At 55.6% G+C, this 132305-nt stretch overlaps 14 protein-coding genes and 1 pseudogene across 35 annotated transcripts in view; 9 read left to right on the plus strand and 6 right to left on the minus strand.

The window, feature by feature from the left end:
- The first annotated feature begins 15402 nt into the window (after positions 1-15402).
- On the plus strand, positions 15403-17036 carry LOC146765359 (uncharacterized; annotated as a pseudogene).
- Positions 17037-18595: 1559 nt separating this feature from the next.
- Positions 18596-23302, minus strand: LOC110471593 (cilia- and flagella-associated protein 45). Of its 3 annotated transcripts, none has more exons than XM_085560486.1 (11): positions 23042-23302; positions 22564-22691; positions 22113-22254; positions 21558-21728; positions 21231-21409; positions 20967-21096; positions 20585-20731; positions 20344-20457; positions 19948-20141; positions 19571-19795; positions 18596-19400 (listed from the first exon to the last, which is right to left on the minus strand). In XM_085560486.1, exons 1-11 carry the CDS (start codon positions 23138-23140, stop codon positions 19322-19324), a joined length of 1608 nt encoding a protein of 535 aa, XP_085416612.1. In that variant the 5' UTR covers positions 23141-23302; the 3' UTR covers positions 18596-19321. The 3 variants fall into 3 exon arrangements, with proteins under 3 accessions (XP_085416612.1, XP_021387988.3, XP_085416613.1); XM_021532313.3 differs by having other exon boundaries at positions 22909-23125; XM_085560487.1 differs by lacking the exon at positions 23042-23302 and having other exon boundaries at positions 22564-22902.
- A 1010-nt stretch (positions 23303-24312) lies between these two features.
- On the plus strand, positions 24313-32453 carry CCT3 (chaperonin containing TCP1 subunit 3). Its single transcript, XM_021532248.3, has 14 exons — positions 24313-24401; positions 25988-26049; positions 26560-26610; positions 26691-26753; positions 27334-27430; positions 27789-27906; positions 28087-28273; positions 28756-28905; positions 29342-29474; positions 29941-30022; positions 30133-30313; positions 30823-31068; positions 31308-31439; positions 32108-32453. The coding sequence occupies exons 1-14, from the start codon at positions 24371-24373 to the stop codon at positions 32210-32212; spliced, it is 1638 nt and encodes a 545-aa protein (XP_021387923.1). The 5' UTR covers positions 24313-24370; the 3' UTR covers positions 32213-32453.
- Positions 32454-35340: 2887 nt separating this feature from the next.
- LOC110471592 (translocon-associated protein subunit beta) lies at positions 35341-40224 on the minus strand. Of its 3 annotated transcripts, none has more exons than XM_021532311.3 (6): positions 40176-40224; positions 38298-38452; positions 37322-37420; positions 36832-36940; positions 36598-36675; positions 35341-35915 (listed from the first exon to the last, which is right to left on the minus strand). In XM_021532311.3, the coding sequence occupies exons 2-6, from the start codon at positions 38450-38452 to the stop codon at positions 35805-35807; spliced, it is 552 nt and encodes a 183-aa protein (XP_021387986.2). In that variant the 5' UTR covers positions 40176-40224; the 3' UTR covers positions 35341-35804. The 3 variants fall into 3 exon arrangements, with proteins under 3 accessions (XP_021387986.2, XP_021387987.2, XP_077645505.1); XM_021532312.4 differs by having other exon boundaries at positions 40166-40224; XM_077789379.2 differs by lacking the exon at positions 40176-40224 and adding an exon at positions 39376-39638.
- Positions 40225-54007: 13783 nt separating this feature from the next.
- Positions 54008-67143, minus strand: ZBTB7B (zinc finger and BTB domain containing 7B). 3 transcript variants are annotated; one of them, XM_085560501.1, is made up of 3 exons: positions 67025-67143; positions 55345-56348; positions 54008-54565 (listed from the first exon to the last, which is right to left on the minus strand). In XM_085560501.1, exons 2-3 carry the CDS (start codon positions 56337-56339, stop codon positions 54145-54147), a joined length of 1416 nt encoding a protein of 471 aa, XP_085416627.1. In that variant the 5' UTR covers positions 56340-56348; positions 67025-67143; the 3' UTR covers positions 54008-54144. The 3 variants fall into 3 exon arrangements, with proteins under 3 accessions (XP_085416627.1, XP_077645506.1, XP_085416628.1); XM_077789380.2 differs by lacking the exon at positions 67025-67143 and adding an exon at positions 65624-65755; XM_085560502.1 differs by lacking the exon at positions 67025-67143 and adding an exon at positions 60372-60501.
- On the plus strand, positions 64849-66896 carry LOC110471534 (uncharacterized). The gene is made up of 2 exons (XM_085560529.1): positions 64849-66195; positions 66757-66896. The coding sequence occupies exon 1, from the start codon at positions 65317-65319 to the stop codon at positions 66187-66189; it is 873 nt and encodes a 290-aa protein (XP_085416655.1). The 5' UTR covers positions 64849-65316; the 3' UTR covers positions 66190-66195; positions 66757-66896.
- A 502-nt stretch (positions 67144-67645) lies between the features above and the next one.
- Positions 67646-70277, minus strand: LOC110471532 (SMAD family member 6). 2 transcript variants are annotated; one of them, XM_085560505.1, is made up of 4 exons: positions 70159-70277; positions 69385-69798; positions 69153-69236; positions 67646-68525 (listed from the first exon to the last, which is right to left on the minus strand). In XM_085560505.1, exons 2-4 carry the CDS (start codon positions 69776-69778, stop codon positions 67990-67992), a joined length of 1014 nt encoding a protein of 337 aa, XP_085416631.1. In that variant the 5' UTR covers positions 69779-69798; positions 70159-70277; the 3' UTR covers positions 67646-67989. The 2 variants fall into 2 exon arrangements, with proteins under 2 accessions (XP_085416631.1, XP_021387920.1); XM_021532245.4 differs by having other exon boundaries at positions 69138-69236.
- A 930-nt stretch (positions 70278-71207) lies between these two features.
- On the minus strand, positions 71208-74981 carry FLAD1 (flavin adenine dinucleotide synthetase 1). Its single transcript, XM_021532241.4, has 8 exons — positions 74827-74981; positions 73966-74725; positions 73368-73515; positions 73086-73184; positions 72808-72997; positions 72348-72421; positions 71568-72267; positions 71208-71340 (listed from the first exon to the last, which is right to left on the minus strand). The coding sequence occupies exons 1-7, from the start codon at positions 74965-74967 to the stop codon at positions 72132-72134; spliced, it is 1548 nt and encodes a 515-aa protein (XP_021387916.3). The 5' UTR covers positions 74968-74981; the 3' UTR covers positions 71208-71340; positions 71568-72131.
- Positions 74982-75312: 331 nt separating this feature from the next.
- Positions 75313-76162, minus strand: CKS1B (CDC28 protein kinase regulatory subunit 1B). Of its 2 annotated transcripts, XM_021532244.2 has the most exons (3): positions 76077-76162; positions 75630-75757; positions 75313-75563 (listed from the first exon to the last, which is right to left on the minus strand). In XM_021532244.2, the coding sequence occupies exons 1-3, from the start codon at positions 76133-76135 to the stop codon at positions 75511-75513; spliced, it is 240 nt and encodes a 79-aa protein (XP_021387919.1). In that variant the 5' UTR covers positions 76136-76162; the 3' UTR covers positions 75313-75510. The 2 variants fall into 2 exon arrangements, with proteins under 2 accessions (XP_021387919.1, XP_021387918.1); XM_021532243.2 differs by having other exon boundaries at positions 75313-75757.
- A 199-nt stretch (positions 76163-76361) lies between these two features.
- SHC1 (SHC adaptor protein 1) lies at positions 76362-86537 on the plus strand. 12 transcript variants are annotated; one of them, XM_085560477.1, is made up of 15 exons: positions 76422-76488; positions 78389-78472; positions 80512-80957; positions 82055-82216; positions 82456-82526; positions 82844-82907; positions 83168-83287; positions 83689-83742; positions 83862-83913; positions 84096-84222; positions 84320-84488; positions 84680-84740; positions 84853-85020; positions 85103-85365; positions 85630-86537. In XM_085560477.1, exons 1-15 carry the CDS (start codon positions 76479-76481, stop codon positions 85756-85758), a joined length of 1980 nt encoding a protein of 659 aa, XP_085416603.1. In that variant the 5' UTR covers positions 76422-76478; the 3' UTR covers positions 85759-86537. The 12 variants fall into 12 exon arrangements, with proteins under 12 accessions (XP_021387913.1, XP_085416610.1, XP_021387915.1 ...); XM_085560478.1 differs by having other exon boundaries at positions 84856-85020; XM_021532238.4 differs by lacking the exons at positions 76422-76488; positions 80512-80957 and adding an exon at positions 76362-76400.
- Positions 86538-86720: 183 nt separating this feature from the next.
- PYGO2 (pygopus family PHD finger 2) lies at positions 86721-88708 on the plus strand. Of its 2 annotated transcripts, XM_021532310.4 has the most exons (3): positions 86726-86952; positions 87031-87080; positions 87156-88708. In XM_021532310.4, exons 1-3 carry the CDS (start codon positions 86829-86831, stop codon positions 88227-88229), a joined length of 1248 nt encoding a protein of 415 aa, XP_021387985.3. In that variant the 5' UTR covers positions 86726-86828; the 3' UTR covers positions 88230-88708. The 2 variants fall into 2 exon arrangements, with proteins under 2 accessions (XP_085416630.1, XP_021387985.3); XM_085560504.1 differs by having other exon boundaries at positions 86721-87080.
- A 156-nt stretch (positions 88709-88864) lies between these two features.
- On the plus strand, positions 88865-92332 carry PBXIP1 (PBX homeobox interacting protein 1). Its single transcript, XM_021532309.3, has 11 exons — positions 88865-88910; positions 89392-89470; positions 89683-89788; positions 89873-89940; positions 90031-90169; positions 90279-90491; positions 90574-90597; positions 90680-90753; positions 90838-90963; positions 91052-92022; positions 92104-92332. Exons 2-11 carry the CDS (start codon positions 89411-89413, stop codon positions 92159-92161), a joined length of 1839 nt encoding a protein of 612 aa, XP_021387984.1. The 5' UTR covers positions 88865-88910; positions 89392-89410; the 3' UTR covers positions 92162-92332.
- Positions 92333-93051: 719 nt separating this feature from the next.
- Positions 93052-94754, plus strand: PMVK (phosphomevalonate kinase). Of its 2 annotated transcripts, none has more exons than XM_021532308.3 (5): positions 93052-93153; positions 93296-93359; positions 93920-94072; positions 94138-94267; positions 94485-94754. In XM_021532308.3, exons 1-5 carry the CDS (start codon positions 93071-93073, stop codon positions 94619-94621), a joined length of 567 nt encoding a protein of 188 aa, XP_021387983.1. In that variant the 5' UTR covers positions 93052-93070; the 3' UTR covers positions 94622-94754. The 2 variants fall into 2 exon arrangements, with proteins under 2 accessions (XP_021387983.1, XP_085416656.1); XM_085560530.1 differs by having other exon boundaries at positions 94166-94267.
- Positions 94755-95490: 736 nt separating this feature from the next.
- Positions 95491-114013, plus strand: KCNN3 (potassium calcium-activated channel subfamily N member 3). Its single transcript, XM_021532235.4, has 8 exons — positions 95491-96347; positions 99195-99290; positions 102439-102857; positions 106386-106527; positions 108160-108270; positions 109479-109606; positions 109776-109845; positions 110262-114013. The coding sequence occupies exons 1-8, from the start codon at positions 95628-95630 to the stop codon at positions 110556-110558; spliced, it is 1983 nt and encodes a 660-aa protein (XP_021387910.1). The 5' UTR covers positions 95491-95627; the 3' UTR covers positions 110559-114013.
- Positions 114014-126548: 12535 nt separating this feature from the next.
- The window catches only part of ADAR (adenosine deaminase RNA specific), a 12182-nt gene continuing 6425 nt past the window's right edge, over positions 126549-132305 (plus strand). The window contains exons 1-6 of the mRNA XM_021532232.4: positions 126549-126797; positions 127985-129536; positions 130800-130986; positions 131064-131221; positions 131636-131777; positions 131965-132170. Coding sequence (XP_021387907.2) covers positions 128068-129536; positions 130800-130986; positions 131064-131221; positions 131636-131777; positions 131965-132170 — 2162 coding nt within the window. The 5' untranslated portion in view covers positions 126549-126797; positions 127985-128067. The remainder of the gene's footprint in view (positions 126798-127984; positions 129537-130799; positions 130987-131063; positions 131222-131635; positions 131778-131964; positions 132171-132305) is intronic.

Genomic DNA, 132305 nt, shown 5'->3' on the forward strand with positions numbered 1-132305 from the left:
GCTCCTAGGTTAATAAGACTTCTTTTCTTTCTTTTTGTATGATTTTCTAGATCATCATATAAAGGGACTCCCAACCCCGGACCTGCCTCTTTGGGGAGTAGGAAGAAAGCTGGTTTTATGACTCCCATTGTGCAGCTGCCCGTCCAATCCCCTGGTAGTTGGGTATAAGCTGCTTTCCCGCAAATCCAGAAGAAGTTCCCTGGAGCTCTCCAGAAACTTTCATCAGTTATGTGTGGAAGCTCCCAATATTTTGATATGGAGCGAATTCCCTTGAATGGATTTGTTCCTTTTTCTGCACATTCGAATAAACGGTAACCTTCGTGGTATATGCACCCTCTCTCCTTTTTATTTAAACTCCAGTATCTGTTGGGTTCTTGGGGGACCCATCGAGTAAGGAAAGGTGTTCCTTTTGTTAGCAAGTATCTTTTACAGGCTAATCTGCCTACTGAGGTGCGAAACTGGTTTCCCGTCCGTAGGATACACTCTTCCCCGATCACCTCGCCTTTCAATTCCCATTTTTCCTTTCTTCTATAGCCTGGCATCATTTGTCCCTCCCCTGATAGTTGGAGTCCTAAAATTTCCCGAGGTTTAAGGCTTATGCCTTCCCAAGGCCATACATCTGACATTTGTGTACTCCCACAAACCCAGCATCTGGTAATATTTAGTTCTTTACTGATCTTTTCCATTAAGTCAATGAATAGATTTTTACCACTTAAATCTTCCCACTCTTTGTTACTAATTGTCATATCCACCTTTCTTTCTTTAATGATGTCTATTTCTCCTTTTATTATTCCTCTCTTTTCAAAGCATAACCAAGTATCTTTCATGGGACACTCCCCTAGGATCCGTTGCCTAAACGAGGCTGTATTCTTGGTGATCCAATAGATCTTCCCTCCCTCTTGGCAGGTCTCTAATTGTGACTGATTATAGCAGGAAGGGCTCAGGTTGCTGTGTACTCTAATCAGAGATTCCAGGTTCTCCCCATCGTACAATGGATGGTAGCACTTGATACAGGAGTCTATTCCTCCCGTGCCATATAAGCACACCATTACTATTATCAGTGCTTTCACGGAGGGTTGACCCCTTTTTCTCAGGAGTCCGGTAGGAGCCATTATTTTCGACCTCCCCCGGTCTTGCCTCCTGGAATTATTTCCTGGGTCTTGTACTGGGGAGCCGAACCTTGTCCTCCCTGCCTCCCTCCCGTTTCTCCCTCTTTTGGAATTTGTTTTCTCCTCAGGGGTACTTGTCCCAGGAAAGGTATGCGATATACTTCTAAGAAAGTGCAGCTGTTTCTTGGGGGTTTCAAACACTAATAACAGTTAATATATATTCGGAAAACTTACGAACTTCCTTATTTATAACTAGTTCTGTCTGTAGAAATTATACTGGTAGCAGAGGTTACTGGCGTGGTTTGCTATTATCAGTTCTTAGGGGTTTTTCTCAGTTTCACCTTTAGAGCTCCAGCGGGAAAAGCAGTCCAGGTTGGGGTGGTTTCTGTGGAGTCGGTGTCCTCACTCGGGGGTTTCACAGGCCCTTTGACTCTCGAGATGTGTGTCCACCCCTTCTCCAGAGTCCTAACCGCGGTATGAGTGGTGAGCAGGACTTGATATGGTCCTTCAAATCGGGGAGTAAGAGGAGCATTATTCCATGATTTAATCAAAACCCAGTCACCAGGATTAATGTTATGGGTGCATACTTCTAAGGGAGGAGTCTGAGGGAGGTACCCCTTTTTCCTAAGTTGTTCTAGCGTTTTTACAATAGTTTCTAAGTACTTCCGAGAGGCTTCTTCCCCTTCTACATATTGAGCAGTACTATAAGGGGAGAGTAAAAATGGGAGGCCAAACAACATTTCATAGGGGGATACTCCTAGGTCTGCCCTAGGGCGGGTTCTTATTTGTAGTAGCGCTAGAGGAAGGCACTGTACCCAATCTAGGCCCGTTTCTAGAGCTAGTTTTGTAAGGGTGGTTTTGATAGTCTTATTCATTCTTTCAACTTTGCCAGAGCTTTGGGGGTGCCACGGGGTATGTAACCTCCATCGAATGCCCAGGGCTTCAGTAATATCATGCAGAATGCGGGCTGTGAAGTGAGGGCCTTGGTCGGAGTCGATGTTATTTATTAGCCCGTATCGGGGGATAAGGTTCTCTAATAATATTTTTACCACTGTCCCTGAGGTTTCGTTGCGAGTGGGGAAAACCTCAGGCCAGTGGGTCAGATGATCTACGATTACCAAAAGGTGTTTATATCCCCTTGCTGGAGGCATCTCTGTAAAGTCAATTTGCACATTCTGGAATGGTCTTTCGGCCAGTTCTCTCCCGCCTGCTATAGGTTTCCTCATTACTTTCTGGTTTACTTTTTGGCACGTTATACAGCCCTGGGTGACAGCTCTTGCGATGTCATATATCCCTTTACACGCATAATTTCTCAAAAAATGATCACAGAGCCCTTGGGTCCCCCAATGGGTAAGTTGGTGCATTTCAGCTAGGAGTCTCCGTGCCAGGGCCTTACATATAAACTTTCTCCCATCTGGAAGTACCCACTCCCCTTGGGGCCCTTGTTGTAATTTTAGATCTTTTATTGCTTTTTGTTCCTGCTCAGTAAATATTAGTTTTTCTTGCATGGTATTCTCTTCCCTGTCTGTCTCAGTTACACGGGTTAGTTTCAGGATTTTGATCGACTCCTCTGGGTCTTGAGCTACTCTTTTTGCCGCTAAATCGGCCGCTCGGTTCCCCCTTACCTCTAAGGAATCACCTTTCCTATGTCCTCTCACATGCACTACCGCAATTTCTTCAGGCCCTTTTAATGCTTCTAGGAGGGATTGGATCATTTCTCTGTGTATTAAATCTCTTCCCTTGGAGTTCAAATAACCCCTTTCCTCCCAAATTTTTCCGAAGGTGTGGACTATACCAAAAGCGTACCGAGAATCGGTAAAGATGGTTCCACACTTCTTATCTAGGAGCTCTAGCCCTCTCTTTAGAGCATATATTTCACATAGCTGTGCCGACCACTGTGCTGGCAATTTCCCTTTTTCCAGAACTTCTAGATCTCCTTTACTAGATACTTGCACTATTGCATATCCTGATTTCCGTGCTCCATCTACTACTCTTGATGACCCATCACTGAAATATATTTCCCCTCGTTCTAGGGGTATATCACTTAAGTCCGCCCTCACTTTCGTCTGCAGGCTAATCACCTCCATGCACTGATGTTCAAAGCCTGATGCCGGTTCACCTGACAAAAACTGGGCCGGGTTTATTAGCTTGGTGGTCGTTAGCTCTAGGTGGTCTGAGCTCATCAGCATGATTTCATACTTCAATATTCTGGCGTCTGAGAGCCACTTATGAGCCCCTTGGCTAAGGGTTCCCTTGATGTCATGGGGAGTGTATGCTTTAATTTTCCCTTGAAATGTTAGTTTGTTGGCTTCTTCTACAATAAGGGCCGTGGCTGCAATGGCTTGGAGGCAAGTGGGCCATCCCCGAGCTACTGGATCTAGGAGTTTTGACAAATAAGCAATGGGCTTCTTAAAACCCGCCCAATCCTGAGTTAATACCCCATGGGCTATCCCTTCCTCTGTATTGATAAATAGATGGAATTCTTTTTTCAGATCTGGCAGTCCCAGGGCTGGCGCTGAAATGAGTGCCTGCTTGAGCCCTTCTAGCTTTTCATTATCTTCTTTTGTCCATCCTACTGGGTCCGGGAGAACTAGCTTTTCATACAAAAATTTGACTTTTTGTGTGTAACCTTCTATCCATAATTTGCAGTACCCAAATAGGCCTAATAATTTTCTGATGTCCCTTTTTGTTTTTGGGGGTGGGAGGGAGGTAATTCCTGATATCCTTTCAGGATTTAGTTTCTTGTACCCTGGTCCAATCATATGTCCTAGATATATTACCTGGGGTTCCATAAACTGTAATTTATTTCTTGATACTTTTAATCCAATTTCCCCCAAATAATTTAATAACTTTATGCTAGTCCTTCGGACTTGTTCTTGATTCTCCCCAGAGACCAGAAGGTCATCTACATATTGTAGGATCTGGACTCCTTCCTCTGGGGCAAATACTTCCAAGATCTTTTCTAAAGTTTGCCCAAAAAGGTTAGGGGACTCGCAGAAGCCCTGCGGCAACCGAGTCCATCTCAGCTGCATTCTCCTACTCCCTTCGGTGTTTTCCCATTGGAAGGCAAACCAATCCCGACACTCTAGGGCTAATGGGCAGGCCCAGAAAGCATCTTTCAGATCTACCACCGTAAACCAGGCGTGGCAACAAGGAATTTTACTTAGGAGGGTGTACGGGTCTGGTACCGTAGGGTGTTTTGTGATGGTCCTCTTGTTGATCTCTCTAAGATCTTGTACCAATCGGTATTTTCCCTCTGCCTTTCGGACTGCCAGAATCGGAGTGTTATGGGGTGACATGCAAGGCTCTAGGATCCCTTCACTCAGCAAGGATTGAATAATGGGCTCCAGCCCCCTTCTACTTTCTAGTGATAGTGGATATTGTTTGACTTGTACGGGGGGTCCTTCTGTCATTTGTACTTTCAAGGGAGGAATGTCTAATTTTCCATATTTCCCTGTCTCAGCCCAGACTCCTTGATCTATTTCCCTCAATTCCACTTCAGTCAGCTTAAACATTTTCACTACCATTCTCCCTCCCTGGGGAATTATCCCTATTCCCAGTTGGATTTGGATGTCCCTCCCCAACAGGTTGGTGTCTAGATCTGGGAGGTAGACCAGGTCTACTCGGCTTATTTGGGAGTTCCCTCTTACCAGTACTTTCTCCAATACCGATGCAAAAAAAGGTCTGCTTTCCGCCCCTACGAGCTCACATGTTTTATCCCCAATTTTTACTCCGCGTGGAACTGCATTTATGCTAGATCGATCTGCTCCAGTGTCAACTAAAAACTCAAACTCTTGAAAGTGGGGACCTACCTCTAAAGTTATCAAGGGCTCTATAGGATGGTACACGGGGTCCCCCAGAACGTAGAGCCCCTGACACCCCTAATCTTCCCCCCTTAGCACTTTTTCCAAGGCGTCCTGTTCTCTTATCATAACCTCATCTCGGGCGGCTTTCTCACACTCCCTCCTAAAATGTCCACTCTCTCCACAGTAATAGCATTTTAGATCTCTGGGCTGCCTAGGTTTCATATGGCCATGTGCTGCTGAAGCTTTATGTCCTCCAGGTGGATTCGAACTTCCCGTTCCTCCTGCTGGTTCCTTCTTCATCCCTACACTTTCCTTTGTCCCCACACTTTCCCTTGCCACCGCCACCATCATACGGGCCTTATTCTTCATTTTCTCCTCCTCTCTACGCAAGTACACTTTCAAAGCCTCCTTCAACAACTCATTAATCCCTTTCTCTTGCCAGTCTTCTAACTTTTCTAGTTTCCTCCTGATATCCGGCCATGCCTTGGACACGAATTGAACTTTTAGCAGTACTTGGCCTTCTCTACTTTCTGGGTCTATGGTGGAATATTGCTGGAAACTCCTTTTCAATCTCCCTAGCCAAGCCGCTGGGGTCTCATCCTTTTCCTGGCAGCAATCGAATGCCAACTTTGAGTTGGTTCCTTTTGGCACAGCTTCCCTGATTCCCCTGATCATTAATGTCCGATATTCCTCCATATTCCGTCTGTCCCGCTCCCTATTGGGGTCCCAGCCCGGATCATTGACTGGTAGCTTACACTCTGCAGCGACCCCGGTCTGATTCTCTCTGTCCCAAATCTTCACGGCTGCTGCCCGAACTAACTTTACTTCTTCTGGACTAAACAGGATTCTTAAAATGGAGGTGAGCTCCCCCCAGGTGTAGATATTGGGACCCAGGAATTGGTCAACCTGCTGTGCTACCCCGACCGGATCTTCTACCAGGTTACTTAACTCCTTTTTAAAACTTCTTACCTCTGAAGAGGTTAGAGGTGCATTTACATACCCTATTCCCCCAAGGACTCCCCCCATGGGTACCTCTCTCAGAGGGAATAGTCTGTCGGTCTGTAGGGTCCGAGATCGAGTATTGCAATACGGGCCCTTGTCTAAACTCTCTCCTGGGATTTCATTACAGGTCTGGGGCGGTGATGGCTCTTTAGGTTCAATCTTGTTATTTGCTACAAGCTGAGATTTTTCCCACAATAAGGGAGGCTTAGGGACCACCTTCGGTGAGGGGGATTGAGACATTTGCGTGGTCGATTTTGTCGATAGGTGTCCAGAGTAAACTGAGGGACTCGGGGTATATGGGGGAAGGACGGGGGTAGAGAGAGGATCGGTAACTAGGGAGGAAGCTGGGACTTGGGACTGGTCCTTCGGAGTTAGGGGAACAGAGGTTATGGGAGTGATAGGTGGTGGGGGTAAAAGATGGGGAACCTGAGAAGGGGAAGAGAACATTGGGACAAGAGTTAGAGCAAGAGGCGTCTGGGGAGCAGAAGGAATCGCCTGAGGTGGCACAGCAGGTATTGACTGGTCGGACTGGGACGGTGAAGAATTGAGTGAAGAAGAAACATGGGTTAGGAGTGGGATCTGGGGTGGAGACAAAGGTACGGGGGTAGAGTCCGGAGGAGGGGGTAGTGGAATGGGGTTTCGGGGTCGCGAGGGAGGTTCGAGGGGAGGAGGCAAATGATCCAGAGGATCCCAGTTTTTACTCCTTTCCTCCCTTTCCCTTTCTTCTCCCTCCTTATGTTCCTTCAATTTGCACATTCTTGCTGACCTCACACCAGGTCTTTCCCTTACCCAGCATTCCGCATACACTAGTTGGTCCCTATCTGGTTCGGGTTGGCTACTCAAGCCTTCCTTCAATTGATTGCACATCCAAACATCTGCTGACCCGAACCACGGCCACTCGATACCTAATTTTGGCCATATTTCCATACAGAAATGAATCATTTTAATCTTGTCTAAATCCCGTGTCAACTCATTCCTCTCCCACTCATCTAACATTCTCCCGAGGGGGCTATCCGGGGGAATGTTCCTGACCTTCTTAGCTCTCTTTCCACGGGAAGACTTCTTACTCCCACACTGTCCCATCTTATCGAAAAAAAATCTAACGTGCCCCTACCCGAACGCAAAACAACTGACGGGCAACACAAAAACCAAACTAGACTTATTCCTCTTATAACTAAAACTCAACGAAAAAAAGTCTACCTCCTGTGGCCTATCACTGACCGGTCCACAGAAACTAAAAACCCGCAGTCTCCCGTCTCCAAGGACACTGCCTGAACTTAAATAAAACCCAGGGGTCCCTTCCCACACCCTTTTCCTCAGGCTGGGTCCTAGCGGCTACCCCTCGGTCGGGAAGTTTTTGGAGTGGGGTCCAAACGGGCTAATCCCTCCCCCAGTCCGCAACCCCCCTTCCCAGAAACCCAGAGCCCGATCCCAGCGGGGTCAGCGCTACCCCCTTTCGGCCGCTCCTGGGTCCTGACCTATGAGGCCGGGTCCTAACGGAGGTCTCGGGGGCCCACCCTGGCCCCTACTCCCTCCCCGTACCTCCCGTGAGGCTCGGTCTTAGCGGGGGCCCGGGGTCCTCCCTCCCTCCACCTCACACCGTACACAGGGAAGCCACCCAGCTATCCCTGGAGGGAGACGTCTCACTCGCTTCTCTGGGCCCCGAACCGGACCTCTTTCGCTTCCCCCCGTTCCCGGCCGGCCCCCTCGCGGGAGTCCGGAACCGCGGTACTAGGGGGTCCCACTCGCTTCGGGGGTCCGAGCTGCCGGCCCCCGTCTCATTCACTCACACACTCGCTCGTCTCCCGTATCCCGCCGCCGGAGGGTCTCACCAGTCCGGCGCTCGTTGGTCGTCGGCTCCTCCTCCGTAGGCTGTCCTCGTCGTCCGGATGGGGCCAGCTGTCCCACGAAGGCTCGAGGAGGGTGGCCAGTCCTCTCCGGTCCTCGTAGGCGTGGCCGATCCCGGACGAGCCCCCAAATTGTTAAAAATAAGGGCCAGGAGACCTTGTGCTCCTCTCTTGACAGGCCTTTATTTAATAGGAAAGCCTATGGGGGTGGGGGTGCGGGGTTCGCGACGCCGCCGCTGCTCCCAGACGAGTCGACGTCCCAGAGGAGGGGTCAGCGAGCCTGTCGATTCCGGCAGGGTCGGAGTCTGCGCCCTCACGGGATACGTCCCGAGACTCGTTCGTAGCTTGCTGGTCTAGGGGTCTCTTTGTACTCTTGCTCTCTTAAGGTTATGGCGATCACCTTCAGAGTTCTTAAGAGTCCTCTCTAGTTCTCTGAAGGTTTCTCTACAGGTGCGTGTAGATTATTTGGTCCTCTTTGTCCTTGGCTCGTTGTCAGAGTCCATTCTGTTGTGCGTAGCAGTCTGATAATTATTAGTCAACGCTCGCTTGGCCCTCTGGGAAATCGGAGGCCTCCTCTGGGAGTGGTTTTCTGGGAGCGGCTTTGGAACTACCCGACGCAGTGGGACAAGGGGTCAGAAAATGCTTTTAAACTTCCAACAACAACACACCCGGTAAGTAGAAGGTCTTCATAAGGGGATTTTTAACAAAATACTTATAACAGGAGGGGTACAGAGACTTAGGGAGTTAACTAGGGGAATACAGTTTGGGCATAGGGGTGGATGTATAAATGGGGTAATTAACAAGGGATTTCCGAACTGTGAGGAGATAAAACAGGCAGAAGATTAGACATTAAATTTTTCATCTATAACACAAATGACACAACAACTTGACCTTCACCAAGACAACTCATCTCGGGGACTTTCCAGGGAGGAGAGGACCCAGAAGCGCGCCTGGGATCTCTCACTTGTGACCTGCTGGACGGTGAATAGTGCCATCTCCGGACTGACCTCGGACTGACTCAGCTTTTGCTGAGAAAGGTCAAACTTAAGAACATGGGTGGGGAATTCTCCCAAGAGGAAACTCAAATTGTATCTGCCTTGCAGAGCATCATCTCTGCCCATCCATTAGGGATTGCTCAAAAGGAGCTGAAAGCTTTGCTATTGTGGGTGCGGTGTAATTTTCCGCACTCAGACCCAAATCTGTTGTTTGAGCCAAATTTTTGGCAGGAAATTAATACGCAATTATATTATCAAGCTATAAAGAAAGATAAGCTTGCCGCAAAACTTTTACCTTCACCAAGAACTGTTTTAGAGCCAGTTTCACAATGCGGCAGTTCAAGCCGGGCAGCTAAGGCTCCTGGGGAAAAACAGGAGAGGCGACAGTCCAGCCGCTTGGGACATCCCCTCTCACCACAGACACAGGGCAGGCAGGATTGCTTCCTGTGGAGAATCAGGGAGATGATACCCCTTCACCTCCTGTGTCCCCGGGCTCCCACTGTTCCTCAGACTTCTGAGAATCCCTAAGCTCCTCTGATGCAGAAACTCCCCAGATGGAGGCAGATAAGCCAGGCACAGCCACAGCCCTCAGTAGGGAAAGGGCATTGCCCAAGTCCAAACCCACGGTGGGGGAGGCGGTGGCTACAGCAGCTGCTCCAGTGGGGGAGGGTGCGAACATGAGTGCAGAGCAGGGGGAAGAGGGAGAGGAAAGCGCCTCCACATCCGCGCAGTCTGAGAGTTCAAAACAGCCCGTGCAGAAAGCAAAGCCGAGGAGAGCGGCGGGGGCGGGACGGACCGGGGCAAAAGCGGGGGGTGCGAGCACGGTGGTGGTACGCTCAGAGCGCCCGGTGATGCGTTCGGTGTCGAGAATCCGTGAGGCCGCAGAGGTGGCCACCCAAAGGGCGTGGGAACTTAGCTCCCTGACCGCGGCAGCCGCGTCTGCCGGGGAAGCAGCAGAGGGACAGCGGGACGCTTCCCTTGCTGCAGCTCTGGCAGAGGGCATGCGCGTGATGGTAGAGCGGAACCCAAAAGTTGCAGGAGGAGGGGATTTTTCGCATCTTGAATGCGTGGCACGGGTGCAGGCAGGGCAGAGCCAGCGCGCACGGGCTGCAGGTGCTGGCAAAGAGCCAGGAGAGGGGCAAAGCAAGGCGCAGATATCAGGGCCGGAATGGGATCAGGAGAGTGATTACATCAGTCTCGGGGGGAGATGACAGTGGCTCTGAATCAGAGGCAGTGCGGGCCGGAGCTAGGCGAAAGCATGGCCGGTGTCGGAGCAGAAGTGTCCACACCCCCAGGATGACGCAGCAGGGACGGGGCGTGGCCAGGATGTGAACATCCCTCAGGCCACGGTTCCGTTGCAGTTCCCATGGCAACAGCTAGCCCAAGCCCACAGCCAATCCCTGTCAGCTTCAGACATTGCCAGAATAGAACAGTTATTACCACAAGAGTCAGTTTCACCAACTGCAGGGATTGCAAATCAGTTATTAGAAGAAATGCTCTAATGTTTATCAGAAGTGCAAATTGGAGGGCACAGTACAGTCTCGACCTCAGTTGGTCAGGCGGCAGCGCCATCTAGTGGCAGAACTACAACATTGCAGCAGGTTTACAGGACTCGGCCAGCCAAGCCACTGCGCCACCCAGTGGTGGGACTGTAACATTGCAGGACCTTTTTCCAGTTTCTTATTAAAAAAATCCAGGGTGAAAAAGGTCACATCTGCACGACAGCAGGAACCTCCACTGACACCAGAACAGTGCGGGACTCAGGACACTTCTGCTGAGGCACAGCAACAGGATGATATGATACACATTACTGCTTCGGAGGGTGTCCCAGCTTGGACAATTCCAAAATCAAGGTCTGCCAAAATTCCAGGACAGGGAGAGTCAATTTTAATATCAAAAGGGGTTGTTGAGTTCTTTTACAGTATTTAAGCACAGCCTTGGAGTCGCAGCCAGAACTGTTGGTTCATCTTCCAAAAATTTTCCAAATAATTCAGGGCAGCCATGTGTTCTCCTCCACAGCAGATGTTCCATTTTTATCCAGAAGCTCCCAGCCTTCATCTGCGCAGATACCGCAGATGCTGTTGGTATTGGTGAGTGCTGCTGCACCAAAGCTGCAGTCACAACAGATGACTCCACTCTACAGGCAAGTACCCACAGAATTTCCAGCTTTGACGAACATGAAAGTGGACTGGCAGGACATTCGAGCAGAATTGGAAAAGAAGAAAGGTTTATTGCAGGGCTCGGGAAACATAATGATGCCAGTGACCTATGATGCTCAGGGCCAAAACCCGAGGTGGGAATGCCTGGATCATGGAGCAATCAAAGATTTAGCTAAGGCAAATCAGGACAACAGGTTGTCATCACCATATTTCAAACAGATGTTGAAAAGCATTTTTGGCATGTACGATTTAACATCGTATGATCTTAAATATTTTGCAACATCAGTTCTTACAGACACCCAAGCTCTTGTGTGGCAGAAGGCGTGGAGGAGATCCCTGGAGGAGCTGAGAGCCAGATACCAGGGCGGGCCAAACGTGAACCTCACCATGGTGCAGCTTGCCAGTGATCGTCCTGAGGACAATCCAACTCAACAGGCATCACGTGCTCAGTGACATCAAAGAGGCAGCATGGAGGGCGATTCTTCAGATTTCTCCAGCGGGGGTCCAGGACAACATCTACACCAAGATCAAGCAGGGTCCTTCAGAGCCATTTTCTTCATTTGTGGATCATCTTTCCCAGGCAGTGGAGCGACAAGTGACCGAGGAGGGGGCAAAACCACATCTGATCAAAAGTCTCGCATTCTCCAATGCCAACCCGGAATGCAGACGAATCATCAGCATGAGGCTGCACCAGGCCACCTTGGCAGACATGATCAAGCCATGCAGCAAGGTGGGGACACCACAACATGTTGCTTCCATCATGGAGGAGCAGTTGGGAGACCGAATTGAGAAGTGAGTCGAGGAAGCTCTTGCAAATTACACAAAGAGCAACACCAGTGCATAGAGATGGTGCTTTGGGTGTGGGGCACAAGGAACTGCTCACAACTTGCAAAGCCCAACTAGCCACCAGACCTTTGTCCTCAATGCAGGAGAGGGAGACATCTCACGAGTGTCATTCACAGACAGATGTGGATGGAAAACCTCTTCTGATTCTGGGAAACAGGAAAAGGAGCGCGAGTCGTTGCCAGCGTGCTCCGACACAAATCCTGACAGTGACACAGAACCAACAGGAACAATCCTCGGGGAACAACAAACAGAACCCCTTGGCAGAGCAATCTCCAAAATCCCCAGCGACCCAGACTTGGTACCATCAGGATTCCAATGCATCCTGGCAACCTCCAAATTGACGTGCTTTTTGGACAACAGCCATGTAGTGATACCTACAGGTGTCACAGGGACTTCTTGGAAAAGGCAAGATTTTTTAATAATGGCCAGGGATAGAAGTAGCATTCTTGGACTTGTTGTTTATCCATCTTTGATTTCAGCGAACCATAATGAAGAGCTGATGGTCACAGCAAAAGCCTTGCGACCACCTCTGACAATTCCACAAAATACACTAATTGCTCAAGCCATGGCTTTGCCATCTCACCCAGAGAAGCAAATCATGCCAGTGTTCAACAAGCAGGACTCTTTTTCTGATGATCAAGCAGAAGTGCATGCATTTGGGTGAAACATTTGAGCCGAGATCGATCCATCGTTACCTGTCAGTTGACTTGTAACAAAAAAACAATTGTCATCACGGGGATGCTCAAGGGTTAGCAGATGTTACAGTTATTTCATATATTTTTTGGCCCAGGGAATGGGACTTGGTTGCAGCTTTGGGCTCTCTCACAGGCATAGGGGGAAGTTCCCTATGCATGCAGAGTGAGAACGCAATCGTTGTCACAAGCCTGGAAAGAAAAACAGCAATCACCCGTCCTTTCATTGTGCAAAAGCCCATCACAGTGTGGGGAAGGGACCTCTGGCACAATGGGGACTGAAGTTAGAATTGGATTTTTAACAGGGGTCACTGTGGCACTCGCCACTCTGAAACTGACCTGGAAAACAAATGATCCTGTTTGGGTGGATCAGTGGCGCCTGGAGCGAAAGAAATTGAGTGCACTGAAAAAACTGGTCCAGGAAGAGCTGCAGAAGGGACACATCAAACCAACAGACAGCCCATGGAACTCCCCAGTGTTCGTCATTCACAAGAAAACTTCAGGATCTGGGAGACTGCTTCACGATCTCAGGAAGATCAACGAGGTTATCTAAGACATGGGACCACTCCAGCTGGGACTTCCATCTCTCTCGATGATCCCGAGAGATTGGTCGCTTGTGATCATTGATCTCAAGGATTGTTTTTTCAGCATTCCACTCCATCCAGATGATGCTCCACGCTTTGCATTTTCTGTCCCAAGCATCAACAGAGAAGAACCCCTGCAAAGGTACCATTGGACAGTTCTTCCACAGGGTCTCAAAAATTCTCCAAGTATTTGCCAATGGTACGTGGCCCAAGCTTTGCATCCAGCACGAGAGAAACATCTAAAACCAAAAATTATTCATTATATGGACGATTTGCTCATTGCAGCACCAACAAAACAGGAGGTGCAAGAGGTTTGTGACTGTGTGATTGCACAGGTGCCAAAAGCAGGATTGGAAATCAGTGCACAAAAAATACAAGAAATTGCACTTTGGAAATACCTGGGGTGGAAGATCACAAAGCAAACAATAAGGCCGCAGAAACTGGAAATCAACACAAAAGTCACCAATCTGCAGGACTTGCAACAGCTTTTGGGGGAGATCAACAGGATGAGACCGATCCTGGGAATCACCAATGGTGACATCTCATCATTGCTCGACCTTTTGAGAGGGAACAACAACATCACATCTCCCGGAACTCTGACACCTGAAGCACAAAATGATCTTGAAAAGATCACAGACATGATTCAGCAGAGACAAGCACATCACTTTGTAGAATCATTGCCTTTTAATTTAGCAGTGTTGGGGGAAACAGCACCATTGTATGGGTTGATTTTTCAGTGGGATTTGTCTCAAGTGGACCCTCTTTTGTTGATAGAGTGGGTTTTTTTAGCTTACAGGCCCTCAAAAACAATTCTCACAGATTTAGAGATGATAGCTCAAATTATTATTAAGGCAAGAACCAGGTTGCTGACAATGTCAGGCAGAGATTTCTCAGTCATTCATTTACCTTTAAAGAAAGTATACTTTGAGTGGGTGATGCAAAAATCGCAAGATTTTGCAATTGCTTTTTTAGGGTATCCAGGAGTTTGTACAGTTCATTTTCCAGCTCACAGGATGTTAAATGCAAAGATAAGTTTCAGAAAAAAACCAAAGATAAGCCAGGAACCATTGGAAGGGGTGACAGTGTTCACTGATGGTTCGGGAAAAACTCACAAATCAATGGTCACATGGCAAAATCCAAAAACAGGGGAATGGGAATCAGATATTAAAATGGTACAGGGCTCACCACAAATTGTAGAATTAGCAGCAGTGGTCAGGGTTTTTCAGTTGTTTCAGGAACCCCCCAATCTGATCACAGATTCAGCATACGTTGCAAATGTGGTCAAACAATTAGAAGGATCGCTTTTGAAACACACTGACAATGAAATTTTATATTCATACCTATCACGCATGAGAACAATCCTAGAAAACAGAAAACACAAATATTTTGTTGCGCATATCAGGGCATATTCCTCACTCCCAGGGTTTTTAGCAGAAGGGAATACTCACGCAGATAGACTTACAATGACCATATCACAGACACTGCCAGACATTTTTGAGCAGGCAAAATTGAGCCATGCATTTTTCCACCAAAATGCACAGGCATTGATGGAATCCTTTCACCTTTCTAAAAGTCAGGCAAAGGAAATTGTCAGTGCTTGTCCAGACTGTCAGCTTGTGCAGCCCCCTTCATCTACAGGGGCTGTCAATCCAAGGGGATTCCAGAGTCTTCAGCTGTGGCAAGCTGATGTCACAAAATATCCATCCTTTGGGAGGCTCAAAAACATTCATGTTTCAGTTGACACATTTTCAGGGGCAATTTTTGCATCATTACATACAGGGGAGACTGCAGAGCATGCCTGCAGACACTTTCTACAAGCATTTGCATCATTAGGGGTGCCACAAGAAATAAAAACAGATAATGGTCCAACTTACACAGGCAAGGTGCTTGACAAATTTCTGAAAAAATGGGGAGTCAAACACATTTTTGGTATTCCTTATTCTCCCTCAGGTCAAGCAATCATTGAAAGAACACATCACACCCTGAAAGCCCTCTCGGATAAACAGAAAAGGGGAGAGGCAGGCACAACACCATATATGTGGTTGAACAAAGCTCTGTATGTGTTGAATTTTTTTAATGGTTCTTTCTCAAAGCCCACTCCACCAATTGTCAGACATTTTATAAATAGCACACAAGCAAAACTAAGGGAAAATCCTTTCGTTTTGATCAGAAACCCAGAGTCAGGACAAATTGAAGGTCCATTTACATTAATAACTTGGGGCAAGGGTTTTGCTTGTGTTTCCACAGAGCGAGGACTGAAGTGGGTGTTGGCAAGGCACGTGAAACCTTATTGGGTGCAGACGCAGGTGGACACGGACCCAAGAAGCAAAGAAGAGAGCACGCAGACGGAGGCAGACATCGACACTGCAGACATCTTGTCAGACAACGATTGATAACCCAAAGACTTGGTTTTTTTTCTGGGGAATCAAGTGTAGTTTGGGTGTTGCTGCATTGTGGGGTTTCTCGCAGAGGTTGGGGACAAGGACATGGGATTCAGACAGATAGTGTTCATGTGGTCCATTCTCTTGCCTGTTGCCTTGGGCAATGGGACAGTCTTTCCCATGAAACAACCAAGGGAAAATGTGTGGGAGACTTTGGCAAAGGCAGCAGGTCTGGACAGTATTTGTCTGACCCATTCAAAACCGGGGAAACCATTCTCAACATGCTTGGTAGGTGTGCCAGTGGAGGAATGGCCAAACCCAAAAAGCATCCTGCCAAAGTTTCTAAAATTTTCAGATCCTGTGGAAGGATGGTATGTTTGGACACAGTACCTTCCTGTGGCTCACTTTGAACCTCCTGAATTGGACATTTTTGGGTCAACAAAAATGAAATTCTGTATCAAATTTAACCCATTGGGAGTGGCAGAGACAGATAATCATGTAATAGATGTCACTCCAAACCAGCTCTTTCAGAGAAATGCGTCATCCTGGTGTAATTACACCAAAATGATGAGCGAACCATCCCTTCAACATCCAGCTATTTTACCAAAGGGAGTGTTTTTAATCTGCAGGGACAGAATTTGGCCTGCTATCCCTGCAAAAGTCAAGGGTAGTCCATGCAGCATTGGGGAACTCTCATTGATAACACCTGATCTGGAAATTTTAAGGGAGCAGACACACAGGGAAAAAAGATCCCTTGAACAATATAGTCCAAATAGTGATGATGATGTTTATACATGGGACAAGGCTCGGAGAATTGCAGTTGCAATTTTCTCACCCCAAACAGCATCAGGGGTGGCCTTGACACAACTGGACCACATGGCATGCTGGTTGAGCAAACACACTCATGCCATTTCATCTGCACTGAGCGACATGTTAACAGATATCAGCAGTGTAAGACAAGCAACACTTCAAAACAGGGCGGCATGAGATTATTTGCTGCTGTCATATGGGCATTGGTTTTAAAGAATTTGAGGGGATGTGCTGCATGAACTTGTCTGATCACTCAAAATCTATTAATGAAAATATAAAGCAAATAAAGAGCAGCATCAGCAAAATGAAAAAAAGTTACAGGATCCTGGTGGGATGATTTCATTAACTTTTTTAATCTCTCACCATTGTGGAAAGAGCTTTTGAAAGTAGCATTTTATATTTTTATAGGGGTTTTTAGTTTTTCTGCTTGTTCTGCCATGCATTTTCCTGTGCATTCGAAGGGCCTTGAGCAAAGTGGCAAAACAGGTGTTTCTGGTTCAAACAGGGAGGGGAGATGTTGAAACTCAAAATGTCCCTCAGACATTCTTGGAGGTTCCAGGCCTTGGTCAGAAGCATTTTAGACCCTGGCAGGCAGCTGGAAACAGCTGTGATTTTGAGTTTGAGCCACGGAATGAGTTACCAACCTTGAAGGTGGAACAAGCAGTCACAAAGGGTTAGATAGTATAGTAGAAGCAGTTACAAAGTAGAGGGGAAAATTTTTTAGCATTTTACAGGGGGGTTTTAGCACCTGTCCAGGGGGTTTTTACTTTGTACATGGGGATCAGAAGTTCTAAGATGGAGGAAAGTGGGCTGATCCTGTTCTTCCTCCTTCTTCCTTACCTCCATGTTCTTGGTGATGCTGGCACTTATGGATTGGTTTAGAGTAGAAAAGCACCTTTTAACATAGGTAGTAGGTATTGGGGGAAAACTATAAAAATGGAACATGTAACATATCATATAAAACATAGCAGCAGACCTGGGCGGGGAGAGAGAAGAAGAGGACACCAGATAGAGAGGATGTCAGGGTGTGTGTGTCTCTGCCTGGGCCGCTGACCAAACAGCCGCAGCCCGTGAAGACAATTTTAGATAATTAGCAATAAACTGCCTTGTGACTGAACAAGAGGCTGCAGAGTTTTTCTTTGGAAGCATGGGTTGGAGGAGAGACTTTACCACCACACAAGACCCCTGAACCAGGCCAGGGGTTCCAGCAGGCCAGGAGATGGGCCATGTCTGGAGAGATACGGGGTGGGGGGGTACCCCAGGCACTGATCATCGTGTGAACGACCTGAGACGGATATCACGGAAATGTGAATGCAGCGTTTCCATAAATTTCATCAAGGGATTCACCAACTCCTGACACTGAATTGTTCTTTTTCATCACCAAAAAAGAAAATCTTATTAATCTATGAACTTTGAATGGAAGAAAAGACTGACTGCTGCAATCTTGGCCTCAGGAGGAATTTTCCCTATAAAAACCGCTTGTGCCAGGATGGAGGTGTGTGGGCATAGGGGAAAACCTCTGCTGAGGCTGACTCTGTTGCACACCCAGGGCCGACCCCGGGCTCGGCTCTGTTCTTTCCTTGTGGCTGGCTAGATTCAATTTGATTGCAAAATAAATATTTTTTTATTCATATTAATTTGGCTGGACAAATTTTCATTTATAACACTCCTAAATATAACCTGCAGGTCCCTTCCAGAGGATGGGAAGTAACATCATCCCTCCTGTTCTGACTGAGGACTTGCCCACAGGACACTGGAGGAGATTTATGTTCCTCTCAACTCCCATCCATGTGCTGCTGTGAGAAACTGCATTGACTTGTTTGTTCATCAAAAGTATGAAATTAGGATAAAAGAGGGGGAAGTCGGGACATGGAATTTGCAGGCTTGACTGGTAACCACAAACAAAGATTGTGAAAGATTTTGCAGGACTGGCTGGAACTGATAACCGCAGTGGAAACCCATTGTTGCTGAAAACTGATAAACCGAAGTGGAAGAAGACACACCACCCCACTTGTGAAATCCATTGTTTTTGGGACTGATAACCACGGTGGAACGAGACTCATCACCCCCCCACTCATGCAAGATAAAAAGGGACTGAAGAGAAGGAAAGGCTGTCAGCTTTTGGCGGAGCCAGGCTCCCAGCTGAACCCAGCGCTGTTTTGCTTGCTATCGCTTGCTGTAATTAATAAAATTATTAATTGATCTTAAAAGGCTGAATCAAATTATTCGCCTCAACTTATAACACTGCCAGGGCACAGGGGGGTTTTCCATCCCATTTCCTTGCTGTGATCTTGCAGGTAAAACCACAGGTTTGGGAGCACTGGGAGGAGGAGGAGAGAAAAGCAAGAGCCCCATGGAAAAAACTGCTCAGAAAATATTATTTATTGGAAAACTCAGTCAGTGGATGTGCTGGTTTGAAAGTAAACCAGTGGGAGAAATTAACACTGCACAAATTCCTTGAGAGAGATTTCAAGTCAGAATTACAATTTAATAGAAAGATTACAATAAATGCAATGATACAGAAAAACTGGGTTAAAACCACAAAGGCAGAGTACAACCTGGCATCCTGTCGGTCAGGGTGGTGGATGAAGTCCTGTTGAAGTGATGGCTGCAGTCCTGTTGAAAGGAGTGGTCCTGTAGAAGGTCTAGTCCTCCCCTGGGTCCCTTGAGCGGTGCTGGTATCCCAAATTCCCAAAGAGCCCAAATTATATATGGTCAGATTCAGGCAGGAACGTTCAGTACCTCCCCAGGGCAGGGAACTTCACAGTGGAATTATGTATTCCGATGAATCATGGGATGTTCTGGGGAATCCTTGATGGCCTAGATCTCCACAGGCTGAGTCAGTTTGGGAAGACGAACGCTGCCTGCAGGGTTTGCCTCCTTCCCCTATGGAACACCCAGCTTGCAGCCTGAGGGCTCAGCTGTGCACTAGGCAGCTACAGGGAGTGACCCACCCATTCACAGTTCATCAGGATGGCGGAGATGGGAGGAGACCACAGTTTGGGTACACCCCACCTTGTAACCCGGGACAATTGGAAATGGAGCCTCAAATCCGTGGGGAATCCCAGCTGGTTCCTCATGGGTCTGGGCCTAGGAGGGGGCTCTGCTGGCTTGGCTCTGGGCCCTCCACTCCACCTGGGCAAAATATTTGTCAGGAATTCCGGTGGCTCTGCAAAGGAAAGAATCCATCAGGGTCCCGATGGATCTGAGACCATGGCCCCACAGCAGGTCCCGTTTGCTGAGGATACCGAGGGAGCTGGGAGGTGGCCCAGGCTGGGACACCAGGAAGGACTCGGAGGGCCCCAGGAGCCCAGGCAAGCAGCACTGGCAGCCCCTGACCTGAACTCCTGCAGCTTCTGCTGCCTGAACTGGGCGAGGCGCTGGCTGCGCTGCCGGACCTCCTGCTGCTGCTGCCGGCCCTCGGCAATGAGGGCCGCCCGCTCCCGCTGCCGCTGCTGCTGCAGCTCCTGGATCTGCTGCCGGAGATATTCAGCATGGGCACGCTGCCGGAGCTCTCTCTGCTCCCACTCCAGCTTCTCCCGCTCCAGCTGCTCCTGATGGGCCCTGCAGGAGAGCGGGCTGGCTCAGGGACCCTGCCACAGCCCCCCACACCTGGCACAGCACCTGGGCTGGCACCGGAGTCTCCAGAGCCAGTAGCTGGGACTGGGAGCCGCCTGGCCACTGCCTCAGCCATCCCTCAGTCCTGTGTGCCTCACCTGAGCACCCTCTGGAATTCCTGGCGGTCCTGCTCCACCTGCATGGCCAGGTACTGCTCCTTCTGGGCCACCTGCTCCAGCCAGTCCTGCTTCAGCTGCTGCGCCAGCTCAGCCTTCTTCCGTGCCTTCTCCAGCTCCCGCCGCCGCCATTCCCGGTCTGCGACCTCTTGGTTCCTCTTGGCCCTCAGAGCATCCTGCCCAAATAGGGGACAGTGCTGGGCTCCCCTCAGGGGCAGCTATGGAAGCCCTTGGCCGTGGCTTTGGCTCTGCCAGCACCGCTCCAGGACATCCCCTGGCTCCAGGGGCTGGTCCTGCAGACCCCCCACATCCAGGGGTGCTGGGGTGATGACAGGGACGGTGGCAGGGGAGCATGTCACCTGTGCCTGGGCCACTCACCTGCTCTGCCTGCCAGTCCTGGGCCCGCTGCTGTGTGGCCCTGAGCTGGGCCAGCTCCTTTTCCTTCTCCAGGCGCAGTTGTTGCTGCTTTGCCTCCAAGGTGGCCTCACGCTCCTATGGGGGACAGAGACCCGGGATGGGACAGAGTCCCAGAGTGTGGGACAGAACCCTGGGATGAGACAGAGCCCCAGGACAGCTCCTGCAGCCCCTGCCCACCCCACCAGGAGCCCGCTGCTCTTACAGCCTTCTGCCGCTGCTGCTTCAGCACTTGCTCATCCTCCAGCCTGTCCTGTTCCCGCTGTTGATCCTTCAGTCTCTGGCTCTCCACGTTGAAACATTTAATATCTGCATGGATTTGCTTTAGTCGCTCCTGTTTCTGCTCCCAGGCCTGGAAATGCCAGGCAGGGTTGGAGACCACCAAGCTGAGTGGTCCTTCCTCCTCCTCACTCAGGACAGGCAGGCTTTGGGCCACCTCCCTGGGATGTCACAATGTCCCCAAGGGACCAGAGCTCTGAGCCTGCTGGCTGATGTCCCTATTCCCTGGGTGTGGCTGATCCAGCTCTGCCAATAATCTTTCCAGCCAGGTGGAAACTTCACTGCACCCCCCTCTTCTCTGCTCCCACCTTCCGATCCTCCCTCTTCATCTGCTCCAGTCGCTCCAGCTGCCTCTGGCCCTCCTGGTACAGCTCCTCAGCCCTCAATGCCTGCTCCTCTGCCCTCTGCTCCATCTGTTTCACAATGTCATGCCGGGCTCTGGGAATATGAGAGCAGAAGGGTTTCCTCTGGCTCCATCCTGCTCCCCATCGTGGGAACGCTGGCATGGACGGGGCTGGTGTGGTTGGAATGGGCCAGATGCCTCCATGGGGAAGAGGGAGCCTTCTGCCCACCTTATCAGCTCCTGCTTCCTCTGGCGCTCCAGCTCCTCCTGGACCTCCATGCCCTTCTCCCGCTCCATTTCCATCATTTTGTCCAGGCGCTTCTCCTCCTCCACCAGTTCCTTGTGGATCATCCGCTTCTCCAGGACTTGCTTGTCCCGGATCATGTTGCACTTGGCATTGAGGAACAGCTGCGGGGACAAGAGGGGTCTGTGGCTCGGAGATGCACTGGGATACAGGGAGCAGGGAGGGCCAGGGAAGGAGAGGAAGAGCCTGGGAGCACGAGGAGCAGGGAAGGCTCAGGCAGTGCCAGGTGACAGCGGGGAGCACTGGCCCTACCGCGTTCAGTTCCCGCACGTCTTCCTCCTGCTCCAACCTCATCCTTGCCGCCCGCTGCAGCAGCTTCTGCTCCTCCTGCTGCAGCTCCTCCTCCACATCTCTCCGATGGTCCCTCTTGTCTTCCAGTTCTGCCTTTCTCTGCTCCTCAATCTGGGCCTTTTTCAGGGCTTCCTGCAGGGACAGACAGCACTGCCCAATCCTGGACACCTCGAGGGCCCGCAGGGGTCACACTTCAGGTGCTGCATTCCCAGCACTGAGTGGGGACATGTCGGGCTCGTGGGGCCCTGCCACAGCCATGGGCACCCCTCCCCACACCTCTGAGCAGATATCCTGTGCCTTTGGAAGGCTGGCAGTGCTGGGCATAATTTCAGGGATGCTGGCAGTGCTGGGCATAATTTCAGGGATGCTGCCCAGCTCTCAGTGGAGCCCTGAGCCCTGCAGCCTCCCCTATGCCCCAAAATGTGGCGGACAGAGGGAGGGTCCCCTGCAGGAGCCACCACCCCTCAAACCCAGCTGTGGAGCAGGAAAAGGGGAAGCAGGAAGGGAAATGCCTACAAAAGCTGTGTCCTGTCTGGCTCTCAGGGTCTTCAGCCTGTCCCAGTGCTCCACCTCAGTCGGGGCTCGAGCTGATTCCTTGATCCTCTCGTATTCCTTTTCTCCAACGATGAGAGATGGTTTGGGCCTCTCCTGGGGAATGCTGGGGAGCCCAGGGAGAGAGCTCAGTGGCATGGAGATGGCAACAGCTCCCTGTGCTCCCTGAGCTGCCCACTCAGCCACCAAGCCAGCCCAGATCGATTTGGGAAGTGCTGGGGAAGCCATGGGGACCTGGCTGTCTTGTTTTGGGGTGAGGCAGGAAGGGAAAGTGTGGTGAAAGTGGCACCAGGCTGGGATGCAGGGGGCAGCATCCCTGGGGGTGGCCAGGGCATACTGCCAATCCCAGAGATTTTGGAATGCTGCACTGAACACCCATTCCCCCAAAACCCTCAGGGCTTGGGCACAGCTTTACATGAGCTCCCGGATCAGGTCCTTGGTGATGACTTGGATGGTCTTGAGCTTGGGCTTGAAGGAGGGCAGCTCTTGAGCATGTTTTAACACAGTCTGAGACATCACGACAGGGTCGCTGGAGCCCGTGACCTGCAGAAAAGAAAAGTTTGAGGGACCCCTCCCCCTACCTGGTGCTCCCCGGACACTGACGGATCCTGGCAGGAGCTCTGGGCCCTCTGCCGGGATTAGCCGCGGGGTGTCGGGGGCACGCCGGAGGGGACAGAGGGGCCGGGGGTCAGCCTGAGGAGCTGGACATCCTGCGGGTGTGGGGGGGGCTGGGGAGCCCGGGGGAGACATCGGGACGGACGGCCTGAAATCCCAGCGGTGGAAGCGGGAGGCGGCGGGCTCGGAGGGACCGAGATCCTGCGCCGGCAGTTGCGGCTCCCATCACACTGCCACCGCCGGGGCTGTCGGTGCTGTCCTGTTGTCCTGGAGCCGACCGTCACAATGTGGTGGAACCGACGGCTGGGATGTGTCTGCTCCGACTGTATTCCTGTCCAAAGCCACTGCCACGATTTGTCAGGACCGACTGTAGCCATGGCAATGCCCCAACAGCTCGCAGTGTCCGGGAACGGGCCGGGGCGGGGAATTAGGCGTGGTGCCTCAGGCAGGAGGAGCGGGGCTTGGTCTGAAAGAGGCGGGGCTTGGCGCAGCTGTGTCACCCAGCGTGCCCACCCCTGTCCCGTGTGGTGCCCTCCTTGCACCGACCTCCTTAGAGCCCCTACAGGGACACAACACACGCGACCCCCGGCCCTGGGGGTCGCCGAAGAGTCACCAGCGACGGCCCCGCCCCGCCCTACGCCCCGCCCCCTGCCTTTGCCCCGCCCCAGCTCAGTTCTGCCCCTCCACCGCAGCCCCGCCCCTCTCACTGCCCCGCCCCGCCCCTTCTGACCCCGCCGCTTTGTCGTGGCCCCGCCCCTCCGCGTGGCCGTGGGGTCGCCGCTTCCCCCAGATCGGGGTCCCCCCCTTGTAACCCAGCAGGAGCCCCCTGCCCTCCCCCAGCCCCAAATCACGACCAGCCAGGCCCGGAAAGAAGAGGATCCGTTTATTGGGGCACAGGGGTTGCTCCCCCAACACGCTGGGGGGGCTGCGGGGCGGTAGGGTGGGGGCGGCGCCAGCCAAATAATAAAAATAAAATAAAATAAAATAAAATAAATAAAATAAAATAAAATAAAATAAAATAAAATAAAATAAAATACTTTGGTCTGGACAAAACTGGCGGGGGGACGGCTACCCGGGGCGGGGTTAAGGCAGTTTGGGGGAGTCCGGAGGGGTCAGAGGACCTGGCAAGACACGGGCACGGCCTGCGCTGCCGGACGGGCGGGGCCGCCTCACCGTCCGTCCTTCTCTGGGCTCCTGCAGTGCGGACTGGGCGAGACCACCCTGATGACCGAGGGTGGGGGGGTCACTGAGCTCTGCCTTTAGGAGTCGAGGTCGCCCGTGGCATCTCGGACCCTGTGCCTCCCGGATGGAACGGAGACGCGGCAGCGAAATGTCCAGTCCAAGTCGGCCCCACGGTGCCCGCCGCCTCTCCTCCGGGGCTGTGCACGGCTCCTCCTTTCCCCTCCCCTCCCGTCCCCTCGGCGCCCGTGCGGAGCCCCTGGAGGCCCCGCCCCTGCGCCTGGCGTCACTTCCCTGCCGAAGGCGCCGGGCGCGGCCCTGATTGGGCGCCGCGCTCAGGCGCCATTGCCCGCGGTGGGGGGGGGGCGGTGCGCGGGGCGGCGGCGCTGCGAGGCTCCAGAAGGTTCCGCCGCGCTCCAGCCGCCGCGATGATGGGCCCGCGCCCCGTCCTGGTTCTCAGTAAGTTCCGCCGGCCCGGCCCGGCCCGGCCCGGACTGCCGGCACGGAGGGCGAGGGAATGGCCGGGGGTTCGGAGCGCCGCCCCGCTTTGCCGCTCGCCTGACTCGCCGCCATGTTGGGTCTCCTCATGGCCGGGCGCCGTCTCACGGCCCGTACCGGCCGGGGCCCCGTCCCGCCGGGGATCCGCTGAGTATCGCTGCCGGCCCCGGCGCGGCCCCAGCTCCCCTTGATAGCTCCCATCTCGGAGCCCCGCTGCGCTCAGACCTTTCCTGGCAGCCTTCCGTGCTCTCGGCTGGTCTCGCGTCTTTCTCAGCACATTGCTTTGTAGTGCCCCATTTCAGCCCCGTGTGAACCCAAATTCTTGGGCCTCCAGAGCTGCTGGAGCGGGTCTGGACGTGTCCACGGAGATGCTCCGAGGGCTGAAGCCCCTCCGCTCTGGAGACAGGCTGGCAGAGCTGAGGGTTTTGAGCTTGGAGAAGGCTCCAGGGGGACCTTAGAGCTCCTTCCAGGGTCTAAAGGGGCTCCAAGAGGGCTGGAAAGGGACTTTAGGTAGGGGCCTGTAGTGATAGATAGGAGGGGATGGTTTCCCACTTCCAGAGGGCAGGGTTAGGTGAGATGGTGGGAAGAAATTCTTTGTGATGGTGGTGAGGCCTTGGCACACAATGCGCAGAGAAGTTGTGGCTTCCCCATCCCTGGAAATGTCCAAGGCCAGATTGGACAGAGCTTGGACCCCATGCCCTGCCCATGAAAGGGTCTTTCAGGTCCCCTCCAACCCAGATCATTCTGTGATTCTCTCACTGTCCACCAACATGAGGTATTCCCAGGTTTTCTTTTTTTCTGTTCGGGTATCTCATTCTCTTCTCCATCCATTCTGTTCTCTAGTAACCCAACAGGCAGACTGTCGTAGCCCACGCCCCTTTTCTATAAGCCTGCTTGCCTGAGTCGTGGTGCTGCTCTTATAAGGTGTTGTTTCCTTTTGTTCTATCTTACACTTCCTTGTGCACATGCATCACTCCTAAATAAATCTGGGCATGCTCAAGCCAGGCTTGTAATAGCAGAAAAGCATCCTTGAGCCTAGATATGCCCTAGAGCTCAGTTTGTTGACAGCTGGTCTTCAGCAGCACTTGTGAGCCTTTTGGTACCCCAACTGCTGCTCACCCTCATGTGCCAAAGTAACACCAGTGGATTAACTTTATGTTCACCCAATTCTGCTTACTGTACATGAGCCTCTGTAACCATTTTTTGACTGAAGACCACTGTACAATAGCAGCTCCTTGGCTTTGTGAGATCTGGCAGATCCTAGTGAGTCACTGCAGTTTGATTTTCTGAGGTAATAGGTCCTGTTTCAGGGTTGCAAAGCTTTGTCTCAGGATGCTAACAAGGAGCTCTGTTATAATAGGGAATGTTGTTTTTCACTGACAGTTTTCCATCAATGTCTATCAATCTATCATGACTGCAGTATTTGTATTGTAAACTTTGAATTTCAAACCAGTCACATGTTGAATGCGTGACTGAGAGGTGACTGCATCCTTGTTGTTTTGTACTTGATTGTACTTGATACATTTTATTTTTTCTGTATCCTTTAGGTCAGAATACAAAACGTGAGTCTGGAAGAAAAGTCCAGACAGGAAACATCACTGCTGCAAAGGTACCAAATTCTCAAGCTGTTCTGATTCTCTGTGTGTGTGTGTGTATTTATGTATTAAAGAGGGACAAACTGAATGTGAAGCACATTTTTTCTATTTGATATGAATATAGGGTAGAAGAAGAAGCAACATAGAAAATAACTTTATATGTTAGCAGAAGATTTTTATACTAGTACATAAAAATTCTGTATAAAACCGAAATGTCTGCATTGTTCATGTAATGGGTACCCTGTCAATAACCATGGAGGGATTTAGCCATCCAAACCCCCTTTCTCCACAAAGTCTGAAAGTGCCTCTATTTTGACATCTGACTGAGATAGTAATTTAGTGTGGTTCCAGTGTCTTGATAATCCGCATATTCTCATTTCCATACAATTCTTAACCATGGCATGTCAACCACAGCAGAGTTGTTGGATGACTTAAATTTTGCAGGGGCTGTTGATTTCACTATGGGAGTTTTTTAGATTTTTTGATGCCCTCCTGTATTACCTCATTTCTTTGTTTCCTCCTAGACTATTGCTGACATTATCCGAACATGTTTAGGACCAAGAGCAATGATGAAGGTAAGAATTTGTGCTGCAGCTGACTAGAAGTGAGACCCATGGGACAGAGCAATCAAGTGTTGGTTCTCTTGTGGTTGCAGATGCTTTTGGACCCCATGGGTGGGATTGTGATGACCAACGATGGCAATGCTATTCTTAGAGAAGTAAGTTTCTCCTAAAGGATTTTCTTGCTTAATAGTGTCAGTATGTGCCTGAATCTTGAGTGACAGTGGAGCTGTGTGATCTCCCCACCTGTCCTGACAGCCAGTAAGTGCTAGCCAGCTGCTCCAAGAAAGGTTCTCACTGCAGAGAAACATATTCGGCAAGTATTCTTGCTCTGCGGAAATGTAGGTTTGATCCTAGAGTGGGATGTTTTCATGGAGTGTTTACAAGACTGATGCAAATTCTTTGGTAATTGGAGCTATTAGCAGCTGCATTGAGACCTTTTGAATAGATGGTGTTCACAATGCCACATGACAAGACCTAGAAATCATTATTGTCTGTCTGGTGCAAGAGCTGGTAAAAAAACATCCTAAAAACTGAAATGCCTGAAAAACAATGAAGAGGCACAATACTGTCAAATACAAGGGTTTGGTTTTGGTCTCAAAAAGGAAGAAAGCCTTGCTGTTGTTGGACAGAATGCTGTTGATTGTATTAAAGGTGTGGTATGTGTTCCATTGAGTGACGTGAACGTTTCTGCTTTAATATTCTGGGACAAATCTATGCCCCCTTGCTCCTACATAGATTCAAGTCCAGCATCCAGCTGCAAAATCAATGATAGAGATCAGCCGTACTCAGGATGAGGAAGTTGGAGATGGGACCACATCTGTCATAATTCTTGGTAAGGAGACAGACTCAAAACACTTTGCATAAAGCCTGAAGTTCTCCCTTTTTTGCAAGTACAGCCCATGATGAGACACATCTTAGTTATTTATTAACCTTGAAATGGAGGGGGGATTTTTACTGTGCCAGAGCATGCTAGGTTGATGACACCCTAACATGATCAGCTCCACGCTTTGAAAAGTTGTTCTTTCCCCATGATAACGACAGTTAAGTGTAAAGAAATGTGTAAGTGATGTTAGAGCTCTCTGCATTGATAGAAGATATATTTTTTCTGGTATGTGCTCTCCTTTCTTGACTGTTGATTATCCTGCTAACTTACTTGGGGGATTTTGATTTATTTTAAATTTTATTTTTAGCTGGAGAGATGCTCTCTGTTGCTGAACACTTTCTTGAGCAGCAGATGCACCCAACTGTGATCATCTGGGCTTATCGTAAGGCTCTTGATGACATGATCAGTATTCTAAAGAAAATTGGGTAAGTATGGGCTGGTGGAAGTTAGAGGAGGGATGGGGACTTTCTCTGCTGCTTCGAGTTGGTCCTTCAGGCAATTGTGCTAGTCAAATACAACTTAGCAAAATTGGAGAGGGAGTCAAAAGGGTTAGATTGTTGCTTACAATTAAGAGCCATTTTGCGTTTTGGTTTTTCCTTTATCAGCACTCCAGTGGATGTGAACAATAAAGAGATGATGCTTAAAATAATTAAGAGTGCGATAAACACCAAGGCAATAAACCGCTGGTCTGACTTGGCCTGTAGCATTGCTCTTGATGCTGTTAAGACTGTGGAGTTTGAAGAAAATGGCAGAAAAGAAATTGATATTAAAAAATATGCAAAAGTAGAAAAGGTGAGATTGTCTTGAACTGTTTTTTATCTTTATGTTCCTTTCTTGTTCTGAGCTAGTTTATTGTAGGGTGTGTTGGGAAGAATTTTGTGTTACTTCTCTGCAGTCCACAGACATAATCCTTGAAGGTATTTCAGTCAGTGTTGTCTGCCATACTCATTTACAATGCTAACAGTGACTGCTGTTTCAACTCTTTTAGAGTACTTGTCAAAAATATAATTTCAGTTGGATTTGGAAGATGGAAAATGAAACATGTTGCCAGACGATAGAACATTAAAAGTTTAAGTTCTTTTATGGCTTCCCACTTAAAATCTAAGTCAGTGTGTGCTTAAAATTAAACTTGTATAGTGATCTGGATGCACTGTGGTTACTTGGGATATGTTTTCCCTTTTCTAGATGTGGGACTGCTTCAGGAGATACTTTCAGATACACAAGTTTTTGTAGACTAAACTGACTCACCTGATTTTCTCCCTTGCGTCTGTCAGATTCCAGGTGGTTTTAGTGAAGACTCATGCGTTTTGCGTGGAATTATGGTGAATAAAGATGTAACCCATCCCAGAATGCGTCGCCTTATTAAGAATCCACGTATTGTCCTTCTGGATTGTTCACTGGAGTACAAGAAAGGAGAGAGCCAGGTAAAGTGAGTCCTCCTGGAGACATCTGCAGGTCTTGATTTATAATGATTAAAACTAACAAAAGCAGGTGGCTTGATAAAATTGCAGGTGGTGTAAGGTTTTCTGCCTTCAGAGGCCTGTTGAATGTGGGGGCTAATTCTGCTGTGGGCTCCAGAAAAAATAGGAGTGAGGCTACAGGGTTTTGACTCATTGAAGCAGCTACAGTGATTTGTGTATCTTAAGTGTTGGTCAAGAGCAAAAGAAATATTTCTGAGCTTGAGCTAAGGTTAATGCTCAACTGGCACAGCATCACAGTTTATTTGATCAGTGGTTTTCATCCCTGACTCTTTCCCTGGTTATACTGGAGGAATTGAGCTGCTTGAAGCTGGGAGAGGTGTGTCTAATATGGTGAAGGTTGAAATGAGCACCCTAAGCTGTTTACACCTCTTTTGTACAGACTGACATTGAAATTACTCGGGAGGAAGACTTTGCCCGAATCCTGCAGATGGAGGAAGAGTACATTCAGCAGATGTGCGAGGATCTGATAAGAGTCAAGCCAGATCTGGTCATCACAGAAAAAGGAGTTTCTGGTAATGGCACATGCAATCCTTTGTGTTGAATTCATCTCAGTGAGGTTCATCGTGTTAATTGCACTGCTCATGAACTTAGAAAAAACCCAACCAAATTAAAAAAAAACCACAACAGCAAACTAATACAACTACTCCCAAACCTGGTGTACACCAGCAAAGAGATGTACACTGCAGGTATTGAAGTTCATCCTTGATGTTGCTTTGTGAAAGTAGACTCCTACTATAATACTTTGCTTTTCCAGCATTTGGGAAAGATACCAAAATACAAGTGAAGATGAATCTTAACCCCTCGAGAGCTGTGCTACTGTTTTGCCTTGCAGCCTGGTTTAAAAAGCTACCTTTAGGTGCTTTTCTCCTGTAATCCCTTTTGCTTCAAAGCAAAATAACTAGATTGATAATTGATAACAGATGAAGTTTGTCATGATACTGCTGATTAATTACTGAAACTACACAAACCTGATTTCAGACCTGGCCCAGCACTACCTGATGAGAGCCAACATCACCACCATCCGCAGAGTGCGGAAGACTGACAACAACCGGATTGCCAGGTAGGTGTTGGCTCCTGTCTGGAGCCCATTCCCTCTGTGTGTGACACAGAATTGTTCTGATCTCACTCTTTCTCAGTTCTGATTTGTGAGTGTCTGTTTTGGTGTGCTAGGGCCTGTGGAGCTCGCATCGTCAGTCGCACCGATGAGCTCCGGGAGGAGGATGTGGGAACGGGTGCCAGGCTCTTTGAAGTGAAAAAAATAGGAGATGAGTATTTTGCTTTCATCACTGATTGCAAAGATCCTAAGGCTTGCACCATCATCCTGCGGGGAGCCAGCAAGGAAATCCTAGCGGTGAGTACATGGGCTGCTTCACCTCCTGTGCCAGCCACCTTCATGGTGAGTCATGGCCAGCAGACTGGGCTGGACTTCCAGCTGCTGTGGTGCTCCAGGTAATAGAAGGGCGGTGGAGCTGAAAAAGGGTCTGGAGCACAAGGAGTAGCTGAGGGAGCTGGGGGGCTCAGTGAGGACCTTATTGCTTCCTATTTAGTACTGCCTGATAGAAGGGTCTAGCCCACTAGAAACAAGTGATGGGGCAAAAGGAAGTGACCTCAAGTTGCACCGGGGAGGTTTAGATTGGATGTTAGGGGAAATTTCTTCATGGAAAGTGTGGTCAGGCACTGGCACAGGGCCCAGGGCAGTAGTGGAGTCACCATCCCTGGAGGGATTTAGTAAATGTATGGATGTGGCACCGTGGGACTTGGTTTAGTGGCAGCCTTGGCAGTGCTGGGGGATTGTTTGGATTTGATTATGTTAGAGGCCTTTCCAGCCTCAACAGTTTTGTGGTTCTGTCCGTGTTGCAGGAGGTGGAGCGCAACCTGCAGGACGCCATGCAGGTGTGCCGCAATGTCCTCATGGACCCGCAGCTGGTGCCAGGCGGGGGAGCCACTGAAATGGCCGTTTCCCATGCACTGACAGAGAGGTCCAAGGGCATGACAGGCGTGGAGCAGTGGCCTTACCGTGCAGTGGCCCAGGCTCTGGAAGTCATTCCCCGGACGCTGATCCAGAACTGTGGTGCCAGTACAATCCGTGTTCTGACTTCACTCAGGGTAAGGCATGTGCCAGGGGCACCAGGAGAGAGTCAGCCCTTGCCTGTTTTACCCAGCTTCTCGGATGAGGCACTGTTCAGAGCAGTGCCTTTGTGTAATCAGTAACATGTTCTTGTATAAACTCCAAACCCAAGAATATTCTACTGACCTGTTACAGTTTCCTCAGCCCATAGTTTGAGACTCCAGAGGGGAAATTGCCATCTCACCCCACTGGTGGTGACCTGTCTTTCTGCTTCCAGGCCAAGCACACTCAGGAAGGCAGCCAGACATGGGGGGTGAATGGGGAGACTGGAGCCCTGGTTGACATGAAGGAGCTGGGGATCTGGGAGCCCTTGGCTGTCAAACTTCAGACCTACAAAACAGCCGTGGAGGTAAGGAGAGGTGGAAACTTCAAAGTCTCTGTGGGTATCATCTGGGAGAGGAGGACATCCTTCCCTGTATGCTGGGGTGTTTGGGTGGGCATCACACCCAGTGCAGGGCATGCTGGTGTCCAAGCTCGTTGTTGCTAGAGATGGGATAATGAGGGTTGTAGGAGCCCAGACTCAGGTTTTCCCAGGGCTTTTGATCCTGCAGCTGAATTTCATCATATTTCATCTCACCTTTTCCTGCAAACAGTGCAGAGTGCTCTCACTGCTTCCAGTGCCAGAGGAAGCTGTGCGTGAGCAATCCTGTGCCAGCAACATGCTGAAATCATCAGTGGTCGTGGGAGCTTTATCCCTTTGGCTGGCTGGGGCTGCCCTTCTCATTACAGATCCTGCCATTACCTTGCTGGTGTTAGATCAAAGACTGTTCCTTGAAGGGATACTGTATCACTTCTATGTCAGTCAACAAGAAAAAATGGGTGTCCTTGTTTCCAGGGTGGTGGAAAAGCAGCCCCTTGCTGCTCCCACAGGCCTGTGAGACACCATTCCTTTCTCCTATGCTGAAAGAACCATTTCAACCCAGGCTGGTTGGTTGTGTGGTGTGAAAGCTGGGCAGGTCGGGTTTTGTCTTTTGTGATGAGCTCCAGATGAGCTCTGGGTGTGGGGTTTCTCTGCAGACTGCAGTTCTCCTCCTCCGTATTGACGACATTGTTTCGGGGCACAAAAAGAAGGGTGACAACCAAAGCAAGCAGCCTGCAGCGGCGGAGGCAGCCCAGGAGTGAGAGCTTGCGTCTTCACAGAGGAGAACCAACTGCCTTGACCTTGACATGGGGAGGAGCTCAACACAGTGGCCTGGTCTCAAGGATGAGCCTGGAAAAGTTTGTTTGAAGTCTGGGAGGGATGGAAAATACCCTGGGTATGGAGAAAAGGCAGTGGCTGTTGGTAACACTGCACTGCTTACGGGGTGAGGGTTACTGACTGAAAATTCTCTTTGCCTCAAAATAAATACATTGTTTCAGGCTGTGTCTGTGTTTAATCCCTGCGCTTGGACGGGTTGGGCAGGCGGGAGTTGGTGCCAAGCCGAGGAGGTTCAGCGAGGCCAAGGGCAGGTGCTTGCACCTGCACTGGGGCAACCCGAAATGAAAACAGATGGGAAGAATGGATGGAGAGCAGCCCTGAGAAGGATCTAGGGGATGGGTTGACAAGAAGCTCAGCATGCCGTGGCAATGTGCACTGGGGGCCCAGCGAGCCAACACTGTCATGGGCTTATCCCCAACAGCATGGGCAGTGTGTGAAGGGGAAATTCTGCCCCTCTGGTCTGTTCTGGAGACACTCCTTGTTACAGCTTCCTCCCGCTCTGGGGTGAGTCCAGAGAATGAGATATTGGGAAGAAATTCCTCTCTGTGAAGATGATGAGGCAGTAGCCCAGAGGAGCTGGGGCTGCCCCATTCCTGGCAGTGCTCAAAGCCAGCTTGGGAGAAGACCTAGAGCAACCTGGTCTAGTGGAAGGGGGTTGGACCTAGATAGTCTTTAAAGTCCCTTCCAAATAAAAGCAGTCTGTTACCTTGTTACTTCATTATCACTTGACTGATCTACTAGAGCCCATGGAAGCAGAAGTCCCCTGTTGTGAGCCTGGCCGAAGAGATTTACATCTCACTGCACTCTGCAGGCAACTGGCTTTGAGAGCATTGGTACAAGCAACGTGTCATGGGGTGATTTTATGATGATGCTTTATTCCCTTACCTCGGCTTTATGCCCAGAAAATGAATGCTGTAGCTTTAATATGGAGCCAGAGGGTGTGGTGGGCAGTTCGGAGCTCCTGGGCGGGCTCTTTTCTAACTCCCTCTGTGGGTGCTCCGGGTGGACCGCGACGCTACATTGCTCCTTTTGCTGGATTGGTTTGGGGTTTTTTGCTACTAGAGTTTTTTTCCCTTTCCTTTCCCCTAGCTTGGAGGCTGTATCGGGAACTTCTCAGCGATTTGTTTTCTTTGTTTCGGCCTGTCTTTTTTCTTTCTCGGCTGCTCGGGGGAGCCGGCGGGATTGCCCCGGACCCGAAGCCTCAGAGGAGCTGAACCGACACGAGAAAGAACATTAAAATCGACCAACTTTAGCTGCTGCAAGAAGACCCACGCCAGAAATCCAACAGGTTCCCAGCTTCTATGAACACTTTTCTGCTCCCGTCCTCATAGACAAAGAAGCGCAGTCACGACCTCTGCCTCTCAGCCAACATAGCAAGGCGGGGTCTGAGATTCAAATTATTTTTTCCCTTTTTTTCTTTTTCTTTTTTTTTCTTTTTTTTTCTTTTTTTTTTTTTTTTGTCGATTCTGTTTTTTCTGTTAATAAATAGGGGGTTCTCTCATCCCCAGGTATCCATTTCTCTCACTGACAGAAGAAAGAGGACTTACTGAAGCCCTATCTCTTTTGACAAAAACAATCAGTTTAGAACATATTTCTCCTAGAATTTTCTCTAAACCAAAACACAGGGTGGGTACTGTCATGGTGTTCTTTTTATATTACAAAATCCTCAATACCTCTACACACCTCAACCATATGCAGAACAACAAAAAAGAATAACAGGAACACAGTCCTCTGCTCAACAAAATACATCATGGCCACCCAGAGAACACCATCAACAGGGACGTCCTTTAGTGCCCCTTTGGGCAAAGCAGCAGTTGTGACATCCTCTCTGTCAAATCAGGTCTGTGATGTCACCAGAGCAATCTCTGTCCCACAGGGCAGGCAGCACCTGGAGGTAACCCTGAGATATGATATTGTTATAGATACATATTATAATATTGGCTTTTGATAAATATTAATTAAAATAGATTCTATTATGTGTAAAACAACTTTGTTATAAAGGTATAGTTTGTATTTCTGCTATTACTTAAGCTTAGACATAGTAGTGCAATAGCTGACACAAGTATGCTTGTGTTAAAATGCTGCTTGGATGGGATAACATCCAATGAACACAGGATGAGGACACCTCTACAGATCTACCAACTACCACCACCCACTGGCTGAAGGCATTGTGGACCAAAGCCCAAACTGGAAGTGATAAAGAGGAGCCAAAACCACAGCCCAGAAACACGCATGCTCTAAAAAGGCAGACCCAAGGAGGGGCCATGTACACTAGTTCATGGAATATGTATATGCATGAGGTGTTGTGGTGTGTTTTGCTTTGAATCCATGTTTGTCCTGTTCTCCTCCCTAATCCCCTCCCTTTCCCAGTTGCCAATTTTCCCAAGCCATTCCCTAACCTCCTCCCTTCCAAGTTGTCAATCCTCCCTATCCCTATCCCTATCCCTATCCCTATCCCTATCCCTATCCCTATCCCTATCCCTATCCCTATCCCTATCCCTATCCCTATCCCTATCCCTATCCCTATCCCTATCCCTATCCCTATCCCTATCCCTATCCCATCCCTTTCTCCAGTTCTGTCTGTTTTGTTGCCCTCGAGGCCCCATTTGTTACTGTGTATTATTCCCCTCCCCATTTTCCCTGATAAGGCTCATAAGCTATTTGCCCCACCTTATATTCCTCCCTTACCATATCCTCACTGGTTCACTTTCCTACACCCTCCTCCTGAGCTGCTGTCTAAAAACTTCTGTTCACCGCCCCAAGTCTGTCTGGGAGCCCAGGAATAAATCCATCTTTTCTACACCAAGACCCGTGTCATCGCTGTCTGTCCCTGCGCCAGACCTGCCGATAGGTGGGAATTGCAGAGCTCGCAGGGAACAGTCCCTGCCGCAGCCGCCCACCACGGCGCACGCTGCAATAAGGGAATATGGATATGCATAAGGGTCTATAAATATGGAACAGGTTGAGGTAAGGGGAAGGTATTTAAGGGGTATCCCTGAAAGTAACAGTGCACTCTTGGCTGAGTACCAAGATACACACAGCTGTAACAACCTTTGCTTGTCCTTGTCTCATATTGTCCTTTATTAAACTTTTTAAATTTTCACAGGAGACTGAACACATTCTTAACAATACCCTGCAGAAAACTGCAGCAGGCAGATGGGAGCTGGAGGCAGCACAGGGGCAGAGCCCCACAGACAGGCCCCTCTGGGCACTAACATGCTGTGCTGCTGGGATTGCTGCAGCTGCAGAGGAGAGAGGGGTTCCACCTCCAAAGGGGCTGGACAAGGCACTTTGGGACTTCTGGTTGTTCTTTTTTCTGTTTGCTTGTTTCTCCATTAGAACACAGAGGACACCTCACAGCTGCTGCTGCAGCCACCGAATCCTTTGCCCAGAGGGCTGAAGCACGGCGCAGGCAGCACCTCGCAGGGGACTGTGCCATCCCAACCCAGCCGCTGTTCTGGGGGTTCGGGGTTGTCCTTTCCCAAGCTCTGGGCTGCTGCTGGCATTGGACTCTGCTCAGCTCCTTTTGCTCTTCGGGGTGTCGTACTTCCTCTTGCTCGAGTACCAGAGCAGCAGGGGGATCCCGATGGAGGGCAGGGTCATCACGCCAAATGCCACCCAGTCCAGCTAGAGGGAGAAATTGTTAAGAGAAAAGTCAAAACAATCCAGGCCAGAGGAGTCTTAGAGCAATGAGGTCAGAGGAGGAGAGTGAGGGGAGACCTCACACTGTCTGCAGCTTCCTCACACAGGGAAGCAGAGGGGCAGGCGCTGACCCCTGCCCTAGGTGACCATGACAGGACCCCAGGGAGCACCCACAGCTGTATCAGGACAGCCTATATTAAGGCTGGATATTAAGAAAAGGCTCTTTCTCCCAGACGATGGTCTCCCAGGCACTGGAAGAGGCTCCCCAGGAAAGAGTCACAGCACCGAGCTTGACAAGAGCTCAAGGAGTTTGGATAGGACTGACAGGCGCATGGTTGGGATTCCTGGCATTGTCTTCTGCAGGGCCAGGAGTTGGACTCCACAATCCTTGTGGGTCCCTTCCAGCCTAGGAGGCTCTAGGATTCTACTCTCAGATTTTCTGGCTCAAATGCCACAGCGCAGCTCCTTCACACAGGGAGCTGGGATGGAAACTCAGCTGCTTCTGTGACAGTCCTCTGGAGAACTGATAGGAATTAACTCCAGCTCCCACTGGAGCTCTCCAGGCGACTGCAGGGCAAGCCACACACACCACGTGCAAGCAGGAAGCCACCACACTGAGCTGCAGCTGCCGTGGTGCACTTCTCCATTGCCAATTGAAAGTACTTACAAAGTGAGGGGAGAACCTCCTGTCGAAGTCACGCTGAGCCAGGATTCCTCCCTGTCCGGGAGCACTGGTGAAGCCAGCCTGGAAAAGGCAGGGAAAAGACAGGCTTTGCCACCTCTCCTCCTCTCTCCACAACTGGGCAGGGGGAGAGCACACGGACATGCATCATCCCCAGCCATGCACCTCCAGGAGCGCCGCCAGGTGTATCTGCAGGGATCCCATAAATCAGCCACTTACCACCACCGGGGCACCCTCCTGAGCCAGGTACGTGATGGAGGCAGAGGTGAAGTTGAAGTACCCAGCCTTGAGAGGCCGTAGAACCACGGTGTGGGACACGTTGCTCGCTCTGGGAGCTGGACGTTAAGGAACACTGCTGTATTTCGTCCCAGGAAGAAAAGTGAGGAGACGGGAAAGAGCAACCAGGTGCCACGTGCAAAAGTCAGTGCTGCTGACAAATTTGAGTGCTCATGCTCACAGACAGCCAGACCTGCCTGAGGCTGAACCAGCTGCTCCTCCACAGGCAGAGGAACTACGCCAGGACCTGGGCCTGTCTGCAAGGAACTTTATTTTTACACTGCACCATCCAGAAGAGCAGGGGTTTGGATGTGGCATCCTGTCCAGGCTCTGGAAGGAATTTCAGGGAAAGCAGATGAAAACAGGACAAAGCTGCAGGATGCTCAGGGGCAAGAAAGAGAGTTGGGAGAAATTTCAAAACATTAAAAGATACGGAGCAATCCTGTCCCACTTGACACTGAGCATGCCAGAGACGATGCCAAAATCTTCTGGGGGGAAGGAATCATCCGACAGTTCCACATCTAGGGCAGCGCTAAACACAACAAAGAGAGGGATGAGACAGGAATCTTAAGCTTTGCCATCTGCTTCACAGGCTCTGCAGCAAAGTACACTGACAGTTCCATCTTGACCAAGAAGAAGAACTAATTTTTGAGAGATGAAATGTCACTGGTAGAAGACGGGGAGGAGAGTTGAGGTATCTTACAGGGAGACTGCAGAGGGAGGAAGGCAAAGCTGAGAGAAACAACAACAATGACAGGAAAAACACCATTTTTTTCCGCAATAGGATTTGGCAGTTTGCTGAACTTCAGATACCATTCCATGGATACACATGTTGGCCTAAAAAATAACCAAATCGCACATATAAAATTACAGGAGCTCATTAATGTTGTATTAATCCAACATTACAGCACCACATATTCTTCTCTTAGCAGTACTGCATTCAGCATGCATTATTCTGCCTTAAAAAAATCTAAAACCAAAATCCCAAAGCACTTTAATAGTGTCCTATATTTTGTTCAATCAGCTTTTCATTCTGGCCTGAAGCTTTTTACCAGCATGGTGGAAGTTCTGTTCTATCTTTGTCGGGTCCTTAGTTAAGTCCTGATAGCAAAAGGAATTTTCACAAAGCCAAGAGCTTTGTGAGCTGCATGCAGGGGGAGCAGTGTCACAGGACACCACAGGAACTATACCATGCTGGACTGACAGCTTGAGCAGCCATGAGGCGAAAGCAGGGACAATGGAAGAGGAAGGAATAGGTAAATTTCCTTCAGGCACTGCTGGAAAGCTCCGAGTTAGAGGGATATCACATATCATAGAGCTCAGAAATCACCTTGTACCCTGCAGCCACACATTGGGAGACTATGAGAACATTTGCTTGTAGTCAGTACTGAAGCCTGGACAGGGCTTACCTGGAGCCAACATTGTAGATGTTGTACTGCAAAGTCAAGTCCTTGCCCTCCACTGCGTATCTGTTTAACAGGGATTTGGAGGCCAGGAGCCTGGCGCCATCCTCACAGCGAGCCACAGACACCAGGGCAAACACGGCAAGAAGTGGGAGCTTCATCTAGAAACGCAAGGAAATGGAATGTCACTGATCATCTGAAATCTCTGAGCACTTGCCTGTGAGGATGTAAGAATTGGCACAGCAGTGTCCCAGACCTACAGCCAAGGAAGAAAAGTTGATGGTCTTCTCCCCTTTCAAAGCCCTGGACAGTATCACTGCCCTTTACAGAATCATGGAACATCCTGAGTTGAAAGGGACCCATAAGGATTATCAAGTCCAACCCCTGGCCCTGCACATCTCAGTAATGGGCAAAGCTTTCAGATCACTGAGCCTCTTCCAGTGCAAAAGCTTTGGTAATTAACAATTTCATCAGTTTTAGCAACTAATGGTTAATTGCCCTTGCAAAGCCTGGCAACACAACAGAATTAGTTATTCTCAAAAGCACAGCTCCTCACTTCCAACATTTTTTCTTCCCTATTTCCACCCATTGAGGAACCACCAACTCCCTCCAGTGGCTTTTATGATCTCCTGCACAAGTCCCTGCTTCAGGCCACGTGGCCCATCTTACCCAAACACAGTGCCTCTGAAGCCACCCTGCTGAGAGGACAAGGAGACAACAGGAACACTACAGATGTGACCAGCCCCATTTGATGGGGATTTTAAATGCAAAAAGTGCTTCAATGTCAGGGCCTCTGGACTCCACAGTCACAGGGTGGCTGGGGTTGGACAGGACGTCCAATTGCACCCCCTGTCATGGGCAAGAACACCTTCCACTAGACCAAGTCACTCCAAGGCCCATCCAACCTGGCCTTTGATGCTTCCAGGGATGGGGCAGCCAGTTTCTCTGGACAACCTGTGCCAGTGACTCACCTCCCTCACAGAGACCAATTTCTTCCCAATATCCCATCTAACTCTGCTCTCTGGCAGCAGCAAGTCTTATTTTGTTACTCCAGGCCCTCATCCAAAGTCCTTCTCCAACTCACTTGGAATCCCTGTAGGCCCTGGAAGGGGCTTTAGGGTCTTGCTGGAATCCTCTCCTCACCAGGCTCAACACCCCCAGCTCTCCCAGCCTGTCTCCAGAGCAGAGGGGCTGCAGCCCCTGGATCATCTCCGTGGCCTCCCCTGGACTCACTCCAGCAGCTCCTCGTCCTCCCAGTGCTGGGGACCCAGAGCTGGAGGCAGCTCTGCAGGGGAGGGTCTCAGCAGAGCAGAGGGGCAGAATTTCCCCTTCACACGCTGCCCACGCTGTTGGGGACGAGCCCAGGACAGTGTTGGCTTTCTGGGCCCCCAGTGCACGTTGCCACGGCATGCTGAGCTTCTTGTCAACCCATCCCCCAAATCCTTCTCAGGGCTGCTCTCCATCCATTCTTCCCGTCTGTTTGCGTTTCGGGTTGCCCCAGTGCAGGTGGAGCACCTGCCCTTGGCCTCGCTGAACCTCCTGGGCTTGGCACCGACCCGCCTGCCCAGCCCGTCCCAGTGGGGGTGCCAGGAGCCCCTTCCTTCCCCAGCCCTGCCCTGCGCAGCCCAGCAGCGCATGCAGCCAGGCTGCTCCTGCCCACTCACCCAGGGGCCCAGAGGGGCTCAGGGACACTTTCCAACGGGGAACCGCCCGGCCTCACCCACCGCTGCCCCCGGAACACCCCGACTCTGACGCTCCAGCGCCAGAAACCGGCCGGTCCTTCCCGCCCCCTCGGAGCCCAGGCCCAACCCGCTCCTACAGCCGCCCCCCAGCGCCCCCGCTCCGTCCCGAGGCCCCCGGGCCCCGGCCCTCACCGCCCCTCACCGCCTCTGCCGCCGCCAACGCCGCAAGGACGAGGCAGCACCACCGCGGCGGAAATGACGCACCGAAGCGCGCCTCACGGGGGCCCTATGCCCCCTGGGAAATGGAGTCCAGGCCCGTGCAGACGCAGGGACTCCGCGCCTGCGCAGGACACGCCTCCTGCGCTGCCCCGCCGCCCGCTGGTGGAGGAGCTGCGCTGTGGCATTTGAGCCAGAAAATCTGAGAGTAGAATCCTAGAGCCTCCTAGGCTGGAAGGGACCCACAAGGATTGTGGAGTCCAACTCCTGGCCCTGCAGAGGACAATGCCAGGAATCCCAACCATGCGCCTGTCAGCCCTATCCAAACTCCTTGAGCTCTTGTCAAGCTCGGTGCTGTGACTCTTTCCTGGGGAGCCTCTTCCAGTGCCTGGGAGACCATCGTCTGGGAGAAAGAGCCTTTTCTTAATATCCAGCCTTAATATAGGCTGTCCTGATACAGCTGTGGGTGCTCCCTGGGGTCCTGTCATGGTCACCTAGGGCAGGGGTCAGCGCCTGCCCCTCTGCTTCCCTGTGTGAGGAAGCTGCAGACAGTGTGAGGTCTCCCCTCACTCTCCTCCTCTGACCTCATTGCTCTAAGACTCCTCTGGCCTGGATTGTTTTGACTTTTCTCTTAACAATTTCTCCCTCTAGCTGGACTGGGTGGCATTTGGCGTGATGACCCTGCCCTCCATCGGGATCCCCCTGCTGCTCTGGTACTCGAGCAAGAGGAAGTACGACACCCCGAAGAGCAAAAGGAGCTGAGCAGAGTCCAATGCCAGCAGCAGCCCAGAGCTTGGGAAAGGACAACCCCGAACCCCCAGAACAGCGGCTGGGTTGGGATGGCACAGTCCCCTGCGAGGTGCTGCCTGCGCCGTGCTTCAGCCCTCTGGGCAAAGGATTCGGTGGCTGCAGCAGCAGCTGTGAGGTGTCCTCTGTGTTCTAATGGAGAAACAAGCAAACAGAAAAAAGAACAACCAGAAGTCCCAAAGTGCCTTGTCCAGCCCCTTTGGAGGTGGAACCCCTCTCTCCTCTGCAGCTGCAGCAATCCCAGCAGCACAGCGTGTTAGTGCCCAGAGGGGCCTGTCTGTGGGGCTCTGCCCCTGTGCTGCCTCCAGCTCCCATCTGCCTGCTGCAGTTTTCTATCCTATCTCAGGGTCCCCTCCAGGTGCTGCCTGCCCTGTGGGACAGATTGCTCTGGAGACACCACAGACCTGATTTGATAGAGGATGTCACAGCTGCTGCTTTGCCCTGTTGATGCTGTTCCCTGGCCCACCAGACCGCCCAGGTCCATGGTGGGCTTGTAAAGCCATGAGGGTGCAGTGCATGGAGGAGCATCAGGGTTAAATTCCTCAGGAATCAGGTGCACAGACAGGAAAATCCCTGTAGTGGGGATGCTTTGCTTAACTACACCCACCCACAACCCCCTCCCCTGGGCATGTTCCAGCTTTCTGCTGACAGTGGGTCTGGTCATTTCCTGACATCCCTGGTGCAAAGTCAGTAATAAAAGAAACCTGCTGGCATTTCCAGCACTGCAGGAAGCTTGGAGAGCTTCCCCATGCCCTCAGGCAGCTGGTGGGAAAAGGGCCCCAGGGTCATCTTCTGTACACATTTTGTCCCTTGCACACACCCAGATGAACAGCCCATGTACACCAGTCCTGGGCCCTGTCACTGGCTGTGTGTGCTGCCTCAAACCCATCCACTGGAGTTCCCCACTCCCAGCCTGTGCCAACACCTCTTCCTACAGCCACTTTCTTCTTTCCCTGCTGCTTCAGGCAGAGGTTCTCTATGCCGCAGACAATGAAAAGCAAGATAGAGGTCTAGTCCCTGTTGGCCATTGAGGCCACTTAATATTCCCTCTGCCACCCCACCTCTCTGCATGGCTTGCTGCAGCCAGGGCAGGCTCTTTGCGGTCTTGAAGCACTGATGCCCTACATGTCCTGGCTCTTAGAACCTCAGACCTTTTTCTGTGAATCAAGAACATTTTTGGGACCTGTTTCATTCCTCCCCAGTAAGCCCCTGTCTAGGTACTGCTGGTCAGTGTGTGATGGCTTTCAGGCCAGAAGAGATCCCACAGCTCCATTGCCACTCATGTGACTGTTTTCTGGAAGACTCTGCCTTGGGTTAAGGAGGGGTGATCCCACACTTTTAGAAGAGGTTCCAAGAATGTTCTGTGGTTGTTGGTTGGGTCAGTGTCTGAGAGCAGAGAAATGTGTGGCATCTGTGTTAAGTATTTCCCTTTGGCTTTGCAGGTGCTGTGTGGGCAGCCTTGGGAATTGGACAAGGATTTGAGCTGAGCTGGGCCATGGTGAGGAGGAGCTCAGGGCTGGTGATTTCCCACAAGTGCAGTGGTAGTTTTCTGTCTTTTGGTAACTTTGGTGCCACGAGTGATGACAGCTGCAGCGTCCTATCAGAACAGGTGAGCAGAAGGCTGTGGAGCTTTTGAGGGCAGGGTTGTGGTGGAAAACCTCTGTAGTGTCCAGTGTGATTCTGACTAGGGAGTTTTCTTGCAGATGATGGAGAGTAACCTGCCAGCTGCAGGAATGGTGCAGTTAGCTGATGCAGCTTCTCTTGAGAATGGCTTCAGACCCCTCTGCCCTCTAAAAGCTCCACTGAGGGATGGGGAATTGCTGCCCTCCTGAGTGTAGTTTTGACTTTGGCTAGAAAGAGACCCCAGCTCAGCACACCTTCCAAACGTGGCTGGCATTGCTTCTGCATGAGTGGTCTCACTTCCAATGTGTGTGTGTCCCAGCAGCATCTCTCTTGGGCAGTGCAGCTGGCCAAGTGCAGATGTACCTCCTTACTCTGTAACACAAAAACCCCTCGTCAGGATAAAACCATGTATTTTGGGGATGAAAAATTAATTGGTATCAGTTTACAGCTGAGCAAGTTCAGTTAATGCAAAAGGAGGATTAAAGACTTCTGTCATAGGAGTATTTTTACTGTGTGTGTATAACTACATTCACCTCTCTCCTCAGGATAAAGTCAGTTCCTGAGATTTGTTCTTTATTTTACTCTTAAAAGCTCTACACTTCAGTTTTATTGACTGGTTTATTTATTAAGTGTGGTGTGTAGCAGCAGTGCAAGGACTCGATCTGTTGTGGGGGGATGCCTTATCTTTTTTTTGCAGGGGAGGAGTTTCTCCATTTTAAATGGCAGTGTTAAAAATAATTATCTGCTGGTCAGAGCTCTTTCCCTTGTTTTGTGCCTCTTTGGGAGGTTGGAGTGAGATCATGTCTATAGGGACATCTGAATGTCAGAGTGGGGGGTGGGCAATGGTGCAGTGGAAGAGCAGGTGTGAGGAGGATGAGGGGCTCACAGGGGACTTCCACCCCCCAAAAGGTGTCTGTTTTGGTTTCAACAACAAATGAGGAGCTAAACTCCAAATAAGCCACTGTCCTCCCCCACCTACTCTCAAGGGAGGGATAGTAAATCAGAGATGCCCTCTGATTTGTTAATAACAATTTGTTAAAAAATCAAATCACAAAGCAATGGAATGAGACATACATGATGGAAAGAAATTTGTGCAAAATAAAGGAAAATGTTTTAACCAGAAAAAAAAAAAAATCTGATTTATGTTGCCAGATCTCACTTCAACAGTAAGATGTTTATTGGCATTTGGGGGACACCAGACCAGTGTTAAACCCATGGTGCCAGAATAACTCCCTGACAGACAGCTTGTCCTGTTTGAGTTATCTGACTGGTTAACAAACAAAAGCCCTTGTGGAAGGGTGAGATGCCCTGCTATGGAAGGAAATTTCCCTGCTATGAAGTTTCAGGTATAGATGAGAAGCAGCCCAGGGGAGGCCAAGGCCAGCCAGACGCATCTGTCCCAGCAGCTTTCACCCGGGAACAGTTCTTGGATGTGTTGCATTTTGGAGGTGGAATCAAAATTTCGGCCATGAGCTCGTGGACAAGAATGACTCCATAGGAAGTAAAGTCCCAGTGTTTCAGGTGCAGATGAGAGGAAGCCCAGAAGAGATTAATGCCAGGCAGACCAGTATGTCCTGGCAGCTTTGGTCTGGGAGCAACCCTTGGATGTACTTCTCACTTGCTTTGCCCAACCCCTGATTTGCCTTGCTCTACCTTGCATACCCATCCTCCCTCCCTTGACCTGTCTACTGCTTTCCTTCCTGGCCATCTCTTGCAAGGCTTATCCCTCCTTTGATTTGCCTTCCCATGCCTACCCCAGCCTTGCATTTCTTTATGCACCCCTCTGTGTTCTTCCCTTGCCCTTCCTCCACTCCCATGCCTCGCATTGCCTTGCTCACCCATCTGCCAAGCTTGACAAGAAAAGGGCTCTTCCAGGTTTTACTTCTGTCCCTGCCAAGCTTGACAAGAAAAGGGCTCTTCCAGGTTTTACTTCTGTCCCTGTTTCACGTTGGTTGCTTTTTTGGGGGTGAAGAGGGAGTTCTGTAAACCTGGAAGGTTCTTTGCTGTGTTTTTCCTTTCTTCCCCCTCTCCACCACACTGTCAGAAGAAGTGGACTTCTCCATCTTGTCTTTGTCCTCTGGGCTACATGGTCTTCTAGAGAGGCTGCCATACTGGGGGAGGGGGCTTCCCTGTCACACTGTCCTTGTTCTTGGACAAAGGACAAAGTCCAGGCCGTACGTGCAGTCCACCTGGGGAGAGGGGCTTCTCTGACATTTTGTTTTCGTTGTGTCTGGGGGACTGTTTGTCTTTGATTTAGAGCCTTTGTATTTTTGGTATTAATTGATACTTTAGTTTTTAGTGAACTGTTATTTTTTTCACTTTTCTCACATTTGTCTCTCCTTCTGTCAAAAGGGGACTGCTTAAAACTAAAGCAGAGGTAGCTTGTTTCCCAGGTTCCACCCCATAAATAGTCTTAAACTAAGATAAATTTGGTGCACAACTAAAAGGGATCGAGAGAGAAAATTTAAAAATAACCATTTTGTCCGAAACATTTGTGTATTGGGTACAGAATTCCCTGGTCGCTACACTTCTGGGTCTAGTCATGTGGGTGTAGCACCTAATGTGTTTGTATATGTAGAGCCATTTGACCACCATGATGAATGTCTTTTTTCAGGTCAGGAAGAGAGAGAAACCAAGTTTTTTTGTGGATACACTCTGTGATATCAGTTTATGGAAAGTCAACATCAGTGGCAATGAAGATCATTTTGGATGTGTGTTAGTTGTTGTTTGCCTGTCCTGGTCTGGAATGCTGCTTCTGGGGGTTTATTAATGATTGCACCCAGCCTACTGGGAGAACAGGAGAGGATGATTTTCCCCAGCCTTTCACCTCCTTCTCTCCCTTCAGGTCTGACACATCACTTTTTGAGAATGTTGAATTCCCTCAGGATGTTAAAATGCACCATAATTAGTTGCTTCTTGTGGAGTAAATGCAAGTTTCCACACATAAGGGCAAGGTCCAAGAAAGCTTATTTTCTTGGCACACATTTAGCTGTGTGAGATGCAGATGAAAACTTTTGGTTCAGAATTGGACTACAAGAGTGACAGAATGTGATGGTACGTAGATCTGAGAAGGCAAGTACATAGCACTGGTATGTTTTGACAGAAGCAGTGAGCTCAGTGGCTTCCATGCTGGTTCATTGTTCTGTGTGAGGAGTAGATGGGCATTTCACCTTCTGGGAGAATGAAAATGTGTGATGTTACATAGAAGGAAGAATGAACCCGCAGAGCACCATGAGTACAGGGTACTTGTTCATGGCTGCCACCTGGCTGCCTGCCAAATCCATTTATCAGCTGTAAGGGGGAAGGTCTGCCACAGCTACCTGTGCTGATAAATATTCCTAACTCAGCCCCGTGTGGAAACAATTCCATTTGACTCTAGACTCTGGGATCCATCCAACATGATGGTTGGTAGCCAAGAAGGAAAGTGCAGAATGCACGAGGATATACACGACAGGTGCTCCCTGCCTGAGTCCAAGAGCAGCAGGGACATGCAGGCCCTGATCTGGAAGTTAAGGGCAGAGGTGTTGAGCAGAAGAAACCAAAGAGCTGATCACACTTTTGTCAGCAGCAAAGCATATTTTGCTGAGTAAGCCTAGCAATGCAGAAACTAAAAATGAATGGGACTGACAGTCTCATGCTATAAAAGGCCAGTCCCACATTTTCACAGTGAGGACTTCTAGCACACCCCCCTAAGGTGTGTGTGTAGATCTTTCCCATGAGTGGGGATGCCCCCCCAAGGTAATACCTCAAGGCTCAGCAAAAGAGATTTGCCTACAGTTGCTGATAGAGGTGAGAAACATCAATCTGTACTTAAAATTTGGGGTTTGTCTAGCTTTAGTGAAATTGCTTCAATATTGTTTCAAAAATAGAGCTTTATGCTAGAAGTTACATCTACCTGTCCTGTGTACTAAATAATTCTGACTAAGGTCTTTTTGTCTAAGCATTATCAGTATTGTAATAGAATTAAATAAATTATTTTATTTATATAAATCTATTTGGTTAGCCATCCTTAATCCCGCAAGACAAAGTTGTATAAAGGGAGGGTTACACCTGTATGATACTTTAGACATAAACCTTCGACCACATCTGGGCCTGGGATTTGATTTAGCCACATGCAGACTCCTCTATGAGGACTTTAGAAATCCAGGGCATAATTTCTGCACCTTGTGACACAAGGTGAGGGCTTCTATAATTTTGTCTGAGGCTCCCATCCTGCCTGTGACAAAGAAGGAGGCAGTTCATCAGTAATCAGTGTTATTAAATTATTCAGTGCAGAGAAGTTACTCTTAAATTTAAGGCAAGCTGCCCTGGATGTCCAGGTTAAACCTTCCATGAAGGTCCACGCTAGCTGCTCCACAGTCACAACTCTGAAAGAATAACAATAGGTTAGTTACAGTAAAAACCTACACACAAGTTTCTACATATTGTACTTGCAGAAATGTATTCAAGGTATGTGTTTGCTGTGTGGCCTACAGAGCACAAGGAAAATAGGAGTGTCATCTCTGTCAGTAATTCATATAGTTTTGCCCCAGTTCCTCCAGCAATTTTTGCTCCAGGCTCAGGGACTTGATAAGGAATAATTGCCCACAGAGATTGAAAGGCTGTGAATGCTGCTTTTGCTGCTTGAACTTCATATTTGGTTTGTGACACCAATAACAGAGTTCCAGTGCTGTCCCCCTAAATAAGGCACAGGAAATCATCAAAGATACCTAAAATACAGGAACTTAAGAACGTGATACTAACAGAGGATGTAGAAGGGAGAACACAGAGTGCAGAACCATACTGCATTGTCAGGTGGTCATTTCTAGATTAATATGTTGCAGTCCCAGCACAGAATCCATTGGTGTAAACAATTCCACTTATCCTAACATTTTGGAAGAGACACCATCTGAAAGAATTTCAGTCCTCACCATGTTTTATACTGGAGGTACAGTCACAGTATTTCGGCCTGTAATTCTTTCTGTTTCTTGTAATACCCAAATTACAGCTTTAATTCATTTTTCCATTGGGTTATTATATATAGCAGAGTCTAGTAATGTCTTGGACCGAAAGCCTAGAGATTTTTTTCTGACTTTTCAGCCCAGTTGTCTGCCACAATCCTCATAAGACTTTATTGCCTAGAATTGTTACTTCCAATTCAAAAGGATTTCCTTGCCTAAGAGTGTGTAATTTAGCTTGCTCAATCAAAACTTTTTTGCAGGCATCAGAGGCTTCTTCTTGTTTCTTTGTCCACTGCCAAACAACTTTCTTCCTGGTCCTTTTCTGCTGTTATAGCATTTACCATAGTGTCTTGGTGACAGAGGGGTTGAAAGAGAATTCTTGTGCATAGGCATTGACTTATGTCAATGATGAAACATTTTTGCTCTTAAGTTCCTATTTATTTTGATCATGGGACACTGACTTGCACAAGATCATTCCACATTTGTTTCCTCGTCACACATGAGGTAAGTCTTCAGTTTTGCCAAATGATTTTCATTCACCACCCCCACAGCTGGTTCTGAAATTAGATCCCAATTTTACCTTAAGGAATTTGCTGGGACACCTATATTACTAGAAGCACTGTGGTGGCTGGTGTAATCAAGGTCTTCAATGAAACAGGCACCCTTCTCAAAAACTGTATTTTGATACTTTTAGTTACTGCTGTCCCATCCAGACTAGATCCTGTAATTAGAGCATGAGCCATCCCCATCTGCTGCAGGAAACTAAAACCTTCTGCCTGGAACATCAACTTCTGAGGGATGGCACTAATTCATCAGTGTCTGCATATGCTGTTAAAACTGCTGCACACAACTCTTGATACAGCATAGGGGTGGCAACATCCTGCCAAACAGGACCCCTGACCTCACTTTGTCCCTGAGCACATCCCCAATATATTTGATCCTTACTGCCTATAGGACTTAATAGATTTTTACATCAATTAATAAGTGGACAGACAGCCCCACTATTCCAAGCTCACAAAATCCATATCAGTTTTTCTTCTCTCTTCTGCTGATTGATCTCCAAAAATTCAATTTTGGAGTGTAAGTGCACCCCTCCATCTAGCAGATCACTCTGCCCCTCCATCTGTATGAGGGGTTTGTGCTTCTACCACCTCCCTTTCCGCTAAATCTGGCTAAAGCTCAGCCTTGGAGTCTGAGGACTCACTCAAGATATTTCCATCCCATTCCTCAGGATCCCATGAATACGATTGGGAAATCTAAATCTTATTTTTCCCATATCTGTGCCTTTGCTTGTGAGCAATGTGTGTCACCACATATTTCTGTTCTACAGTCATTCTACACTGCGTTGCTGCTCATAGCACCACTCTGCTGGAGTATAATTAGATCTTGTGTGATTGCCTTTGCGTCTTGTAAAGTCCTGACTTCCTTTTCCAACTCTCACATTGCTCTGCAAGACTCACTTCATGGTCCAAAGCTCTAAGAAGCAGCTAGCAGCCATCTTGACCTCCCCACTAACTTGCAAGGAGGCTTTGATGACCTTCCCCAGAGGACACGCACAGTAAATACTTGTGCTCTGCATCTCTGAGAAGAGATGAAGGAAGTTGCAGCCCATGGCTTTAGATTGTGATGTTTATGGGAAATGTGGATCTGTTGCTCTTTGAAGTGCTTCAAAGCGGGTGACTGGCACCTGAGGATTCACTGCCCTGCACCCATCCCCACACAGACACAGAAGAAAAAAATATCCCGACTCTGAGTGTGGATCAGTTCCTGGCACACTGTGGGAAGGAACCCACTTTGGGGACATTATGGTGGCCCAGATGGGGTGGCCATAAGGCCTTGCCTGGATCATTTTGCTGCCCTTGGCAATGGAGAATCAGAACAGACATGACTCCAGCAGGTACCAGGCAGATAATCAGCGACTCCTCCAAATCTTCTTTAGCATCACAGCAGCGAGCAAATCCAAAGGGAAATGCTCCAGGGATATTCAAGCAAGGATGGATGGGTGGATGGAATTATTGGATTGGCAAGTGCACTGCTCTTCTTTTTTCATATTGCTTTTACAAAAGGTGTAGATTTATCAGTGTAACTGATCAGTGGGATCAATCTCCGTGTAAGTCACAAGGAAACACCAGGCAGTGAGCTGTGATAAACAATGGGATAGGAGCAGTGTAACTACTTAAAGGCCAAACTTTTTTACCATGAAAGAAAAAAGAACGGTGTTAGAGAAGGAGAAAGACGAGGAATGGGCTGGAGATTTGGGGGTCTTTGCCTGAATGTGCTATTTGTTGACAGGAGGGGTCAGTTATAAGAGATAAATGTTATGATGATGGAGGATTTTGACAGTGAGGGAAGGGGACCAGGGGAAAATATCAGGGCATGCCCAGTTGATACTCTGGCTCCAGTAAAGCTGGGGAATGGAGCCACATCTTCAGAAGTAACTGGCTGCAAGGGCTGCTGAGGAAAGTTCCAGTAGAGATTGCTGGGGCAGCAGGAAAATTAGCTTTGTAGCCACTCCTACCACCCATGGCATGTATAGTTGGTGACACTAAAACAAATAGTCCGTTTCTATATATGCCATCAATGACCCATTTGCTTGCTGGGATGAGATATATTTTGTAACTTAAATGCACAAAACTTTTCTGAGAATACCATGCTGCTTCACATTCCACCTGAGACAGGCTGGAAAGCTCAGATCTGCATGTTAATGTGTAAACCATGGGATGTTGGAGAAAATATTCTGAATGCCATTTCAAATGCAGTGATCCACATGGGCCACAGGAAAACGAGGTAAAGCAAAGTATGTGTCTCCAGTTAAGAGAAAAAGCTCAGAACCAAAAGTAAAATCATTAAAAGTAAATAAATATCCTATAAAGACAGAAGGACAGAAAGGTCTGAAACCATTGGCATACACATTCTTACAATTTGGCATACTCAGACAATGCCAATCTGAGATTTAGATGCCTTCCTCCAGGTTTCAAAGAAGCCTTGTTCTCAAGAGTGCAGATTAGTACAAGTTTAAGAACAATCAATCAAACGTGCAGAGATATACACCCAAGTGTACCAAATCCTTGTGGCTTGTTAACCTCAGTGCTTGAAACAAACTCTTATTTTACTGTTTTGGCCTTAAAGGATACTTTCTCCTGTATCCCAACAGATGAGCAAAGCCAAATAATCTCTATGAATGAGAGAATCCTGTGGCTGGAGGAAAGATGCAGTGTTCAAGAGTGTTCCCTCAAGAATTCAAAAATAAGCCCACTTTATTTGGTGATTTTGGCAAAAGAAGCAGAGCAATGGAAAAAAAGGTAACAGTGTTCTTTTACAGTGTGTAGATGACATCCTCATTGGAGCTGACAAGGAACAAACCTGCTTGAAAGTGACCATAAGCCTGCAGAACATTTTGGGACTTCCTGGAATTTCCAGAAAAAAAAGGTAAGACTAATACCTTAGCTTTAAGGTATCAAAAGGACAATGAGCTCTGGGAGAAGGAAAAAAGTAGTGATATTCCAAATTGCAGCTCCTAGGACTAAAAGATAACTAACAGGAGTTTTGTTAGTAGTAGGATTTTGTCCCATACAGGTTCAAAAGTTTGGACTAACAGCCAATGCCTTTTATTTGGCAATCAAAGACCCTGAAGAATTGCTGGAATGGCCCTGACAATGTTGAACCAGTTTTAAATACCATAAAGGATGCTCATGGAAGCACCAGCTTCAGGCCTTCCAGATACAACTAAGCTCTTTTCATGATGTATGCACAGAAGGCAACAAGTAGCCTTTGTAGGGATGACACAGCTTCTTGGAAGTTGGCAAAGGCCAGTGCCATCCTTCTCCAAGCAACTGGATGGTCAGCATGCTTATGGGCCATAGCAGCCACCATCCTAATGATGCAGGAGGCCCAGAAATTCACTTTGGGATGATCACTAACTGTGCCCCTATGCCATTGCTGGCTATTCAGAATCCAAAGGGACATTACTGGATCTCTCTAAGCTGACTAGCAAAATACCAACCTGTGCTAATGGACTGGGGAGAGAAGTAGTCATGTGTGTGACATCAACTTCAAATGAAGCCATTTTGCTCCATACTGAAAAGCAAGGACCTTTTCAATATGACTGCACACCGTGGAGCAGTCACGATGCCAAGATTTAAGGGATGAGACTTTACAGAAACCAGGCAAAAGCTGTATGTTGATTTGTGAATACAGGTAAGTTAGCCCTGGTGGGATGGAAGAGATCTGTGGTATCCCAGAGGGTCTGTGTCAAGTACCCCCAGGACAGCATTGACCCACAGAGCATCACCCTGTGCCCACAAGTCTCCCACCCTCACCAGCTTCTTGGGCATCCAGCTGCCTGACCTGTGGGATGGCAGAGCAGCCGGATTTCACCGCCTGCATCACACCCAACTGCACAGGCAGGAGCCCCCACAGCTCGGGGACACCCTCCCCAGAAAATTCCACGTTCCCCCCTGACAGCCCCATTTTCCACAGGGCTGTATTGCAGCGAGTGCTGCAGAATCCTGAACACCTGCTCCGTCTGCATGGCCCCCCTGAGCTCCCCGGCCTCTGGGGATGAGGAGATGTGAGCAGAGGGGTGCCGGGGGCCTGCCCGAGCCTGGGGGGCTGCAGCAGGGGTGGGGGGCTGCAGCTCAGCCCTGCCTCTGTGCCCCCGCAGGGACTCCAGTGATGAGGAGACACCGGGGCTGTGGCTGGGCACTGAGCGGGCGCTGCGGGGCCAGGAACGAGGGCGGCGGCTGCTGCAGCGCATCAAGGACATGATCGAGGGCTGGAGGCTCCCCTTTGGAACGGCGGCCCAGCTGTGAGTCCAGATGGAGGAGGAGGATAAGAGTGAGCAGAGCAATGTGGGCAGCACTGGGGTCAACAAGAGCAGATTACTCTGCAGGTGAGGGCTGGCTGTGGGTTGGCAATGTCCCTTGTTCTCCCCAGCACTAGGGATGCTGGATGCCAACACTGCACTCCTCTCTCCCAGCAAGACTTCAACTAACAGCAGCAGGCCAAGAACAATGAAAGCGAGGGCCCAGTGACAGCAGGACGGTGCAATGTAGCAGCAAAAACACGGGTCTGGGTGCTGGGATGTGCTTGGAGCCCCACCAGTGCAGCAGAAGCTGAGTGCCACTGGGCGGGGAAGGACTGGTGAATAAATCGCCTAGTCCTCAAGGCACCTGAGTCCTGGTACTCTGAGTTGGCATCCATCATTCCATGATGGTCCTGACTTTGTGATAGCCCAGCTCCTTGCTGCTCCAGCTCCATCCCTGCTGTGACCCCAGCCTCTCAATGTCCCCCAGCCCCATCTCAAGCACCTTGGTGACACCATCTCCATTCCCACTGTGCCTCCAGCCCCTACACACCTCTGTCCCCAGCCTTTATGGTGTCCCCATTCCCACCCCTGTGGTGCCCTCAGCCCCATGCTGACCCCCACCCCTGGATGTCCCTCTCCCCACACACAGTGACCGCTCCCCATTCCTGCAGTGCCCCAGACTCTCAATGTCCCCATCCCCATCCCCACAGTGTCCCCAGTCCCGAGCTGCTCCAGGGTGGGGATGCAGAATGGACAGACAGCCGGACGCAAGAGAAGTCCCTGCTTCTCCATTTATTACCAAGCAGCCTTCGTTTTAAAAAAAAAAAAAAAAAAAAAAAAAACACAGACGTACAGACAGGCAGAGGCGGCCCGGCGGGGCGGGGGCCGCCCGCCCGTGGTTTGTTTGGTTCCTGACACCAGAGAGGTTCAAGTAGCCGAAAAGGTTCAAGTTCACCATAAGGCACTTTAAAGCCATGACGGGAGCAGAGCCCCCCCCGGCCCCATCACCCCTCCCGGCGCTCCATGGCAGATGTGGAGGCCGGGCAGCGCTTGGCAGCGGAGGGGCTGTGGGGGGGGAATATATTACATCATCTTTTTAAATATAGATAAAACTCTTATTGTAGACAAATAGTGCCGGTCCCCTCCACCCCCGGGGAGGCTGCGCCCTGCGGGGGGCATGTGCAAAGGACAGAGGGGTGACCGTGGGGGCCCGGCCACCCCAGGGAAGGGGAGGGTCCCACAGGGCCGGGGGATTTCGGAAGGGGGAAGGGTCCGGGGGGGGGCCGGGGCTGCCCCGCACCCGGGTGGGCTCACCCGAATAGTGCAACCAAGAGAAAGCAGCCGGGAGTGCAGGGGCGAGGGGGGCTCGCCGGGGAGGGGCTGCTCGGAATGGGGAGGTGGGGACAAGCTATGCACAGCGTAGGGCAGTGCCCTCCCCCCCCTCCCCCCTCACTGGAGAGGGTGGGGAGGCTCTCCCCACCTGGGGAGGGAGGCCTTGGTCCATGGATGCCCCTGCCTGGTCCTGGCATCCACGAGGGGTTTGGTGGGGGGACATCTAAGTCCCAGTCCCCCCATCACCCGCCTGGGCATGACCAGGTGGGCCCGGGCACGGTGGGGGGTGGTAAGGGCCCCCCACCCCCTTGTGCAAATCGGCCGAGGGGAGTTTCCCCCTTTGCATAACCAGGAATGAACCGTGACGGGAAAAACAGGAACAGAAACCCCAGTGGGCACGGCACAGCTCGGCATGGAACAGCACGACACCTGCCGTTGCATTGCCTCTATGCCGTCTCCACCGGCACAGTGCCATCTGGCTGCGGCCCTTCCTCACCCTCCGGCTCCTCTTCCTCCTCCTCGGGCTGCCCTGGAGCCCAGTAGCGGGCAATGGAGAGGCGCAGCCCCTCCAGCCGCCCATTGGAGAGGTCGAGGCCCGGGGGCCCCGCGGGCGGCGGAGGCGGCTCATCGCGGCGGCGGCGGCGGGTCCGCACCTCCAGGCAGTTCTGGCCCTTGAGGTGCCGCTGCAGGTGGTCGTCCTTGGCGAAGGCCTTGTGGCAGAGGTAGCACTCGTAGGGCCGGGCGCCTGTGTGCAGGTGCATGTGGTTCTTCAGGTCATAGCTGTGCAGGAAGCGGGCACTGCAGTGCTGGCAGGAGTAGGGCCGCTCACCTGTGTGCTTCCGCATATGGATCTTCAGTTTGTCGTTCCTGGAGTTGGGACACACAGGGAGATACTGGCATTGAGTAGCCAACATAGCATCCAGCTACAGTGGGGACAGCAACGGTGCTGAAAGCCTGAGAGCAGGGATGCTCTGTGGGGCACAGGGGTCTGGGTGCTTGGAGGGGCAGGGGACCATTGTACAGCTGCATGGCTGAGATGTAGCTGGCTGTTTGCAGGGGGGATGCTGCTGCCTACCCCGGGCTGCTCTGGCAGTGCTTACATAGTGCAGAAGACTCCCCTGGACCTGCACCACAACCATGCTGGGTGCAGATGAAGTGTTATGGGTACCATCAGGTACCAGGCCTTGGTCGATCTGGCAGCACTCACAGAATGCAGAACACCCCACTGACCTGACTGCACCAGTAGGTATGGCAAAGGGACACAAAAAGGGATGCTACTGGGTACCTCAGGTCAGTCCAGCAGCATTCATGAGGTGCATAAGGCCCCATAACCCCACTGCACCACAGCAGAACTTGCAGGGTGTGCCATGGAGGATGCCATTGGGTACCCCCTGTTGGTCCAGAGCACTCATGGGGTGCAGAAGACCCTCTAAATGTGCACTGCACTGGCAGGATTGGCAGAGGGGTGCTTTGCTGTATTGCCATCAGATACCCCAATTTGGTCTGGCAGCATTCAGGGGATGCAGAAAACTCCGTGAACCACGCCAGGCCTGTGGCCAGGCCCCAGTAGAACTGGCAGGGGGAGTGCCATAGGGGATGTCATTTGGTACACATCAGACGGGGAGAATCCGTCCAGCAGTACTCACCGTGTGAATCGGACTCCGCAGACCTGGCAGGCGAAGGGCTTCTCACCCGTGTGCGTGCGCATGTGGCGAGGCAGCTTGCCGGCACCATGGATGACCTTGTGGCAGACGGGGCACTCCTGGGGCATCTGTGAGCGGCGCTTGCGCACCAGCTTGTCGGGGCTATCCAGCCCAGGCGCCAGTGACTCGTGGTGCAGAGAGCCCAGATACGCCATCAGGTCAGGGTCGATGGCATCATCGTCAGAAGCTGCCTCCTCAGGGGACAAGGGGGGCTGGTAGGGGAAGGGGAAGGGGTGTGGGGGCAGCTCCTCCTCCTCAGGCAGCTCAAAGCTGTCATAGGGCAGGGACAGCCCCTCAGGCAGAGGGGGCGAGGGCAGCTGGGAGGGCGGCGGAGGGCTGCCGGAGCCCTCAGCCTCAGCGGGTGGCTCCTCGGCATGGTTGTTGAGCTGGGCACCGCGGGCTTGCAGGAACTTGCGGGTCTTCTTGCTGCGGCGCGGGGTGGGGCGGGGGGGTGGCGGAGCAGGCACCTCACCCTCGGGGAGGGTGGAGAAAGCCTCCAGGTAGCGGCGGGCACGCTCGCAGTCGCCGTCATCGGGACCGGGTGCCTCCAGCCCGCTGCCCTGCAGGATCTCCACGCAGGCAGCGATGACACAGGGGATCTCCAGCAGCCGGGCGGCACGCAGCACCTCGCCCATGTTGGCGCTGCTTATGGTCAGCGTGGCTGTGTAAGCAAACTCCAGCAGCGCACCCAGTGCCTCTGGCCCCACAAAGTCCAGCTCACAGACCTCCTGCCCCGGCCCCGGCCCTGCGAAGAGCTTCTTGAAATAGCGGCTGGAGGCAGCCAGGACGGCACGGTGGGTGCGGTACTCCAGCCCCTGCGTCTTGATGGTGACGTCGCAGAGCAGCCCCAGCTGCCGCTGCTCGTTCAGGCAGCTCAGCAGCTCACTGCTGTGCTCAGGGAAAGGGATGCCGATGAGGTCGTCCTCTGGGCTGGCCATCGTCCTCACCTGCAGGAAGGATAAAATGCTACCTGGGAGAGAGCACTTGGAAGAACCACTGCAGCTGGAGCATCGCTGTCACAAAGCCAGGGGACAAGGAACCCTCCCTGTACATGCTGGGTGACACTGGGGTTTCAGCGGGACACTAAACTGGGGCAGGCTTGGGGCCCACAGTCTGCCCTCAGTTCCCTCCATGCTGTGTAAAGGTTGGCGGGTGCAGGCCCCCCACCACAGGCCTCCACGCTTCCTCCACTACCACCAGCACCCAGCCGCCCGCGCCGCCACAGCAAAGGGAGAAATCTCAGCATGGTGCCTTTGAACAGCAGCGAGGTGCAGCACTTCCTGCGCCAGCCCACCCACAATCCCCCCAGCCCACCGCCACGGCCAGGCGCAGCCACTGGCTCCCAGCAACCCCGTCCTGGGAACATGGGCCTCACTGGCAGCAGGCACAGGTGGGCGGGCAAGCGCTGGGAAGAGCACCCTGAGGGCCGGGGGCCGCCCCGTGGAGCCCAGCTGGGCTGGGAACAGGGGCCACACTTCCTGCCACGGCAGATTAGGATCAGCACCTGTGCCACCGGTTCCTGCCCCCGCTCCTGGTCGGGACTGGGCCCCCTCCCTCCCCCTGTGCCCCAGCCTGGGGCCACTCCTCGCCCAGCCAAGCCCAGCCTGTGCCAGTCAGGCCTTTCCCACGCTGCAGCTGGCAGAGCTTGGCCTCAGCCCTAAACCCAGCACTGCTCACGCTCCCACTGTGGTCCCCGTGGTGCACCACCAGGGACCCACGTGTTCCTGTGGAGCCAGCACGGGTGGGAAGGGGGAGCCCATAACCCTCACAACCTGCAAGCAGGGTGCAGGCAGCAGTGGCAGCTCCAGGGCTGCAACCTGCCCTGCGACACCATGCCCAGCTATGGCCCTTGCGGCCAGCTAGGCTGCTGGGTGACACGGGCACTGCTGGGTGACAGAGGAATGGGAGTCGAGCAACTGCAGCGTGGGGGAGGCAGAGGTGCATACCAGCTCTGGGTTGCAGCTCTCGATTCTGCCAGAGTTGTGCCATGCCAAGTCAAGCCACGGTGGACAGTGGCATGTGGCACTGGCCGTTGCCAAGCCATGCCAAGCAATGCTGAGCCATGCCAGGCCCATCCACCCCAAACCCACCACGCCGTGCCAAACCACACTGTGCCGTCGGCAGGCGGGCGTGGGGGACGTGCCCCCTCTTGCCCATGGAGGGGCGGCGCGGGCGACGGCCCCCGGCACAGGGGCCCATCCCCAAGCCGGCCGCTCCCTGCGCTTGGGCGGCTGCCAGCTGGGGCTGCCTCGGCAGGCAGCTGGGAACGGCCCCGGAGCAACCGGCTGCGGAGCCGCCCCAGCCGCTGCCGAGCAGGCCCGACCGGCACGGCAGGCAGCAGCCGCCCCTGAAACTGGGAGCCAGGCAGTGCCGACCGCCTGGGATGCTGGCGCCAGCACCCATGGCCAAGCCCCCCTCCTTGGCAGGAGCACATCCTACCACCGGTTGAGGTCCCCTCTGCCTGCTGAGGTGGGGGTGATCGGATTAGGGGTGATTAAACCATCAGGGCCCTGGGAGCCAACAGGCAGTGACAGCCCCCAGTGGGATTATGCAGGATTAGCTGCAGGGGCAGGATTAAACCGGGGGGCAAGTACCCCACGCCACAGCTTGGGCAGCTGGAGAGGGATGATAGGGATGGGGCATCTGCCAAGGGTGGGCCAGAGCCCCACAGACCCCCAGGGCTGTCACAGGCAATAGTCATAGGATAGAGTGGCACCGTGTCCTCCAACACTGCCTCCCCCAGTGATGGCACCAGGACAGCCTCCCTTCTGTCCCCACAGCATCTCCAGCCCCACAAGACCCCTGGGCACAGGATGCTCACAAGAGTGATGGCACCCACTGGCACGTGCCTGTGGGGGTGTCTGGGCACAGGGCAGCAGCTGAGACCCTGTCATATCCCAGCAGGTGGCAGGGTGCTCTGAGGGACGGCCACGGACACCAGCCTCACCATGTCACAGTGCAGATGGATACAGCCTCGGTCCTGCCAATGTCACAGACATCACCAGCAGAGGTCTGGTAAGGGAGCTGGGACCCCTGTGAGCAGCCACGGGACTCGTGCCAGCAGACATAGCTGCAGGGCTGGGGCAGGGTGGGGGCGAGGTGCCGGTGACAGGAGGGGGATTTTCCATCGCACCAAACCGCCCCTTACAGCTCCTTTGCTGACACCCCCACCCCCCCGCACATCCTCCTCACTGGAGCAAAGTCACATGTTGAGCGGGTGCTGCCGTCGAGGAGATCACCGCAGTGATAAGGAAATGGCAGAGGATGAGGTGTGAGGGGACTGGAGCCGCCCCCGGGCCCCCAGCATTCCCTGGCTGGTGCTGGAGGTGATGGCTGGGAGGGAGCAGGCAGCGATGCCCATGGCCTCGCCATGCCAGAGCTTTCTTGGTTACGTCAATGCCGTGGCACATTTCGGCTGAAGCAGCCGAACGGGACTGAGGAAAGGGGGAGTTGCTCCCCGTGCTGAGCTGGCTCCCATGCGGGGCGGGTGGCAGCAGGAACAATGTCTGCCCGGGTCACCCTGACATCCCTCTGCCAAAACCACGGCCAGGCTCCACCCATGCGCCAGCTCCCTCCATCCCAGGGGTCCAGCCCCCCAGGCAGAGCCATGGGCAGCGGGGTGGGCCCTGCAGCACCCGTCCTGCACGGGGACAGGCCGTGTCCCATGCCACCAAGCAGGGATGGCGCCCTTGGTGAGGGCACAATGCCAGCCTGCGCTGAGCACTGGGCCCGGCTTGGGGTCGGTGGGAGGTGTGAGGTGGAAAGTGGTGTCAGGGGGGGATCTCCTCTGCCGAAGGGGGACAGAGGACCTGGGGAGCACAGTCCCCACCCTGGCCTGCTACCAAGTGCCCCTGCTTTCGGTCACAAGAGTCACAAATGCTGTCGAGGGACTTCACAGCCCCACTGGGGAGAATGAGTCACCCCGGAAGGGGAGCGCAGTGCAGTGTCACCCTGGCCCCTCACCCCATGGGGCCCCTCATCCTTTGGGATCCAGGACATGGACCCAGAAGTCCGGGCTGTGCAAGCCCCCCACCCTGCCACTGCCTGAAGCCAGCTGGGAGCAGCAATGGCCACAGTGTGGAGGGTGGTGTGGCTGCAGGGCAGGGGCTGTACAGCCCCTCTGTCTGCCCAGCAGGGAAGGTGGTGCCCCGGGCTCTGGCTCAGCTGGTGACCCTGTATCAAGCACATGCCAGGGGTCCCATTGCTGGAGGAAGTGGGGAGAGCAGCACTGCACTTTGAAAGAAGAAAAGAACAAGTGGAGACAAAAGGAAATGGTTTGGAGATGGAAGAGGATAAACAGTCCCCCACCCCACAGTGCTGAGAACGAGCCCCATGGCACTGCCCAGGCCCCCTGACAGTGGCCAGCTCACCCACAGAGGTGTGAGCTGTGCAGGCATGGGACATCAGCCATCAGCACTGAGAAGGGGGCTGGAGCGCCACGGCCCACGGCTGCCTCAGTGCCTGGCCGGCACTGCACCCGGGGCCAGGGCCAGCCCAGCACGACAGCTGCCACAGAGGCATCCCTGTTATGGTGGAGCAGGACTAGTGGTGTTGCCAGAGCCACCCCTGGCATCTCCGGCAGGGACAAGAAGCAAAGTCCTCATGCCGCCCACCCAGCCTGCTGGCACTGTGCTGGCATCCCAGCCCCCTCCTGCTGCCAAAACCTACCCCACTGCCACATGCAGCTGCCTGGCATTGCCACTGCAGGGTGTGGGCCCTGCTCTGCCAAACCAAAGTGACCCAGATCTCGCCACTCGTCCCATCCTGTCCCGTCCCATCCCATCCCACCCCATCCCATCAGCAGTAAGGATGGTGTAGGGCTCAGGCAACAACAACGTCCCACAACCGGCTGGCACTGAAGCAGCTGGCCCAGATCTCCCAGTGTCCAGAGGTACCACACTGGGTCCCCACCACCCTGGCAGCTTCCTCCACCATACCAGCAGTGATGGCAGGGTGGGTGTGCGGCTCACCTGCCCCGTGTCCTGGCGTGGCTCAGCAGTGCGTCGCGGCCCGGCTGGCGGCCCGCGAGTGGCAGGGAGGGGAAGGCAGGGTGCTGTGTGAACTTGGCCCCGCTCCCCGCTGCACTTGAGCTCAGGATCCCACCTCAAAAGGAGTCGACGCCCACACCCCGGGTCACGCACCTCCCAGCCCCGCTTCCCAGAACACACACGGCATTAACTCTTTGCGGCCGGTACTGCGCCGTGGAGTGCCAACCCGGAACCGGGCATGGGGCATCCCCTGGCCCACTCCCACGGGAGAAAACTCACAGCACTGTCAGGACAGGCACCCGTACCCTAAGTATGCCTTCCCTGCCACTAACATCGTCTCCAAACCGTCTGCCCCTGCCCCCTTCCCCCGTGCCATGGCATCACACAGGCCCTCACCTTCTCCTCTGCCCCAAGGCAGGGCGCTGGGTGCTCGCCACTGGCCACGGCCAGCCCAGCCGGGCTGCGAGGGCGCCTGTGCTCGGCGGGAGCAGGGCAGGGCTTGGTGCAGCATGCTGCAGCCTGCCCGGCCAGCCCAGGAGCCACCCCCCCGGTCCTATGGATTCCTGTCCTGCTCTCCCCTTGGAGCAGGTTCCTGAGATCCCACGGGGAATGTGGGAAGCAGGGACGGCCCAGCTGGACTATGCTGCCTGATCCCCTCCACTCCCTGGGCAGGGGCACTCGTGGGCTCCCCGGCCAGGCTGCAGGTTCATGCAATCCCCCCATAATTACACCCTCTGTGTCCCCAGCTAAACAGCAATTAGCAGCCCAGAGAGCGCACCCCACACCCCACCACGAGCACCAGCACCCGCCCAGGCAACCCACGCCAGACCGGTCAGGGGCACCTGCACTGCAGCACCCTGGCATGGCCTGGACTGGCTCCAGTGCTGGGTCCGTCTGTAGCAGGCCAGGCAGAAAGGGGAAGAGCCCCACACAAGCAGGACAGCAAAGGGCCTCAGGCCCAGCCCCAGCAATGCTGACAGAAGGAGCTGGGTTGTGCAAGAGCCCCTGGGCAGGCAGTGGAGATGGGCAGAGGGGCATCACCAGTGTGCCCTCCATGGTATCCCACCTCTCCCATCACCTCTCACCTCTCCCACCTCTCCTGGGCAGGAGCCAGCCGTGGTACCACGAGCTGCCCAGTGCCTGGAGCACAAGCAGCACACAGCCTGCACAGAGTTGTGGGCAGCATTGCCCAGCACACCGGCACAATGCTCCAGGCTGCCCCAGTGGGGAGCACAAAAAGGGCACAGCTCTGGACAGCATCTGTGAGAGGGAGAGAGGACAAGAGGGAAGGAGGAGGGCTGTGGCACCTGCTGCCAACCCTTCCCCTGCCCTTTGTTCCCCATAAAGGAGGAGAATGGCGCCAGTCCCCCCTGGCCCAGGTGTGCCAGGTGCTAAGGGCGGGAGATAAGGTGGGCGAGGCGGGCAGGGAGGGGCATGGCACGGCATGGGCACGCAGCCCTGAGTCAGGGTTCCTACTGGTGGCCAGGATGGGGTGAGTCACCGTGGCCCCCCCACCCTGGGGGGTGTTGCAACCACCCAGGCACTGGCCACAAACTGCTGCTCGCCCTGGCTGGGGGGCATCAGGCTGGGGGGGTCAGGTGGGGAGGTGCTGGCCTTTGGGGAAGATGGGCTAACCTCCATCAGTCCATCCGTCCATCCATCCATCCATCCATCCATCCATCCTCCTCCAAGCTCCACCCTTGCCTTGGCTGGTGTCACTCTGACCAGTGTCACCAGTGAGGGGACATGGCCTCATCCCAGCTCCTCTTCCAATGGCAGGATGGGCAACCCCAACTCCTGCATCACATCCTGACAGCAGCACCCTGACCTGCCAGGGCATGGTGTGCCATGGCCACAGATACGTGGCCAAGGACATGTGGCCTCTGTGTGTCACCTCTGGCCATCCCAATGTGCCAAGGAGATGGCTGAGGCACAGGCAGAAACATGCAATGGGGAAGGGAAGGGAAGGGAAGGGAAGGGAAGGGAAGGGAAGGGAAGGGAAGGGAAGGGAAGGGAAGGGAAGGGAAGGGAAGGGAAGGGAAGGGAAGGGAAGGGAAGGGAAGGGAAGGGAAGGGAAGGGAAGGGAAGGGAAGGGAAGGGAAGGGAAGGGAAGGGAAGGGAAGGGAAGGGAAGGAGCCACCAGCCTGGGACAGGCAGGCTCACCTACAACTGGGCCTGCTTGCTGGCCCCAGGGTGAGCTGGCTCTGGAGTTGCTGGCCCTGTAGCACAGTCACGGGAACCCCTTGGAGGGCAGCCAGACCCCCTGGGTCCCACTGTGCTGCAGGGCCCCAAAGGGCCCCCCCAGCTGGTGGCACCTCCTGCTCAATATGCAGGGTTCATGTCCTCACAGCACCTCGGGGACTGAGCATCACCAGTGGCACAGGCTGGCCCCCAGTGCTCCATCCTGGCACAAGGGTGATGCTGGTCCTGGTGGGGTCACCTGGCAAGGACAGTGCCAGCCCACAGCCCCCCCTCCACACCCTCCAAAATAGCCTGGCTTCCGCCCCCACGGCAGCTGCCTGCTGCCAGCTCCCCGCTGCCCACGGCTGATCCCGGGGAGGGAAGGGGGGCAGGCGATTCTAATCCCCCCTGGCCCCCCCGAGCCCACACAGCACTGACAGTGAGGCCGTGCCTGCCACAGCCACTCCAACCCACACAGCGCCGCTGAGGAGACCCCAGCCAGCCCTGCAGCAAGGGCAGGGCAATGCCCCACGGCTCCACAGCGCAGCAGGCACGGAACGCCTCTGTGGAGCCCCTCTGTGGGACATGGACTGTCCCCAGGGCCCACCTAGGGGACATTGCAGCACTCCAGCTGCCTTGTGCCACCCAAGCAGGGCACAAGGGTCTCTTCCCTTCTCTTCCTTGGCACAGCAGTGGGGCTGACAATGCTCCTGTGCACCTTTGCTATGGCCAAGCCCTGTGCCCTGATGGTTGCCCAGGGGAGGGGAATCAAAGCAAAACTGCTGGGGTGTCACTGTACCAAACAAATGTCAGCCAGCACAGCCACATTCTCCACCCTCCTGGTGTTCAGTGTAGGCAGTGCCTGGCATCCACCTTGCCTGAGACCCTGGTGGCAGGACCCCCTTACCCACTCCCCACTCCAGCTGCTGCCCACAGGACCTGGGGACATGACAGAGACAGCTGGGCAGAGTGGAGCACGCAGTGCAACCAAGGCTGCCGGGAGAGGCCAGAGCTCTGACCTACTTCTCCTTCCGCATCACCTGCTTTCATTTTCCCTCACCCGGGCTGGTCCCCCTGCCTGCCCAGGGCTCCATCAGGTCATGCCACTAGCTCTGGGGATACAAGTCACCCAGGCACCACACTCCCACTGCACCACCCTGCATGTCAACTGAGCTCCCCAGCCCTGGGCACGCAGTATGCCCGGGTGCACTGAAGGTCACTGGCCACAGCCCCGGCCCCACCACCTCCCCTACCTGCATGGCTACCCAAGCGCCATCTTCCTGGCACGAAGCGAGTTTGACGGGTCTCAGCCCAGCCCCTCGCCAAGTCCTCTGACTGCCCTGGGGCTTGCTGGGGTGTGGACATGCAGCTCTCGGGGCATGTCAGGGACGCCAGCGCTGCCACGGGGAGCCAGGCGGGCGCCAATCCTCCAGACGGGGCGGCCGCTCCCACCGGCACCCTGCCTGCTCCCGCCGTGGAGTTACCATGGGAAGGCAGTGGCGGTGGCGCAGGGGGAGCGCAGGCTCCCGGGGGCTCCCGCCAGCAGCCCACACGCTGCCAGGAGAGATTTCTCCCTGGTTTCATCATCCGCTGCTTGCCCTGAAGGAGAAGTTCCTGCTTCGCGCACGGGGCAGCAGCCACCCCTGGAGGGCCGGGGCGCAGCAGGGGCTCGGCCGGTGCCGCAGCCCCGCTGCGCCCCTCCCGCCCCGTGCGCTCCGGCCGGTCGTGCTCGTGCCACGTGTGCACTGAGGGTGCACGGCAGCAGCTGGCACAGCCGTGCTGCCACAGCCTCGGGCTCAGCGCCGCAGCGCTGGGGGCAGCCTGTGCCCAGGCAGGGGGTCTCCGAGGGTCTCCAGGACCCGACACGGATATGCCCCCTCACACACACCTGTCACCTCCCTGTGCTCACCTCTGCACCCATCCCCGGCATAGACACTCCTAGCCCTACTGCTCCACGCTCTCTGCTGCGCCAGTTTCCCTTTCTCCATGCACCCACTTTAAGTTCCTGAGCCCAGTCCCTCCCTCCGCACCCAGCACCAGCATCACCACCGAAGCCTTGAGTCGCTGCAGCTGCCGCGTGCCTCCGGCAGTGCCGGGGATCCCAGGCTGCTCCCCGCTCCTACCAGCCCGGCTGTGCTGGGGGAAACCGAGGCACGGTGCGACTCACCCCACGACAAAACTGGCACTGTGTCCCCTCGCCAAGTGAACGAACTCACGGATCGAGGGCGGCTGTGGCCCAAGACGTGGATCTGCTCCGGCGGGAGGGTAAATACCGCACCCCGCCCCGGGCAAACAGCGGCCGGGGGCAGCCAGCCAGGGGGACGAGGACAGGTACGGCAGGGCTGGGCGCACGGGGCAGAGTCCACCGGTGCTTGGCAGGTGCTACCATGACACCGATCCCGGGGGACCACTGCACAGCCGAGCCGAGGCACTCACTGCTGCTGCCAGTGTGCCAGGGCCGGGGCTCACCAGCGTGGCACAGCGTGCTGGAACACTGGCATACCCTCCAACTCTACCAACACCGGTGCAGAAGGGGCTCTCCGAGTTGCCTTCCTCCGGCAACGGTGCCGTCCCTACCCAGTGCACCAGGCATGCCGCCAAGCTGCTCACCAGGTTAGGAAGGGGGGATGGCAGACCCGGTCACCCGTGGGAGACCTGCGGGGGACCCTGGCTGCATGGAGCAGCACCGCAACAGGAGCACAGTGGAGCCTTGGCAGCCGCCCCGACACGCAGCGGAGACCTGCCGATGTCACAGATTTCCCGCAGCCCCGTGCGCAGGGACAGAGAACAGCCCACGAGTGACACCCCCCGCCCCACGGGCGACGTGTCCACCGGCTCCGGCGGCGGGCGGGGACAGAGGGGCCGTGCAGTGATCCGCGCGCCAACCGTGCCCACCCGCTGCCCGCAGCATCCCAAATCAACGCGACTCACCGCAACCGGGCGGCAAAAGCGGTCGCCGCACCGGTCCCCGTCCCGATCCCGCTGCCTGTGGGTCGGTACCTCTGCGCAACCCCCGCCGGTGGGTCTGTCTGCTCCCACCCACTGCCGCTCACCTGAGCACCCCACCCGAGCCACAGACCGGTCCCGGAGCCACGGCCCCGCCTCCGCCTTCACCTGCCGTGGCCGCGCCCCGCCCGCCCCCCGGCCACGGCCACTGCCGCTGCCGCTGCCACCGCCGGGGCTCCAGGAAGCGCCCGCCCCCGCCTCCTCATTGGGCAGCGCGCCGGCGGTCGCGCGTCCCATTGGTGGGGTGCCCCGCCCATCAGCCCCGCCCCACCCCCCCTCGGGAGGGCGGGGGTCTTACGGGCTCCCGGGACCGGGGTGCGCGGGTGGGGGGCGGCTGAGTCAGAGGCGGTTAGCGGGATCGGCGGGGGTCGGCCCCCGGCCTGGGCCGGAGAGCACGAGACGGCCCCGCTGCAGCCCCAACCGGCGCCGAGTGCGGTGCCAGGCGCCGAGCGCGCCCCGCCCGCTGCGGCCGCCGAGTGCCGGGGCCGGCACGGCACTGCCCGCTCCGCCCCACGAACACGGGGGGCGGAGAACCGGGCAATGGGGGGGTAAGAACCGAGAAGTGTGCACCGAGGGAGAGTTTCGAGTGCCGGGCACGGGAAACCGTGCGTAGGGTGAGGTACGGGGGGTGGAGAGCCGGGCTCGGGGAACCGGGCACCAAGGAGTGGGCACCGGGATACTGGAGTGCCGGGCACGGGGGGATGGAGAGCTGGACACGGAGAACTTGGCACCGCGGGGTGCCGGGCAGGCGGGGGCGCGGAGGGGCGCGGCGCAGGGAGCAGCTCCCGGTTCTCGGCGGCGCTGGAGCGGGGCGAGGCGGCCCCCAGCGAGGTGGCTCCTTCGCAGGTGCCTGGGCGCGGGCCCCGCGCAACCTGTTTGGCCGCTGCCGGCTCAGGGAGGCAGCGGCGGCCCCGGGGCTCACCTCGGCTCACCCCGGCCCCCCCGCGCCTGGCTCCGAGCGCGGCCACTGCCCGGCGCTAGCGGAAAGTGTGAGGAGCCACCGCCGCTCCGGGGCTGCCAAGGCAAACACGGCTCCGCGCAGACGTTATGTCAGTGGGCGGGGGGGCCGCGCCGGGACACCGCGCCGGGGCCGAGAACGGGACCCCCACCCCTTCGCCAGGCCCCGGTACCGGGCACCTGCCGCCGCGCCTCGCTCAGCCACCCGCTTCGCTCCCGCCAGCTCCGTCCCTCTGACCGTCCACCTGCATCCCCGTGGAGGATAACGGCCCGCCAGGCTCGGGGCTTCCGCGGGGCGGAGGGGGGAACTCGCGGAACTACCTCACCCTCCGCGCGGCTGCCGCCGACCCCCGGATCCATCGCTCCCGCCCGTCCCCTCGGGCCACGGTTCGCCATAGCCGCTGCGCTCTGCCGCTGCCCGCGGCTGTGCTCGCGGCGTCTCTCTCTCCCTGCTTCCCCCGAGGCGACACCGACGGTGCGGCCGCACTCACCTCTCTCGGCGGGGCCAAGACCGGGGCCGGGCGGGGGCCGCGGGCTCAGCCGGGCCGGCGGCGTGGCAGGAAGGACCGGGTGGTCATCGCGGCCCGCGGCAGCTGCCTGCAGAGGGCACTGCTGGTTCCCGGAGCCGAGCCCCGTGGGCGGCACCGATACGCGCAGGGACACGGCGTCTCTTGGTGCCGGTGGCACCGTTTATTTAGGTTAAAAACAGCAGACACGACTCGGGCAATCCGGGATCCCCTCGGCTGCACTTGCTCGGGGCTCCCCCATGCTGCCAGAACGCTTGAAGGACCCCCCGGGCCTGGGACCTAGCTTGGATATGCCTGAACCAATCCCCACCCACGGGGGCTCACCTGCCCCCCCCATTCCACCTGCCTCACACCTATCCAGATGCTCTAACCTGCCTCACACCTATCCAGATGTTCTAACCTGCCCCACACTCCAGCTGTGCTCACCTGCCCCACCCCCCAGCCATACCAGTTTACTCTTGTCTGCAGTGATACCTAGGCCCACAGCTCCCTCCTTCTCCCCACTCCCTTCCCTCCTGTTCCCCCTGTGCCCACCGGCCCTGGCTGCCACCCCCCCAGGCCTGGCCTTGACAATGGGGACTCCTGCCCCTGACAATGGGGACTCCTGCCCCATGCTTTGCTTTTTTAATAAAAATAGATAAATTAATATAAACTTAAACATTAAAATAATAAAATTATTTAAAATACATTAAATAGTGCCCTGCATCACTAAGAGCCCCATAGCTGGGGGAAGCAGGTGCTGGCAAGGTGGTGACCCGTGCAAGGGGGGCATTGCATCCAGTTAGCACTGAGGCAGAGAGTCCCCAGAGCCAGGATGATCCTGCTCCAACACAGCCCTGGAAGACACAGGCTGAGGAACAGTAGAAGGGCCCCCCAGCTTGTGAATCTGCTTTTGGGGAGCTCCCTGGCACCCCCCACCAGCCCCAGCCTCAGTGTGGCTGGTTCAGCAGGACCTCAAGCCAGCATGGGCAGGAGGTGATGAACTGCCGGGAGTAGCAGGGTCCCCAGCCCTTGGCAAAGCTGATGCGGATACTGTGGGGGTCACAGGGTCCCTCCCCAGGTAGCTGCCAGCCCCCTCTGTCCCCTGCCCACTCATAATCGAACACCTTTGCCGAGTAGCCAGGCAGCACCTTGAGGACAGTGAGCCCGCAGGCACCAGGGGGGCTCAGGGTGGGCGAGCTGATGAAGATGGGGTGCTCACTGCGGTTGTACGCCCAGACACCACCTGGCTCCTGGCTCAGCAGCAGCCCCCGGCCAATCTTGCCACGTGCCCGCCGGACAGCACAGCTGCGATAGGCAGCAGGCAGCTGGGCCAGGCAGAAGCCACTGCCCCACGGCAGCTCACAGAAGACGTTCACTGATGCCTCGTGCACGGCGTAGAGGCGGCCCACGCGTGTCCGGTACTCCCAGTAAGCCAGTTTGCACCAACAGCCGTCCTTGATGGTGCTCCATGAGAGACTGGTGTCTGGCAGAGGAGAGCAGAGCTGTCACCACCAGGACATGAGTGAGCCAAGCAGCTGGATGGGCCAAGGGGAGTGGGCAGAGAGGGCATATGAGGACAGATAGATGGACATGACGCACCAGGGATGCCTCAGCACAGAGTCCTGCACTGGGTGTGAGCCGCTGGAGCTCTTCCCAGTCCCCAAGTACCGTGGTGAAGGGGTGGGGGAGGGCAGTGACGGGGGTTGGTCCCTGAGTGCAGGGGAAGGTGGGGCAGTGGCAGCTGGTGGCCTTGGTGGCCAGCAGCCAGGCAGGAGCTGGGGCTGTGTGCGTCAAGGCACATTGTGTGTGTCCCCATAGGCAGCGCTTCCTCCAGCAGGGAGCCTGGCGCTGCCAAAAATAACAGGAGCTTCAGTGGCGGGGGGGCGTCTGGGCCCAGACTGCTCCCCCAGCAGGAACCCTCATCCCCTGTCGGAGTCTTTTCCTCCTGCTGGGAGTGACTGCTGGCTCCATTCCCTGATTTTCATGATCTGTCCCCTCCAATCTCTGTTTCTGACTCAGGGGTTCAGCCCTGCCCAGTGCCCTCCTGCCTGCTGGGTGTGGCAGAGGGTTGTGGAGCGTGATGGGTCCATCTTACCACACCAGTCCCCACCGTTGTAGCTGAACTCCATGAGCTGGGTCTCATCTGGCCATGAGGGACCACAGGATGCCTTCAAGTATGGGGGTGGCGGGGTTTCTGCAGGGGAGAGAGAAGGAAATAAGAGGTTGGCAGTGCATCCTGCCCTCGCCCCCCAAGCCCACTGTAGCCTCTGAGCCAGCCCCAGAGAGCAGGGGTCAGAGCCTGAGTGGGCGAGGCAGCCTCCAGTGTTGCTGCCAGCACTCACCAGGTACAGCCAGGCGGCTGAAATGATGAGGGTTGCAGCACAGCACAGCCAAGTCCCCACAGGCCCCCTGGCCCCCAGCGCAGTAGCAGAGGTGCTTGAGCTCATGGGACTGGTGGAGGTCAGGCCAGCGGAAGAGGCGACAGAGCAGGACTTGAGGAGGGAGTCCCTGCTTGACCCCTCGTGGGTCCCCCCGTGGTGCCAAAACGCAGCCAGACTCCCAGGCGCCCTGGCTCTCCACCACCTGCACCAGCAGCTCCAGCTCCTCATCCTTCAGCTTCTTGAAGAGGGCATGCACCGCTGGTTTGAGGGCACCGGGGCCATCCTCGGCGCTGGCTGCTGCACAGCGCTGCTGCCACAGCCTCCGCACCAGCCCAGCACGGCGTGAACGGAACATGGGGTGGTCGTGGGGACCACCTGCAGGATGGAGACAGGCATCACCCCCCGTGCCCTCCGAGGGCTGTGGCTCCAGGGGGTCCCAATGGGGACCCTGTGCATCTTCCCGTGTCCACCCAGATCCCTGGCAAGGCTACTTTGCCTGGATTTGCTGCTGTCATCCCCACCCTGAGGGCACAGTGCCGCTTCAAGGCATACTGGCCACATGGTCACATCAGACATGAGCCCAAAAACAACCCTCACTGCTGGGGAACCTGCCTGTGCTCAGACGGCGAGGGCAGGGGTCCATATGCTCCTGCCCACAGCACCCACCCACTCCCCTCTCACCCCCCCCATCATGGGGCTCGGACAGGGGTCCCTGCAGAACGGGGTCTCACTCACGGTGGGTGGCAGAGGTGGGCGAGAGGCTCCAGGGCACTGCATGGGGCTGTGCTCTCAGGGCGGCCGGCACTGCTCTGCCCGTCACGCGTCACTGCCTGGACTTTTTCCTGTGCTGGGACACTCTCCCCTCCCCCGGACCTTCCCATTTGGGGAATTCATTGATTTCCCTCATCCCAGCCAGCCCTGGAGCTAAGCCACCGCCAGGGTCACCACACCAGGATATGGCAGGCACAAGATCCATGGGCTCCAGTGGTCAGGGATGCCCACTTGGTAGTACCATGCTACCAAGGCAGCTGGGCACAGCCAGGAGCCCAAAAAGCCCCATGGACACCAGCGCACAACCACAGAGCAGGGTCCAGCTGAGCAGCTGATCTGAGCATGGGGAAGCAATGAGGCACAGTGGCAGGGCACCGTCATGGCAGACCCCATCCCTACTCGTGTCCTTACAGAGACTACTGCAAGAACCACCTAAGCCCCTAGTGGCATCTTAGGCAAGGGTTCCTGTTGCCCCTCAGTTCTTGACCTGGCTAGGGCCCCCCCGCGGGCAGTGGGTGAGGGTGGGAGCCTGCTCCATAACAAAGGAGCTAATGTAAACGGGACCCTTATCCTGCGCCGGGCCAGGCTTCCTGCTCCTGACTTCCCGCCGAGATAAGGGAGGCCACACTGGCGCCACTGCTGCTGCCGAGGATGGGGCATGCAGAGCTTCCCCTGTGGTGGGGCCAGGCACCAGCACAGGCAGCAATGGGGCAGGGTGGGCTCACAGACCCACAGCCACCCTTTGGTGTTACCAGCCATGACCTGTGCTGCAGCTCCATTGGAGATATTTTGCTCTAGCTGCTTCCCACAGACTGAAACAGGAAACAGCCAGGAGTGGGGGAGCAGACAGGAGATGCAGGCGGAAACCCCAGCTCCCCACTCTTTCCCCTTGGCTCCAAGGGACATGGGACCCTCAGTCCTGGACAAGGGCAAGGGGTGCACTGGAGTGCCTTAGTGCTACCCAGAGCTAGGATCAGAACGTTTGGAGACACACACACACACACTCCCAGAGCTCTGCCCAAACAGATGCAGCCAGTCAGGTGCTGCTCAGGTTTATTAGGGTCTCTGATCGGGGGAGTGCAAGCTGGAGCAGTCTCGGTGCCAGAGGTCCATCAACTCCATCAGCACAGGGCAACAAGCATAGTCCTGGGGAGAGAGGCACAGGGGTAACAACCCACTGACCAGTACCAAGGCCACACCCTCTTAACCCCCAGAATTGCCACAGCCAGGCTGTCTCCCCTCAAACACCACAGCCAGGCCCTTTTTTACTCCAGGAGCACCATGGCTGGCTTCCGTCACCCCCAAACACCACAGCCAGGCCCCGGTCACGTTCCAAGCACTATGTCAAGTCAAGCTGCAGGCAGATCACTCACCCCACAGCACCAGGGCAGGCAGGGGCTGATGGGGTCCTGCAACACTGCGGGGGCCTTCCCTAGTCCAGCAGCTCACGGATGCACCAGCTGCAGAGAAGGAGGTAGATGCATTTCCACAGAAGCCGCAGGATCCAGGAGCCCAGGCGCAGCCCAAGGGAGGTGGCAGTGGGTGCTGGCAGTGCCAGTGCCTGCACCCGTGCCACTTGCTGGGGAGCACCCTGTAGACAGGCTGCCATGCTCCAGAAGAGGTGCATGGCCCATGAGGAATCAGCAGGATCTGACACAGTGGGAGAGGCAGCAGTGCTGACATGCGGGGCCCTGGCAAGCACTGGAACCTGCTACATTCTCCACGTTTCCAAAACTACAATAGTGGGTGCAGGGAGGGGTACAATCTGGGGACCCTTTTGTTCCTCCCGCTCCTGCCCTGTGGAGCTCTCAGGGCTCAACAAGACCACGTGCCAGTGCAGTGCAGACTGCAGCAGGTTTATTTAGTGCTGACAGGCAGCAGCTTTATTCAGTGTCACTCCCAGCAGCATTCCAGTGGAGGCTCCCAGAGCATGGCCTTCACTGGCGAGAGGTGCGCTCTTCTTCCTCATTTTCCAGCTCATAGGCAGGCCGGTAGCTCTCCCGGCCCTGAGCATCAGTATAGCACAGGGCTGGGTTCTTCTGTGTGTTGGTCATGCTCCCCAGGGATGTGTAGCTGTGGAAGGAAGAAGCAGCTGCAGGACTGCACCCAGGGCCACTGGCTGTGCATGCGAGAAGGCAGCCCTGGGCACTCACCCCTTGTCATAGAGGATACAGTAGGGGACAAAAAGCTTGCGCAGGAATTCCCAGATGTCCCGGTAGCTCCAGTCCTGCAGGCAGAATTGGGCAGGGATTGAGGCAGAGGCAAAAGGCTGCCCCCTTGCCTCCCAGGGAAGCAAGCCAGACCTTCCTGGAGAGCACCTGGGAGAGCTAGATGGTCATCGGAGCACCACTGCCCCTCCCAGCAACTCCCCAAACACAGGGCAACCCCCCGGCAGGCAAGAAGAAGCCCTGCCCAACAACACCCAGCAGCCTCACTGCAGCAAGGGGCACCCACAGCTGCCCAGAGGGGCAGCAAATACTCTGCGAGAGTGAGAATTGTGAGAGAAGCTGTCCAGGATGGGGGTGGATCACTGCTGGTTCCCAGGCCTGTCAGGTCCCCCTGCCAGGCCCTGTGGCAACAGCTCCAGCCCCAAAACAGGTGGAGGCTACATACCAGCAAGGGGTTCACCCGCATGTAAGGGGGCCACTCGGGGTCTGTCACACACATGGGGGTCAGGGTGCGTGAGTAAGGGTCCGTCCGCCGCGTTCCCATCAGGACAGCCTCCAGCTGTGGCTGCTGCTCCTTCAGCTGGGCCAGCGCCTCCCGGATGGAGCCCTCCACAGTGCAGAGCTGGACCCCATACCTGTGCCGGCAGGGTGGGCAGCTGTCTGCAGGCTGCAAGCAACACTGCACAGCCTCCAGGCAGCAGCCCACCTCACTCTGCCTCCTACCTCTGGACTGTTGTCTGAATGAACTGCTCCATTTCAGGGAATGGGGACACAATGCGAATGTAGAGCACCTGCAGCCTCTCCTGCCTCGCTGGGAACCGCCTGCAGAGAGACCCAGTGCAGCTGTACTCCAACTGATGGCAAGGCAGTGTCCAGATCTGACCAGCTGGACCCCAGGAATCCACTCATTCCCCTAGGGTGGAGCAAGCAAGAGCCCCAGAGCCCTGGCCAGGGTCTGCAGGACCCCTCAGCCTTGCCCCAGCCTGGAGCCCCATGCGTGGGTACCTCTGCACAGCAGCGTGTACGAGGTGCAGCAGGGCTGTGCAGTCCTTGCCCCCGTTGAAGCCCACGCAGAGCTGGACCAGGCTGTACTGGTCCAAAGCCTCCTCGATTGTTCGCAGGGCTGCTGCCACCTTCTTCCCCAGGGCCGAGCCTGCCAGGACAGGACAGTTGGTGCCTGCCCAGCTCATGTTCCCTTAGCATAGCCCCAGGGCCTAGGGCACTTCACCCTCTGGATACATCTCATATTCATACACACAGCAGAGCCATTGCTGGTACCACAGCTAACAGCTTGTTCAACCCAGAGATCTGGGCCACAATGCAACAGGGATTATGAGGGCACTGGGGAACTGTGGCACTGCAGCTGCTGCTGCACAATGTGCTCTCAGACCCTGCCACCACCAGCCCTAGCTGAGGTTACAGGTCCCATTCCCACCTGTGTGGGATGAAGCCCACTGCAGCTGCAACAGGCCTCAAGCCTCCCAGCACACCACAACAGGCAAGCTCTGCTCCCAGGCTGGTGTTCCCACTGCCCCAGCCCTGCAAGGCTGCACAGGAGAAGCATGGAAGCACAGAGCTGTGCTGCAGCATCTCCCCCCAGTACCTGACTCAGCCAGGCCATAAACCTCCACAGCTGCTGGAGAGACACAGTCTGTCACCAACGGCACCGCAACACCCGCTGGCAGCTCCTTCATCAAGAAGCAATACGCTTCCTCCAGGTCCTGCTCTGACTCCGAGTCCAGGGTCAGCTTCACACGGTAGTAATTGCTGGTCCAGTCTGGGTATGAGCCCAAGCTGACGCGGCCCCGGAAGGTGGCATCAGCCCTGTCCAGCAGCGGCGTGATGACCATCTCATCGGATGCCACGTAGATGGTGCGGGAGTGGAAGTGGGTCTGTTTGCTGTGAAAGAGGTGAGCAAGGCCATCCAGGGCACGCTCCATCAGTGCCGGGATGCCGGGGAAGATGTAGACATTGCGCACACTGACCAGCGGGTACTTGAAGGTGCTGCCGGTGTGCCTGTCTGTGCCATAGTTGAGGCGAGAGGACTCGGGGACGCGAGCCAGCTTCATCTCAGGGCACTGCACCTCCGTCTTGCCAAAGAATTCGTGCACCAGGGCCACCAGCTCGGGGTGGAGCACGACCCTCTCCCCAAAGGCCTTAGCCACGGCCTCGAAGGTCACATCATCGTGCGTGGGGCCGATGCCCCCGGAAGTCAGCACGTAGGTGAAGCGAGCAGCAAAGGCGGCCACCTCACTGGCAATGGCCTCCACGTCATCGGGGACCACGGAGATCCGGGCGACACTCACGCCGAGAGCACGCAGCCGCCGGCACATGAAGAAGGAGTTTGTATCCTGCGTGTAGCCCTGAGGGGAACGGAGGCGCCCATGACGGCGGGGCGCCCCGACCCCAGCCGCAGGCCCCAGCCCGCCCCACGCCCGCAGCCCAGGCCCACCCGCGGCCGCACCTTGAGAATCTCGTCGCCGATGACAATGATGCCGGCGGTGCTGGCGGATCCGCGGGCCGCCGCTGCGGGGCCCGAAGCGGCCATGGGGCGCCAGGCGGCGGGCCCGCGCACTCGCCCCGCAGCCCGCAGCACCCACCACATGGGGCCGCCCGGGCACCCGCGCGCACCGCCCCGCGCGCTCACGGGCCGGCCCGCACGTCCGTCACGCGGCCCCGCCAGCTCCCATTGGCCGAGAGGCGGGACCTGCGGGGACGGAACCATCGCAGGGGCGGGCAGAGGGGGGTGCCGGTGCAGCTCCGCCTCCATGGCCGTGCCCGCTGGGCCGGGGCGCGTGCGGCCCCCGTCTCCGGTGGGCGCGGGGAGGCTCTCTCTTCCCCACCTCCCAGACCCCGGGGAGCCTCCTCGGGAAACCCCCGGGCACAGACTCCGCGGTACCGGGACCCCTTCGCCCTCCACCCACCTCCCCCGGCACTGCAGACAAACGGCTCCCAAACATCACTTTATTAAAATTTTGAAGGCATCGCAACGGGAAGGGCCTCCGGAACCCGGGCCGAGCAGTCAAAACGACGCACAGGCAGCGTCGAGGGTCACGGGGTGAAGGCCCCGAGAAATGCCGAGGAGAAGAAGGAGAAAGGTGTTGTCTCAATGTGGAAGGACTGGGAGCTTCGGCAGACCAGGGGCCACTCACTTTTCCGGCTTCTTCGGCAGTGGCCGTCGGAAGAGCAGGATGTGGGGCTCTGCGGGGCAAAAGAGGGGGTCAGGCCGGGCCCCCTGGGCGCCACCCGCTGCCCCGCGGCGCTCACCTGGCTCGTGGATCATGTAGTGGACCCAGCCCTGGCTCTGCTGCACCCCCAGGTTCCGCCACTCCGACTCCGACATCAGGTGGGTCTTGGGCACCAGCTTGGCGATGTCCTTGGGCAGCATCACGTGCCTGTAGCGCCGCACCTCTCAGTCAACACCGGGGCACCCCCGACAGCCCCTCACTCCCCAGGACGAAGATTCCCTACCGGAGAGCTGCGCCGTGACCCGATACAAAGCCCTCACCAGGCCCCCCCGCCTTACCAGGGCAATTCCCCTCTCGCTCCAGCAGGGAGCCACGACTCGCCCACCGCTGCCCTCCCCCACTCGCGAGCCGTTAGTCGCCGCTCCACCCCACCGCGGCATTTCCCTCCCTCACCGAAGCAAGCTTTAACCGACACCCCTGCATCCTTATCAAGCAGACGCTACCGGGACCCCTCCCCGCTGCGTACCGGTACTCAAACTCCTCATCGTCGTACTTGTCGGAGTAGTAGATCTGTTTGTGCGCCATGACGGGCCCGCCGCGCCCTCCCTCGGCGGCCGTTGGCGCCCCCGCCCCCCGCGCGGCGCTTTCAAACGCCGCCGCCCCGCGCGCCCATTGGCCAGCGCCGCGCCGGGGGGGGCGGGGCGGGGCGGCCGCCCATTGGCCGGCGCGCGCGCGACACGGCGGGGCCGCGGCGCCGCTTCCCGCGGGGCCGGGCGCGGGCCGCGATTGGCCGTCGCGGGTCACGTGGCGCGGGCGCGGCGGGGCCACGCCGGAGGGGCGCGGGCCGGAAGTGAGTGGCGGCGGGGGCGGCGGGAGAGGGGGCGCGCGGGAGCGGCGGGAGCGGCGGCGCGAGGCCCGCGCGTGACCGATGGTGCCCGGTGAGCGCGCGCCGGCCGGGGCGGTGAGGGCGCGCGCGGATGGCGGAGGGGGGACCCGCGCCGGGCCCGGGAGCCCCGGCCAGGCCCCGCGGTGCCCCCGCGGCCGCAGTGTCGCTGGACTGAGGCCACATCGCTCGCCGCCGCCGCCGCCTTCCGCGGAAACGAGTGGGGGTTCTGCCGCCGCCGCTCCCAGTGCTGTGAGGGCCGAGTCGCCCTTCCTAGCTGCCTCGTTTGCCCTGCGTGAGGGAGCCTGGCCGTGGGGCAGGCCCGGAGCCTCCTGCATGCCGCCCGACGGGGGTTGGAGGAGCCGGTGTCGTGCTGTGCTGAGGTTCCGGGGTGACCCACCCGACGTGGCGGCCGGCTGCGTGTGCCTGGGGCTCAGGCTTGCGTTCCCCACCCCGTGCTGGTGCGAGACACGGGACGGACACCGGCTGTAGAGGTGCTGCAGGGTCTAGGGAGAACCCCGAGCCCCAAGACTGGCATGACCTCCGGCAGGAACGGGACAGCGGCTGGGTTTGGAGGGTTCCTCGCCCTCTGCGGGGCTGGGCTCTGCCCTCCTGCCTTTCGTACGTCAAAGTAAGGCAGCACTGAGTACCTGGAGCTTACTCAGCTGTTGTGGAAAGGGGTAGCTGCTCCCCCTTGGAGATCTGTGTCTGCTCTCCAGCAGTGTTGTGTCCATCTGTTCTTGCTTCTCCCCTCGAATCTCTTAAATGGGGTCACCCACACAGATTATAGACCACGGACATGGCTTCCAAGGAAATGTGACCTGGGCCCTGCTTGCCACGTTGGCGCTACAGAAGTCTATGGGCAAAGGGCACTGCTTTGTGGTGCTTGCCAGGGCTGCCCTGGTGTCAGCCTGTAACAGAAGGGCTGAAGATGCCATCTCCTCTCAGCCAAGGAGGGCTTCAGGATCCACCTGCTGCCTTTTGGTGGGGGAATGCCTTGACTGGGCACCCTGTGAAGCTGTGCATAGCAGTGTTCCATCCTCAGGAGGGACACAAATGGGCTGTGGTAAGGCTGAGCACCCTGGCTCTGGGTGATGATGCTCCTTCCCTGGCACCATCCTCGGTGCCCGATGTCCAAAGGATGTGGTCGCCACCTCTGCTTGGCGGTGGCGTGGTACTGCAAGGGTCAATCTCCACTGCCATGGCCAAGCATAGCTCTCCTTTATCTTGCTGCCTTCCAAGCTACTGGCGACAGCTGGCACAGGCTGCAGATAAAGGTACAATTGCTGCCAAGCAGTAAATCATGTCTGCTGCCCTTCACTGCTCCACCAGCCTGGCCTGGACTGCCTCACTAGGCAATGGCAGTGGGAGTCAGAAGAGTGAGAAAAGTGCTTTGCTTGCCTTGTTTTCCCCTTGCAGAGCTTCCTGCCTCTGCCAGCTCACCACTTGTAGAGTCTTTCCACGACTCCTGTCTTCACCAGTTCCCCTGGGAGGAAGGGACACAGCCCTGGGGGCTCTGTCTATAATTTTGCATCAGGATGCCAGCTGAGGGGATGGAGGAGGGGGCAGTTCTGCCCCTCTGGTTGCTTTTGCTCTCCATCCTTGCATGTGGCTTTCCAGTACTGGTTTTTAGGCTGGGCAAGGATCGGTTTCAGCACTTTTCTTGGGTCACAGAGTGACTCTAGGCCCACAATGCCATTTGCCAGTGTAAGCAGGGCTCAACCTCTTCTTCCTGTCCCAGCGCATTCCAGCTCCATCTTATTTCCAATGGGAAGAAGGCAGCTTCCAGGTTTCTCTTACTCTTTGTGCCAGCAGCAGGTTGCATGGCAGCCACAGCCCCATCCACCTGTGGACAGCATGGAGGAGCAGGGTCTGCCTCTTGGCACCGTGGCCCCCACCCACCTCAGCGGGCTGGGACAGGGCTGGCTAACTCCCTGTTTGTCCCCGAACCGCAGGTCGGAGTGCCAGACGAGAGGGGCTGTGTGTCTCTGCTCCCTGCCCAGGGCCTGCCCTGCCCTCCGCCGGCGATGGAGTATGTGGTAAGGACTTCGGTGGAGGGCTAAGTGGCTTCGGTGGTGGATCCTGCCTGCCTCCTCTGCCTTCTGGGAGGTCTCCAGCCTCTTCCCCAGATCTCCACTGGTATCTCCTAACCCCCTCTTCAGAACGAAGGAGAGGTTGTGTGCAGGAATGCGTAAATGTTGTTCGATGCTGCTGTGATGTGTGAGGGAAAAATCAGCTATTGGCTGGATTTGAGTGTTCTCCTTTGCTTTACCCCTGCCTCAGAGGTTCAGCATTGACTGCAGTTGGGCAGAGGGGGTCTCCTGCCCAGGGCGAGGTCTGTATGTGTAGCCATCTGCACCTTGCTGCAATTTCTTGCCAAACCACTAGTATTTTCCAGGCCTCTGGCTCCCAGGTTTTTTCCAGGGAGGATGTTGGTAGTGGAGCCCTGAGCATCCCCACTCTGCTTCTCTTCCTTGCCCCGGCTGATGTGTGAAGTCCCACTCTCAGGTGCCTGAAAGTAGTCCACATCCTTCTGTTTCTCATGATCCATTGTCTTTCTGTGGTGGCAGGGCACATGGAGCAGCTGGGCCAGGATATGTCCCCAGAGCCCCTTGGGGGCAGTTGTTCCAGCTGCTCTGCTCATCCTCTGCTGCAGGGGCAGGAGCTCCTGGCATCTGCGTGGCAAAGGGAAGGGCTGCAGCCTGTGGGATGGGGCTTGGGACTGCCTGTTCAGGCAGGGCTGGTGTTCTGTGTCTTCACATATTTCCAGGTTTGCCTTTTGCACTCGGAGCCCACTGGGAGGGAGCTCTGATGCCCTGGGGTGGACTCTGGGGTTGAGGGAGCTGTGATGGTAGCACCTCTGGTCTCCAAGGCCTGGGAGCTGCAATGCGTCTTGTAACAGGCTGTTGAGTGATGTGGGCAGACTGGCCTCGAAGGTTCTGAGAAAATCAGGAATGACTCTAGCTTATAAAAGCAGAGATGCGTCTGAGCAGGAGCTTCAGCTGGGGAGCTTATCAGCCCTTTTCTGCCTGTAGGTGATGGCTGCTCCAAGCCCTGGGGTGGTGGAAAGGGGCCAAGGAGACACTCCTGCCCCCTTGCAATTCCATTCTGCTCTTATCCTGGGGGAGCATCAGGGCTCACAGAGCTGCCGTGCCAAGCAAACCTAGGCCCACATCAAGCAGTGGCCAGGCCATCACGGGCAAACCCCACTGCTCCACGGCCACTTGATACTGCCCAGCCAGCTTCCCCTGGCAACAGGGCTGCACTGGCCCCTCACTGGGCCAGCAACTTCCTGGCTCCGGGCTTCCTGCTTTTCTTTAGAGGAGTGGTGCTGCGGCCACAGGAAGGTCACAGCACTGAACAGCCGGGGGCCCCTGGAGGGGACAAGCACTTTGTGGAACAGCCAGCACAGCTCTCTGCCTGTGGGACCACCATGGCTGAGCTGGGGGGCTGGCTTTCACAGAGCTAGTGTGCATGGCCAAGGAGGTACATCAGTGACTGGCCCACTCGCGTGTGCTGCTGCCCCTCGCATCATGTAGGTGCAATTTCCAGCCCTGTTCTGGCTTTCCTTTCCCTGTCCCCATGGCAGTGTGCCAGGCTTTGTGAAGTGGGGCAGGCAGCTGCTAGTGCCAAGCAGTGCTCCAAGCAGGGAGAGCCTTTTCCTTGGCCTGGATTTACCCAGTTTTGGTTTGGTGGACAGAGCACCTGGTGGTTGGTAAGACTCTGGCTTGTGATGCATCAGGGGTTGGGTTCTGTCTGAACTCCTTGCTTCATCCTATAGGTGGTAAAGGGGGGAGAGCTCTTGTCCCTCAGTGGGACCATAGTGGAGTGGGGAGAGCTCTTGTCCCTCAGTGGGGCCAAGGCTGTGGAGGGCAGGACAGTCGGGTTGGCCCAAGTTCCTGCTGCATGCAAGTGCCTTGAGGAAAGGGGAACAGGGGAGACCTGCCCTGAGCCCCCTGATCCACAGGTGGGAGTGTCACACAGCTCCCCGAGGCTGCAGGGGCCAACTTTGCCCCCAGCACGTTCTTGCCGCCCGCTCCCGCTAGCTCCGCCTGTGACCTTGATTTTTCTGCTCCAGATAAGCACTGCGTCCCCACCCCTCGCCGGGAGCCCCTCCTGCGCTGCGCCCCAGCCCCAGCGCAGCCCGCGCCGCGGGCAGAGCCTGCCCCGCCGCCTGTGAGTCAGCACAGCTCTTCCGATCAGCCGCAGCCCCTTCATCTTTTCTCCCGGGAGGAACAGCTGGGATGCGGGAAGCAGCAGCGATTATCTGCAGCCTCTCCCACAGGCTCCCCACCACGACTGGGGGATTGTGCTGAGCCCTGCCTTGCCCAGCGCGCAGCCTACCTGTATCCTGCTCCTGGCCGTCCTCCTCTTTCTCCCACCAGCCCTCCAGGCAAGATCTGTGCTCTCAAAGGACTGCATGTCCCTGTATTCCAGGAAGCTGCGAGCACCGGTGTCATCTCAGCATCGCTGCTCCCCCCAGCAGAGCCCAGCAAGCCAACAGCAGCTGCTCCCCGCCGACACGTGGGTTGCGTGGCGCTGGCTGCCACAGAAGGACCTTGTTCCCTCCTGGACAGTGCTCGGAGCAGGGCTGGGATGGGCTTGGATGCGCTCTGTGTCTGCCTCATCTCCGGGCTTTAAATATTCATGCTTTTGATTTTCTCTTAGCGGGCAGTGGCACAGGGGCTGGAGCGAGCTGTGGGGCGGAGGGTGGCCGTGCTGAACCCTGCTGCAGGGCAGAGGGAGCTGGATCTGGTCCTGGATGAAGACAATGGGTTTTGTTTCTGGCCTGGTGTTGAAGTAGCAAGGGGCTTGAGGACCTCCAGGCTGGGGCCAGAGCATTCTGAGCTGACCTCCCTGAGCCAGCAGCTCCCCAGGGTGTCGCTGCGGCCCCATTTCCTCCCTGCCGTAACGCGTTGCTCTCAGTCTGAATGGATCTGCACATCCTTGCTGACGCTGATCACGATTGATCGGCTGTGCCTGCACAGGTCTGGGCAGCCCCTGGACCTGCTGCCACCATCCCAGGCCCAGCTCTCCGTGCCAGTCATGTCAGGCTGGCGTGGACCTAGCGCAGAGTTCAGCCAAGGCTTCTGCTTGGGGGCAGCTTCCCGGCGGCTGCGGGCACTCGGACTCTCTGGGGGGCCCCTGTGAGGCCCTGTGAGCTGGCTGCATCCACCCTACTGCCACTCTGGACAGGGCAGCTGTGGCCCTTCTCACCCGTCTCGAGCATGGATCTCCTGCAAAAGAGCAAATACAGCCACCTGCGGAACGAGTCTGTCTCCTCTCCGGAGGAGGCCGTGGCGGGCCTGGGAGTCCTGCCCTCTCCAGTGGAGTCCCTTGCAAGCATGCAGTCTCTGCCTGGTTCCCTGTCCTCCTCCCTCAGCCATGCTGCACCTCTCGGGGAGCTCTCGCCTGAGTTGGAGGAGAGCCCTACCACCCTCTGCTCCTTCTTCCCCAAAATGGCCAACCTGAAGCTCTCCAATCCTGCCAACTTGCTCAGCTTGCGGGGCTCTTCAGCCAGCAGCAGCCCAGGGGAGCCTGGTCCCCCTGGGATGCCAGCACTAATGCCAGGGGTTGCTGCCAGCCCCGGCTCAGTGAGACCTGTCACTGTCTGTTCCCAGGATATGAACAAGCTGAGCTGTGGGAAGAAGACGCGGGTGGAAGGTGGCCAGCTGGGGGGTGATGAGTGGACTCGTCACGGCAGCTTTGTCAATAAGCCCACCCGTGGCTGGCTGCATCCGGATGACAAGGTCATGGGCTCTGGGGTCTCCTACCATGTCCGGGTGAGTGCTGGGGACTGGGGGAGAGTGGGAAGGGTCACGGTGGGGATTTGGGACCTCCTGGTGTTAGGATGCACCGTGCTCTTTAGGGAGGGGTGGGGGACAGGGCAGGGCAATGGGCAGTGGGATTCCCAGAGAAGTTACTGCTGCAGAGATGGGGTGCTTGAGGCCCCAGCCCCCTCCCTGCCTGCATGGGGGACAAACTCCATGGCTGGCCAAGCTCACCTTGCTCTCTTGCACAGTACATGGGCTGTGTGGAAGTGCTCCAATCCATGAGGGCTCTGGATTTCAACACCAGGACACAGGTGACCAGGTGAGCTCTGCCTCTCCCCAGGGACTGCTCCTTTTAGGGAGGGATGAGGAAGTTTTCTGAGCCCTAGGCAAGCCCCTGGTAGCACATGGGGCTTTCAGTGGGGGCCAGGGGCAGCTGCAGACCATCAAATACTAATTCCAGTACATTTTGCCCACCCAAAGAGGCCCAGCTGGCACTGCCTGAGAGCTTCCACTTTGTCACCCTGTCTGTCCTGTGCTGATACCTGTGTCCCCACTATCCTGACTATGCCGTGGCTGGGAGGGTCTTGGGGCAAGGCAGGCACTGTGGGGGTTGACATTTCACTGCACTCCCTGCAGGGAGGCCATTGGGCTGGTATGTGAGGCTGTGCCTGGTGCCAAGGGAGCCGTGAGGAGAAGGAAGGTGAGGCCTGACTGGGAAGCTGCTGGGGGAGTGTTTGTGGCTGGTTTGGGAACAGGGCCAAGGACCAGATCTCAGCCCAGCTGGCATTGCTGTGCTGGTCAGCCCAGGGCTGTGATCTCCCAGCTGAGGCTTGGGTCAGGGCCACTGGTGAGGACAAGGTGCCCATCTCTGCTGTGGAAGCAGTGGGATGTGTCCTGTCCTCCTGCTGCTGGGCTGTCTGGACTGGGGAGCCCCTTCTCTACGCTACCATTTGCCCCTAGCCCTGCAGCCGTTCCCTGAACTCCATCCTGGGCAAGAGCAACCTGAAGTTTGCAGGCATGCCCATCACCCTGACCATCTCCACCAGCAGCCTCAACCTCATGGCCTCAGACTGCAAGCAGGTGAGAATGGGGAGGGGTTGGGTTAGCTTTGGACAAGCAGAAATCCTCATGTACTTCACCCCAGATCTTGCTGGGGCAGGGGATGCCCCCAGCCTCCCCAGGGAATGTCTGGATGGACTGTGAGATGAGTGCTTCCCTCCCCGCAGTCCCTGGGGCTGATGTGCTTTGTGGGATCTCTCCTGGAGATGATGAGATCCAAGTCCCATTGCCTGGGGTCAGATCTCCTGGTTTTGACCCCACTCCTGGTGATGTCCCAGTCCTTTTCCTGGTGGGTCTGTGGCTCATAACCAGGGCTCTGGAGGATTTTGAGCCCCCATGGAGTGGGGAGGAGCGAGATGTGCCACCCCTGGGTGGGTGACAAGAAATTCCTGGCTATGTCCAACAAGCTCTCCACCTTGCAGATCATCGCCAACCACCACATGCAGTCGATATCCTTTGCATCAGGGGGAGACCCGGTGAGTACCCAGCAGGGTCCCATCCATGCCCTGTGTGGGCGCCTCTCCTGCCCCCTGCCCAGCTCTCGAGCCCGGTGCTCCCCAGCAGCCCTGTCTCACTGCTGCTGTCTCACCCACAGGACACAGCCGAGTATGTTGCCTATGTTGCCAAAGACCCCGTCAATCAGAGAGGTGAGGGTGCTGCAAGGGTCCTCGATGCCAAAGCCCCACTTTGGAGGTGTTCAGAATCAGCTCAACATAGCGGGGGGAACTGGATGACCCATAAGAAAGCTCTGGGGTGTACAGGGCAGGCTCTGGGGTGGAGAACCTTGGTGCTGGAGTTCCACAATCCCACCCCACCATTTTCTACCCAGCCTGCCATATCCTGGAGTGTCCTGAAGGCTTGGCACAGGATGTGATCAGCACCATCGGGCAGGCCTTCGAGCTGCGCTTCAAGCAGTACCTGAAGAACCCTCCAAAGCTGGTGACCCCCCACGACAGGTCAGAGCAGGGTGGTGTGTCAAGGAGGAAGGTGGTTTTGGAGAGGGGATGCAGCCGTGGCTGCTGTCACAGGCTTATCTGTGCTGTGCTCTCCCAGGATGGCGGGGTTTGATGGCTCTGCCTGGGATGAAGAAGAGGAGGAACCAGCCCCAGATCACCAGTACTACAACGACTTCCCCGGCAAGGAACCTCCCATTGGGGGAGTCGTGGACATGCGGCTGCAGGATGGGGCTGCTCAGACCCCAAATCACTTGGGTGCCACACTGGTGAGGCTCTGGGCATGTCCTCTTGGGGAGGCACCGTCTTATAAGGGAGATGTAGAGACCCTGACTGAGCCATGGGTTCTGCTGAAGGTGATTTGTGTCTCCCCGGTGTCTCTGGCAGCCTGGGGTGTGGGGAGCAGGATGGGGGGTGAGCAGGAAAGGGGATGGGGGCTCATCACTGCCTCTCCCTGCAGCCTGTCGGCCAGTCATGCAGTGGGGAGTGTGACCCCCAGAAGCAGCATGCTCCAGCCCAAGGTAATGTGATGGGTGTCTCCATCCTCTTCCATGGACCCCAGTGCTCTGATGGTGGGCACTGGTGAGGGGCCAAGGTGGGTTGAAGCCCTGCTGACCACAGTGCTCCTGGTAGCAGGGAGAGAGAAATACCCAGCTCCAGCAGGCACGTCTGGCCGCACAGACCTCTTTGATGACCCGTCTTATGTCAACGTGCAGAACATAGACAAGACACGCCAAGCTTCAGCCTCTGGCACCCCTGCCACAGCCAATGGCAGCACGCAGAGGGACCTCTTCGACATGAGTGAGTAAACAGTGGCTGCAGCCAGGGCACCCAGGGTGGCTGTGGGCTTGGTCATGGTGCCCCTGCTCCTCTGTCCTTGCAGAGCCCTTTGAAGATGCCCTGCGTGTGCCCCCATCTGTGCCTGTGGGGCTGCCTCCCGCCCAGGTGGTGGCCTCCATGGAGGAGCAGCTGAGGCGGGAGCCCTGGTACCATGGGAAGATGAACCGCAAGGAGGCTGAGAAACTGCTGAAGGTGAATGGAGACTTCCTGGTGCGGGAGAGCACCACCACCCCGGGCCAGTACGTGCTGACTGGCTTGCAGGGTGGGCAGCCCAAGCATCTGCTGCTCGTCGATCCCGAGGGAGTGGTGAGTCCACACAGGGGCCTGGGGATGGAGCTTGGGACAGCATGGGGGGTCCTAGGGCTTACAAGAGCCACCAGAGCATTGAGGTTCTGCAGTGCTTGTCAGGGGACAGCTCTGGGCTGGCTTTGGGGATGGACGGGGCCTGGCGGAGCATGGGTTTGAAACTGCAGCCCCAGATCTGTGCCCAGCCCATGCCATGGAGGGTGGTAGCTCTGGCCTCACAGGGGCACTGACAGCCTCCTGAGCGCCCCTTTTCTGGCCCCCCAGGTGCGGACAAAAGATCATCGCTTTGAGAGCGTCAGCCACCTCATCAGCTACCACATGGACAATCACCTGCCCATCATCTCGGCCGGCAGTGAGATGTGCCTGCAGCAGCCAGTGGAGAGGAGACTGTGAGCGCCCAGGGACCCCAGTGCACGGCACCCCCAGTGCGCAGCCCTCTGGCCGTGTTCCATGCCCCAGGGAGCCCTCAGACTCTTCCAGGTGCTCCACCCAGGACTGAGCACGGACTTGGCTGAGGACAGGCCTCTCTCCTTTCACCACATGGAGCTGGTGGCCATAGGGGGGTTCAGGCTGTGAGTGCCTGCAGGGTAGGGAACTGTTCTTGCAAAGCCCATGCCCCTCCAGCTCCAGCCTTTGCAGAGCAGCTCAGCTCCTACCAAAACCCAGCCCTGCTATTGTGCCACAGCCACTCTCGTGCTCACCAGCACGGGCTCGGGACTGGCAGGGCTGAGCCCCCCTGAGCCAGAGGCAGCCTGTCCTTATCTCTGGCCCCTGGGCCAAGGAGGGGGCCCGTGGGGGGCTCCGCTCCCCCAAGCACGAGGCCCTCGACTGTACCAGATCACTTTACGTGTTAACTCTGTGCCTTGACCCCGCAGGTCCCACACTCTTATGCAAGGGCAGGGGCTGGTTGCAGAGCCTCCCCCGTGCTCCCAGCACCCTGTACCCCACCGTGACATGCTTGTGCTCCAGGACACGTGCCAGCACCACGTCCCCTTCCTCCCTGCCCGTCCAAGGGCAACTCTGGCAGCCCCGGGGGGTTGGCGGGAGGACCCCCCTGCATGCACAGTGTAACTCCCCCCAAGCCAAAGCGCAGCCCGCCCCTCGCAGCCCCAGGCCCCTGCCCCGCTATACCAAAGGAACTGGCGGTTGTATTAAAGTTGGTATTTCTCTAGGCCCTGGCTGGTGTGAGCTGGGAGGGGTCGCTGCGGGCGGGCGGTTCTTCCCTGCGGGCGCTGCACCTCGTCCTCTTCCTTCCCCCCTGGGACCTCGTGCGTGGTTTGGCCCGTCTGCCCCCCCTTCCATCGCGCTGCGTTTGGTTTGGTCCGCCTGGCGGGTGAGGCGGGAGTCTGCGGTGATTGACGCGTCTCGTGCCCGTCGGCGCCGCCCCCCGCGCGCTGTGATTGGCCCCGCCTGGGTTCCGGCTGCGGTCGGGCCATGGCGGCGGCGCGCGCGCGCTGAGGGCTATGGCGGCCCCGCACGCAGAGAAGCTGGAAGGAGCGGTCCCGGCCCCGCCGGCCCCGCCGGGGCCCCCGCACCCCGCGGGCAGCGCTGCGCCCGGCGGGCCCGGCCGGAAGCAGGGGAAGGCAGGTGAGCGCTGGTGGGCCGGGACCGGGGTGGGCGGGGGTCGCCCCGGCTGCGCTGACGCGGCCTCGCTTGTCCCCGCAGGGCTGCAGATGAAGAGCCCCGAGAAGAAGCGGCGCAAGTCCAACACGCAGGTAGGGCCGGGCTCGGGGCGGCGCGGGGCCCGGGGGCGCGCCGCAGCGGCCCTGACCGCCACCTTCTCCCCGCAGGGCCCTGCCTATTCGCACCTCTCGGAGTTCGCCCCGCCGCCCACTCCCATGGTGGACCACCTGGTGGCTTCCAACCCCTTCGAGGATGATTTCGGGACCCCCAAGGTGGGGGCGCCGCCTGCCCCCTTCCTGGGCAGCCCCGTCCCCTTCGGCGGTTTCCGCATGCAGGGGGGGATGTCGCCGCAGGTGCCCCCCGGTTACGGCGGGGGTCCCCAGCCCCTGCGGAGGCAGCCCCCCCCGTTCGCCCCCGGGCAGATGGGCCCGGCCTTTAGCATGCCCCCCCAGAATCCAAACTACGTGCAGCCGGGGGGCTTGAGCTTCGCCGGGCAGCCCTTCAGCCAGCCCCTTGGACAGAACTTCAGCCCCCCTATGGGGCAGCTCATGCAGGGGCCTGTTGCCGGCTTCGGGCCCATGATGTCCCCCACTATGGGGCAGCCCCCGCGGGGGGACATGGGACCCGGGCCAGCCCTCAACCCCCCCGGGGGCCCGGCAGTGGCTCAGCGCTTCAGCCAGCCCAGCAACCTCTTTGGACAATCGCCCATGCAGCGCCCCGGGCAGAACATGCCACCCCTGCCCCCCACAGCCAGTCCCTTCCCTGGGGCGGATCCCAGCTTCCCTGCTAGCAGCGAAGAGGGGGGCAAGAACCCTCCCCCCAGCACCTTCGCCCAGGAGCAGCACTCGGGCTCCCCCGCCACCGTCAACGGGGCACAGCCGGGCTTCGCCCCCAGCAGCGCCGGGCGCAGCGCCAGCACCCCTGAGACCAACAGCCTCCCCCTGCCGCCCCCCGGCAAGGCCAGCAGCGCCTCGGGGCACCAGCCGCCTCCAGGGCTCGTGTACCCCTGCGGGGCCTGTCGCAATGAGGTGAACGATGACCAGGACGCCATCCTCTGCGAGGCCTCCTGCCAGAAGTGGTTCCACCGAGAGTGCACGGGGATGACCGAGAATGCCTACGGGCTGCTCACCACGGAGGCCTCTGCCGTCTGGGCCTGTGACTTCTGCCTCAAGACGAAGGAGATCCAGTCGGTCTACATCCGGGAGGGCATGGGACAGCTGGTGACCGCCAACGACGGCTGAGCCACCGTTCAGCCGCCTTGTACAGCTTTCCCCCACCGATTTAGGACCAAACACCCATTTTTTGTAGCTGTCGCCCCCCCCGCCAGCCAGAGAGCCACTGCCATGCGCTGGCTGTGGCTGCTCACTGGGCACTGCCTGGCACCAGGACCTACCAGGGGACCCGGGACGGTGCTGGCCATGCCGGTGTCACGCCTTCACTATGGGCAAGGCTCTGACTCCGGTGCACCGGCTCGGTGAGGGCTGAGCCTTCCTGGTGCATCACAGCGCTGCCCCCAGTTCGGTTATTACCCTTGCAGGGGCCATCTCCGGGACTGTGCAGCGCTCCTGGTGTCCCCTTCCACATTGACGGGGCAGTCCCGCTGCCCCCTGCTCCGGTGCTGGGGACGGTCCCGGTACCCGCTCCCCACCCCAGGTCCGTCCGTTTTAGCCAGTCGTTGATGGAAATTTTTGTACCGTCGTTATAAAACTGTTAAATCGCGTGTCGGTGTGTGTGCGCGGCTGTCGGTGTGTGTTTGGCACCGGGTGGGGCGGGGGGCGCCGCTCGGTACCGGCGGGGCCGCGCCCGCTGTCCCCGCCCCCTCGCGCCGCGGGCTGCGATTGGCTGCGCGCGTCACGTGCGCGCCCCGGCCCGGGGCGGCGGCGGCCCCGCGGAAAGTTCCCGGCCGGACGCGGCGGGCGCAGGTACCGGCACGGCGGAGCCGCCGCTGCAGGCCCGGACGGCCCGGGACGGCGCGGGGGCGCGGGCGCTGCTCGGGGAGCCCCTGGGAAGCGGAGAGGAGCGGGTTGTCAGCGGCGGGGCCGTCACCCCCGGGCCGGTTCTGGGTCTCAGACGGGGGTGGGGGGAAAAGAGCGGGGCGGGAGCTGCCCCGTCCGGTGCTGCCGCTTTGCTGTGGGGCGGTGGGATCCCGACCGGGGCCCCTGGTTCCCCCACGCCAGGCCACGAGTCACCCGTCCACCTGCTGGGTCGCATCACCGGCTAAAAATACCCCGCGGCGGCAGCTGGTGTCAGTGGGGGTGCACCGGGACTCCCTGAAAGCCTCCCAGCTACAGGCTGCAGGGACTGGCTGGCACCGGCACCATGGCTCTCCCGGTCACATCAGCTGGTACTGGGAGCTGGGTCATGTCCCGCTGTCCGTGCGTCCGTCCGTCTGTCCCCTTGCAGGTAGCACTGGACTGTCCCTATGGCGGAGAAACTGGATCCCCGAGATTCAGAGAGCAGCTGGGTGCTGGCGGGCAGTGAGGTGAGGGCTCTCGACCCCCAGAGCAGACCTTCACTGCTTGAGATCTCCAGGGCAACATCCCAGAACTGGGACCCCATGCCTTGGGGCCCTTAGGGCAGCCCCCCAGAGCTGGAGACCCCCAGGCACACCCTACTGTACCAGTGCCTACCCGGGGCTGCAGGCACATGGAGGTCGGGGCTAAAGTTGTGTTCCTGTGTACTCCCTTCCCCTAGGGTCTGCCCATTGACACGGTGGGTCCAGAGCAGGACTCAGCCTCCCGCAGGTCTGACGATGAGGAACCGCAAGAGGAGGATGAAGGCACTCAGGACACAGTCACAGGCAGGCAGCCACCATGGGTATGGGGCAAGCTTGGTGTCACTGTCCTGTGTCACTGTCTCATCCCCATGCTCTGCCTCTCCCCAGCTGTGACCACCAATGGTGCCACTACCTTCCCCAGCCAGACTTTGTGCCCTGAGGGCAGCGGGCAGGGGGTGAGTCAGAACCGGGGGGCTGGGGGTGAGCTGGAACTGGTGGGGTGCTCCCCACACAGGGATACCCCATGTGCCAGTGCCTGTCTGCAGGACCCAGAGGAATGTGAGGACTCCAAGGCAGTGCCTGCTCTGGATGGCTCTGCAGAGCCCAGCGTGTTGGAGGGCGATGAGCAGGAGGAGCTGAAAGCTGAGGCTGAGCCACAACCCTGCCCTGACACCCCTCAAGCAGGTCAGGGGACACCCCCCCTGACAGGGGACTTTCCTGGAGGAATCTGTGCTGGCAGTGTTTAGGTGTAGACCCTCCCTGGAGGTTCCCCCCCCCCTCCATCTTCCCCTAGGGCCAACAACAGAGGATGTGTCCTGCACCAGCAGTGATGATAACATGGAGGGGCTGCGCTGGCGGAAGGGCCACAAGCCCCATCCTGAGCCCCCCACTGTCACACCTGCCTCACACCGGGGGACACCTGATACTGGTGATGATGGGCTTAGTATGAACAAGTACCTGTTCGGTGCCTTGGCATTGGTTGCTGTGGGGCTGCTGATCATCACTGGTAAGTGGGAATCCCAATGGCCGAGACGCCAGGGACAGGGTGGGGTCCAGACATCCCCCCCATTGTCCCCTCCTCTCCCCAGGTGGTATCTACGATGTGGCAGATGGTGAGTAGAGGCAATTGGCCCACCTGGGTAGGGGGACATCCTGCAGCAGCCTGGACGTTCAGACCCATGTCATCTTCCACAGGCCCTGTGGAGAGTGTGGGGAGCTGGGACTTGGCTGCTGGGGAGCAGGAGTCACTGCTGTCCGTAGACAGCAATGTAAGGAGGGGTCTCAAGCAGGGCTGAGTGAGGGCAGAGGGTGTCCTCAATGCCCCCAGGGCTCCCAACCTTCCTGTCCTCCAGGACTCCCAGCAGGAGCCCCCTCTGGCAGATGCTGGGGGCTCACAGAACATGCAGTCCATGAGCCAGCTCCTGGACAAGCTGGCCAAAGAGAACCAGGAGATCCGGCTCATGCAGGCGGAGCTACAGGTTGGTGACCAGTACCACGTCTCTGTGCTGTGCCCCGGTGCTGCTCTCCTGCTGCCACCTCTTTCACAGCCCCCCGCCCCTGCCCCAGGCCCACAAAGAAGATCTGCGGGCACTGCTGCACAAGAGCGAGGGTGAGGCAGCCACGGCCGGGGCGCAGCAGCAGAGTCTGGCCAGAGAAAACGTGCGGCTGCGCGCAGCGCTGGAGCGGGAGGTGACGGCGCTGCGGGAGGCCCAGGCTGAGCTGCAGCGCCTGCAGGCCGCAGGGGCCCCGGGCAGCCGCAGGGAGCCAGCGGCAGAGCAGCCTCGTGCCACAGGCGTGCCGGGGCGTGGCAAGGCCGTGGCACGGTGGCACGGCAGCCTGGATTCGTTGCGGCAGGAGCTGGCAGACACCCTGGACCGTGCGCGGGGCTCTGGGGATCTCAAGGGGCTTGTGGAGGAACTAAGCATCCTGGAGCAGCACCTGGCCCAGGTGCTGGAGGCAGAGGGCTTGGGGTCATTCTCCACAGCCTGGAAGAAGCCATTCAAGGTGGAGAAGGAGAGCGGGTGGCACAAGCAGCATGGCACCAGGGGGTCCCCCCATAAGGAGGAGAGGAGAGAGCATGGCAAACCCCACAAGAAGGATCCCCAACCTCCCCGTGAACACAAGCCAGGCAAATCCTGGGGAAAGCCGTCTCACAGCCACCCCCACCATGATTCCCATGAGGTGCCCTGGCTTAGGCGGTACCGGGCACCACAGGGCTGTTCTGGGGTGACTGACTGTGCCCACAAGGAGGGCCAGGAAGTGCTTGGGGCTGTGCTGGAGCCGGTGCAGAAGGTGCAGTTCCTGCAGCTGCTGGAGAGCTTCATGGGGCAGCTGGGCTTGGGGAGACAATTTGGGAAGCTGGCACCGCAGCTTGATGGGGCCTTCAGAGCTGACGGTGTCTTTGCCCATGACCGCCTGCGATTTGTCGATTTTGTGGATGACGTGGAGGATCTGCTTGAGGATGTGGCATGGCAGGAGTGGGGCAACAAGAAGGCGGTTGATGGTTTCGAGGAGTACATGCTGCGGCACTACAGTGGGTGAGCTGGGGTGGGCAGTGCCAGGGGTCCCCAAGGATTCCCCTGCTACTGCAGCCCATCACACCTTCCTTTCTCTTGCAGCGCCTCTGGGAACGTGTGGAGCCAGAGAGCCCCAAGGCAGCATGGCACACGTGGGTAGAGCCAGAGGGGCAGTAGTGTGCCAGCACCCCCACACAAGGGCTCCCTACATGCTGTTTATGGGGGTCTGGGAGTGACCATCACACCCTGTAGGGCCAAGTAGGGCCACATCCCCAACCAAATGTACTGTGTGATACTGCACTGCCACCATGAATAAAATCACTGCTGGGCAGAGATGTGTAGATGTGGGGAAATGGGGGTGGGGGGAAGGGAGGGTGCTTAGGGAGGAGGGCTGGAGAAATGGGGGTTCAGAGGAGGAATAGGGAGTGTAAGGGGAGAGGAGGGGGGACTGAAGTGCTGTGGGCAAAGAAGGTGCTGTGAAAGGGAAGGAAGGAGTGCAGGGAGGAGGAAGGGCTGCTGGGACAGAGGGGGTGCAGATGAAAAGGCAGGGGAAGGGGGTTGCTGGGGGAGAACAAAGGGTATTGGGGATGCTGGGGAGAAATGGGGATTTAGAGAAGGAACGGTGAAAAGGAAAGGGGAGTGCTGGAGGAAGTGAGGGGCAGGTGAAAAAGTGAGGTGCAGATGGTGCATAGGGATGTTGAGGAGGAAGGGTGCTCGGAGAGAAAAGAGGGTACTGGGGGAAATGGATGCTGGGAGAAAGCAGGGTGCAGAAGAGTAGGGATTGTTGGGGAAGAGTGCTGGGGAAATGCAGATGCTGGGAGGAGCAGGGTGCGGGTGAAAGGGAGCGTCAGAGGAGGATGGAGGGTGTGAGGAGGCAATGGGGGCAGGGGGCAGAGGAGTGCGGGCTACCGGGCAGGACCCGCCATGTCCCCGGGCAGCCTCGCTGCGCTGCGGGCTCCGCCCGGCAGGGGGCGCCGCGGGGCGGGGGTTGGGGCGGGGCGGGGCTGGGCCGGGGCGGGGGCTGGGGCGGGGCGGGGCTGGGGCGGGGCCGGGGCGGGGCCGGGCGCCGATGGCGGCGCCGCGCGCGGTGCTGCTGCTGAGCGGGAAGAGGAAATCGGGGAAGGATTTCGTGGCCGAGGAGCTGCGGAGCCGGTACCGGGCGGGGCGGGACCGGGGCCAGCCGTGTTGGCGGGGAAGGCACCGGGTGCAGGGATGGTGCCAGAGGACAGGGAGGCCGGGACTTGGCCGAGTGGAGCCGGTGGCAGTATCCGTCCCGCGAACCTCTCTCCCGCAGGCTGGGCCCTGATGTCTGCACCATCCTGCGCCTCTCCGGGCCCCTCAAGGAGCAGTACGCCAAGGTACCGAGCCGTGTCACGCCCCGCTGAGCTGTGCCAGGACACTCCCGTGCCGTGCTGTGCCGTCCCACGCTCGCCCCGTGCCACACCATGACATACAGTGCCACACCATCCTGAGCCGTGCCGGGACACTGCCGTGTTCTACCGCGTGCTGTGCCGTCCCACGCTCGCACCGTGTCACACCGAGCCGTGCCGTGCCACACTGAGTTGTGCCAGGGCATGTGCTTTGCTGTCCTCTCTTCCCATGCTCATGCCGTACTACACCGCGCCACGCAGTGCTGAGCTGCTGCACCGTGCTGTGCCATCTGATGCTTTGCCATGCTGTGCTGAGCTGTGCCATACTGCACCACACCAAGCCATGTCAGGACATGCTGTGCCAAGTTGTGCCATGCCACGATCATGCTGTACCACATCATGCCAAGCTGTTGCGTGCTGTGCTGCGCTGTGCTGAGCCATCCCATCCCACCGTGCTGTGCTGAGGCGTGGCGTGTCACAGCAGCCATGGCTGTGCCACGCCACACTCCTTGGCCCGGACCATGCCTACTGAACCCCCTTCCCCACAGGAGCATGGTCTCGACTTTCAGCGACTCCTGGATGCCAGCGCCTACAAGGAGGGGTTCCGTCAGGACATGATCCGCTGGGGCGAGGAGAAGCGCCACGCCGACCCCGGCTTCTTCTGCCGGGCAGCAGTGCAGGGGGCGCAGCAGCCGGTGTGGGTGAGCTTTGGGGAGCGCACGGGGGCACTGGGGCACAGGACGGGTGCTGATGGAGCCCTGCGCAGGTGGTGAGTGACACACGGCGCCTCTCAGATGTGGAGTGGTTCCGGGCCGCCTACGGGGATGTGGTGCAGACCGTGCGGGTGGTGGCTACTGAGGAGACAAGGAAGAGGAGGAACTGGGTCTTTGTCACTGGTGAGCAAGTGAGGGGCACTTCGCCTAGTGTGACTGCGACACCAAAACTGGGGTTGCCCAATGGGCACGGGTCTGCTGCCTCCACTACCCTTCCTTGGCAGTGGGAGCAAGAGGCTTTGGATCAAGGCCCCTGCCTCCGGGGGGTGAGGCCATGGTGAGGGTACAGACAGACAGATCCTGACCATCCCTGGGGCCTCCCCGGGCTCTGTGCTACCAGGGGTGGACGACGCTGAATCTGAGTGCGGCCTGGACCAGGGAGTGGCCTTTGATTGGGTGATCACCAATGACGGGGATAAGGTGGCCCTGGATGAGCAGCTGGAGATGCTGGTGCAGGCTCTCCACAGCAGCCTCTAGTTCCATGTCTCTCCACTGGGGCTTGGGGACTGCATCATCCCTCCCTTCCCCCCAGCCCCTCAGCATGTCCCCCTCCACCTCCTGCTGATGATGCTTCCTGTTCTGGAATAAAGCTCTGACACTGAGAACCGCTGCCACGCTGGGCCTGTATCTCATTTCTGGGGATGGGACACACAGGTGATCCTGCCCCACCCCCACCGTGGGTTTCCCAGCTTCTGGGAGGCAGAAGTGCAGTTCTGTCCAAGCAGGGGGCCACCAGCTGGATGTTTCATGGTGTCTTTTAATAAGGTTTCTAGCAGCCAATTCCCTATGGATTATCTGCTGCCCAAACTCATACACTCATATCTGCTCCCTCCTGGAACAGCTGGGCACGGCAGGGTGTGGGAGTGGTGGTTCCTGGGTGGGCTGGGGGTTTTGAGGGGGGATTAGGGCCCTATATAAATCTATATGTATATATCCCATACTCCGGGTCTACCATTACCCTGACCCCAACCTTGGGGATGCTGTGAGACACACACACCACGCCTACCATCCACAGGGTGACCCCCCCTAGGATGGGAACACCGGCTCCAGCTGCTGCTCGTAGTCTCCAGCCTCCATAAACGGATCAAGGGGGATCATATGAAAGGAGGGGGGATGCCCGTGGGGGAACCCAATGGGTTAAACAAAGGAGGGGTCGCTCGGGACGTGTCCATCGGGGCGCGCGGGCACTGGCGCCTGGTGCAACCCGGTGCACTACAAGTCCCGAACGACCCCGCAGAGATGCGGGAGCCGGGGGTGTGATTGGGGGGGAGATACAAAGCGGGGAGCGGGCGGGGATGATGTCAGCCTGCGGGGAGCCCCAGCGTGGCCAATGGCGCTGCGGGGCCGGGCCAGCGGCAGCGGCGGGGGCGGTGGCGGCGGCGGTAGCGGCGAGAGCACGGAGCCCATTCATGATCCAGCGAACGGGGCCGGTGGCAAGTAAAGCGGAACCGGTGCCCTGTAAAGCGGCGCCGGTACCGCCGTCATGGAGACATCGGGGCATCTCCACGATTCGGGCGTGGGGGACTTGGAGGAGGATGGTCGGTGTCCCTGCCCGTTACCGGGGGATGAACGGTCACCGCCGCCGCCCTCCGCGCTGCCGCCGCTCCAGCACAGCCTGTTGCACTCCTCGCCCGGGTCGTTACGGGCCCCTCCTCCTCCTCCCGCCGCCCCCGCCGCCCTCCACCCTTCCTCCCGCCACGGCAGCCAGCTCAACCTCGGCGGCGACCACCCAGCGGGCTCTGGGGTGGCTAGCAGCAAACACCGGCAGCCCAGCCCTTTGGTTCACCGGCGGGACAGCAACCCCTTCACCGAGATTGCCATGAGCTCCTGCAAGTACAGCGGGGGGGTGATGAAGCCCCTCAGCCGACTCAGCGCATCCCGACGGAACCTCATCGAGGCCGAGCCGGAGGCACAACCCCTGCAGCTCTTTGGTGCCGGTGAACCCCCTGAAATTGTTGTCTCACGCGAGGACAACCATGCGCCCACCACCCACCGTCCCACCCGCACGCCCGCCCGCCCAGCCCCCACCACTTTTGCCAAGGGGCCCAAGCGCAAGGCACAGAACATTGGCTATCGGCTCGGGCACCGCCGGGCACTGTTCGAGAAGAGGAAGCGCCTCAGTGACTACGCGCTCATCTTCGGCATGTTTGGCATTGTCGTCATGGTCATTGAGACTGAGCTCTCCTGGGGGCTCTACTCCAAGGTACCGGCGGGGCCAGGGGGGTGTGTGCGGGGCTGGTGGGGCGAACACGGAGCCATTTGCCCCATCTATCCCATGGGATAAATATGGAGCTGTCTGGCCCATCTGGAGAGGAACAGGGTCAGACAGGCTGGCTGGTGACTGACAGGATGTTCCCAGAGCTTTAGTGGATGCTGCAGCCACAGGTGTTGGACAGGGTGATCACCCGGCGGGAGGTGCGGGGGCTTTGTGCTGGTGGCTGCTCTGTCGAGTCCTGCCCCGGGCACCTGCAGCAGCAGACACCGACCCACTGAGGTTTGTGGTGCCTGTTGCTGGCATGGCAGTGCACTCCTCAAAAGCACTGTGCCCCCGGCCGTGCAGCGAAGCACCCCCTCCCTCCTCCGCCTCCTCCTCCACACCCCTTCCTGCCTTTTTTTTTTTTTTTTTCTTTTTTTTTTTTTTTTGCAGGACAGTGTCTTTTATTTATAATTCTCCCCCCCACGTCCCTTCCAGCTCCTGCTCCAGGGCTGCACTGGTTGGCAGCGATATGAATAACTCTTTGTATAGACATCTGTCATGTTATTTATACTTATCCAGAGAGGGGAAGGCATCGGCACCCCCACCAGCACCCATGGGCGTCAGCGGGCCGGCGCTGCTGGGGGGGCTGGGGTGCAGCCAGCGGGGTCCCCGTGCCGTGGTGCTGCCCGTGGAGGGGAAGGAGCAGGGTGGGAAGGGGCTGCTCACCATTTCTGCCATTACCCGGCATGGGCAGTGGGGAGGCCAGTGTGAGCAGAGGCGGTGGAGGAGGGGACGCATGTCGCTGGAGGTCCCGTGGTTTGGGGGATCCTGCTGCCTCCCCACCGAGGTGTCTGGCTGGGGGGTTCCTGAGCCCCATCTTTCCACGGCTGCCAGGGTCAGTGGGCATGTGGGGCTGCGGGCGGCAGTTCCACTGCTCTGTCTGAGGCAGAGGCATGCCTTGGAGCCAAGCTGGCATCCTTGCCAAGAAAGATGCTTTAATGCCAGAGCTTTTTCTGGTGGTTCCCACTCCCCTTTGCCAGGAGCAAAGCCAAACCACCATCCCCCACCTGCATCTGCTACCTGTTGAGTTGCAGCCACCCTCGCAGGCTCCGTGTGCCTGCATGCTTGGCGCCAGGGGGACTGTCCACCCTTACCAAGCTGCCAGCAGAATGCTGCCGCGCTCGCTGGCCCCACCACGCTGAGCTGCTGTGTCAGCTGGGGAAGACCCCGTGAGTCAGCGCTGCTGCCATGCAGCAGCTGTGACACGCTGCTGCGCCCCTGCCCCTCTGTGACACAAACAATTGTGCTGACAGCCACAGGGTGCGGGAGAGTCCCTGGCTCCGGCCTCTGTAGGCCCTTGGCCAGATTTACAGCAGCTGTGCATAAATCCCCCCCACCCCCCCCAGCAGCCCCCGGTGAGAAACCAGAACTCACCGGCAGGGACATGCCCGAGTGTGGGAGTGCCTGCGATCAGGGCTGGCTGCCACTGTGCAGATGGGGACGTCAGCGCAGCTCCAGCCCTGCCCCGTGGCCCCAGCCATGCCACCCCATGCTGCCAGCCAGACGGTGCCAAGGCTGAGCTGGGAGGCAAGGACACGCTGGCCAGGGTTTGCCTTGCCTGCTCCCTGCCTGTCAATTGACTGTGGGCAGGACAGGGCCTCTCCTGCCCACAGGACAATACTGCTGCCTCCCACCACCTGTGCAGCACCAGCAGACTGAAGCATTTTGCCATGCATGTGGGGGAGCAGGACATGTGCCAGGGGTGCCAAGATCCTTCCCCACTTTGGCCCAGACCCCATGTTGCTTGCTGCGAGCATGGGATCCAGGAACAGCTCGTCCTGACAGGTCTCTTCAGGCAGGAGGCATTGGTACACACTGTGTGACACTTGCCAGGTGGACCAGTGGGTGCCCCGTGCAGGGTTTGTGCCTCTGAGAAGGGCCTGGCCAGAGCCACCTTGGCACAATGCTGCCCGGAGTTTGCCTGTTAATAGTAGTGTTTAGTCACAGCACTTTTCTTAGCACCAGCCATTATATCCACACAATTGCACAGCCAGAGCCAAGTCGTTAACAATGCGGTGCCGCCTCCACAGCAAATAGTCCCTTCTCTTCGTGCAAACAGCCTGTGGGGATGAGGAGCACGGGGAAGAGGGAGCCAAGCAAGGCCAAAGCCAGCCCAGCACACGGAGAAGCCAAGGATAAGATGCCATGAGTATGCTGGGTCCTAGCATGCCAGGACTGTGCCAGGCCTCACCACGCTGGGCATGGCATGGAGCTGTGGGACGGGTGGTAAGGTGGCTTGGTTTGGGAACAGCATCCTGTGAAGGGCTGCCAATGGCCAAGCATCAGTGGGGCTGGGCTGTGGCTGGCACACACATGAGTTTACCAGCATCCAAAGGGAACAGTGGATCCTGCTTTTCCCAGCAGGGACCCACCAATTCAGCCATCAGTGAATTAGGGGTTGGTTTAATTTACATAAGACTAATTAGCTGGAGGGTCTAGTGAGATCTTCTGTGTGGATACCATAATCCTGGGCTCAGGCTAGATGGGGCCAGGCCACTGGCATTGCACATCTCATAGGGGAGGTTGGGAACTGCACTCAGCAGAACAGAATTAAAAGAGTTTTAAATTCTTTTTGCTGGTGGTAGCAGTGGTGCCAGTGATGCTGATGGTTCTGATGCTGCCCTTACTACTGTGTCAAGCTGCTTAGGGGGGAAGCTGAAGCAGCAAAAGTGCCATTGAGGATGGGGATAGCAGGGGTTGAGGGTCAGTATTTTCTTTGGGGTGTGGAGTCCAGTGCCAGCAGACTCCCACAGCTGTGTGCCCCTTAATGCCTTCCCTGCTTTCACCCTGCAGGACTCCATGTTCTCCCTGGCCCTGAAATGCCTTATAAGCCTCTCCACCATCATCCTGCTGGGCCTCATCATCGCCTATCACACACGGGAGGTGCAGGTAGGTCCTGGCACCATCAGTGCCTAGCGAGGGGCTGCTGGGGTGGGCTGTGGGGTTTGCCAACCACCTGAGTGGGACACAGCACCTGAGCCAACATCCTGCCCCATCCTGGAGCCTCCTTCCTCTTTGTCAGGGTCTTGAGGGGCAGCGAGAGTTCTTGGGGAGCAGTTCTTGGTCTGTCTGAGCCCCAGGTGCCGGGCAGATATGCTGGTGGCTTGGGGAGACTACAGGCAGGAAGGGCTTAAGGCAGTCCAAGTGCCAAGGAAAGCCATGAAATCCTTTCCTAATCAGGGCTCCACACTCTCTTCCTCCCTGGGAAGTTAAAGGACTCCCAGTTTGTTCCAGGAAGGCTTTGCTTCCCTGTGCAGCGTAGCTTCGGCACAACGCCAGCCTGTTTAGGGCCTGGGAGGAATGAATCACCAGTCAGGAGAAGGAGCATCCTGGGAAGGGGTATCAAAGCCCCTGGCCCTGAGTGCACCATAATCCCACCTTGTCCCTCCTGGGGCTGGGGGACAGAGGTGCTTTACCATGTAGGGGCTGGCAGCAGCATCCCACTCCATGCCTGCCTCAGTCCCCACTCCAGCCCAGGCTGTCCTCATGGGGATCAAGCCTGGGGGTGAGCTACTCAGTACAAATATTTGAGAGCTCTGCTTCTTGCTGGAATAATATTTACCCCAGGATGACGGTGGCTGGGGTCAGCAGGGTGAGCTGTGCCCTTGGTGCTCGCTGTTTCCTCTGCTTGTTTTTCCTGGCAGTGGGTTGTGCAAACACAACATCCACCCAGGCAGCACACAGGTCATCCTACCTCTCCTGCCTTGACCAGAGCCAAAGTCCCACTGCTGTCCCTCTACATGTGGGGACTGAACCTCACCATGATCCCAGCTGCTCTGCCAGGCCAGTTACACTGTCAAGACAGGGAATTAGATGTGTTTGACATCTAATTCCACAACTCAAAGTCGTGCTGGTTGTTCATTGCCCTGTGTGTTATAAAGTGTTATAAAGAAATTGCTGATAATCCAATAAAAATTGAATGAGGCTGCCAGAGCTGTAAGTCCTCAACTTCTTGTACCTCCTGGCCAAGGTGGGGGACTGTGCTCATCTGGCCGTGGCACTTGTCAGACCTCCCAGCCTCTGGGAAACAGTGACTTCAGCCTCTTCCCTCAGGATTCCCTGTTCCTCTCTTGCCCAGAGAAGCTGTGGCTGCCTCATCACTGAAAGTATTCAAGGCCAGGTTGAATGGAGTTTGGAGCAACCTGGGATAGTGGAAGGTGTCCCTGCCCATGACAGTGGGTGGAATGAGATGAGCTTTAAGGTCCTGTTCAACCCAAACCAGTCTGTGATTCTATCATCCTACTACTTGTGTTAATGAGTCCTTTAAAGGTCTTCCTGTGCCTCAGTTTCTCTGGGGCTGAAGCATCACCCGGCACCCCAATGATGCCTCTGGTGCCTAGGACAGAACATGCCATCCTCTGCCAGCACCACGTTATCACCACAACACGTGAAGGAGAGCAGTGCTGGCAGTGCTGCCAACTCCTGCCAAGGTGTTGTGGAGAGGCAGAGACCCCTCGTCCCTGTGCTTGGAGTGCCTGGAGCTGTTTAGGCTATTGGTGAAACTTTAGTCCTCATGAGGTGTCTTGGTAGCTTTTCTTGGGCTTTGTTTTTCCGGAGATGTGGTGGCCAACACTCTTGTTCCTTCCCCTGCTGGAGCCAGTGACGCTGGATGTGTTGGGAAATGCCCCCTTGGGTACCACTGAAACACACTTGGTTTCCATGGAAACCCACATTGATGCTTTACAGGTACAGAACTGAGAGGGGCTGGCTCAGGGGAATCCTGCCCAAATCTTGCTCCTTCCCTTCCCTGGCCTATGGCAACTCCCCATCATACAGTCAAAAGGCTCCTGCCTTTTTCCGCTTGCTAATTTGTTTATTTTAGCACCCTTTTCCAGGAAGGAATAGGCTGTCAGCTTGCTAAATGCCTGAGGATCTCCCTTGACAGCTTGGAGCATTTTTGTAAACAACTTCTCAAACAAAGCATCTAAAAGGAGCAGAGTTTTCCTTACAGAAAGGGAGGTGGCTGGGACAGCCACTCCGTGAGTCAGTGCCAGTGGCTCCTGCCATCCCCAGGGAGAGCCCCAAATGCCATGCCATGCCGTGCTAGCAAGGCGGCTGGCACAGGTGTGCTGGGGCCTCTGGCAGGGCAGGAGGATTGTTCCTGGGCTCAGGACCAGCTGGGGCCATGCTCCCTACCCACCTCTCCTCCGCTGCCCAGGCTGTGTGCAGCGCTGGGTCTGTGAGCAAGCCAGCATCGCTTCACACTTGCAGGATTGAGCACGGACGGTAGCACCAGCTGCCACATCCCCCTTGGATCCCTTCCCGGTGGTTTCTTTGCCAAGTGCTGCTTGCAGAGAGGCCCTGAACATGTCCCTTCTGCTGTGGGTGATACTGGTGTCCCTGTCACACCAGGGTGAAGCCCATGACAGCCCTGCTGAGGCAGGACAGGGTGGGTGACTCCCAGGGCTCTGGTGGCATCCCAGAGAGACCAACTGAGCTGCCATCTCTCCAGCTCCTGCAGAGACCCCCAACTCCATCACTGATGATGGGAGAGGAGCTGCTGTACCCAGGATGAACCATCAGTTGCCATGACAACTGAATCCCATCTCCGCCAGCAGCTGGATGCTCTGACTGTGGTGTTCGCTGCCCAGATACTGCCCTGGCACTCAGGGTGTGATGACTGTCAGTGAAAGCAGTGCAACACCATGAGCAGAGGGACTGGGGTGACTCATGCTGGTGCTCTGTGGCACCACGGCTTGCCCATTTCTGTGGCCTGGATGAGGGGGACATTCTGGGAGGTAGGCTCCTGCCAGCCAGATTTTGAGTGAGCTGTCCCCATGCTATGCCTGGGTGTGTGCTCAAGCCTAGGCACCTCAAAGCTTTTGGTGTCCCCTGCAACACGGCCATCCTGACACACACTAGCAGAGCAGTTGGTGGTGACATTCCCATGTTTTTCTTCTCCCTCCATCCCCAGTGCTTCTAGCTGAGCCACACCCAGCTCCTCTTAGCTCTGACCCCCACTGCCTGTGGAGGGAGGGATGCCAGTGGGCAGCTTGTGTGGGGCCACTGGTAACTGCATGGTTTTGCATCCTGGCAGCTCTTTGTGATCGACAACGGAGCTGACGACTGGCGGATAGCGATGACGTATGAGCGCATCCTTTACATCAGCCTGGAGATGCTGGTTTGTGCCATACACCCCATCCCTGGGGAGTACAAATTTTTCTGGACAGCTCGCCTGGCTTTCTCCTACACACCATCTCGGGCAGAGGCTGATGTGGACATCATCCTGTCTATCCCCATGTTCCTGCGCCTCTACCTGATTGCTCGGGTGATGCTGCTGCACAGCAAGCTCTTCACTGACGCCTCCTCACGCAGCATTGGGGCACTCAACAAGATTAACTTCAACACCCGCTTCGTCATGAAGACACTCATGACTATCTGCCCTGGGACCGTGCTGCTGGTCTTCAGCATTTCCCTCTGGATCATCGCTGCATGGACAGTCCGTGTGTGTGAGAGGTGAGAGGGTTGGGGATGCGTGGTGCTTTGGGATTCTCAGTGTTTGGAATGAGCGGTGGTTTGGGTTCGCGGCAGTCCAGGATGCTCAACACTTGGGAACGCCTGGTGGTTTTGGATGCTCAGCTGTTAAGGACACACATAGGTTCAGGATGCATGGAGGTTTGGCATGCTCAGTGGTTCAGGACGCAAGCAGGACGAGCAGCAGTTTGGGATGTGTGGAGGTTTGGAACGCTCCATGGTTCAGGATGTTCAGCAGTTCAGGAATGCATGATGATGTGCAGTGGCTCTGGAAGCTCAGCAGTTTGTGGTTTGGGATTCATGGCAGTTTGGAATTCTCAGTGGAGATGCAATGTCCCAACACCCTGGAGGAGGGGTGCAGGGCTCTGGGGCCTTAGTGGCTGCAGGTTCCCTCCACTGAGCCCTGCTCTTACCAGATGATAAATTGTCTGCACAGGCAGGAGGCAGAGCAGGGCCAGCCCTGCCCTCACAGCACAGCGCCTAAGCCAGGCAGGGTCCCTCTGCAAGAGGACATGTGTGGTGCCAGAAGCCCCAGGAGTATGGGTGGGGGACAAGGAGAATGGTGGGAGCTGGGGGCTGTGTCTGGGGAGGGGCCAGAGGTGCTGATGGTAAGTGACAGGGCCTGGCTCAGGCTCTAGCATCACTGCAACTGACTGCCATGACAACACTGTGGTGACATACCCACAGCTTGATGGCATCATGCCAGCATCAGCGTGCTCAGCACCAGGGTTGCTGTGGCGACCAGCCTGGTGGGTATCACTGCACCTCCATCTCTCAGGGACCTGCCACCACTCTTTGTCTGCTGAGGGAACCAGGGGGCTGTGGTGGTGGCATCCCAGTGCTGTGCCAGAAGGTTTTATCCACAGGCAGAGTGCAGGCTGCCAGCAGTACCTGGGGAAGGGAGGGCAGGTCCTCTACAAGCTGTCCTGTTGTGGCAGCTTTGAGTCATCTTCGGAATTAAGGTGCGAGGGATCATACCAACTGGCACCCCAGAGTTACCTGGGACACCCAGATTGCTTCTAGATTGCTTTCAAAGTGAGAGGAAGGCCATTCCCCCTCTTCCTCAGGGTGGGGACCCGTTGCTCTGGTCACGCTGCAAAGGAGTATTAGTGCAGCTGTAAGCTCTGTGGCAGTGGCATGGGACGGCACACTGAGATCTTATGAGCTTTTACTGGCTGCATTTGCCTTCCTGCCTCCCTTAATGATGCTCTCCTTATGAGCTGGATGTTCAGGCACTGCCTAATTGTGTTTGAGAAATTGTGGTTTATGCCTCCTAAACAGGGAGCAGGCGGATAGGCACCCAGGACACACACAGGAGGGTAATCCAACACCTGGCGAGGCTTAGCCTGGAAGATGCAAAGAACTATTAGGAACAAAAAACCCCAGAAATTATGCAGATGAAGTACTGCAGATCATTGGCACTGCAGTTGCCATCACCTCCCTCTATGTACAGAGAGGCAGAAGACAACCCAGGTGGGCTGAAGATGCGTCAGTCCTGGGGGATGCAGGACTGGGGGAATGCAGAACCCCTGGGACATGCTCTATGTGTGAGGGATGCAATATCCCTTGTGGATGCACCAGCCCTGGGGGTCACACAGCTCCCACAAGGGCTACCCAGGATGTGTCCCCCTGTCCACACTGTTCACGGGCACCCGAAAACAGTTTGCTGTGGTTTGCAGGACCATTCCCAACCACTGGGCCCAGGCAGTTTCGAGGTGGTGGTGCCTCTCCAAGACATGGTGCTCGGGCTGGGGTGCCACGTCTCCTCGGCACCGAGCTGTGGTCTCAGTGTCTGTGGGGGCAGCAGCATCCTCCCGTGCGCACCTCTCCGAAGGCAGCGAGTCGCTTAGCAACCTCGCCCGCTCGCCGGCCACCGCGCTCCGCCGCCCGCGGTGCTGCGCGCTGCCGGCCCGGCCCGACGGCCGCACGTGCGCCCGCAACGTGGGCCCGTCGTGAGCCGGCCCGGAGACCCGGCCGGGGCCGCCCAGCGCGGTGGGCTCGGCTCAGCCGGTGGTGCTGCCTGGCAGGGCAGTGGGGCGATGCTCACGGCTGCCGCAGCGCTGGGGGTGGCTGTGGTCCTAGCGGGAGCAGGCGGACAAGGGGACGACAGAAAGCGGTGCTGCTCTCTGACCGATTGCAGCAGCCCTCGGTGTGAGCAGGTGGCCCTTTTTTCTGCCCACACCAGGCGTGGAATGTGCCAAACCCTCTGGTTTATCAATCCTTGCTCAAAGTACTACTCAGAAGAGAAAATGTCCCGCTGTCCAATCAGCCTGAAACCCCTTTGTCCAGCATGATGCTCTTGGGGTTGTCCCCTCAGGACATTCCACCCTGTGGGATGAGGTGGGCTCAGCTCTCCCCAGGAAAAGACATTGGACAAGATAATTGTGTGTGCCCCACTGCTGGTGCTGGAATTTTGGGGAGTTCCACTGTGGTTATGGGCTCTAGCTCCCCTGCCCAACCCTGCCCAGAGTGAGCCTCACCATGGCTGAGGGTGCTTTCTCCTGCACTAGGACCTCATTTGAGTCTCCAGCTGAGGTAAAAACATTTCAGAAGAGGAGAAAACCCAACTGCTCTGCAAGTGATGATCTTGGGAGTTGGGATTGCCAAAAGCTCCATCTGTTTTCCCTCTCCGGCTTCTGTGAAGAGGCTGGGAGAAGCCTGCCAGGGAGGCAGGAGAACAACCATCCTGTTCATAGTGGGGTAAAGGCACTGCCTGCCCCTGCCAACTTAGGGCTGAGTCCCGCTGCAGACTGGGCCAGGCCCTGCTGCCAGGGGTCAGCACTACATCCCTGGGGGATCGTACCTGCATGGCATGGCTGTGCTTGCCCAGCGCTGGGGAGCTGAGGCAGCTGGGGCCCCTGGCTGCGTGTTTGCTGGAAGAGCCACAGCCAATATCCTGGACAGCCAAGAGTGGTCGTTGACCTCACATCCCCAGCAGGGACCTGGAAAATTTGCAGCATTCCCAAAGCTGCAGCCATTCCACATGTGCTGTGTCTTGAGTGTGTGAGCTGTTCCTCTGTTCCTGAAAGCCAAGCGCGTGCCAGAGGCTCGACAGGATCCATCCCCAGCAGTTCTGCTGGGGCTGCTGGCAGCTCTGCCTTCTGGAGTGCCACAGCCCAGGCTGCAGCAGCAGTGGGATGCAGGGGAGGATGCCAACGATGAGCTGCTCTGGTCAGGGCCTTTGCAGAGCCACAGCTTGTTCTCCCATCAGCCAATTCTCGCTGCAGCACCGTATGATACCGGGACACACAACAGGACTGGGATGTGGTGACAAGTCTGACTGAAAGCAGAAGCCCTTTCCACTGAGTTTTTGCTCTCATTTTGTCCATGTGGGTTTTCCAGTGCCGGAAATTGTGCAACCGCTGCTACCATGGCACATCCTACTGTGTTGTTAATCCTGTACCCCAGCACAGCCTGAGGTGGGGGAGCCACTGTGCCCAAGTACCCCCATTTCTGCCACATCCATCCCTGTCCCCTGCTGTGACACTGATGTCCCTGTCTCCTTGGCAGGTACCATGACCAGCAAGATGTAACCAGCAACTTCCTGGGTGCTATGTGGCTCATCTCCATCACCTTCCTCTCCATCGGCTATGGGGACATGGTCCCACACACCTACTGTGGGAAGGGAGTCTGCCTGCTCACTGGCATCATGGTAAGGGTCATGCCAAGCTGGTTTCCATTCTGTGGGCTCTGCCTGTCCCCATTGCAGAGGCAGGGCCACTGGAATTTACCAGGGCCTGTTTCTCAGCTGTTTTGTCAATGTACAAGGCCTAATGACTTCAGCTCTGAGGTCTCATAGCCTGGAAGTTGATAGAGTTGTCTCAGCTGATGAATTTGGGGTGGATTTGGACCCGTATTGAGTAATGGTGGAGGGCCTTTGGTGTAGTCAGGGAGCAGAAGGGCACCTGAGCATCCTAGGCCTTCCTGGTCCACACCATCTGGCTTCCATTGCTCATCTGCCATGGGTTCCTTTCCTTCTGGCCAAGAGGTCACCATTCCCCAGTGCCTCCAGTGTATCTGCCCCAAGAAGCCCACCACAAGATCTCCTGGCTTGTGGGACTTTCCAGCCAGGGCTGCTGAAGGAGCAGCTGGAGGCCCTATGGTCACAGCTCCTCCACAGATCTACCCCAGCCATCAGCACCCGGCTCTGCCCAGCTCAGCTCAAGGGCCTTGGGATGGAGCCATCCCTCCTCCCAGCTAGGGCAGATCGAGCTGACACCCCATGAGTACCACCAGCTGGAGAGGCTCCACAACAGGTATTCATCCTGTATTATCTGCAAGCCTTTGATCTGTCTTGGATGAGGTCAGCTGCAGCAAGGCTGGTGTTATGGTGGGAGCCAAGCAAGGGAGAAAATCCTTGTGGATGGGGGTGATGCAGCAACTGCCAGCAGAGGAGGAGCTGCTGGCTCAGCCGAGGGGATTCCAGTGCTGTAGACTCCCAGAACTCTTCCCCAGCCAGTGGTGACCTTGAAGTGAGACACCATCTGTCAAAGTGTCCCCCCACACCCAGTACAGCACCCCCACCCCCGGGAATGGAGAGCCCCACGCCCACTGGGGTTGGAGGCTTTGCTGGGCTTCCCCACTCAGCACCAGAGGTAGTCACTCGTCCAGGAAGAGGTGGTGGCAGTCAAGAGTGTGCAGCAGGAGCTTTGGAGAAGGATTCAGGGTTAATTAATGACTCTCTAAGGAGAGCTTGCCAGGCTGACAGCACTTTGCCAGAGCACCAGGGAGAAGCGACCCAGCTGGTATGAGCAGCAGCAGGCACGGCTCAGGAGCACAGCAGGGAGGCTTTGGAAAGAGCACCTTGGCACAGATGTGCACTGGAGATGGTGGCTGCCACACATGTGTGGCCCTAACTGCTGGATTAAGGGGGTTCCCAGCTGGTGCAGTTGGGAATGTGGCAATTTGAAGGGTCCTGATTTGGGGCCCCTTCTCTCACCCATGCTGCCTGGTGCTTCCCCACTGGTCTCCCAGCCCAGACCTCTCTTGGGAGTGGAGGGTTCCCCATCCCACAGGGCACTGGCACGGGGCAGATCTCTAGCCTGCAGTGGCACAGGCTCACCACTGACCACTGCTGACCTTGTTAATAGCCCTGGCCTCTCCCATTAGTTACAGAGCCCATCATCAGCCACTCAAGGACACCCAGGCTCTGTAAGATCTTCTTGCTAGGATAATGGGGAGGACAGGTAGCTTTAGTTAATTAGTAGATTGCAAGGGTGAGGGTGGGAGTGCTGGTGTTGTGAAACAGAGACAAACTGGTTCCCCAACTGATGTCCCTGTACAGGGTGCTGGATGTACAGCACTGGTGGTGGCTGTGGTGGCCAGGAAGCTGGAGCTCACTAAAGCTGAGAAGCATGTCCACAACTTCATGATGGACACACAACTGACAAAGCGGGTAGGTGCCATGGAGGACAGCAGGAGGGGGGCATTGCTGTGTGCCAGGAGCTGGGGATTTGGGATACCATGGCAGGAGGGAGGTGTCAGTACCTCTGGATCCTGTGGGTACCACAGTGGAAGAAGGTACCAGCATCTCTGAGTGAAGCTACAACAGGAGAGGAAGGTGTTGGCACCTTTGATGTGGGTGCTGCAGGTACCAATGCTGAGGAAGTTGTCCAAGCGCTGTGGATATTGCGCAGGCACAAGTGTTACGCTGAGACAAAGAGGGGCAGCTCTCTTCCAGGGATTTAGGTGATTTTGGGAGCATACTCCCTTCTCTTCCAGAGCATGATCTCCTCTTGGTATGAGGAAGATAACTGGATTTCAGTGATTCAGTGCCCACCACAGATAAGAACCACTCTGTAATGGTCCCCTGAGGAGGGACCCAGAGCCTGCAGTGGGGTGTTCATGGGGTCGCTGTCATACCAGGGGCTGGTGTCACATCTCTGGCAAAGCATCAGCCAGCCAACAGTAGTGTGTCATATAATGGGCTCTGCACACTACAATAAGTTTTAGAGGGGATGGTGGCAAAACTAGCATCAGTGCAGCCCTTGGAAAGGCAACCGGTGGTGGGATGCAAGCAGGGCACCCACTTCACCCTGGAGAGCAGGGCTCCAGACAAAGCCCTGACACCCCAGGAGTAGTCAGGACCTTGGTGTTACCAGGCTGGGAAAGCAAAACAGCTGGTCAGCCCCTGCACTGGCCATTGACATGGCTCTGCAGGCTCCATGACAGGCAGACGGCAGCCAATTCCTCCTGGAGTGAGCAGCCGAGCTGCGGTTTAGCCGGAGAGTCTGCAGAAGCCACGTCCCAACACCGGCAGCACAACTGGGACCTGCCAGGATTGGCAGATGGGTGCAGGAATCAAGAAAAAAGTTGGGATTTTTTTTTTTTTTTTGAGGCTTACAGTGCAACTTTGTGTGTTGGCAAAGAGCCAAATGCTGGAGCATGAGTGCAGGGATGTGGGTGCACCAGGGGCCAGCAGCTCTGCCATCTCTTACTTCCCCATATCCCCCGGGACAGTCCAGGAGACCGTGTGGGTGCAAAGCCGAGCGCCTCGCTCCAGCTGAAGGAGGTCATGTGCAACGTTGGCTCGTGGCAGAGACAGACCGGTGTCTCTGTGAGATCCCATATGGCTGGTGACCTGCAGCCACTCTTCCTTTTCAGATCAAGAACGCAGCGGCCAACGTCCTGCGTGAAACGTGGCTTATCTACAAGCACACCAAGCTGCTGAAGAAGATCGACCATGCTAAAGTCAGAAAGCACCAGAGGAAATTCCTACAAGCCATCCACCAGTAAGAAGCTGTGCAGTGGGCTGGGGGCAGACTGAGCTCCAGATAAAACAGGATCCTGTCCCTGGCAGGGGTATGGGGGCAGTTTTCCATTGTCCAAGATGCAGGCAGGTCTCTTTGCAGTTTGAAAGAGGGGAGGGAGTACAGCCATGTGCTCTTTCCTTCTCCCCAGGTTACGGAGCGTGAAGATGGAGCAGAGGAAGCTGAGTGACCAAGCCAACACCCTTGTCGACCTCTCAAAGGCAAGTCCCACTGGAACCCTGTGGCTTGGCCAGACTGAGTGTTTCTCTTCACTCGGAATAACTAAAGCAGACTTGGCTGACCGCAAAATGCTCCGACTCAGTAAATGTCAGCAAGGAATAGCTGCTGTGGGATGGCTGCCCTTGCAAAGCAGGAGATACACATTCATGAGCCAGGAGTTCCCTGCAACCCTTTTTGCAAGGGATACCACTGCTCAGCAGCACAGGGCCAGCAGAGTTTTCTCACTTTGATGGCCAGGGATGAGCCAAACTGCAGTCGCAGAACCCTTGGAGAACCTGGGGTGGGCTAAGATGGGGCAGCTCTCAGGTCAGAAAAGGGTAAAGGGGTGAGTTCTGCTAGCAGCAGTGGCACTAACCCCTCCAGCCATGGTACTAACCCGCCACTGTCCCCTCCCCAGATGCAGAACGTGATGTACGACCTCATCACAGAGCTAAATGACCGCAGCGAGGACCTGGAAAAGCAGATCAGTGGCCTGGAATCCAAGCTGGAGCAGCTCAGTGCTAGCTTCAACTCCCTGCCCCTGCTGATGGCTGACATGCTGCGCCAGCAGCAGCAGCGCCTGCTCACCGCCGTCCTGGAGGCCCGGGGGGTTGGTGTGCCAGTGGGCACCCCCCAAACTCCTCTGTCTGAGAGCCCCATTGGGGTCAGCTCCACCTCCTTCCCCACCCCTTACACAAGCTCAAGCAGCTGCTAAAACACAGCCCCTCAGCCCCACCGCGGACAGGGGAAGCATTTCCACATAGATCATGAGGTCTCTGTGAACTTTCTTCTGGTCCTTGAACCGCTGCAGGACCCTTCAGCTGGAGACAGTGGGACCAGCAGTGCCGAGCAACGCTCGGAGCTTTGCCAACGCCTTGGTATCGGGAATTGCATCCCTGTTCAGGTGCCTCTACACGTGGTGAAGGAAGGGGACAGAAGGTGATGCCTTGGGCCAGCCTGTGCCATGGCGTCCGGTGGCAGACGGAAAACCCACGCTCAATCTCAGGTCTTCACATTTGAAAACAAAACAAAACAAAACACCAAGTCAGAAGCACTGAAGCAACAGAGACACCGGAGGGAGAGTTCTTCTCCCTGGGGCACTCCCCTCGTGCCCTGCCCCTCTTACAATTGCCAAACCTCGCCGGGCAGATGCCAGTGTGGGGAGGTTCGTTATGCAGGCTCTGGCTGACGCTGCCTATGCTCCATTCCATCTCCTTGCCAGGACCCACAGGACAGCCCCCTCACACTGACAGCTGGGTGACCATGTCTGACTGTAACCTTCCTGTGGAGTTCTCTGGAGCTGTGAGTGTTTTCTACCCAGAGAAGAACAATGGACACTTCTCTTTCTGGTCCTTAGTGTCGTATCCTGCCTGGAGACACATGCCAGAGCCAGGAAAGCAGTGCCTACAGCGTGCAGGGCCACGCAGAGCTGCCCCCAGCCAATGTGTTGGTGGCCAGTGATGGGGCTGGCAGGCCAGCTCGGGCACTGAGGGAGTCTCCAGGTGCTCACATCACTGCCTGCTGGGAGCCTCCCAGCATTTTGCAAAGCCAGTGGACTCTGTGCAGCAGTCTCAGAAGTGCTGGATGAACACCCCATCAGCTCCAACTGTCTCCACTTGTGCTGGGAACATCCATGCTTGAGCCCAGCTGGCAATGTCAAATCCACCAGGATCAAGCAGGAGCTCACTGGCAAGTGATGTGGTAGCAGGGGCAGGTGCTTCATCTGTTTAAAACAAGGCCCATCGCCTTCATGCCACTTCTGCTGGGTTTGGTGGAGGGCAGCAGCACTCTCTGGCACCGTCTTGGCAATGGCACTGCTGCCCATGCCTGCCAAGGTGCAGACTCCATTTTACTTTTTTGCTGGTGTTCAGCTTCCTGAGGTACCCTTGGCATCACCTGGCTGCTTCTGGAACCAGCCACTTTCTGGTTTGCTTTCACCATTTCTCCCTTTTTCCTCTTCAATTCTTCCCAATGTCATGTTCTGGCTTTCCTGGATCCTTGCGTGGAGCCATGCCAGGCTATGACTTTGGGGTTGGTGTTTGCTGCTTTCCATGAAAACTCAGCAGAGAGTATTTATACATTTTTAAACAGATGAAGTAACTATGTAATTACTCTGCAATATTAATTACACCTCACCCAGCAGTGTCAGTAATTGTAATCAGTCACTGTGTTACTCCAGGTATACTCAGCCTGTACCGCTCTCCTTTGTAACTTTTTCCCTTCCATAAATAATGCTGGATTTTGTGCACATGTAGGGGTAGAGACACACCACCCTCCTGCACCACCACCCCTACACCCCCAATGCTGAATTTCTTTGCTGCCAGTGGTGTGAGGTGGTTTCACTCCTTGTGCCCTGCAGCTGGAGTTGCTTAGAAAATAAGCAGTAGTTAGTGAGGAGTACTGCCCCCACACTGGCCCTAGAAGGAGGAGGAAGAAGGATGCAAAATTAGTACTGCAAAATGAGATCCCTGTGCTGCAGAGGTGTTGGTAGCAGGGGACAAATACAGTCATCCCTGTTGCCTTCAGGTAGGCATGTGCCCATTGCTGCTGGTGCTTGGCAATGGGAGATACCTGGCTTCTGGGAATGAGCTGCTCTTCCAAGCTCTTGTAATCAGTGTCATTGATATCCCATGGATGGCTGGGGATTCACTGCTGCCTTGGGAGCTCCCCATGATCTATTCTCAGCCCACCTGCTGCTCCTGTATGCCTGTGGGTGCCTCCCTGTCCATCTTGCCCAGCAGAAGGTCCTGCTGATCTCTGTCAGGAGTTCCCAGCATAGCAACGGAGAATATGTTAGAAATTCTGAGAAAGAGCCTGAAATGCAGCATTTTCCCTAGCCTGCAGGCAGCTGGTGGAGAAAAATGCTTTCAGGGCCTCAGACCGGAGCAAACTGCCCATGGAATGGTACTGTGCATGGGACAAGGTGTGAAGACGTGTCCGAGGGCATCAGAGAGCCAGAGGAAGCATTGATTCTTCAATATTGCCAGCAGGAACCCAGGAACCTCCCTGCTAGGCACATGACCAAGTCTGGGAAATCCAACCAAGTGAGACAAGAGCAGGTGCTGTCAGCTCCAGGCCCCAAGTCTGGAGGTGGTAAGGACCACAATGAGAGTGTTGGGATTGCAACTGGAGCAAGAGACCCTTGTTCTGGGGCAGAGCAGCTGCTGCTGCACTGGGATATCAACAGGGCTGGGGCAGTGGATCCCTGCGCACCCATAACCTTCCTCCCCTGGCCTCATCTCAGCACAACCTGCACTGCAACAACTCTTCTGCCTGAGACCTGGCAGCCCAGGTTCTGCACCCCCTGCCCTGCACCTTGCACCCTGCATCCCACACACCCCCACACCCCTATCTCACCCCCACCATTCCACACCCCTGAATGCCCATCCCAGTCCCCAAAGCCCATATCCCACCCCTTCACCCACCCCCCTGCCAGTTCTTCAACACTGGTACCAGTAGCCCTGATCCATTGCTGCCAGCACCGGACTCCACCGTGGCCAGGACCAAGCCTAACCCCACTCCAGCCCTGCTGCCATGACCCCAGAGGCACCTGAGGCACAGTGGGGCAGGCATGGTGAGGAGCCCCCAGTGCAGCCCAGCCCGGCGTGCCCACCCAGAGCCGCTCCCTAATGGCAGCTCTTGGTCACCAGCAGTCTTGGTTGGCACAGCCCCAGTGAACAGCTCCAGTAAATGCTCCCCAGCCAGTCCTGTCCACACACCTGAGATGATCCTTTCGAGTACCCTAAGGGACATCGGGACAAACAGAGAGAAGAGCCAAGATCAGCAACCAAGGTGGAGGAAGAGCACAAGAGGAAAATCCCAGAGATGCCGACCTCCTGCAAGCTGGGAAGTATCTGATCCCACAGTTCAATGGGGCCAATCCCCAATGCCCCTCCAGGACCCACCTAACCCAGTCAGTCCCATTTTTGGCACAGTCTTGGGGGCTTTTTTTGCTCCATGCCTCTCCTTCCTGCTCTGCCTGCAAGGAACTATCCTAGGAATACCAGAAAAATTCCACGATCTCTCTGCAAACTCATGGATGTTTCTGTCCAGACTTAAGGAGCTTTGACCTGGGTTTGCATCTTGCCTCTGTACTGCTCGCTTCTTTTTTAATGATAGGGGAAAGCATAATAGTTTATTTTAACTATGAAATATATTGCTATATTATGATGGTTATGGTAACTTTCAATTATGGTTTTGTACCCAACACGGTTGTTAGCAGGCAGCAACACCAGGCTGCTGCCAAAAATGTCTGTTTCTGAGTACAGCTACTACTGCCAGTGAGGATGGGGGACAGGGAGGCAGGGAGAGGTCCAGACCCCGAGTTGTTATCCTTTATCCCCCTTGTACTCATTTCCAGTACTTGGAAGCTGACCTCTAGCAGGTCTGGATCTGTGTGTAGCCCAATGGCACCAGAGCTTTGCATCTCCCTAGAGAAAGGTCAGGCTCCCCTTTTTTTCCAGATTCTGGAAAGCCATTCCCCCCAGGTTGTCTCCTCCAGCAGAAGGAGGGACTCTGCTCCCTGGGCACAAGCTCTGCAAGAGTCAAACTTCCCCTTTTCCTCCAGGACAGAGGCTCTTGAGAAAGCAGTGGTGCAGAGCACATTTTCATAGAATTATGGAATCATTAAGGTTGGAAAAGTCCTCTAAGAACATCAAGTCTAACTATTAACCCAGCACCACCACCAAGCCCACTGCTAACCCACATGCCCAAGTGCCACATACACAAATCTTCTAAATTTCTCCAGGGATGGGGACTCCACTACTGCCTTGGGCAGCCTGTACCAGAGCCTGACCACGCTTACACACAAGAATTTTCCCAATATCCAACCTAAACCTCCTCTGGCACAACTTCCAGGCATTTTCTCTTGTCCTTTCACTTGTTACTTGGGAGAAGAGGCTGGGACATGTCCAGTTCACATTTCACACCCTGCCCTGGGGAGCTGCAGCTGTTGCTCAACCTCAGGATATGATGGCATAGGAGGACAAAACCCTGAGCATGAAAGAGAAATAAGATGAGGTTGCAGGGACTGTTTTGTCTCAGCCTTCCAGCTGGGAACAGGCTGCCCAGAGTTGTGTCTGCCCCATCTCTGGAAATGTTCAAGGCCAGGTTAGATGGGGCTTGGAGCAACCTGGTCTAGTGGAAGGTGTCCCAGACCATGGCACGGGGTGGAATGAGATGAGCTTTAACTCCCTTCCAACCCAAACTATTCTGTGATTCCATGATTCTGTAATTCTATGGACTCCTTGAGCCTCAGAGAGCATCACTTCCTTACCTCCAACCCGTGAGCTGCTGGACCTGATCCTTACTGGATCATAAGTCTTAAACTGCTCTTTGGCAGCCACACTTTGTCCTGGCCAGTCTTCACAGAGCATGATGTGTCTGGAAATGAGCAGCACCTATGGAACCAATTCCTGCTGCTTTTGTCCAGAGAAAGCCTAGAAGTCCCTACACTGGCCCTTCCCGATCAAAGCTGCAGTCACTGCCATGCTGTCACTGTTACCACTCTCAGAGCTGTGCTGGTCTCACCCTTCCAGACCAGTCCAACCCAGTAGAACCCTAGCAGCAGTGAGCTGCCATGAGATCTGGATGCTCCTTGCTGGACCCCAGACCTGAAATCTCCCTGCAGAAACCAGCTCTGATGGAGGAAAGGGGCTGGTTCTTCTGAGAGGCCAGGGCTGAGCCTCTGCTGCTGCCAGATAGGTCTGGGGCTGCCAGGGGATTCCTGGTCCTCTGCACCACTCTCCCTTGGGCTTCTCCTGCCCAGCATCTCCCAGGCAGCTCAGAGCCCTGTGCCTTGGCCACCAGGTATGTTTGGTGGGGGCGATGGCGGTGATTGCTCAGCAGTTTGGGAAGATTCTGCTGCCAGGCTCTGTACTGCTCTGAGTTTCTTCTCACCTAACTCCAAGCTCCCTCTTAAAAGGTATCCAAATGGTTCAAGGTTGTAGAGAGGGGATTTTGCAGGAGAGAGAAAAAGCTTCTCCATGGCATTAGTTATTTCCCTATGGGATGAGCCACCTCAGAGCCCCATGAGGCACCAGGCAGGGCTCCAGAACCACCTGCCCAGTGGGTGCTCTTGGCTGGGGGCCCTGGTGCTCTGTGCACCCAGCTCTGCTTCTTCTTCCGTCCAAAGTGTTCTTCCCCCGCTGGGGTCTCAGCACTGCCGATGCACCTTCCAGTGGGAGCTGCTTGCATGTCTCTGTGCTCAGGATCCAGTCCTGGGCTTTCCTTCCTCCTTCAGGGCCGGTCTCTCAGCTGGAGGACAGGAGTGGGGACTAGCCCATATAACAACAGCCCATCCCCACAGCATTGCCATAAACCCAAGCTGTACCCAGAAACAGGCATGTTTTAAACTATGGCTTTAACCTGTTCACTGTAAAAAGTGCCTTGGACTTTAATCTGAAGAGGTCACTATCTAGAAGTATTTACCTGTGCGGGTGTGTAAGGATGCAGCTCTCTGTGCAGCGTCACACACACAAATATATGATCTATACATACAGCTATCAGTGCCTCAGACCCTCTGTTCCACAAGCCGTGAGAGCTCTTTTCTTTCTGCCCTGGGGGCCAACAGTGGAGTGATGTTGGAGGCATTCCTGACACAGAGACCCCTTGCTGAAGTGAAACTGTGCCATGAAGGTTGTGCTGGGTGCAGTGATTCCCCTCAGCAGCGCTGAGCTGTCCTGTTCATCCCTGGGAAGCTGCTTGGTGCTCCTCAGGGTGCATCTGTGCAGTTTGGGAAGACCACAGGGAAGGGGATACACCCCTGTTCCCTTGTGCTGAGACTGGGTCACATCTCTGGACCTCCCCATGCCAGGAGCTGCTTGGCACTTTGTAAAACCAAGGGGAACCCCCAGATGCCTTGTTTTACGGGGGTGATGAGGGGCTTTCCTGGTCCCAAAAAGGATTTTTGGTTCCCATGTTCTTGGGCTGTGGCTCAAGAAAGGAGTGTAGGAGGTTGGTGGCATGGCTGATGCTTTTTCCTCTGTCTCTGCATTGAGGCTCCCCATGCTCACCCATCTCTGCTCAAACATCAGAGCTGAGCTGCTCCCTCCAGTTCATCCCTCACCTCTAAAAAAACAAGGATGAAAGCTTTCTGGGGTGCAAAGGGCACACAAATAACTTTCCCAAAGTGAATGCATTGGTTGAAATAAGGGGAAGCTGGATCCTTTCCCAATAAGCACCACTCTGAGCCTAGCAATGGGGCACTGCTGGCTTCAGCTCACTCTGAAGATGGCAGGCTGAGGGATTTACACCCCAAATACCATCCTTATATGAGGGCTAGGAGGATGCCAACAGAAACAACTCCCCTAGCTAAGCACGGTGTCCTGGAGCCAGCAGAGAAGGGGATGTACAGTAGTTGAATTGTGATGAATCAATAAACCAGTTTTTTTTAGTTTTGAGCTAATACCTCTAAATCCTAAAAATAACTCCAGCAGTCCAGGGGGTTCTCTGATAGGTGATTAAACTCTTGGAGCTTCATTTCCAGGATTAATGGCTTAGAGCAGCAGAGCCCTGCTGTACAAAGGCAGCTGTAGTTCTGATACTGCCCATGAAGGCAAGGCAAAATATGTTAATCTTTATGTGCAGCATGAAATCTGTTTAAATTAATAGCTCCGGATTAAAGTTTCTGTGAACAGAAAGGCAATCATGGCCATAGCGTGGATCTCCACCTGCCTGTGTCTGCCCTTTGCTTTCCCAGTCCCAGGAGTGAGAGGAAGGAAGAGGAGGATGCCCTTGGTGTGAAGATCTGGGCACCTTTCCCCAGGCCAGTGCAATGTGCCTGCATCAGCGCTGGAATGTGCAGTGACAGGAGGGGAGGAGCACTTCCAAAGAAAAGAGGAAAAAAAGCGGGGAAGAAAAAAAAAAAAGCTGTTGTTTTGCTAAACAGGTCCTTACACATAGAACTTTTAAAAACAGTGAGGAACTACTGGCCTTCCACAAGGCAGAGGAAAATCCCAAGCAAAAAGGCTCCACAGGGCACAGGTTTGAATCAGCATCTGCCTGCTGGGAGTGAGCAGGACGTGGGAGGCAACTCCTGAGGGCAAGGGAGGGGCAGGCAGGGAACAGGGGCTTTGGATCAGGCTTTGACTTTGCAGGCAGGCAAGTGCTCTGGTGCTGAGCTACAGCTTCGAAATGACTCTAAATGCTGGCATTTCCCCAGTCAGGAGCTGGGAGTCTCACTCCCTACAGAGACGCTTTTGCTTCCTAGGGGATGGGGTGGGTGGTGAATGAGGAGGAGATGTGGCTTCCAGCTGGGCAACCCAGATCTGGTCCCCAGCTCTTGAACCCAGGAAGAAAAACATTCAGGAAACCCTCTTCTGCACTTGCTGCAGAGATAAAATGAGGTGGGGACCTGTCCTGTAGCTATTTCCATCTCAGATGTGCTGCTCCTTTTCCGAGGTAAAATTGAGGCAGCTCTGCTACTAATTCATCTACCCAGCCTTGATACTCCTGGCACCAAGGGACTCATTCATTACTGTTAATTATCAGCGCAGTGGTGTGAGGTCTGCAGGCCAGATCACACCTTCCAAGCAGTGTGGTAATATCAGCCAAACAGCTGGGCACCACGAAAACAGCTCCTGAGCCCTCATAAGCCCAGACAGGAATGCTCCAGGCCATTCCAATGGGATTAGTTAATTACTGGAGCCTGTGGCAGTGCCAGGTCCCCTGCCCAGGGTGGAGAGCAGAGCTGGGACTGTATGCAAGGGCTGGGAGAATGCTTTTTACCTTCTGGGCTTCCTCCTGAGTCACAGCGTTTGCACATCAGCTTCCTCTTCTCTCCCTGTAATTCCTGAGAGCAAAGGAAGGAGCTGCCTGATGAGAAGCCAACCTAGTGTTAATAGCATCTGTGTCCCTTTGCAGATGGAAGAAGTCATCTCGGTTTCCTAGAGGCTGCTGGCCTGGTGCTCCCACCATAAGAAAGGTTTTTCCGCACGGATGGGCTAGAAAAATGACACTTTGCTTCTTAAATTATTATTTTGGGGTTTTCTGCTGGGGACCAGTCACCGTGTTGGAACAACAGCAGCCATCACAAGCCAGTTGGTGGTGGGGGTTTTGCTACAAAACCTGCAGACAAGCTGTCACTTCATCCATGATGACATTTCAATAGAACTAGCAACACAGGGCCAAGAGTGGGGTCCAACTTCTAGGTCTGCAGGGGAGAAGCTGTGAGGGGACAGGAGAGCCCCCACAGCCACCCTGCACCAGGTGCAGAGCCCTTGCACATGTCACAAGGACATTAAACCCACAAGGTGGCATTGCCAAAAGCATTTGAGATGTGACCAGATGCTGCAAGGGATGAGGTTTGACATTGCCACCTAACCTGTACCAGCCAGTGCAGAGCCCATTTTCATGGAATCACAAACTGGTTTGAGCTGGAAGAGACCTTAAAGCTCATATTGTCCCACCCCCTGCCATGGGCAGGGGCACCTTCCACTATTCCAGGTTGCTCCAAGCCCCATCCAACCTGACCTTGAACACTTCCAAGGATCCAGGGTCAGCCAAAGCTTCTCTGGGCAGCCTCTGCCAGGGCCTCAGCACCCTGACACAAAAGAATTCCCTCCCAGTGTCCCATCTAACCCTGCCCTCTGGCAGTGGGAAGCCATTCCCCCTTGTCCTGTACCTCCAGACGTTAGACCAAAGTCCCTTTCCAACTTTCCCGGAGCTCCTTTAGGCACTGGAGGGGGCCCTAAGGTCTCTTGGAACCTTCCATTCTCCAGGCTGAACTCCCAGCCCGTCTCCAGTGCAGAGGTGCTACAGCCATGGAATTATCTTTGTGGCTTCCTCTGGAATCTCTCCAGCAGTGCCATGCCCTTATGTTGGGGCCCCAGAGCTAGACACAGCCCTGCAGGTGGGGGAGTCCCCAACACAGGCAAGGTTTTGAACATCCATTCAAAACTGAAGAGGCAAAAAGCAGAGAAGTAATTTCACTGCAAATAAGCCGAGCTCTTTCCCATTTTTAAAATAACTGGATTTGTGGGAGAAGCGGTGAGCAGTTCCCAAGTGAGGTCAGGCACAGGCACAGAAATCCCTGTGAAGTCTCAGTTACTCCAGTTAATCCCAGCCAAGTTCCTTGCTTCAGCTCAGGGTGCAACAGACACTGACATGGTTGGCTCTCCTTCATCCTGCTCTTGCTGCCTTGAAGAAAGTTGTAGGAGCTGGAGTTTGCCCCGATTCCCAGGTGTGGAAGAGGCACTGTCAGCTTCACATGGTTGCCTGAGGTTCCTTTCCTCCCTCCATGCCAAGCTGGGCTGGTACAGGGCCAGGGAAGATGCTGCTTTCTCCAAAGCTGGCAGTGAATGCTGGTTGAGTGCAACAGGTTTTGTTCTAATTAAAGAGGAATCAATTAGGCTGCAAGATATTCAGCCACCTGGTGCTTCTGACTATTTTTTCCTCCTCCTTCTCTTTTCTCCTTAACATGCTGCTGCTGCCTCCAGGGAAGCCATGAATGAAGCAAGACATGTTCCAGTTTCTTGCATTCTTTTAGATTAAAAAATGCTGTTTGGGAGGAAATCTGTGCAAACCAACCAATTACAGTGCTGTACATGTCCCTGTGATCTGCAGCTGGCATCTCCTCTGCCATCCAGTAGTCCCTCCTGTCAAGCCTCCTGTGTCTCCATCGGCACATGGCACTGACTCTATCAGCAGTCAGTTTGTGCTGCATGAAAAAATGATTTGCAGCAATTAAAGAAAAAGCACAGGAAGAGGTGTAATGGGATCTCATGGGAGGCACGATGGAGTCCTACATGCAAGGAAGTCCTTCAGAGACCCAGCTGTGGCAGGCTTTTCCCTGTGAGATGGTCCTTTAGAATCTCTCTGTGCTCAACAGCACATAAATCAAGAGGAGTGGAGAGCAGCAGCTGATGCCTTGGGCAGCTTTGGAGTTTGCTGAGCACTGAGCTTCAAGAAAAAGAGGGGGTCAGCAAGTGCCTCAAGCAACACAGGTAAAAATCAGACACTGGAGTGGTGGAAAGTGGCAAGGGAGTAGTGTTGGGGAGCTCTGTCCAGGGTGCATGTGATGCTTTTGCCCTCAGGTCAGTGCTTTTCTCCTCAGGGCAATGCTTTTCCCACCCATGGCTCTGCCTCAGGGATGGATTGTGAAATCCCTTTGATTTGTCTGAGCACATGATAAAGCACCCTTGCAGATAAATCAGATTTGATATTAAATATGAAAGGGCAAAAAGGAGAGCCTGGGCTTGGACAGTGATGTAAAGGTCACAGAAGGGAATATTAATGCCATATCAACTGACATGTACTAAGAAGATCTTTGAATTCCGGGTTTAGGAAGGATTCATTAATTCAGGTGATTGACTCTCTGGAAACCACTGCATCAGATGTACTCAGAGCAGTGAAAGGAACTCCTTTCTCCTCACCAGTCCCCCTCCAAGAAGAAGTTGGGAGGTTCACAGTCTGTCTAGGCTCCTTATCTGACCTCCTGCAGCAATCACCTGAGTCAACACCTTTGTAAGGGAAAGGCTGACAAGCCTGGAGCCATGCCAAAGAGACACTGACATCTGAAGCATGATTTGAGCAGCCAGTCTTCCCACAGCTCCTCTCCAAGCTGAAGGAGCCTCTGGCCATGATGACACTGGGAGGGAGAAGCCCAAGGAGCCCACTCCAGGGGAGATTTGGCCACACAGCTCTAAAAACACATGAAAAGAGCCCCTGATAATCCAAGAACTCAGAGTGAAGGCTGTGCTCATACAGCACGTCCTGCCACACAGGTGGCTGAGCCACAGTCTGCCTCCTGCCTTTTTTCAAGGGTACCTTTTGTACCAGACAGAATAAATCCGTGCTGCTTCCCACTACTGCAGCTCCGTGGGAGTCAGCATGCTGGTTCCTTCTGCTGCAGATGTGCCAGGCCTACCTGCCTTTCATTGCTGGGCTCCACTGCAGCACACTGTCCATCCCTGGAGCACACTGGTGCCTGAGGTGGATGAGTATCACATAGACAGAGGTGTCAGGAGACCCCCTTCCCCTCTGATCCTCACTGGGAGCTCTCAGGATGAGTAATCCCCCCTTGATGTCTTGAGACTACAGACATGGCAGTTGCTGGGGTTGTACCAAAGCACGGATTCACTCCTTGGCTGAGCAGCAAGGCAAGAGCTTGTGCAATTCCCTGGATAGCTCTGCTGCTTCCCCAGCTGGGAACCTGTCTGTTAGGAGCAATACAGAGCAAAGCAGGGGGAGAAGGCCCTTTCTGGGAAGCAGCTCCCTGCTCTGGTGCCTATACCAAGGCCATAGGCTCAGAATGGGGCAGCATCTCACATGCATTACCTGCTCCATGTTTATAGCTGTCATTAAAATCCACTGGAAGAAAATAAAGCATTTTTTGCCCTTCTAGGGGAACTGATACTCTGGAGTTATGAAGATTTTCCATGTCAGTTCCCAGCTGTACATCTGCAGACAGACTGGAGAAAGTGCAACACTCAGAAGGACGTGGGAACCAGCTCAGCCCAGTTCCTCACTTCACATATGAGGAGCCTGGAATGTTTGGTGGGTGCTTCTGCAAGGAGGCCAAACCCTAATTGTACCTTTTACCAGTAGTGTGAGAACACAGCTTGGCCCTGGGGCAGAGGGGATCAAACACCAGCAGAGCAGCTGACAAGACACCACTCCCAGGGCTGCCTTCCCTCAGAAACCACCATCAGCTGATTAAGAAGTGCAAATCTCTCATGTAGGAACAGGCTGTTTGCAAGAGCAAGGAAGTGATATTTTAGAGTGTCTAATAAAGGAGCTTAAAATGAAACTCTGCAGAACAATAGCCTGAGCTGATAACTGGCATCTGAGCAGAAAGTCAGGCGGGGGAGCTGTGCCACAATCTATTTCCTCTCTTTTCATTTCATAAGAGGGAAGCAAATCAAAGCAGACACCTGAGGCATCTCCTGCTGACGCCGGAGGTTTAGTGAATGCTGCCATCCTGCGGGGAAGCCTCTGCTCAGCCTGGGGAAAGGAGGGGGTTTGGGCAGCCCCCAAAGAAGCAGGGGAGCAGGATGAGGGCCACATCCAAGGGTAAGTAATAGAGCTTTCTCCACCCTCCACCAAAATCAGCCAGGCAGCCTCAGGTAAACTGGTTATCAGCTCCTTATCTCCACCACAAATTAACTCATCTTCCCACAGCTGCAATCTCCAGAGGCTGCAGGAGCTTCTGTCACGGCCACGCAGATGCCATGGCTGTGTTAATGCTGGGACTCCAGCAGCTGGAGGTCTCCTGGTCTCCCAGCCCGTTCCTATGGAAACAGGTTGGGAGTCTGCCAATTTTCCATAAAGAAGGAGAAAGAAGAATGAGCTTGTGCGGATGAAGTGCCTGTTTGTCAGGTTTAGGGTGTTGCAATTCTAAAGGATACATGGCCCAACAATGCCAGCAGCACATGATTTCATGAGCAGCCTATGGCACACCAAGGTTGCAGACAGCAGCACTGGAACCTCCCTGTTCCATCTCTACAGCAGCCAAGATGAATCACATCCACCCAGCCTGGAGCAAAGCTTGGAAGTGATCACCAGCAATTAAAAGAGAGTGAAAAAAAGAAAAAAGAACAGATTGAGAAGTCGGTAGTTGTGTCCTCTGTCTGCTGTTCAGAGAAGTGGATGGGAGACACTGCTTATGTGCACTGTGACCCCCGTGTCTGAAGGTCTCCCATGAGCCTCATCCCAGGCAGGAGCCTTTGTGCTCCTAGACCCTCCTAGGAACAGAGATGTGACAACTTCAGTGAGTGTGCAGAGTTCTTTTTTAGGCAAGGAGTCTCTCCATTGCAGAAAAAAAAAAACAAACAAAAAAAACCCCCACCAAAACCACACTATGATACACAAGCCCTAAAATCTCTAAATCCAGAAATAATAGCGGGAAAAAAAACACCAAACCCTGAACAATCCACAACCTTCACTGAACATGAGCAGCGGCTGAGCCTGGGCAATTCTGGGATCTGACTCGCCATTTCTGCATGCTGCCACTACTCCAGGTTCATGGAAATGCCTTTGGAAAGCTGCAGGGAAGAGCCCACGGAGGGCATATGGTCCCCACCTAAAGGCACATACAGCTACCACTCCACTGGGACACACAGAGCTGCTGGCAGGACCAGGGTGCTCCGAGGAGATTGTATAGTTTGCCTATTCATGGACAAATGTAGGCAGATGGACCCCTAAAATTCATCCAAAACCCACAGCCATCCCTCCTGGCTCCCTCCACACGTGCCACTCTGGTAGAAGAGGGTCTGGGGACTCCCAGACGATGGCCCTGCATGTGATAATTGCTCACTGGTTGTACCACAGCAGCAGAATTATAGAACTGCACATTTGCTGAGATTGGAAAAGCCCTCTAAAAAGGAAAAGCCTTCCAGCTATTGATTCTCCATCACTGCCAAGGCCGCTGCTAACCCATATCCCCAAGTGCCACATCCACTGCATTTTGAACACTTCCAGGGATGAGGACTTCACCAACACCATGCGCATCCTCTTCCCGTGCCTGATCACCCCTTCTCTGAAGAAGCACTCCCTAACATCCTATCTGCCCTTGTGCATCCTGAGGCCACTTCCTCCTCCCCTGCCACTTGTTGCCTGGAACAAGAACCTGACCCCCACAGCTGGTCCATCTAAATAGCTCGGCTCCCCAGCTTTTTGGTTATGATCCATAGCCACCGGTATAAACACCACAGTGCTCATTGCCCGACAGGCGCTGCTCCGAATCTGTGGTATTTAGATGATTCCAAGACTGTAGAAAGTCTCTGAGCCCCGCAGCCAAAGCAGAAGTCATAAATCATCTGTGCTGGTTTTCAAGGTTGTTTCATGTTACAGATAAGTTTATTCTTATATGTGTAAGAATAAACTTATGTGTAACATGTTCTGTCTGACCTGCTGCAGGTCTGTCCTGCAGGGCAGCGTGCGGGACTCTGCCCCTCAGTGGGATGTTACAAATATTATATACCAGAAACTACGTGTGCTATATTTACAATAATGTGCCAATATTTATCAGCTAGTTGAACAATGTGTCCCCTAAACGAATAGAAAAATGGCAACACTACAGTGAAACATGGAAGACATGAAGAAGGCCAAGACACACCCAATTTCCTCCATCATATCCCCTTTGAACCCCTTATCTAGAATCCTAAAATTCTACTTTTGCACCCGTGCCACACTAATTATTACTTCTATCAAACACTCGGAGCTTGTAATCCATGCTGTAAGATTGAAAACTCTTTTCCATGGACAGAGATCACAGCCAGTGTCTCTGGGGGCTCTGTCCAGGGGGGTTCCTGACCCCTGCCAGGGTCCCAGGGCAGCCAGAGGGATGCCCTGGACTCCCACACCGGGGCAGCCCCGCTCGGATCCCGGCCCTGACGGTAAATGACACACGGCTGTCGGGGCGCGGTGCAGCTGCAGGAACTCTCTGCTCTGACGGTAGTTTTGTACCTCACCCGGTCCGGATGGTGCTTGCCCGGCAGAGGGAGGATCCACCGGCTGCAGGGGCTGTGCCTGGTTCGGGATTTGGGAGGGGGACATGTCCATTGGCCTAGAAAGAACCTCAGACAGGGTGGGATGCGACTTGCTCCACCTCTGGCATTAAAATGGATTAAAATGGGGCTGAGGGGAGTCCCACAGGAAGCCTGTGGTGCAAGAGGAGCCCCGCTGGGGGGACCTCGGTGCGGGACACAAGGGATAAGGAAGCTCCAAGGCAGAAAGAGACCCCAAAGGACACAGCGGAGCCCCAGCACAGAGAGAGCCCACAGGAAATGGGTGTCCCACGGGCCGTGAGGGGGGAAGCCCCCCGGTGCTGAGGACACCGTGGCACGACGGTGCCGGGGGCACGGGACCATTCGGCGGCGCTCAGGGCGCGGGCCGAGGGTGGGGGAAAACCCGTCTGAAACGCACGGGCGGTACCGGCGGTACCACTCCCCCGGGACACGGCGGGAGTGGCGCTGTTTTTAGCCGGGGGACCGGGCGGCTGTGCCGCCTGTCCCGCAGCGGAGCCGAGCCGGGCCGGGCCGTGCGCTGTCCGCACCAAACATGGCGGCGCTCGGGCCGGGGCAGCGACGGCGGCCGCGCGGGTCACTGCGCAGGCGCGCGGGGCCCCGTGCGCCATCAGCGCGCGCCGGCGGCGGCGGCGGCGAGGTACGGGGGGCGCGAGCGGGGCGGCTGCGGGCCGGGCCCGCGGGTCCCTCCGGGCTCTCCGGCCCCGCAGCGGCTGCGGGCCAAGCTCGGGCCCCCACGGGCCTGCGTGCGTCCCTCCGGCCCTTGCGTGTCCTGCAGCGGCCGCCGGACACGGTGACCCCGCGGGCCCAGGCCGTGGGGCGGCCTCCAGCGCAGGCAGCCCCGCGGGTGTTCGGAACGCGGCGTGACCGTGTCCTGGCTCCCTGAGCTCCCTGTCGGGCCCCAGTTCCACAGGACAGAATAAAAGCCTCGACTCGCGGCTTTCGGTGCTCGCCGCCTTGTCTCCCAGCCCGCCCTCCGGGCTCGGGGGCCTCATCCGGGCGAGCCCTTCGTGCTCGCGGTGCGGCCCGGGAGCGCGGTTTGCCGTGGGTGCAGGCGGCAGCCGTCCTGCCGTGGTGCCCGGGTCTCCTCCGGGGTGTCGCCGAAGGTGGCAGGTGTCCCTTCAGCCGCTCCTCGTGTACGGACCGGGACCCCGTCCCGGCGGCAGCTCCTGAGTGACGGGGCTGCATCGCCATAGGGACCCGGAGAAGGAGCTGCTCGCCTGGGTTCGCTTTCCCCCCAGGTTCCGCCGCTGGTGATTGCTCCCGAAGCCGAGAGCCTGTCTGGGAAAGCCCGAAACCCGGCCGGCCCCGGCGGCGAGCTCCCTGGGCGGGGCGGAGCAGCTGCTGCGGGAAACGAAACTGAAACGGAGCTCGCAGCCATCTTGGCGGTGGCTCGGTGCCTCTGCGCCGGGACCCGTGCTGCGGGTCGGCGTTCCTTTCTTTTCCCTGTATTTTCTCACAAAATAATTTGGCGTGCGGATGAGACTGAGGTAAGAGCGTTTCTTGTTTTGTTTTTTTTTTTTTTTTTTCCAAAGCCCTCATCCTATTTTTGCCCTGCCCTTGGCTCATGGAGCACTTTGTAAAACGGGGTCGCTGAGCAGGGGGCAGCAGTGGGACTCCCTCGCAGCCGGGGAGGTGGGAACCTGTTGCTCTGCGCTCAGCCTCCCCAAGTTTGTTGTAAAAATAAGTCCCGGTGAAGGCAGCCGAGTGCAGTTGTTTAATGAAAGTGAAATTTAAGTTGACCTTGAGGTGTTTGGTGAAGATGGGGAGCTTTATAGAGATGAGACTTGGATCAGAAAAGCTATCTTTGTGACGGTAGGTGCTGTAAGGAGGTCACGGAGGAGCAGGCAGAACGGGGACCCAGCAGTGTTGTATCATGTTCCGTGTCTTTATTCTCTCCGTTTTGTAGCAAGTATTATCAGAAAATTAAAATATGCTGGGCTAGTTTCCTTACTGTTAAAAAGCATATTAATAGTTAAGTCTTACCCCTGTACTCCAGGGGGGCAGTACGACTTTGTGTGATAGAATGAGAATTGGTCTATAATGGAAAAAAACTTGTATATTTGCCAGCTGCACACCTATCCAATTTCTCTGCATGTTATCACTTTCATTACCCTGTCGTTTGATGTTTTACCTCTACAGGTCACATAGTGTCCAGGGAGGAAAAGACACTTGGCATTTCAGACTGTTTTGGCCATTAATCTGAAAATAATTGCAAGCCTGTTGCAGCTCTGTTCTGTGTGACCATGCAAGTTGCTCCAGTTCATCTCCTTGTGCTCCTTTACCTCCTCATGCCCCCATTTCTCAGGTTGCAAAGTAGATCTGAGATTCTTCTTTCCCTTGAGGCAGGGCAGCTGAGCTTGCTGTGTTTCAGGAGTGCATTCTGAAGAGGCCACCCAGCCCCGTGCTGGAATCAAGCCTAACAGGAGCAGAGGGCTGCTCATGGCAAAACTGCTTCTTGGTATTGACTTCACCTGCAGTTTGGGGCTGCTGGTTCTCTGCTGGGCAGCCAGAGTTTGCCATTTGTGTTTTTACAGGACTAATTTAGACTCCTAGAAAAGTAGGAAAAAAACAGACACGTGAGAAGGTGAAGTGCCTCAGTAGCTGGGAAGCTGTTTAAACTGCATTTCTGGAATGCTGTCTTTGTGAAAAGATGTTCTGTGTTTTTTCTCCTCAGGGCAGGAGAGTGTGGAGTGAGTGGCAGCTTCTCTCCTGGCTCATCAGCAGCCTGGTTCCCACGCGTGTCCCAGGAGTGGCGCTATGACCAGAGGCGCTGGGCGAGGCAGAGGTTCCTATCTCACCCAGCCAAGACAGAACTGCCCCAGCACTATCCGAGGTCTTTTTAAGCACCCTCGTACCCCACAAGAAACTAATCAGGAAACCTTTTTACACCAGCAGTTCCTGACGGAGCAGGACGCTGAAGTCTCTGTGTTGCAGGGACAGAGATCACACAAGGAGTGGTGCACCAGAGGCGGGCGAGCTGCGGCACCGGCTCCAGCAGGCAGAGGTCAGCCCAGCTCCAGCTGGGCTGCAGGCCGTAGGTTCTCCAGCCACCATCCACGGGTTGAGACTCTGCCTCGATATTGCCCTCCGCAGCACCATTGGTATTGCCCTCCGCAGCACCATCGTCAGGAAAACTCCAGGAGAGATTCTGATGCTGTGAGGCTGAATTTCCAAAGACTGTCTCTTGCTGGACAAGACTATGAGCGAGAAATTCTGACTGTTTTGAGGCAGCTTGGGGAGGGGAGGACTTGCTCGGCTAATGATCTGGCACGTAAACTTAAAACTACAAAGAAAGAGGTCAACCGTGTTTTGTATAAACTCCTCAAAGAAGGCAAGTTACACAAAGAGGGAGAGACTCCGCCACTGTGGAGAATTCCCAGCCCTAGTTCAGGGAGAGAAAGAAGCCCTACTGACCACAGTGCCAGTTGCACAAATCCAGCAAGTTGTGAGAACAGAGGAGAGCAAAGCACATTTAACTTGGGAGACGCAGAGATGGCTGAGACAAAGGAGAAAATCTGCAACTACTTGTTCAGTGTGGTGGAAACAACAGCTCTCAATCTTGCCAAAAACATTGGGTTTTCGAGAGCCAAGGATGTTAACGCATTTCTTAGTGCTCTGGAAAAGCTGGGAGATGTCCACAAGCAGAATGCAACTCCACCACGATGGTCCCTGACAAACAGGAAACGCGAGAGGATGCAGATGAGGCTGAAGGCCAGCACAATAATGCAGATGGCAGATGCCCCACCTCCTGATTCAGGTCTTCCCTCTTCCTTTGTCCCTCCATGTCCCCCGGAGGTGACTGCAGCTTTGCCACCAGCGATGAAAGAAGAAGAAAGTGCAGAAAATGAGCAGCAGCCTTTGGGGCAAGCTGGTCAGGGCAGTGTCGGTGGCAAGGAAGCAGATGCATCTGAGGACACTAAGCCTGACTTCTCCAGTTTGAGTAATTATGATAACTCAGAAAACAGCAAGTGGACCACAGATGATATCCCAGATAATCTGAATGCTATCAGCAAGCAGCCTGATAAGTCAGAATGCATTATGGATTCTCAGTCTTCCCCCAGTTATGCTGCCCAGTTTGAAACTGCTTTCCCATGTACACCTGCAGAGAAGCTGATAGCGTGTCAGGAGAAGAACCCAGTGAGTGGCCTTACTGAATATTCCCAGTACACATACCAACACTGTGATTTCATCATGCTGGAGCAGAATGGACCCTCTCATGAGCCACGGTAAGAAAATGTCCTGCCTTTTCCGAGCTCTTTTCCCTTAAAATTATTTGACTTAAACTAAGTTCACCCACTCAACTGTCCTGAAGAAGCCTGCTGTTAATGTTTCTTTCATTTCAGAAGGATTAGCCTACTTGATTCCTTGCATCAGCTTAAAAAAAGCAAGGCTAAAATTTAACCCTAGGTTTTGGCATTCCTCGTTCTGAGCAGCAAAGATGGGATTAATTTCTTCACTAGACTGGTCCCATCTAATTTCTTGTCTTCAATTTGACCATACAGGGGGGAAACTGGCATTTCTAAGCTGCCTCTAAAGATGCTTTTACCCTGAAAATGGTGTAAAGGGAGCCCAGAATAAAGTGCTTGGTGCCAGGTGTCTTAAGTGGTGGCCCCACTCTGGACAGTTCTGTGTTGTAGCAGGTGAGAGCCAATTCTCTGAGCTGAGCATGTGGCATGAGTGCAGTTGGCTAAGTCAGTATCTGGAGTCCCTTGCAGAATCATGTCTGTTACTGAGCATAAGTGAGACCAAGAAAATCTCCATATGTGTCACACTGGAACATGTCAACAGATCCGCTAGACAGGAAAATTGGCCTAATTTCTAAAGATGGAGTCCTAGGGTTTTGTTATTTTGGTTTTCTCTTTTAAGAAAGGATCTGATTGGATTCAGCGCCCTAATCCCTCTCCAGATCTGGTTTGAGCGACTCTCCTTGGAAGCAGATTTCCAGGGCTGGAGGATGGAAGATCAACTTGCTTGTTAGAGGTCACAGGCATGAGGGAGACAGAAATGGCAAAGGCAAGAGGTTTATGTGAGGCAGCACCTTTCTAAGATGGATGCCCTGGATAGCCACGGAGAATGCCAGGAGGAGGAGTGACCCCCGAAGGACCAGGTGCAAGTGAAACAGTGCAGGCTGCTTTTGAGCTTTCTTACTCCTGGCCAGGAGCCACAACAGAGCTGCTGCCTGCATACAGCCATTACCTGTTTTTGGCACATGTGGTGGAACAAGGCAATTCATCTCGTTCCTTCAGAACAAAACCTGGAGTTGCTCCTCTCTTGTGAACAGCTCTGGAAATGTAATGAAACAAGGCCCAGATGCAGTGCTGCTCGGGTACCTTTGGGATTTTTGTCTTCTGCTCATGACAGCCTGGATTTACTCTCCCAGCTGGGAGCTGGCTTTTTCTTCTCCTTTGAATTCTAAGAGCAGCCTTGCTTGTTCTGAGATGACCACACTTCTGCTTCTCAATATGTCCCTTTGGTTTTCTCTTTCAAAGGTTTAAGTTCCAGGCAGTGATCAACGGGCGCCAATTCCCACCAGCAGAAGCAGGGAGCAAAAAATTAGCTAAGCAGGAGGCAGCAGCTAATGCCATGAAGGTCCTGATGAGTGAAGTAGAGAATGGGAGGCACAGTGGAATTAAATGTGAGGAGCCATTTCCCTCCAACAGCTCGGAACCAGAACTGGTGAGTCCTGTTTACTTTGTGAGGCTGCTCAAACAGTATTGAGTCTGACATTGATTTCCTCCATCTTCTTGCTGTAGCCTTTGCAGCTGGAGCCAGAGCTGTCATCTGCAGCAGCTCACCTCACCCTGCTTCCTGGGAAGCATCCTATCAGCATATTAATGGAGTATGGTCAAAAATCAGGGAACATAATTGAATTCCAGCTGCTCTCTCAGGAAGGCCCACCTCATGATCCTAGGTATGGCATATTCTTGTCAGCTTTGAGGGAGGGTGGAAACTCTTTGCTGTCCTTCCCCTTCAGCATGCAGCCCACATTCCTGGAGTTGTCACTTAACCTAGCTGAGTGCTCCTCTTAGCCAAGGATTCTGGGCATGGCTTGTCCAAGATATCTAGTTCCAGAATGAGACCCAAAGTGATACCCTTTCTCAGAGAAAGGATGCTGTTTCTTCTACCAGAGCAGGAGGAGGTTCCAGTTCCTGTACCCTTCCTGGAGGTGCTCTACTGGAAGTGTTTAGGGCCATCACAGTAGGTTTCAATTGAAGATAAATTGGAGGTAACCCAGAAGGATTTACCTGGAAGTGGGGCATGGGGATAATAACCAGATTGAGACACCTATGGTTAACACTTTTCATGTACTATAATGTCCTGTCAGGTTCAGCTACTGTGTGAAAATGGGTGACCAAATTTTCCCTGCTGTGGTAGGAAACAGCAAGAAGGGAGCAAAGCAAATGGCAGCAGAAGTTGCTGTGAAGATTCTTTCTGGAGAGTCTGTACCCCATGTCTTGCCTGAACAGGTATAAAGAGTGTTTTTGTAAGACCCAAGTATTTGGAATTGGGTGTTCCCCCCCTCCTTTTATTTCCTATTCTGCTGGATTGCACCCCACAAGGTCATGTGGGGCAGAGGTTTGCTGCTGCTCTTGGCCTGCACTAAATGCAGCTGCTCAGTGTTTAACAGTCTTCTCCTGTCTAACTCTGCCCTAGCCTGTTGTGGAGCCCCAGAGTGACCAGTCCATGCACAATATCGCCACTCCAGATGAATCCAAAGTGATGAAAACGAAGGGTGTTGGGGAGCTCATCAAATATCTTAACGTCAATCCTGTCAGTGGCCTGCTAGAATATGCTCGTTCCAATGGGTTTGCTGCAGAGTTGAAACTCATTGACCAGTCAGGACCTCCCCATGACCCCAAGTAAGTAGCAGCATTTGGCAGAAGGAAATTTTGTGCTGCTGCTGTTGTCCTAGGAAGAGGGCAGAAAGCTCAAAATCACTGATGCCTTTTGAGATGGCAACAGGGCTAGTTGCTGCCTTTGTCAAATCTTGTCCC

The sequence above is a fragment of the Lonchura striata genome, chromosome 25 (assembly GCF_050655825.1).
Source record: "Lonchura striata isolate lonStrDom1 chromosome 25, ASM5065582v1, whole genome shotgun sequence".
NCBI lineage: Eukaryota > Metazoa > Chordata > Aves > Passeriformes > Estrildidae > Lonchura > Lonchura striata.

Coding starts and splice junctions, on each gene's coding strand:
- CCT3 (XM_021532248.3), top strand. CDS start 24,371: ATGATGGGCCCGCGCCCCGTCCTGGTTCTCA. Junction 27,431..27,788: donor CACATCTGTCATAATTCTTG/GTAAGGAGACAG, acceptor TTTTATTTTTAG/CTGGAGAGATGCTCTCTGTT. Junction 28,906..29,341: donor ACAAGAAAGGAGAGAGCCAG/GTAAAGTGAGTC, acceptor TCTTTTGTACAG/ACTGACATTGAAATTACTCG.
- LOC110471592 (XM_021532311.3), bottom strand. CDS start 38,452: ATGAAGCTCCCACTTCTTGCCGTGTTTGCCCTGGTGTCTGTGGCTCGC. Junction 37,421..38,297: donor ATCTACAATGTTGGCTCCAG/GTAAGCCCTGTC, acceptor TGTTGTGTTTAG/CGCTGCCCTAGATGTGGAAC. Junction 36,676..36,831: donor AGGAGGGTGCCCCGGTGGTG/GTAAGTGGCTGA, acceptor TGCCTTTTCCAG/GCTGGCTTCACCAGTGCTCC.
- LOC110471593 (XM_085560487.1), bottom strand. CDS start 22,898: ATGTCTCCCCCGGGCTCCCCAGCCCCCCCCACACCCGCAGGATGTCCA. Junction 21,729..22,112: donor CCAGACAGGACACAGCTTTT/GTAGGCATTTCC, acceptor CTGTCCCTGCAG/GAAGCCCTGAAAAAGGCCCA. Junction 19,796..19,947: donor GAATTCCAGAGGGTGCTCAG/GTGAGGCACACA, acceptor GCTCTCCTGCAG/GGCCCATCAGGAGCAGCTGG.
- LOC110471532 (XM_021532245.4), bottom strand. CDS start 69,778: ATGTTCCGTTCACGCCGTGCTGGGCTGGTGCGGAGGCTGTGGCAGCAG. Junction 69,237..69,384: donor CAGCCGCCTGGCTGTACCTG/GTGAGTGCTGGC, acceptor TCTCCCCTGCAG/AAACCCCGCCACCCCCATAC. Junction 68,526..69,137: donor CAACGGTGGGGACTGGTGTG/GTAAGATGGACC, acceptor CTCCTCTGCCAG/ACACCAGTCTCTCATGGAGC.
- FLAD1 (XM_021532241.4), bottom strand. CDS start 74,967: ATGTGGTGGGTGCTGCGGGCTGCGGGGCGAGTGCGCGGGCCCGCCGCC. Junction 74,726..74,826: donor TCGGCGACGAGATTCTCAAG/GTGCGGCCGCGG, acceptor CGTTCCCCTCAG/GGCTACACGCAGGATACAAA. Junction 73,185..73,367: donor GTACACGCTGCTGTGCAGAG/GTACCCACGCAT, acceptor GTCTCTCTGCAG/GCGGTTCCCAGCGAGGCAGG.
- SHC1 (XM_085560477.1), top strand. Junction 82,217..82,455: donor GGGTCTCCTACCATGTCCGG/GTGAGTGCTGGG, acceptor TCTCTTGCACAG/TACATGGGCTGTGTGGAAGT. Junction 84,223..84,319: donor CTGGTGACCCCCCACGACAG/GTCAGAGCAGGG, acceptor GTGCTCTCCCAG/GATGGCGGGGTTTGATGGCT.
- KCNN3 (XM_021532235.4), top strand. CDS start 95,628: ATGGAGACATCGGGGCATCTCCACGATTCGGGCGTGGGGGACTTGGAG. Junction 108,271..109,478: donor ACACACAACTGACAAAGCGG/GTAGGTGCCATG, acceptor CTTCCTTTTCAG/ATCAAGAACGCAGCGGCCAA. Junction 109,607..109,775: donor TTCCTACAAGCCATCCACCA/GTAAGAAGCTGT, acceptor CCTTCTCCCCAG/GTTACGGAGCGTGAAGATGG.
- LOC110471534 (XM_085560529.1), top strand. CDS start 65,317: ATGTCACAGATTTCCCGCAGCCCCGTGCGCAGGGACAGAGAACAGCCC.
- PYGO2 (XM_085560504.1), top strand. CDS start 86,829: ATGGCGGCCCCGCACGCAGAGAAGCTGGAAGGAGCGGTCCCGGCCCCG. Junction 87,081..87,155: donor GGCGCAAGTCCAACACGCAG/GTAGGGCCGGGC, acceptor TTCTCCCCGCAG/GGCCCTGCCTATTCGCACCT.
- PBXIP1 (XM_021532309.3), top strand. CDS start 89,411: ATGGCGGAGAAACTGGATCCCCGAGATTCAGAGAGCAGCTGGGTGCTG. Junction 89,471..89,682: donor GGGTGCTGGCGGGCAGTGAG/GTGAGGGCTCTC, acceptor CCCTTCCCCTAG/GGTCTGCCCATTGACACGGT. Junction 90,754..90,837: donor TGCTGTCCGTAGACAGCAAT/GTAAGGAGGGGT, acceptor CCTGTCCTCCAG/GACTCCCAGCAGGAGCCCCC.
- PMVK (XM_021532308.3), top strand. CDS start 93,071: ATGGCGGCGCCGCGCGCGGTGCTGCTGCTGAGCGGGAAGAGGAAATCG. Junction 93,154..93,295: donor GCCGAGGAGCTGCGGAGCCG/GTACCGGGCGGG, acceptor TCTCTCCCGCAG/GCTGGGCCCTGATGTCTGCA. Junction 94,268..94,484: donor GAACTGGGTCTTTGTCACTG/GTGAGCAAGTGA, acceptor CTGTGCTACCAG/GGGTGGACGACGCTGAATCT.
- CKS1B (XM_021532243.2), bottom strand. CDS start 76,135: ATGGCGCACAAACAGATCTACTACTCCGACAAGTACGACGATGAGGAG. Junction 75,758..76,076: donor GATGAGGAGTTTGAGTACCG/GTACGCAGCGGG, acceptor GCGGCGCTACAG/GCACGTGATGCTGCCCAAGG.
- ZBTB7B (XM_085560501.1), bottom strand. CDS start 56,339: ATGGCCAGCCCAGAGGACGACCTCATCGGCATCCCTTTCCCTGAGCAC. Junction 54,566..55,344: donor TGCGGAGTCCGATTCACACG/GTGAGTACTGCT, acceptor TCCCAACTCCAG/GAACGACAAACTGAAGATCC.